At 42.6% G+C, this 134312-nt stretch overlaps 9 protein-coding genes across 10 annotated transcripts; 4 read left to right on the top strand and 5 right to left on the bottom strand.

Moving 5' to 3' along the window:
* Window positions 1-10525: 10525 nt before the first annotated feature.
* Window positions 10526-21200, bottom strand: bcat1 (branched chain amino-acid transaminase 1, cytosolic). Its single transcript, XM_041964315.1, has 11 exons — window positions 21173-21200; window positions 20376-20428; window positions 17732-17926; window positions 17420-17530; window positions 17134-17253; window positions 16872-17032; window positions 16416-16558; window positions 15965-16050; window positions 15725-15865; window positions 14843-14917; window positions 10526-11908 (listed from the first exon to the last, which is right to left on the bottom strand). Exons 2-11 carry the CDS (start codon window positions 20403-20405, stop codon window positions 11870-11872), a joined length of 1101 nt encoding a protein of 366 aa, XP_041820249.1. The 5' UTR covers window positions 20406-20428; window positions 21173-21200; the 3' UTR covers window positions 10526-11869.
* Window positions 20231-55300, top strand: LOC121625979 (lymphoid-restricted membrane protein). Its single transcript, XM_041964313.1, has 39 exons — window positions 20231-20276; window positions 22466-23205; window positions 24368-24478; window positions 25549-25729; window positions 27306-27364; window positions 27479-27554; window positions 28411-28569; window positions 28658-28775; window positions 29501-29551; window positions 29722-29799; window positions 30068-30124; window positions 30392-30451; window positions 31081-31145; window positions 31354-31447; window positions 31931-32077; window positions 32418-32519; window positions 33286-33437; window positions 35465-35576; window positions 36530-36809; window positions 38999-39051; window positions 40934-41033; window positions 42144-42330; window positions 43871-43958; window positions 46120-46166; window positions 46379-46467; window positions 46598-46791; window positions 47629-47713; window positions 47914-47965; window positions 48060-48087; window positions 48511-48651; window positions 49140-49274; window positions 49429-49576; window positions 49928-49971; window positions 50109-50177; window positions 50640-50698; window positions 50986-51084; window positions 51987-52115; window positions 53703-53857; window positions 54221-55300. The coding sequence occupies exons 2-39, from the start codon at window positions 22521-22523 to the stop codon at window positions 54361-54363; spliced, it is 4632 nt and encodes a 1543-aa protein (XP_041820247.1). The 5' UTR covers window positions 20231-20276; window positions 22466-22520; the 3' UTR covers window positions 54364-55300.
* An 87-nt stretch (window positions 55301-55387) lies between these two features.
* dnai7 (dynein axonemal intermediate chain 7) lies at window positions 55388-61724 on the bottom strand. Its single transcript, XM_041964431.1, has 17 exons — window positions 61692-61724; window positions 61328-61345; window positions 60986-61070; window positions 60761-60849; window positions 60419-60523; window positions 60024-60161; window positions 59358-59492; window positions 59086-59189; window positions 58658-58816; window positions 58378-58528; window positions 58205-58295; window positions 57828-57991; window positions 57573-57732; window positions 57235-57449; window positions 56984-57142; window positions 55991-56104; window positions 55388-55663 (listed from the first exon to the last, which is right to left on the bottom strand). The coding sequence occupies exons 1-17, from the start codon at window positions 61722-61724 to the stop codon at window positions 55388-55390; spliced, it is 2196 nt and encodes a 731-aa protein (XP_041820365.1).
* A 31-nt stretch (window positions 61725-61755) lies between these two features.
* On the top strand, window positions 61756-63176 carry lyrm5a (LYR motif containing 5a). Of its 2 annotated transcripts, none has more exons than XM_041964318.1 (3): window positions 61756-61881; window positions 62103-62175; window positions 62268-63176. In XM_041964318.1, exons 2-3 carry the CDS (start codon window positions 62131-62133, stop codon window positions 62478-62480), a joined length of 258 nt encoding a protein of 85 aa, XP_041820252.1. In that variant the 5' UTR covers window positions 61756-61881; window positions 62103-62130; the 3' UTR covers window positions 62481-63176. The 2 variants fall into 2 exon arrangements, with proteins under 2 accessions (XP_041820252.1, XP_041820250.1); XM_041964316.1 differs by having other exon boundaries at window positions 61758-61881; window positions 62106-62175; window positions 62268-63174.
* Window positions 63177-64400: 1224 nt separating this feature from the next.
* Window positions 64401-70379, bottom strand: slc5a8 (solute carrier family 5 member 8). The gene is made up of 17 exons (XM_041964314.1): window positions 70146-70379; window positions 69709-69828; window positions 68888-68953; window positions 68720-68771; window positions 68537-68604; window positions 68336-68374; window positions 67873-67988; window positions 67316-67456; window positions 67006-67135; window positions 66647-66735; window positions 66264-66373; window positions 66102-66169; window positions 65882-65968; window positions 65329-65546; window positions 64811-64914; window positions 64607-64695; window positions 64401-64520 (listed from the first exon to the last, which is right to left on the bottom strand). Exons 1-17 carry the CDS (start codon window positions 70377-70379, stop codon window positions 64401-64403), a joined length of 1851 nt encoding a protein of 616 aa, XP_041820248.1.
* A 3316-nt stretch (window positions 70380-73695) lies between these two features.
* On the top strand, window positions 73696-95755 carry utp20 (UTP20 small subunit processome component). The gene is made up of 61 exons (XM_041963492.1): window positions 73696-73837; window positions 74096-74176; window positions 74282-74348; window positions 74459-74591; window positions 74729-74917; window positions 75008-75089; window positions 75191-75328; window positions 75768-75923; window positions 76041-76193; window positions 76279-76413; window positions 76822-76899; window positions 76998-77176; window positions 77352-77513; window positions 77774-77862; window positions 78324-78429; window positions 78545-78695; window positions 78837-78899; window positions 78998-79165; window positions 79717-79793; window positions 79955-80034; window positions 80196-80451; window positions 80550-80738; window positions 80968-81058; window positions 81228-81313; window positions 81917-82042; window positions 82994-83160; window positions 83824-84032; window positions 84812-84955; window positions 85071-85150; window positions 85293-85528; window positions 85621-85765; window positions 85926-86013; window positions 86403-86546; window positions 86685-86738; window positions 86920-87072; window positions 87190-87345; window positions 87466-87606; window positions 87745-87882; window positions 87999-88138; window positions 88321-88403; window positions 88516-88838; window positions 88922-89061; window positions 89229-89385; window positions 89634-89732; window positions 89829-89996; window positions 90347-90513; window positions 90611-90758; window positions 90906-91022; window positions 91149-91319; window positions 91527-91658; window positions 91743-91853; window positions 91956-92105; window positions 92264-92446; window positions 92583-92714; window positions 92798-92930; window positions 93218-93402; window positions 93512-93583; window positions 93673-93945; window positions 94468-94594; window positions 94731-94876; window positions 95005-95755. Exons 1-61 carry the CDS (start codon window positions 73787-73789, stop codon window positions 95158-95160), a joined length of 8454 nt encoding a protein of 2817 aa, XP_041819426.1. The 5' UTR covers window positions 73696-73786; the 3' UTR covers window positions 95161-95755.
* arl1 (ADP-ribosylation factor-like 1) lies at window positions 95677-100912 on the bottom strand. Its single transcript, XM_041963493.1, has 6 exons — window positions 100817-100912; window positions 99914-100051; window positions 98546-98627; window positions 97678-97789; window positions 97129-97307; window positions 95677-96890 (listed from the first exon to the last, which is right to left on the bottom strand). Exons 1-6 carry the CDS (start codon window positions 100818-100820, stop codon window positions 96860-96862), a joined length of 546 nt encoding a protein of 181 aa, XP_041819427.1. The 5' UTR covers window positions 100821-100912; the 3' UTR covers window positions 95677-96859.
* A 407-nt stretch (window positions 100913-101319) lies between these two features.
* On the top strand, window positions 101320-110036 carry LOC121625956 (DENN domain-containing protein 11-like). Its single transcript, XM_041964288.1, has 9 exons — window positions 101320-101923; window positions 104084-104183; window positions 104452-104610; window positions 106652-106808; window positions 106931-107069; window positions 107493-107624; window positions 107742-107892; window positions 109207-109275; window positions 109737-110036. Exons 1-9 carry the CDS (start codon window positions 101527-101529, stop codon window positions 109930-109932), a joined length of 1500 nt encoding a protein of 499 aa, XP_041820222.1. The 5' UTR covers window positions 101320-101526; the 3' UTR covers window positions 109933-110036.
* A 2124-nt stretch (window positions 110037-112160) lies between these two features.
* Window positions 112161-124586, bottom strand: LOC121626073 (FYVE, RhoGEF and PH domain-containing protein 4-like). Its single transcript, XM_041964432.1, has 16 exons — window positions 124460-124586; window positions 121028-121168; window positions 120249-120828; window positions 119629-120109; window positions 119204-119349; window positions 118567-118723; window positions 117688-117826; window positions 117424-117482; window positions 115609-115752; window positions 115203-115375; window positions 114846-114876; window positions 114651-114734; window positions 114420-114545; window positions 114177-114320; window positions 113791-113931; window positions 112161-112938 (listed from the first exon to the last, which is right to left on the bottom strand). Exons 1-16 carry the CDS (start codon window positions 124584-124586, stop codon window positions 112663-112665), a joined length of 2949 nt encoding a protein of 982 aa, XP_041820366.1. The 3' UTR covers window positions 112161-112662.
* Between the last annotated feature and the right edge of the window lie 9726 nt (window positions 124587-134312).

Here is a 134312-nt window from a genome sequence, read left to right on the forward strand (position 1 = left end):
TGGGACCAACAGGAAGTGTCTGCATTGGACTTCCTGCTGCAGATAGTGTACCTCTGGAGGGCAGAGAGGTGTGTGTTTGTACGTGGGTTCATGCATGTGTAACTCTGATGGTTATGCCTTTGTTTCTCTAGTTGATGTCATTTCTTTTGATTTGTCGCTGACATATCTCCCTTTCTGCCAAATGGTGCTCCTTTAGTTTTTTTCTCTTTGTTACATCAAAATAAATGGTAGCTGCGATCACAGCGCAGTGCGGTTGTGAATTTTCCTTTCCTTTGTGATCAATCTCCTTGCTTCGCACACAATAACTTACATGTTAGCGATTAGCATTTAGAAATAGGTTAAAAGGCACCATGTCTGAACAGCACCTAACTGTATTTCAATGTAAAGGAGGTCAATATGCATGTATGTAAACTTGTCTTCTTCTGGTTAAATGATTAGTCAAAATTAAACAGCCAAGCGCAACATACAGGACATACATGAAGGAAGGTTTATGTGATTGTGATCAGGTCCATGAGACCCCTTCGCCACCTTAAGTCACTAAAAAAAAGCACAGAATGGCATCACACTGTGGTTAAAAAAATAAAAATCTGCTTGCAGCCAAACAAAATTGCCACTTAACTGCTACAATATAGCAGTGTTTGATATCTGTCGGCCCAACAATAGGGCCTTCCGTACCTCTTTATTTCTCAGTGTCTCCCCCCTGTAAAATTATAGGCACGATCAATTTTGATAATGCAAGGGAGCAGCGGTATCCGGCAGAAAAATAACCATCTTGATTATTCCTTCTCACAGAGAATTTTTTTTTCCTATTCTGTACTTTCTTTGCCTTTCCTCTGTAATGGTGACAATTTTCTCTTTTCAGTCTCACTCGAGGCCTCTTTCTCTCACTCACTGGTGAAATGTGGAGCCGTTGTGTTTTTTTTTTTCCTGTCTTTTGCTGCAATGCTGAAAGCCTTTTGACCTACAAAGTAGGGTTTTGTTGATAGATTGATGCTTTCACACAGTGACATTAGCTGAATCGCCGGTGTTCAGAGGCCCGCGGTGCCACTCTGGAACAAATGCCCTGGAATTTTCCCAAATAATCCCCCTGTGTGCCTGTCTGTGTGTGGTACAGCGTTGATCTCCGGGGTAAATGGAAAGCATCTATCTGTCTGTTTGTCAGTCTGTCTGGCTACCTTTTACTAATCATTGTCTTTATCGAAGGGGATGGAGGGATGGAGGTGCAGTAACCTTTAATGTGAGCAGCTGAAGGGAGATATAGATGAATACAGGGGTGGAGAGGGGCAGGAGACGTGGGATTTTGTGATGACAGCTAAGGTATTAACGCTTGGTGACACTGGTACAACATGGCATTATAGTCTGACAGCAAGGTGAGAGAGAGAGAGAAATGAAAGAAGAATGGAGAAGAGATTCCTGTATGAACAAATGAGACAGATTTACGTTGTCAGACCAAACACAAAAAAAAGTCTCCTTGTGAGGAAGAGACCTCCTCACCCTCAGGAGAGGACATTTGGGTTCAAAGGAGTGCTTATGGTGTGACTTCAACCTGCATGCACAGATGTTTTGGACACTTGGTGCAACCAGTAAACGCGACATAACTCGCTATCGTCTTTTAAGTTGTTATGGCTAGCGTCTTAGCAGACAAGGAGAAGCATTAGCATTTATTTGGAGTCATATTTCTGACCCAGTGAGTGTGAGTCCAATATTTTGACTCTGCAGCAGCTAGTCGCTCCATTATGTTTGCTAGTTGCTTATTTTGCAAACAAGGGCATGCTGCATCCGTCACACATCTGCAGTGAAAATGAACTCAAACTTTAAAGTTGCCAGCCATAAATCAAAACAATGAGCTTAAAGATGCTAAAATGCCCCGCAGAGCTGAAGGACAGCTGCAGAGTTGAGTCATTTCTGCAGATTTCTCACTGCTATCAAGTCCTTTTACATCACAAATAGTCACTTGATCTGTTGTTGATATAAAAATATTGACTAGTGCAGCTTTGAGTGTCCTGAAATTGGAGCTTTGAGTGTGCACCTCTCAGCCAAGGTATGACATGCTCAGAGCAGGTAACACTATCAAGAAAAATCAACTCTACAACACTTTCAGCATGTAATTTACATGTTCTCTGCATTTATTTGACCATTTGCTTGCATTTTTACTGTCCTTATGGATGACATACAGCCACATATGGTAAAAAGTGATGGGATGTCACTGATGATTTGCCTTACCGTCACTCTATTTATCATTATAGTGATTAGCTTCTCAAATCTAGCACCTTCTGGATATTTTTGGATCTCTTTTGGGATTGTTGATGGGGATTCTGGGAAATGTAGTTGCTCAGTAAGCGAAAGGGGAGGAAGACGCAGAGCGAGCGCGGCAGAAAGTTCAACTCGAACACTCCATCACAAACCAACTGCTGGAATACACCGAAAACAGTTGGGCGAATCAAAACAACACATCAAGACGCACTGAACTTACAAATAGTCTCATCAGCATGTCATTAAAATGCGTCTCAGTGTGAACATAGACTTCTGAGTTCTGTCTTGAGCTTTCAACTCTGGCCTGCACAGCACGCGTAATGCTGTCTGGGCATACGCATTCAAGGTATTGTCAGGCCTCGCAAGCAGTGGGTCACAGCTGAGGGGAGTTCAGAGGGTCCAAGACCAGCACCGCCAACCCCCCTCTGCCCAAACACACACACACACACACACACACACATCCACACTGCCTTGTCAAAGGACCCTTTGTGCGCTGTTGTTTTTTCAGGGGAAAGACTCTCTTTATTTCTCTGTTGGGAATATAAAAGAGCGATCACCTAATCACACACACTGAGAAACCCAGTCAAGACCACCATACACACACAAACACACACACACACACACAAACACACACAGACACACACATTCCTTGCAAAAATACGCACGTTCAAACACATGCAAAAAAAAAACATACTCTGCACACGCACGTTTGTGACGCATGTAAATGAACACACTTTTGCGTACACGTTTAGAGACATGGGCAAGAGGCAAACGCGCATACACACACACACACACACACACACACACACACTCACAATGGGTCATTTATGTCCCTCTCTGCACCCCACATTCATACTTGGCAGGCCGGTGACTGCTCTGTTGTTTCAGTGACCTGAAGGAGAAGTTATGTGCTTTTAATTTATACATCAGGAAACACACCTCTCCCCCCCTCACACACACACACACATACACACACACACACACACACACACACACACACAGAAGTTAAAACTGTGCTTCATAAGCAACAGATGTCAAAAACGAAAAAGAAAATCAGATTTTTGAAAAACCAAATAAGAAAAAACCTCTGTCCTTATTTCAAGCAGAGAAAGAAACAGAGCAAGGAGTAAAATGACCCAGAAACCTTCAGCTGCCCCAGGGCAGAGTGTAATATTGATGATGGCTGCAAGAGCTCACCTATGGACATACAGCAGTAGACACACAGAGGTCCATAGATGGTGTGACAGCAGTTTAAGCCCAAACCTTCCAAAACCAAGACAGAGGAGAGGCTGTTCGAAATGAACTACTCTAAAATAAGATGTGTGTATGAATGTCTGTGTGACTGTGTGTGTGTGTGTGTGTGTGTGTGTGTGTGTGTGTGTGTGTGTGTGTCGTACCCATTGAGTGCTGAGCTCTCCCATGGGAACACAAGCACAGCTGAGAGTAAATGGCAATTACTGTGTTTAACTGTTTTATCCGCGCTCAGAGGCAACCATACATCGCTGATCCCACAGAACATCATTAAAACACACTTAAACGCACGCACGCACGCACACGCAGAGCCACACACACACACACACACACACACACACACACACACACACACACACTGTCACATCACGTCTGGTGGGTTATCCATGCCTGTCACATCGTCATTTACTCAACCCTGATGGAGTGCTACAAATACCGTCAGACATATTTCAATATTCTGCTGGAGCAAATTATGATATCTGATTAGCAAATGATGGAAAAGGGCGACACGCACGCACGCACACACATGCAGCAGTCTCTCCGACACACACACATTTGCACAGTTCATTATAAATCCAGGACTTACACTTGATGGATAGACCCATCAGTGAAGTGCTATGATCTGGCCATTTACTATGATGGCTAGTGATGCCTGTACAGTTAAAGAGGAAGTCAGAATGGCACAATACACAGTGCTACAGTACCTGCTTTTGATCATCTTTGTTATTTTTCTGAAGGGAATCTGATTTGCACCAGGGCATAAAACACATTAGATCACATTACAGGACGACGGAAATGAACAACCCATAGTACTCCCATAATAACCCAACATTTCATGAAATATGAAAAACATGTAAAATCAAGAAAATGCAAAAACAGAGAGAAAATGATGTAGTCACAAACGTAAAGAGAAAGACGGGAGAAGTGGAGGCAGTGGCTTCTTTTGCACTCCAGTGAAATGCATTTATGGATTTCACAGTATCGTCTCAAAATTCCTATAAATAACCTATATTCAGTATACTGTCAAAGCACACGGAATAGTGAAATACCCCTTTAAAATGAGAAGAGTGAGAAGAAGAATAAGTTATTACTTCAAGAAGCCGGATTCCTCAGTCAGTTAAAACTCCCACAAGTAGACGGACACCGTTTGTGGCTGCAGATGACATAATGGGACGTGTATATAAATGTGTTTTTACTGTTGTGCATATCTTGGCGGTTGCAATAGCGCCTTGATTTAATGCTGTTTACGTTTATAATTCGTACAGTAAAGCAGCTTGAATTTGAATTTTGAGAGAAACATGGAGACAGGCACGGAGACCGGATAAACAGGGAGAGAAAGGTACATTCTCTCCACCTTAATGTGAGTTGGCATTTGACAGGGATGTGTCAGACTTGTGTGAATAATGAGAGAGAATGACTGCGTGTGTGTGTGTGTGTGTGAGAGAGAGAGAGAGAGAGAGCACAAACAGATTCAGAGAGAGAACCTCACTCGTGCTGCTGTGGTGGTATGTGCTGCTGCTCTACAGACTGACAGACAGACAGACAGTTGTTCATTGGCCAGTTGGCTGCCATGGTCGCTGGGCTGGCACACTGAGGTGGTCAGCATGAAATGGGTGGCACTGCATGTGTGTGTGTGTGTGTGCGTGCGTGCAAGTGTGTGTGACTCAATCCCACCTGCAGGGAGACAGAGCAGTGCCAGCCGCCAGGCCTGGAGAACATTACTCACCGTCAGGACCGACGTCTCCTTTTGATGCGCGCACACACACACGCACACACACACACACAGACACACACACATTCAGCACACCACTGAATAATAAGTAGGTGTCCTGCATTCCAAGACAAAATGTGCCCACCTGCGACTAAAGTACATGCTTCACCCACAGGGACTGAAAGCAAAAGCAGAGAGAGATTTTAATATTAACCATGCTTTGTAGTGGCAATTTAAAAATAAATCATCACCATTTCAGATTTTGAGACGTTGCTACAATGATCACGAGCAAACTACACCGCTGGCAAGAAGACGGCAGCTTCTACGCAGCAGTTTACGTTGTGAGTCATCTTGTCTAAATTTACAAAAAATCTGCTCGGCTGCTTTATGGCACAAAATAAGAGGGCGACACTGATCTCGTGCAGTAAGGGGTTGCGTGGAAGTTATTTGGGCAGGGAGGGGGCCTACGTGTTATGTTTCACTTTTTAAAGGCCTTTGTCAGGGTAATTAATATTTTCTTTGGATCCTTGATTGAGAGGAAAATTACAACACCGTCCTCAGGAAAATGCACAAAGAATTGGAGATGATGTGTTTAAATCTTTATGTGAATGGGCTGATCATTTTCATGTATAGCCACCAAACTGCACGCAATTGCCAAAATTATGCAAAACGACAAAATGATGCACCTTGTTTGCTGAATATTCTAGCTATGGTAGTCTTTATTTTTGAATTAAGATCTGTCACTATCATTTTGCATGACACATTTATTGCACATGACACCACAGTCTCTAGAGAGATACCACTCATTCACTAAAGATCCAGCAAAATGAGAAAAATCATGACTCTCCCTCTTTTCTAAACCTCCTAATAATTTTCATACCATCCCTAAAGTGAGCCAACTTGAGTTTGAAAGGATGAAAGGTTAAAATAAAAACACACTTCTTGAATATTATCTTTTAATTACAGGTAAAGGTAAAACCATTATCCAATGAAGCCAAAAAAAAGGTGGTATTGATATTAATATTTCATAGTGAAAAAATGATTTTGAAATCAGCGTGTCACCTCTTATTTTACTGCATTCAGTCTCCCGAACCTGGCCATCAGGAAGATGCTGTGTAAGAAAATCAGATGCCGTTGCCGCAGGAATGAGGTAAAAACGGCTGATTTTTCTCTCCTTCAGTCCAAAATGAGACTTCAAGTGCTGTGTGACAGAGGAGCATCTCCATTACAACACTGATGAGAAATAAAACAGCTTTTACCACAAAGCAAATCAGGCTTTGGTGCTGAAGCTGTGTGAGTGACACTGATCTCTCTGTGCCTGTGAGTGTGTGTGTGCGCCTGATCTTCATCCATCCATCTATCCATCCATCCATTTACTCTAAGCTCTTAAGCAACGCCGCTGTTACAAAGTCCCCTAAAACTCTAAGCCAAGAGCAATAACATGAGCGGCAGGAGGATAACGTTGATGTAATGTCAGACACACACAACTGACACCCAGTGTTACTCTCGTGTTAACAAAACCCATCACGGTCTGTCTGTCCGTCTGAAGGCGCGCGCTAATCTGCTCTTAATCACAAGCTCTTATTTACAAAAAAATACATTTTTTATTAATGCAGCAGAGGGGGAGGGGGGTGAGGGAGAGGAGGATGATGGTGATAGCGGTGATGATGATTTTGTGATTAAATGATGCCATCGTTGTGTTGGTGGATTAGGACGGGCATGGAAATAGATTAGTTCTGCAGTGGTTTTTCATCATGATTGGCAGGCCTCCAAAACCTCACTCCACAAGCTCCCTCTCCCTCTGTGGCTCCCTCTCTGAAGCAGAGCCCTGCTGAGGTCTATGGTTTGTAGGCTGCTAGCACCACCCGCTGGTGAAAGAAGACACGACATTAATAGTCCTCTCATAACTTCACCCTCATTTAAAACAAACAGGATGGTGCAGTGTTCAACCAAAAAGGTTCCTGTTGCAAATTAAAGGAAAAACCTGAATAAATGTGAGGGGGGGGCATAACAACTGCAGATGCTTCCATTCAGGGTGCATGAGAGTCAATGAGTGGTGTGATGGAGCTGTTACATTAAGAAGCTAATTTGCTGATATTATATGGCAAAAGTGGATATTATATGTTAAACAAATGTAAAACCTGGTCAGTTAATGCATCACAGATATTTCAGTGAGAATTCGTACATATATGTGTAATTTCCAGAAGATAAGGATGGTTTTGGAGGCTTGTGGTGGCCTTCTTTTGATTTGTCACACATCTGAATATACATGAAAGGGCGTCACTGTGAGCCATCCTGTGGGTCTTCACCTAACACATGGGGATGCACTGTATTTCACACACTACGCACTACTACAGTAGACCTACATCTGCAAAGATCCATACTGTGGCTGCATCGGCGGACATCTGTAGAAAGAAGTCGGTGCTCTTTGCTCCATCAGAGCCTGGTGCTGATGTTCTTGAGGTTATAATAGCTGGACGTGTGTTGATTGGTTGTGTACAAGTACAAGGTGCAGAGTGTTAAAGAGCATTGTGGGGGAGTTTTCCTCTGAGTGTACAGTAAATGTGTGAAGTTCTGGAAAGAGACCACTCCTCCGCCCTTCAGCATCAGCGGCCGGTAGCAATAGCTCCTCTTTCTGCGTCCTCATTAGGATTCAAGTAGACACACACACGCGTACAAATGTACTAAACTCACAGAACACACACACACACACAGAGTTTGTTTCTAATTGGGTGACCCAAAGCCACTGATATCATCTGCTATGGTGTGAGACCACAGTCTCACCCAGAGCAACCAGTGGCCCTCACGGGCACACCGCCTCCAAAGAAGACTGGAGGAGTGAGGGAAGGAGGAAGGGCAAAGAAAAGACGAATAGAAGGCATACTGGCCTAAGAAGGCAGGAGAGGAGGAGGAAGAACGCAACGACAACAACGACAAAAACACAAAGTGGCGCCGAGTTCATTAATTAGAATTTCAAATTGGACAAACTCAAGATGACAGCGTTGCGCTTGTCAAATCAGATCATGCCCCGGCGGGGTGAGACAGAGGGAAGAGAGAGAAGGAGGCACACTGCTCAGAGCCAAATACCACTCTTAGGAGCTGAATGGGTGCCATCTCTCTCTCGCTCTCTCTCTCTCCTTCCCTCTCTCTCCCAACCCCCGCCGCCCCACATCTCTCTCCATTTCCTCTGATTACGCCGACCGCCTCCCCTCTGTCCCTGCGTGAATGTCAAGGCCGCCTTAACAAGAAGTGACAATTAAAACATCATCGCCGTCTCCAGGCTGAATGGGAGCTGGGGTCCCTGGTTTCTGGAAGGGGGGTAGAGAGAGAGAGAGAGAGAGAGAATAAAAGAGATGCAGGGGCTGAAGGGAAAAAAGCTATGAGCTGAGAGAAATGGAGAGAGAGATATTTGGTGACATATAATGAACTGTTATGCCAATAAAGATAAATGCATGTATGTTTGGATGTATATGTATAAGGGATGGAAGAAAACAACCATGAAACATATGGGACACATCACTAATACTATAAGTCACCATGTAAAGGCAAATGCAGCAATACTGTGCACTGAAAAAAATGGATGAACATGAACTGTCCGTCTAACAACATAGGACCATCAGGACTAAGAGAAAAATATAATATTTGTAGCAATTTAATGTCTCTTCATACATTGTATGTGAGTTCACTGTCATGTAATAATCTGAGGCAGTTTTTCTGTATTCTTTTACAAAAGTAGGTCAGTAGTTCTTCATAGCCCTTCTCAAATTAGTTGCCAGTTTACTGGGTACACCAGTACAGTTAGTTAGAATAATAACAATAGTGTAATAATTTTTGTTGACTTGTGTCAGTGGTTTCCAGAGTATAGCTAATATTCTGGCCAGCTTATGTATATGAATGGAAACAAACACTAATAGAATTCAGTCCAATTTAACATCACTAATATTGCATCAAAAAGTTGTGCTTAGTCTAACTTCAGTCTGTGTCAAAACAGCACTGTGCATCCGCTTCACACCATCAGAGCTACTTCAACACTTTCACATAGTTATGAATTATTGCCCCAGAGGCTCATCAGCAACTGTCCAATCAACGCTTGTCGACTCAAAGCAAATATCAATGAAGTAACAACAACACAAATTTGCTGTTTAGTGTTCCTGGAACGGTTTCAGAGAAGCTAATATCCGACATGCCCCGAAACAATCACGCAACGTGTCCTCACCTGTCTAGATGTCATTTAGATTAGATTAGATGTAGCTGTAATGATCCCTGTGGGCGAGTAATGGAGTGAAGTGCTTCAGAGACTAAGTTACAGCTAATGATTATTGAACAATCTGCTGTGTGCGTTTACAGTAATAGCAAGCAAGAGCAAACAAGAGAAAGGAGTGGAATCTAGAGAATAAGACACTGAGTTATGCGCTGTGGTAATTTCACCAGTGGCCTAGATCAAGCAGGCTAGATGGTGTTTGGGTGTTTGGCATTTTGAAGGCTGTGTTTTGTGTGTGTGTGTGTGCGTGCGTGCGTGCGTGTGTGTGCGCTCACTGGGCTCTACACCAGCTGTGCCACTACACACAAGGAGGGAGCTGCCGCCAAAATGAGCTGTCTTCACAAAGAGCCAAAAATCATCCAGCACGCCACTGGGCACCCCCTTGCACACGCACGCACGCACACACACACATACATACACACGTGTGCATCCATTGCATGCACAGGTACAGCTAGACATATAGACAAGATCTCAGTTAATGAGGCATGGATTTACAAGTAGGCAAAACTTAAACTCCTGAGTTCTCATTTTTAAGCTGGTGCAGTGTATCCTGGTTTATGTTGCGTGTGTGTGTGTGTGTGTGTGTATGGGTGCGTGTACGTGTGTGCAGAGCCAAACAGCCAAGGGCTCTCCGGTTTGATGGCTTTCTGTTATGACTCCATTATGCTGATGGCTTTGGTTCTGTTCCAGGTTCTCGATGAGTGTGTGTGTGTGTGTGTGTGTGTGTGTAGGGTGGCAGGAAAACACTCCTCAGCATCATCAAGGATTGTGGAAGAGTCTCTGCAGAGCCTGGCTCGCCCCTCAAGTTCCTGAACCATTGGAAGGACTTCACTTGGAGTGGGGACTTTTTTTGCAACTGGAACTATATTTAGTCTGACGGTTTTAAGTCCTGAGTTCCTCAAAAGGTTCTTGGTCCCCTGGGAAAGTGTTTAAGTAAAGACAATAATTTTATTAACAATCTTTAACATAGGATTTTAACTTCAGGACAAAATACATTGTATAGACACAATAAAACATTACAGTACTCGAGTTAAATGAGTGATGGCCAGCTGAACATTTATTGTGCTACATTAACAGGTGTTAACATGTGTTTATAAAGAGGTACAGGCTTTTCTGCGGCTGGCTGCTGCAGACAGGTCAAGAAGCGAAAGTGAGGATGATTCCACTTTTTAATCCAAGAAGTTTAAAAAAACAAATTCTGAGCTCTCCTCCAGCTGGTAAATGGCTCTGGATCAGAGAAGAATTCGGAGCGAATCCGGGTGTTTGCTTGAGCTGCGAGGAAAAATCTGCTTGGATGAAGTTTGGGTGCCCAACAAGGAGCTTTCACGAGACCACATTCTGACAGAGACACTGTTCTGCAGGCAGGTTTTGTGATGAGCGAGCTAAAAGTTAACAAGCTAAGAAGGAGAATTTGTGAAGGAGGGCATTGTTGCTGCTGTGGAGCTGCTGGACAAAGTAAAATTGATGAAAAGTGTCAGTTTGTCTGGAATAATTCATAGAGATGAAAGAAAACCTGACATGGAAACTCAGTCTGTGTGCTTTGGCTCTATCCTTTCGAATAAGAAATCATTTGAGGTGAAGTTAAAGCTGTGCCAAGTGCAGCTGGAAAGTGGAAACATTGAAAATGTTCCTATTCTGGATACACTGCTGAGTGTGAAAACTCCTTCAGGCGTTTGGTGAGTGGTTTCCGGACATGAAATGTGAACGAAAGCAACTGAGCATATTTGCAGTTTAATGTGGAACCAGCTGCTGTGCCTGACAACCAACAACATGGGACTCTGAGCTCAGCGGCATTCTACTACTGAGAGCAGCGCTCTTCAGAGTTGATTCTTGCAAAAACTCAGTTCTGCTCAAGACTGACTGACCCAAACCTGGAAAACCAGCTATGAGTAGCAACACCATCATCTCTACCGTCAGATGCCTTACCAAAGAGAAGCAGCTCCACTCATTACAGGGTCATTACAGGACTATGACATAATAGTCTGCACTGTATTTCACTATAAACTATAAAACTCAATCCCCTTGCAGTTGCTTTTGTCCTGGATGCTGGTCGGAAAAGGAGATGAGAAGCAGCAGTATAAGCCATGGTGGCTGGGTTAGTGTAAGTTATTGTGCAGTATTGCATGAGACATTAGCCTACTTTTGTTAATTATTTTGGACAGTTGTGTGTTTGTCATTAAATTAAGTTTAAAAGGAGGTAAAGTGGAATGACACTCTTGCCACAGAGTTGTTCTCCAGCATATTGCAGTTAGACTACAAATATTGCAGATACTTGTTTCCTATTTAATGCACATTTACAGTATGACTTTGGTTGTTGCGTAATAGTTTGATTATGTTCTACACACGCTGGTCATTGTGTGTGTATGTCTGTGTTTCAGGCCTCTTCATCACTGCTACACCAGGAAGGTCCAGTCGCTGGGTGTGCGTCCATACTGTAAGAGAACAAAGGTCATGAAAAGGTTATTAGAAAGTCTCTGGTCCTCCTGAGGCCTGAGCAGTGAAAAAAAAAATCTGACATCACTAAAGCACCAGACTTCTCTCGCCTGCCGCCGCTTAATTGCGAGCAAAACACAAATCAAAAAATGCAATCGAATATCCGTAAGCAAATCTGCAAACTCAGCCACCAACATAACACAACAGAGGACGGGAACTATAATAAAAATCAAAACAAAATGTTCCCCAATCCGTGACAGCCGCGGAGACAAATCCAATTATTTGCGTCTCATGTTGCAAATTTGTTCTAATGGTCGAAGTGAGAAAGTAAATAAACGCCTGCGAAGGGGAAACAAAAGAATGTGATTTCTAATTAACTTGAAAGAGGAACAGCAGGGCGACTTAGTGAAGCCATCTTTCATCTGCTGCCTCAGACCACTCGTTTGTTTGTTGCACAATGTTGTCTTCAAGAGAGGAGTGTGTGTGGGGGGATAACACTGCGCTGCTTCCCTCCAAATGAAATGTCAACAGATTTAACAGCGCCGCGGAAGGAGCGCAGCGTTTTCCAGCGTTTTGTTGATTTTATTGTTCATTAAGCTTCACCCCCGCCCCTTCCCCCCCTCCACCAAATCTTCTTCCTCCTCCTCCTCCTCCTCTCCCACTTGTTCGAGGCTTCATTTGCAGCATCTTGGCTTTGAAGATCACAAAAGGCTGAGGCAATAATTGGGTTTGTGCAATTGCAGGGAGCTTAATGAGAGAATTCAGGAGTTTGTCTTGCCCCTATCTCCAACCCTCCACACTCCACCATTAGGCCCAGCAGCTGTCTCTTTCTGAAGCACTGTTGACGAAGGCAGATGTTATCGAATAGAAAGATGTGGTCAACGCGTTCTGAACACATGTCACGCATGCATACGAGACCCGGATGATGGAGAGGGCAGATATGCTAATCGACTGCCCCAGACTGACCAGAAAGACAAAAAAACACAGACGCAGCGCAGACAGTACAAACAGCAAGAGGGAGACAAAGCCAAAGAAAAGATGACAAAAGCCACTAGTTGCAGAGATAAGGCACATCAACTAATCAAAGTGCTTCAAGGATGTTTAGAAGATCAGGAAAGGGCCACTAGCTGCTCATGTAATTTAGATGTGGGTGCTTACAGAGCATCCCGTGCAAAACCAGTCACAGTTTAGGATTCACAGTCTTTATAAGCCTGTCATGAAAACAACCAAACAAGGACACGCTGCCCCAGTCAGGAATATCTGTGATGCCACTGCTAAACAAGAAATGCCAAAGCTCTTTGTGGATTCAAGTCATTTTGTGTGGCTCAGTTCAAAGATTTAAAATCACTAACTCTCGACTAGTAGTAGTAGCAAGACTGTTCTCCATTACAAGAGAAAGGCCTGCATTAAAATCCCACTAAAGGAAAAATACAGAAGTATTATCAGCAAAATGTAAAGCATCAAAGCACTTGTTCTGGAGATAAATGTCCTGTCTGTATGTGCCACTATACTGTGGAGCACATATGAAATACTTTACATGCAGTAGAAGAAAAAACAATGTTCTGCTGCACTAATTTTCTTGGACATTTCTCTAGCCTCTGCTTTTTCCAGTAAAATGCTGGATGGTTTCACCTCTTTAAATGAAATCATCTGAGAATCTTAGAAGGAAATGTCTCTGTGACGGAACTGCTAACAACTCACAGACAACTTAAAAGGTTTTCACCTCTGTGTCTAAAAAAGCTACAGATTTGGCTGGAGTTTGGTGGACAGAGAACACTTGCCCAAAGGATTTTTGTGCTTTAGTTTTGCATTGCGTGTGTGTCCAGATAGGAATATGATTCATTTTGTCATTTTGTTGTGAGCCTTGACTGGAAAGGAGTACCCTTGTTTGTCGACTATGACATTTGAAATCAAATCACTTGATGTGTTTACAGCACTCCAGTTTCCCACATTTCTGTATGACATACAAGACACAAATCACGCACAAGTGATTTTTCTCGGAAACCTGATCTTTGAAGACAAGCAAACCTTTACAAATTCTGCAGTTTATCAGATTTGCCACACAATGTACCAAAACCTTTTTAGTCTGATTGTGATCTCAACATAAGAGGGGCTCTCCCAGTACAAGTGAGAAAATAAGGATCACACTGAAGCTTATGCCCCTGATGATAATAGGCTCATTACACAGAACAATAACAGAAAGTCAGCGATACATAACACGCTCATTAACACAAATCAAGCCTTCAGCAAAGAACATTATGAATCTGTTTAAACCTGCGGAGCTGTGTAGACCGTAGAGGTGCCCTGTTTGTAGGCCATGTACAATATTACCAAGCCATTACTCATGACTTAATTAGATATTTCACTTTTTATGTACTTACAGGCTGTAATGCATACAGTGGGTGTACAATGAATAAGGACCAATGGGGGTTTGTTCATAAAATAACAACTTAAAGCTTTTATCTCATTGAGTTACATAATAATTACACAGATAAAAGCCCTGTAATGCAATTATGGAGATGTGTGATAAGTTAATATTTAGAGGGAATATTTTAGTTTTATTTATTTATTATTTAATTTAGTCAATATTTCTATGTATTTGTCTTTTTTCAGTGAAGCCTCTTTACTGTTGGTTAGTAAACGTGTGAGCACTTATGAGGCTGACATGTGATAAAGTACAAATGTTCCAGGCATTGTCTTTTCGCCCCACCTTTTATTCCATAGGATGCTGCTGTTCTAACTTTTCTCCCACCATACAATCACATCACTGAATACTTTGTTCAGAGTTACCTATCACTGCTTGGAAATAGAGTCCTGAGGGCGACAGGAGTGTAAAGAACACAGATGCTTAACCAGCTGTTACCGAGCTTGGGGAAACATCTGTGGGATGTGCGTGCATACATGTGAGCGTGTGTGTCTGTGCGTCCACCAACCTGTATATCTGTGAGTTCTTTTGCTATCCGTGAAGTCAGCTGTGAGTTTTTATCCTGAGCGGGGATGAGAAAGCTCTAAAAACACACAATTTTAATAATTTAACCGTCTCTGTGAGCTTATGTGTTACAATATAAAGTGCAAGAACGTAGATGATATAAAGTAAACATATTATTATATTAAAACATGAAGCCAGAGGGTTGTGACGACCTTCTAAAGATAAAAAGATAGCTACTTTTTCTTAAAATGTACTTCTTTCATGTGAAAATTTTAATCAAATAAAGACAGCATAACATTTTGTTGCTGAAATAAATGGTAAATGGTAAAATATGCCTTTAAAATATCATGAAGCAGAAGATGAGAGGGCAAAATGATTTAAAGACTGAGGCTACAGCCGGCAGAAGCAGAAGTAGAATTGGATTTATTGGCCATGTATTTGTGCACATAAAAGGAATTTGACTCTGGTTTAAACGTACTTGAAACTTTGTTGCGTAGCTTTGCATAAATACATCTTGCATTACACCTCATTTGTTAAATCCAACAAAAATCAAAGTGTAAAGATGTCAAGTTGTGGTTTCACAAGAGGTTTTGTCCTGGACTATTTCATGGCCAGGATATCAGTGAAAAGGGAATAACATCTTTGCCAAAAGTCATCCTTGAAACCCAGAATGGTAACATAAATAAAACATATGAATTCTGCTGCCCTCCACTCTGACATTTAATCTTTGTTTAAGCATTGAGATATAGGTTATACACTAGAAACCATGAGTTATTTTCAAATGAACATACATTTCCATATGTAATTTTATATCATTTAATCTAATTGTCTTTGGTTTATATTGGTGAACAGATCCATACAGAATGGGTCTGCTGCTCTCTCTTACCTCTCCCTGGTAAACGATGCGCCCTATGGGACAGATTATCCAGGAAGTACCGGAGCCAAACAACTCTTTGACCCGCTGCTGCTTCAGAGCAGAGCACAGCTGGCTCATGGTCAGGTAGCGCTCTGTCACCTTAAACTCACCCTGGACACGGGCGAGAGCAGAAAGGAGCAGAGGAAATGTGATGCCTAATTTGGAATATTTATCCATTCGTGTTGATCTTTACGGTGTTGTCTTACTCACCCATTTCTTGGTTAGCTCCAGGACGCTCTGTCGGGTTACACCTGGGAGTATGATACCGTCCAGAGGTGGAGTTGCAAGTTCCTCCTCTGAAAAAAATATAAATAAAAAATAAATAGAGCAAAACAAAATTGTTAAGGCAAACAAAACAAACAAAAACTGATGACTGCAGATGCTGTATATCATCATGTTGTAGTGACATTGTTCTGCCAGTGGAGGTCGCATTTGTAAAACATTTTGTACCCGAAGCATATTACATAACTTTATCATGAATGTGAACATTGTTTGCATCTGTGGTGCAATTGGAAGATGAACCAACAACCCATTTGACCTCTTGTCCAAAGGCTAAAGCTATTCTCTGTGCTACAACTCTACATCTACATCTTCCGCTTCATCTACGGCAAAGCAAAACAGCCTTTGATTGGCCAAGTGATTTTCTGGTCGTGTGACTAACCTCCATCCTCATTGATCCAGTGCAGGAAGATGTTCATGGTTCCTGCCTCAGTGATCTGGTGATCATCTCCATACAGCCACAGCACCTGTTGACACCCATAATCCCCTGCTTCGTACTGGGCAAAGAAGGAACAGCCGTAGTTCCTGCAGACATCCAAAGCAACAGTTGCATTTGTTTTTATCGGTGCAGATCTCTCAAATGCATGATTGTTCTTCACCTTACACTTACCTGCTGCGTGTGTTTGAATGATAGTACACAAAACTAAACAACATCACTAATTTCATTTAAGAAACAACGTGGATATTTTCAATAGCGAATCAAACCAAAATTGCAGGAGTGTAGTGCTGACGATTATTCTGCACTTTTCTTTAAGGATTCAGCACCCATATCTTGGAGTTGAGCGCGTCGATTATCAGTGAATAAACTAAAACATTTATACAGTGTGTGTCCACCCACCCTCCCATCTTGCAGTCTCCAGTTCCTCCTTTCCAGGCCCGCGTGTACTTTGGGTCGGCCCACAAGGACAGGGCCTCTGCCTCAGTGTTGAAGTAAGGGCCCACTGGACACATGATCACATACAGCAAGGCACGGGTTGGCTTCTTCATGCCCAGAGTAGACTACCACAGACACATAAACACAAAGCAACGTCTTTTAAATTCCATTTAATTAAAAAAACGAAACCTTCATAGTGGTTGCAGGACTTCTTGATCCCCCTTACCTCAGTGCTAATAAATGTTGGTCTGATGTACAGACCTGCTGAGTCTGAGTGAGGAGTCCAGGCATGGTCAATCTCTACCAGTCGCCTGATACACTCCAGCAGCTCCAACTCATCAAAAGCCTGCAGGAGGGAGAGAGGTGGACAAAGAAAATACAAGGAAAAATGGAGGGTGGCTATGGCACTTAGAAACGTCAGAAGTGAAGTTGAAGTTGTAATTATAGTTACAGTCATTTTTTCATTACTGTCATCCACTCATCCATCCATTCATTCCTCTTATCCATCTTACAGGTAGACAAGCTCTCTTAGCCGATTTGGACATGCGGATCATGTTGAGCATCGGTCTGAAGAGACGCAGTCGGTTGTCATCCCCACGGTACGCCTTCAGCCCTTCAAAGAGCTGTTGAGAAGAGAAAGAGAGAGAAGCAACTAAAGTCAGGTTAAACTGTCAAGGTGAAAAATACTGAAAATGACCGAACTAAAAACTAAATTAAATCAGTGCTTGAGCAAGACTGGTCTTGAGATCATCTTAGACCCCTGCAGCTATAAGGTATAAAGGTATAAACAACAGGCTAAAGTTTGAATCCTTTCTGGTCAGTACCTGTATGCCGTAGTGTAGTGATGAACAGGCCGGGTGGAATGACAGGTTCCCAAAGGGCTTGATGAGCGGCGCCTGCCAGCCTTCAGCCGCACTCCACTCTATGGTCAGCATGTGGTCAGTGAAGACAGTCCCGAACGTGGGCAAGTCCACGATGGGCTTTGGAGCGGAGGTCAGCTGGATAACCAGGTCAGCTGCCTGGTTCAAAAACACAGAACAGAACAGCAAAGGAAATAGAGGCCATGATTTATCACCATTTCAATTCATAGAGCATAATGTTCACATTTCACCAACTGATCACCTGTACAGGAAATGTGCTCCTATGTGTGTGTGTGTGTGTGTGTACACGTGTGTGTCATCATAGCAAAATGAGGCCATGGAGACACCTATTGTAGCAGGAGCCTCCAGCTTTTTGAGCAATGTGTTTCAGCTCTTAGCTTCTCTAGTTAAGGCCCTTAAGCTTCCAACCTTATCGTGCTTTGCCAACTCATTGTCATTATCATTATTATTATTTCGGGTCAAATTGCTGTGATCTGAAATGAGTTATAAATAATAATAACACAGAGGCAAATAACTGGAAATGATGTGCAAGTGTTTCCCAAGAAATGTGAGCCCTGGCAGCCAGATGTCTGCGCTATGATTAAGGCCCAACATTTCAATTTTGGAGAGGTCACGCCCCCTTACCACGAGGGCATGATTCATTTGAAACCGGACGCACAAGTTCAGCGCAGTGTGCTCTACAAAAAAGCCTCTTGGACCGTAAAAGTCACTCGTGATGGATCTGCCATTTTGAAAAACAGCAATATAAATAGAACTTGTTGGATTTTGGCAACACCAAAATGGGCATACAGCATCACAGGACTGAGATCAGCCAAATAACTTGAGCTTTGCAGGAAAATGGTCAAAACTCGTAACAATTTGTCCAATCATCACAAATCTTGATTCATATCTTGAGACCGTGTTTGGGAATAGGCCTACCCAAGCAATTTGAGTCCAATCCATCATCACAACCCAGAGAACAGAATTTCACCATTTTAGGTGTGCATGCTCTGGGGGCAAGTGTTAAGCAAACGCTGAAGTTCCATACTGATTGTTGCTAGCGGGTCTGTCACATATTTACTCATAACTTTGAGCAACTCCCTGGAGACATCTTGGGGGGGGCAACTTTGAGTGCACAAATATTGAAATGCTGCAGGCTTTGTTGTATGATTGGTTTCACCCCTTGTTTAAACAAAGACATAATGCTGCATGCAAAAGGGGCTTGGAACCGCAAACCACTGCTTGTGGCTACATTTCCAATTGTTTTTCAGCGGCCAGCAGGGAGTGCCATAACATTGGCAGAGTTGCAGGCTAATTCAAAGACTGCCACAGGCAACGTGAGTGACAGTTTACCTGTGGGTGACCATACAGCTGCAAAACCAGACACCAGACCAGTGACACCACAACATCAAAGAGACATTCAGAAAGGAACAAACAGGTTGATACTTTTTGTAAACCTGCATTGAAGCCGTCTTTCTCAGCCACCCCATTTAGAGGTCAAAGGTCATGGTTAGATATAGAACAGAATGGCATCATATTAGTATTGAGAGGTCTTGAATCTGAGTCATCCAGTCTCGGAGCCCATTCTGTCCTCATGCTGCATTTATGGCATGACAATAACAGCAGGTTGAGAAATATGAGTCATGTTTATCAAGAGCAAGTGCTGTCCTGTCCTGCTGTTCTGCAAGACTGAGTTATGCCATCCTTTTAAAGGGACGCCTCTTCCTGGTCTGCCATTCAGTTCGTTACCTGTTCAAGTTATCTGGGATTAGACTGGCTCTTCAACCCCTCCCTCCTAATGCAGAAGGTTACTTGCACCTTAATCCCAGATTACAGTACAGGAAAGGTGGCGAGCTACCACAGTTCAACACAGCGTGAAAGTGGTCAGAGTAATGCATTTTTTCTACCGCATTTGTATATTTGCCTCTGATTATCATGGTTTAAATTTCCCTTTTCTAAATTTCTCTGGCATTGTTTAACTACAGTCTCCAAACCAAAGCCAGCACTCATCACTGTGAGTGTGCGACTGTGTGTGTGTCTGCAAATGTCAACCCTAATCTCCACCTGAGCCTGCTGTCTACTGCTCAGGTGTTCAGGGTCAGAAAACAAGCAAAGCTCCAGCTACTTAGCGTGAGCTGGGAAAGTGGATTCTGCTGAGCAGGCTGCACTAGGAGGAAAGAGGACCAGTACAGGAGTGAACGCTGGCTGCAAAAACATGGACGAGTCAAGAGCTAAATCAAACGCCATGGAAAAGCAGTGCACAGGTTCATAGGAGAAGGACTCCTTCAAGTGCTGGAATGTCCATTGGATTAGTTTTTCATGCATTTTGTCGTCACAGTAAGAACACTGTTGAACAGCTGTGTCTCTCAAGGCCTTTCAGCACTGCTCCTGCAACATGAGGACAGGAAGCAGTGCTGGAATATCTTCTATTTGGAGCAACAGGGGGGAATTTCAAGTGTAAGGAAGCCGAGGAATCATCAAGATGCTGCAGCTGGAGCAGCTACTGGGGGTAGGTGTCCTTATGTCGTTCAGACAGTGGCCTTTACTAACACCAGTTGAAGTTAAGCAAACTAAACAGCCACGACACTTAAATTAGTGATTTCAATACCTTGAAGCTTGGAGTGCAGTTATCAGCCATCGGGGTGGTGGAATGTTTCCTTCCTGAAAACAGTTATTAACAAATATTTAAACAATCCAGTGATGGCACTAAAAATAGACAGTAATTAAATCATACATAAATCTGCACCCTCTTCTTCGAAAGCAAACTTACAAATGTGCGTTAATAACTGCAGTATGTGTTAGCAGTGCTCGAGGAAAATGTGTCAGGACAGGGGAGCGACCTGCTGAGCAGGATGAAATATCTTGTGGAGCCAGCTTCTGTTGCGGCGAGCAGTAAAATTCCTCTCCCGTCTTCTCATGATCATTTCACAGAATTCACAGAATATTTCCCTCAGCAACATGCAGCAAACTTCATTCAATGTCTAACATTTATTGATAATATCCATACAGCTCTTTCTAGGATTTTTGGCCACACTGTTGTGTTTACCATCACATTGTATAGTGAAAGCTGCATTGTATTCTTGATGAAATATCTTTTTAAATGCAGCTATGAACAGAAATAAGAATTCTAATAGAATATAATAGAAATCATTGACCTTCATTAATGACATATGGCTTTATATGAGTTTGAAGTAGGTCCGTATGTCTGAAAACAAGAGTAATTTTCCTGTTTTAATCCAGACTGTTAATATTGCTTACTTACACTTTACTAAAATTTAGTTATAAGATATATATATAAGCAATTATGTACTTACAACCTGCAAAAGCCCCACCTGGGTCACCAGTATTTATCCTGAATATGAACACAGCAGTGCAGTAGTCAGTCAGTTTTGCAGGATAAGTTACCTTCAGAGCAGGAGAGACGTCTGATGAGGTCTGGTCCAAGTGTGCTGGAATTTACAGAGCACACCTTCAAGTACTCCTGCTAAACCACTTACTGCGCGCTCAGGTTGAAACCAGCCCCTTTACTGTGTTGTCATGACACCAAACATCCAAATTAGCCAAATTAATATTTCGTCACTCTCGACGTGGTGACATGTGAGACGCCAAAAAAAAAGGCGGGTTAAGTTTGGGGAAACAAACTTTAAACATGTTGGACTGGACTTTCCAAACTCACAGCACCGTGAGTATGAAGTTGCGGCCTCTTATGTTGGCTGCCGTGTCCCTTTCAGGCCACAGGGAGGGGGTGCTGGCTCGTTTTTAGAGCACCCACCGAGGGATTTTTTTTTAACTCTTTCTGTCTCGCGCCGACGAGCCTCACGCCACCTGCGCGCGTGCTCTCCGCGTGCGGCTGGACAGTTGGCCAAACATTTTACCTTGGACGTGCGCTCACACGGGCTTTACGAGGTAACAAAAACCCACGTCCTGCCAGCAAAGGAGTGCTGTTTGAAGAGGCGAACAGAAGGTGAGCTTTTCTTGGTCAGACAGGTTGGTCAGGTGTTTATATTTGTGTGGACAGAAAAGAAATGTAAATGTTGCTGTTAATGTGGCTGTCGCCGCCGGACATCTTTGCTCAGTCGTTTGATGCACTTGTTTTTGCTCGTTTCTGTTTAAGAGCAGCTTATTTTACAAGTACACTGCAATTGAATTGATTGTGATGTCCAGTTTAATTTTTTATTTCAGCTGCAGGGAGTTCTCGACGAAATGTTGCGGGAATAAAAGCTGCTGTGTTTAGAATTCGTTATCAAACTCTTGAATGAATTTGCTCGTTTGCACACCTGGAGCCTGACGGCGACGCTTTGATTTCCCCACACTGAGATGCCAGGATTTCAACTCTGAGACCTTGTGGACTGGGATGCATGAGCAGTGACTTGTATGGACTGCCGTCTCTTATGAAGCCATTTGTTTTCTTAGTGTTACAATTTGAAACCCCATCTATTTCTCTTGTCCTTCTTCCCCATCTTCTTCCTTTCTTTGATCCTTCCTTCCTGCTTGTTTCAAGTTTGAACAGCTGGGGAAAAGGGTCCTCTACAGATTGACTGTGCCAGCACATCATGGTGCTCTGCTGCACAGTGTTAGTCATCTACCAGCAGAATAACTATGGCTTTTCAGTGTTTTTTTTTTTTTTTTTATCGATGTCTCCATTTTATCAACTTTGCATGCAAATAAAGAAAATATTTTCTGCTTCTCTGCCCTCAGACTTCAGCCTCTCCTCTAGCCAGGAAGCCAGCACTGCAGCCCTGCCGTCAGCAGCATGGACTATTACACGCCGCAGCCCAGTCGTCGCCACAACCCCGTGGACAGCATCTGCCGCAAGCTGCAGACCATTCAGTGGCGCGGTGATCGAGAGCCCAATTCGCCGTTCCAGATTCCCAAACTGTCCTCCAGCAGCTACGACAGCCCACAGTGTGGCCTCAGGCACAACCTGGAAGCCATCCTGAAGAAGGGGGCCCTCCGCAGGGACGAGGGGGAGAGGGGGAAGGAGAGAGTGAAGGGGAAAGGGATGGGTATGCCGAGCTCTGCAGCTTCCCAGAGGAGCAGCCTGGGTCCGTCTGTCCCTCTGTCCACCCCTTCTGCCCCGGTGTGCAATCCCTCCTCGCCGGCTAACGTCACATACACCATCACCAGCACTCTGGGCGAGAGGAGAGGTGCTGATGGGAGTGATCTGAGACAAGTTAAGACATGGCAGAGGAATTGCTCGACGCCCACAGGCCAGTCCAGGGACTCCCCTTACTTTACATTTACACAAGGACCCCAGTCGGTGCAGCCGGAGAGCGAGAGGGCGAGCAGGAGCCCCCCTCTGTGTCGGACCTTCACCCCAAACCACAGCACCCTCTCCTACAACCTCAACTTCTGCTCGGCGGACTCTGGGACCTCAACTGAGTGTGAGCTGCCCTACCCAGCTCTGGTTGTAAAAAGACTGTCCATGGGAGATGGAGGTACGGAGGAGCGGCTGCTGGCCAGCTGGGATGTGCAGGTTTCTGTAGCAGCGAAAATAAAGCGTAAAGCTGTGACAGTTCACTTGACAGGAGTTTGACAAAACTACGACAGCTTTCAGCCACATCTCATGGTCTTTATCAGTCAGTTTTTCTGTTTGATATCCACTAATAAGGAGTATGAGGTGTGAGTGAAAGCTCTGGAAAAAAAACTTGTGAGTGGACCTTGGGTTAAGACTCTTTATTGATCAAAATGGATGATTTGATCTAAACTGCAGTTTAGTGTTTGATTTTTGCACCAGAAAGAAATGCTTGAAATGCTGATTTCTGTGAAGAAGTTTTAGCCTATTTTTTGTATTAGGGGGGTGTTTTAGTTCTTCAGAGTAGTTTTTGTTACCCCAAGTTGGATTTTTCAGAACAGGGACTCTGATAGGAACTGCTAAGTAGCAATAACGAGAATAAGAAGAGGTTGAATGCAGCTATTTTGTAAAATGAATGAAAAACACAGATTTAATACAAACCTAAAAGGGACAAAGGCTTAAAAATCATGAAAGACCCAAATTCCAGTCTGTTTACCTTCAGAGGAACAAAATTGGTGCTGACAAGGTTATTGGTACAAAGAGAAAAATCATGGGCTCGGCTGTATAACGAACAAGGCAAAGCAAACAATTTCCCAAGGATTTCAGAACAGCGGGCATCTTGGGTATTCTTCTTCTTTTTTTTTAAATTCAGATTTGACAAAGGTGCATTCTGTCCTGTCTTGAAGCCTGTTTTGATCTTACAGCTTCCATATTTCTGAACCAAAACATGTTTAATCCAATTACTATCAAGCAAAACTGGGATGAGGTTGTGCTCCAGCATTGGAAAAAAATTGAAGTCATTACAAAGTGCATGAAGAACAAGGGTTAGTGGGGGGCCAGCTGCTAGTTAGTTTGTAGTTATACCCCAAACTAATTGTCTTTTGTTACTTTGGACTGGATAGTGTGTCTGGCCATCACACCGCATACAGCTGTTGCTGTGCTAGAAGGAAAATGTAGTGTGTGTGTGTGTGTGTGTGTGTGTGTGTGTGTGTGTGTGTGTGTGTGTGTGTGTGTGTGTGTGTGTGTGTGTGTGTGTGTGTGTGTGTGTGTGTGTGTGTGTGTGTGTGTGTGATATCCATGCTCAGGATCATCGCTGGCCTCTGAAAACAGGAAGGAGAATATGGCAGAAATCAGTCTCATCTGTGAGGAGAATCTGCTCGATACCATCTTCCATGCCTGTGACGTCCAGCGCCGAGGTACACACACACACACACAGAGCAACAGTCATTATTGATTGAGTCACACATTTCAGTCTTCCAGCAAGCTGAATATGGCAGCCTAGTGGCAAATTGTAAGTTCTCATTGAGTGCAGTGTAACGTGTAAGTGTGTTTTTCTGCGTAGAAGGCAGAAGTAATTCCTTCAACTTCCAACAGTCCCACAGTATCACCATTGTGTCTTGTGCCTTTGAGCACACTCATCTGATCAGAGACTTCTGTGTTTTCTCTACATTTGAATGCTTTTCTGGAGCAAACCATCTTGTGCAGCATGGATATGGACTCTTTAAAAGCTGTATGGAGGATGTGGTATTTTTTTTTTTATTCTAATTTGTTTGCCTGAAATCTATTTTGAAGAGGATCATTTTTTTTCAGAATGTTTTTGCTTGTGCCCCCTGGCTTCTGGAACTGATTGCATCCTAGATTGCAGCCTCCTCTGTTGTTTGTGCTGTTCATGTGATATGTCTTTTTTTTTCTACACCAGTCCTCTTTGGGTCTGTGTTAACTTAATGGTGTTACAATTGAATAATATAATAAAAGAATAAGTGTGTGGGTCCTCTGCTATGATGGGATTCAGCCATGATTGGTCTGATTTAATTTTGAATATGTTTAATCACATTATTGCTTTGAAAATGCAGTAGATTTCTGTCTAATTCAACTTGTGTTATGGTGTATTTGAAATGGAGCAGTTTTAGTGAACAGTATTGTATGTAAACATGCGCAAACGATAGAGTACATGGAGCAGTTTAGTAGGAAAAAGATGCAGTCATTGAATGCATTTTTGTAAGAGGAGTCAGCATTGAGAATTGTTTGAAAGCAACTTACCAAAAGTCAGTCATGATTATTACTTTCACCATGGTTGCTGCTTTCCCTGCACCTATAATCCAACAAAGACAAAAAGACTGAGCAGAAGTGTGTGTGCGCGACAAAAGTAGATTACACATGATTGCAAAATAAATCCTGTAGTTCAAACATCACAGTTCTAACGGGCTTGAAGAGTCCAGACATGAGAAGATTTTGTAAGTGTCTCTGTGTCGCTGTCATCTTGCAGGTAAAGTTTATGTGTCTCACATTGTGGACTACCTGCGGCACACCACCAGTCGCAGCTCAGAAGACAGTGGACTGGAGGAGCTTTGCAACATGCTTGACCCAGAGCACAAAGACGTCTCCATTGACCTGGACACGTATCACGCCGTCATGAGGGAGTGGATTGATGACTGCCGCAACAACAGGTATTGAAAAGCAGACTTTATTCCAAAGTAACAATACCAGAAGTCCATGATCCCTTCCTTTTGTTTCCTTTCCATGTCTCATAACGTCTCACCAAATGCCTGAAGGACTTCTATCACACTCGGCAGCATATTCAGATGTCAGAGCAGCTTGTGCTCTTGCAGAGTAGGAAGATGCACTAAAACAAGACTCTGAGCTGAAGCGTGGGCAGCTCAGTGAAAATATCCTGGAACATCTGAGGTCAAGCTTTTGACCTTAAGCGAGATGCTGAATCCAGGTCCAGCTGTGCTGTTCTGTAGCTACAGTTCATGCTCTGACCTTCCTGTGTGTGGATGAAAGAGAAAATTAAAATCTCTTTCAGGCTGTCGGCAGAGGCTCATAAATCAGTAGTGGATTGTTGTTGGATAACATGAAGGTTTTTCTGCTGGCATCTATATCTTCTGGTTCTGGTCTTGTCTTGCTAGAGTGCCCATTTTAAATTGAAGGTTTGACTATTGAAGACGAAGTTTAGAAAAATAAAAATTACTAAGTGAAAGTATTCAGAGGTGGAGACTTCCTTGGTGGAAAATAAATGCAGTCATTTGGGGACAAAGAGTGAAAAGCCTCCTTTTTTGCACTTTTGTGTTTTGACAACTGTTAGTATCATGTTTGTGTTCGACTAAATTATTTGCCAGTTTTGCTCCTTTCTACACATTTGTACTTCGAACCTCTTTAACATGGCGTGAAACGGACAGCTTGCACCATCTTAACAGTCCTATGGCTGGCTCATTTACCAACTCATGTATTTTGCTGGAGTTATGCAATAGATGTTGTGTAGGTGGGTCACACATCAGATGAGAGATAACTGGTGAGAATTTTTCCACCATATTTTCAGCTGTGTACATCTCCATTGAACGGCAGAATAGCTTTTGTCTTGGAGGCATCTCTGCGTCATTGTGTGCACTCTGTCAGGTCTCCATCAAATCAGCATTTGACTCCTCTGGTCTACTTTGATGTAACTCAGGCAGAAGATTAAAATTTTAAGTCAAAATATTTGATAATTATATTTATTTATCTCTTATGCAATTTTTGACAAATCTGTGAGAGATGATGCATCTGGGCCATTATGTTCTGGTGTTTAAAAACTGGTCTGATGTGTGGGTTGTAAATAAAGCTTAAGACTTCATACGATGAAGGACTCTGCTACAGTAGAGGTCCAATTTTAATGATGATGCATCTTGCTCTCTGCATCAACGTGTGTGATGACATGCTTATGTATATGAAGTGGATAATCACACGCTAGTATAAGTGTCAAATGAGTAAGGATTGCGCACCAGTCACGGAGCTCTCTTTGCAGTGTGTCCAGGATCTGTTTGTGCATCACGTAGAGGAGGAGTTTCAGACTGAGCAGAGAGCTGACGGCTTTTAGTGCTCAGTGTGCCAGGCACCAAAAATTAAACAGTTCAACATATCATCTCAAACATGCTCTCAGGAGTCCAAAAGCAACAGCATAGTGCATGACTGCCAAATAGTAGAAAAAAAAAAATCATGAGTATGACTGCGCATTTTGATGTTTGATGATTTCTCTGTTCACCTCAGGGAAGAGCCAACAGATGACCTCACACAGGACTCAGTCAAACTCAGAGATGGCCTGTCTGGTGAGTGTGCTCTCATAATATTTGCTTTTCACCTCCGTGTACTATACACACACACCTAATTGTGTTGATACCTGGGGCTTTAATACGAGTCTTTTGGATCTATGTGTGTTTTAGCCAAGAGGTCCATGCTACTCAATATGACCTCAGGAAGTTTGGAGGCCTTTGGAGGGGAGGCATCCAGAGCAGAATTGTAAGTGACATGTCTTAATTAGTGAGAGTATCCATGCTATTGTAAGTAGGTAATACTATGCCTTTCATTTGTGTGTATGGCCACCCACGTCTTCCCATGTTTTTCATGAAACACTGAAATTCCTGTTCAAGAATGAAAATAGGCATATCTTTGCACTGCAGCAACTACAGTAACTTATAGGCTTGGCACAATAAAGGCCTACTAACTTTTGCCTTGTTTTTGATTTACTTAGGTGCTTAGATATCTCCCATGCTTGCAGTAATGCCACTGCCACAAATATTCTTACATTTAAGCAGCAAACCTGAAAAATACTTGTAATAATTCGCTTGGCTCACCAGGACAAAGTATTGGGATCCTCCAGGGGAAGCGATAATTGGACTTTTGCTGAAAATAAAAGTGTGCCGTCAGCTGTGATGGTGATGGACTCATCCTGAACACAACTGCTTTGTTCCCAATGTTTTCACTGTATAGCTGGATAAGATGGACTCTGCGTGCTACAACTTATTGATTCGCTGTGCGGACAAGCTTTGAGTTTAATAAGACTAACGTAAGATCACAATGTCACACCAGAAGAATTCCGTAATTAATGACGCTACCATTGCTGCACCACATGTGTTAAGTGCACACAACCCTCTCTCACAGATTGATAATTCTACTGTGTGATGGTCATAGCTATTTGATAAAGTCAAAAGCTTTTCATTTGTTCGATCAGCCTGAGAATGAGCCTGAAGGTGGATGTTTCACACCAGTGTGAGAGTTGACAATGCTGCGACACTGAAGGAGATGGAGCTGAGCTCTGACTCTGTGTTTTGCGTTCCAGTTTAAGTCCTGTGTGTTTGTGTGTTTCTTCCCTCAGTGAGACATCAGAGCTGGTGTATTGTGTTGCCGACCTTCAGATGAGCAACCAAAAGCTTGAGGAGGAAGTTCGGAAGCTGAAGCAGGTGGTGGAGGGCATGGAGGACAGCAACCAGAAGCTAGCAGAGGAGAACGAGGAGCTACGCAATCAGGCCAGAGTGTACGATCCATGTGCATGCAAAGATACACGGCACACATCAGCTGTAGCAGCGTTTGGTTGACTTCTACCTCTGTGTCCTCTCCCACAGTAACCAACAGCTGGCCCAAAAGGAGAAGATGCTGAAGGAGGAGGTGGAAGAGATGAAGGCCACTCTGAGCTGTACAGAGGAGGGCAGAGCTCGCGCCTCTGCGCACAGCAAACATGTGGTCAGTGAAAGTCAGCCAGCACAAAGAGGATCTATAAAAATGCATTCTGCCTGCATGCTGAAGTGCAAACAAATGGCACGCGTCTGTTGTTTCTTAGCCTCCACTATGTCTACACTATGTTTAGACAAATGTATGGTACTATATTGCAGACCAGTAGACAAAGCATCAACTGTTGTTGGATTCAAATGAAAAAGCTCGGCATTTAATGCAGACTTTTAAAGCTGGGGCATTTTGCCTTGTGTTGCTTCTTGTGTCTGCTCATTAAAGCCATGTCTTTTTGTTTCCTTCATATCGCATTGCTGGAATTTGATTACACAATCGCACTCCTCTTCCAAAACAAAATGTTTGGAAAATCGTGTAATTTATGGACAGACTTTTGCTGAGGTACATGCAAACTGCAAGTCAGCATATTTTTGTACAAAGGAAGCTGCAACATGCAGACATAGTGGGTGCAGGTAAATGTGTTTCATACCATTCAACTCAGAAAATGCAAAAGTGATGAAAGCTGTTAGCAGTTGGCACAGTCCACATCCGAGATTACATTTAATATTTAAATGAAATAGCAAAATGATTCAAATTATTCATTTTTTTTTTACAATATATAAATGAATTTTGTAAGACTATTTTTTGTGTAAAAGTCACAATGTCGGAGTGGAATAGAGCAGAAACTTAAGGACTGAGCAGTCATTTCCATTGCTGCTATTGATTGCTTTTCTGCCTTTCAGGAGAGAGAAAACCAGAGTCTCATTGCCAAGATAGCTTCTCTTCAGGAAGAGGTACTTCACTGCCCAAAGAGGACTTGACAGTAAAATCAATGACCTGACTTCACAGCGAATCTGTAGTACTCACCCATTCATAGATGGCTTCCAAAGAGTATATTGTGGCAAGTTTGTCTTCATGAAAGGATCTAACCACCTGCCCTAACGCCCCTCTGATGGCTCCACAGAACTTCAAGGCCACCATGGAGACGGACGAGCTTCAGAGAAGAATAGCAAAGCTGTGTGACATTAACACTGACCTTCAGGTACCTCTTCTGTCTGTTCATTATCACTTTTACATTTTGCTCTCTATTATGACATCCCTTCTCTTTACAGCTCTTACACAGTGTCCTTCCCTTATTCATTCTTCCTGGCCCTCAGGGATTTTTGAGTGTGTTTCTGCCTTCCTTCCTCAGAAAATGACCTTCGTCTCATGAATCTGTCTCAGGCACAATTACAAGTACTGGTGACCGTGCTGCCATTGTACTGTACATTCTTTACGTTGTAATGTAACTGCCTTTTTCCTGTCCTTAGGTGCAGATTCACTCTTTTGATGCTGTCGTTAGTGACAAGGAGGCTGTGATACTAGAGGTCAGCGCTTTATCTTTTTTTATTATCCATTTTATGTTTGCTGTAAAACTATTTGTTACAGTTGTGATCATTCAATACATAGAATTGCTTGAATTCATTCAGGAAACACTGGTTCAGGGCATAAACCTCTAAAATGTTATGTGCATCAGTTACCAATTTTGTTGCTGATATATTAATAATAATCTACGTTCTGGATGAAGGCAACTTCTTAATGCCCTCTTTTACATTTTTGGTCTTCTTTTGGTGTCATTTACCCTCCTTTTACAGAAGAGCAGACAGATAAATGAGCTTAAGTCAGCAGTGGAGGAATACTCCTCCATCACAGAGGTCAGTGTGTTGAACATCATATCATTATTGTTTTGTAAATGTCCATCTAATGTTCCTGATCTCTTTACTTGTTTGTTCCTCAAGCCAGTGCAGCCATTTTACATGCACCCTCCAAACTATCTGGTTTACTTCCACCACTTTTGTTTTAGCTGAAATGAGTTTGCAGAAAATCAGGCAGTGATTCTCGTTGATTTCTTGTGTGCAGCACTGAAAAATCCTCATGTTAAATGAGATTTGACAAGAGTCACAGAAGTATTGGTTAATTGAAAAGTATATCAAATGGTGTAATTCTTGATTACACAATGGTTACACTTAAGTAACATTAGAAATACTGACTGTAAATGTAAGATAGTGATTTTATTTTCCAAAATGTTTATGAATATTGGGGAAAATAACATTTTTAAAGCTTAACGTGATATTCTTTCACACCAGTGTCAGCATTTTTAGTGCTACTATTATCAGCATTTGCCTCACTGGCTGATTGTCTGTGGGAATTACATCACCTGCTTCCACACACAGGCCTTGTAGTCAACAGTTTTGTTCCAGTGGGGCAATGGCAGGCAATGCAGTTGAACTCTAAATAACTATTTGGACTGACTGAGTCATGTTGGTGTCTCTGTTAATTACAGCTGCTGAGGGCGGACAAGTGCAAGCTAGAGAACCAGATGCAGATGATACACCCAGACCTGGCTGGGTAAGTGAACCAGGGTTTGAGATATTAAGGGTTACTATGAAGGAAATTGACAAACTACTTTTTCAGTTTTTTAACACTGTATGGAAGAGAAACCCCCTAAGCCAAAAACTATCTTTATTGAAAAAAAGAGTTTGACGTGTTCTGGTCTTTAACCAAAGATTTGTTAATTACCACCTTGTTTGCATCCCTGTCCTCCTGTCTCTCACAGCGCTGGTCTGTCCCTGTCTGTGGCCTACAGGTTGAACCAGAGCACGTCAGGATCCCTACAGACAGAACTGGCTCTGGCACAGTCGCCACTGGAGGTCAGCACTCCCTTACGTCTTTTTCAATCGCTCCCCTTGTATGCTTTCTATTTCTTTCCTCCCTTCTTCTTGCTCTCAATCTCATACCTCCTATTCACCTGATCCATCTTCTCATTTTGTCTTACATTTATTCTCATTTCTTTGTACACACGGTTTCAGTCTCTGGTCTTTTATTCCGACAATTCATGGTCTTTTACTCTGATACAGCTTTCATACTGACAGACACAGCTGGTTTTGGCAGCTTTATAAAATGTTGGTTTATAGTGCCACTGATCTTAGCTTTATGCCTGCAGGCAGGTGACTCATTCTGCAGGATTTTTCCTCCTCAGGCTGTAGGACCTCACACACAATACAAAGCATTGTCTGAACATTAGATGCAGCTCTTCCCATGCTATGACACAGTTCAGGCTCTGTGAACGTCATATTAATGGGGACAGTTTTAAGTTTCTCTCGTCTGTGTAAATATATTGTTTTCTTCTGCAGGCCCCTCATGGAGTTGACCATCTGTCCACCACTATGAGCTTTGCCTCCCCACTGGATGAGACGCTGGACAGGGAGGTGCTGCTGATGCTGCAGGGACCCAGCCCAGAACACATGGCTCAGGAGTTCAAGAGCCTCCTAAAGAAACTGGTAACTAAGTGTGATTAAGTGTGTGTGAAGGTCTCACTTGCACTTAAATTCTAAAATTGATTCTGGACTCTGGAGATTGGATGACTAGTGAAACATTTGCATCTCTCTAGCAATCCGACTGTAAATGACTCGACTAAAATAAGCTTGGAATTACACTAAACTCAAGAGTGTTGCAGTAACTGCTGAGGTACACCAAAGGGCAACAGTCATCTTGAATTTTTAGTGAAATTCAATCACTGCCAGGATAAGATTAGACAATTAGAATATATATATTATACATATTCTTGACTTAATCTTACACTATGTTCCTCTCACCATGTGCTTCCTCTTTGTTTCTCAGAAAAGGGATTTCACAGAGGAAGGCGACTCTGTCTTGTCCACAGTTAAAGGCTTGTTGGATGACCACGCACAGCCAGGGGGCAGCACAGACACCAGTCTCCAGGTCAGATCCAGTCACACACTTTCACAGACACATTTCACATGTTTTGTTCAGTGTCAGCCTGCCTACAACATTTGATGTTATCTTAAGAAAGGTCGCAGGTTCACAGTGTACTGCTGTGTTGGTGTCTGTATATGTACATATGCGTCTGGGTTGATTTCAGACTGAAAAGGTTTTAGTTTTGTTATTTTTTCCATATGAATCATGAAAAGATGGAGTGTGATTTCTAGCTTCCTCTCCCTCCACCTGTTGCTCTCTTTTTTCCATCTATCACTGCCTTTCTGCTCTTTCTCTCCTTCCCACCCACTATCTCTCCTCTCTAGAGATCTCTCGCTTATATAACTCTCCAGCAGGCCCCATCCAGGCAGTGCTATTTAGTCAGTGTGTTGTACCATGAACACAACCCACTCCCCTCCTCCCTCACTCCAACTTTCTGTATCTTTCTGTCTCTCTCTCTCTCTCTCTCCCTGAATCTCTCTCTCTCTCTCCCCCTCCTCCTGCATTGTTGCCACTCTGCATTCATTAGCCACGTACTGCCATACAGCAGTAAACATACCAAATGAGACAGAAATCATTCGTGGAGCAGAGCTGTACCAGTGCAAGTCAGACTTCTGTTGCTTCAGAGTGCTGGCTGACACAGAGAGATTGCGCGTCAGTTAGGTGTCAGAACTTTTTGGAGGTGTAAAAGACGTGCAGCTATTCAGGCTGTGCGGCTGCTTGTGGCCTTTCACCTAGCGAGAGGCTGACCCTCAGCCTTGTCTTCCCACAGACGGTGCAGGCCGAGCTGGATGCAAGACGGGCAGACTGGGCCCTCAGCCTGGACCAGCTGGCCCAGTACACAGACTCGCTGGAGAAGGAGCTGATCAAAATGGCCAGTAACATGAGGAGGTCCCGTACCGAGATCCTGCACCTTTCAGTCAGGTGAGTAAATGTTTTGTGTTTATGTGTGGCAGTTTATGTGAAAATCAGTGGGCTGTCAGAAATGTGTGAGCCACTGAGCGCTGACGTGAGTGATGTTGAGAGTGTGACAGCAGACGAAGGTGAAAGAGAGAATACCAGAGGAAGACAGAAGAGAATAGATTTGTGGATCTCGTGCTGGCTAATTAATTAATTAAAGACTTGACTGTAGGTAGGAAAACACATCTTTAAGGTGGGGTTGCTCTTGTGCAGCTGTGATCTCATTGGTTGAATTCAAACCCTACCAGGCAGAACTAAAGAACTAATTTTCTGTCAGCGTAAGGTAAAACTGATGTCTCTGAACAACACAACAGTAAGAGAGCTTGGGCCTTATTTTACACTCGGTGCTAAACGGCAGATAGCTCAGCGCTAGTATCATTGCTAGTTTTCAACCAATGCAGTTGTCATTTCATGCCTAGTGCCCACTTTGTGAAAGTAGCAAATGTACTTGTGCCGTCTGTGGGTGTGTTCATCTTAAAATGAGGTGTGCTATCTTGTGGCAGCAGAAAGTGATTGCAAATAGCAGGCGAATGCTATGCCTAGACCAGTTTTTTGTTGGTCACTGGTGCGGGGCTTTCCTGGTATTACTAAGTATGTTTCACCTCAGGGGACTTCAGTGGATTCCTACTCACTTCTTCAACTTGCTAAATCCACCATTTAAATAGCAATGCACTCAGTACATATGCACCTGCCTTTTAAAGGGAATGTGAGATAACATTTATTTCATGTTACACCGAAGACACCAATGATTAACAAACTACACAACCCCTTTGCGCCTTACTTTATGCCAGGATTTTGTGCCATTTTAACTAGCAAACGTGGAGTTTCACCTAAGTCCACTTGAGGGTGATAAGGCAATGTGCTGTAATGACTGAAAAAGAAAAACTGAAAGAAATGCATTCTAGGCATAATGAGCTATCCAAGTTAGCTGCTTAGCCTAGCTGACCGTACAAGGCCATGCAAGCCTAGCTGTCTCTATAATCTTATTTTGGGGCTTGCAGAGCTTCCAGGATCTTAAATGCCATTAGGTCCTGAACGAATTCAAATCTGGGCACAGCACAGATGAGAGTATTTTATACAACCAATCAAGTTATTTCTGCTGTTAGAGGAGGTCTGCCTGTCAGAGAAACATTTTTAAACTTACTGAAACTCTGTATAAATAACACCACATATTACTTCATGTCACCCCTGCAATGTGAGTATCTCTGCTCTCCAGTGCTCTGTCTCAGTTGGCCAGTCAGTTGTGCTGAGTGGGGGAGAGACCTGTCAATCATCCTGACCCTAATGACCTCAAAGGGCCCGCCTCATTAGGTCTGGGTCTGGGCCAATTCCGGACTTCACTCTGACTCTTTGTGGGTTTGCCTTGTCCGTGTGTGTCTGTTTATATGAGTGTTCATGGAGACGGCCATCCCCTTCAGATATATAACAGCACTAGCGTGGCACAGTGTCAGACCAGAGAGGGGGAATTGGTCAGGCTGTCTAGCTGGGATTTACTGGTGTTCAGTTGCCAGGGTAAACTCAGGAGTTTTAATATTGTATGGGAGAAAAGAAAACTGAAGAGGAATCATTGTAAGTGTAGTTCTTCCTCCTGCCCTGCAGTGTTTGGGCAGACTGTTCAGAGTAAGACTGGACTATAAGACAGTGCCAGGATCAGGGTTTTGTTGTAGGACACATTTGAGGTTCTGTGTGTAGTCTGAGATTAGAAGGTCAGACTGGGACTGGATCTACAAAACCGTGAAGTGAAGGAATCGTTACTGGGCCAGTCGGAGAACTGGCGCTGGTCACCCTGGGCAACAGAATGGGACACTGCATGGGCCTGCGGATTGGGTACAGTATGTCCACTGCACTGTCTTCTAGGATAGGATTTTCTATCTTTCTGGAAGAGTTAAGAGTGCTTTAATAATTTGCATGTCTCTTTCACATTTCTCTCGGAAAAATGAATAACCACTCTGCTGTTTTTAATGACCAGGATTTTGAATTTTTGCTCACAGGGTGCAGGAGCAGGAGAACCAGAAGCGGCAGCTGTGTGAGGAGCTGGAGCAGCTAAAGACACCTCAGGACAGCAGAGAGGCCTCATGCCAGACACCTGCACCAGAAGAAGAGGTTAGACAGGAAGGGTGGGCTGGATAAAGGGGTTTCAAGCAAAAATCTGAGAATACGCAATAAGATGTACACTCTTTTACCAACGCTATTCAGATGTTCACTGGCATCAAAGTCACATTCAATTTTGGCAAGCATTCAACATAATTAGCATGCATGTGTTTTTGTATGTATTAACATTCAGTTACCACAATAGAAGGATATTGGAGGGCCTGGTTGGAAAGGAGTGACAGCGTTCTTGCTGTATTCAGACAGATGGAGTATCTGGTAGAGGAGAGCTGAGTGCGAGTTGGCGGCTAAAGTGGACATGCACGCACACACACACACACACACACACACACACCTACGCACTGCTCCTCGCACAAAAGGCACTGAGGCACGCTTGAACATTTCCATTACATCACCATTGTTTTTACTGCAAAACATAATGAAGTTGGTGCTGAGGTAGATAGATTTGCAGTAAACAAGTTGCTTTGATGAAAAATGCACTTCTCACTTTGAAATCACTTATTCAGTGTAGCTTTGGATCAGGGACCAGCGACTTAAATTGTATTTCCCTCGGACTTGTTAATTAACGAAAAGAAGAGTATTGACAAGAAAGGTTAATCTATATGAGCTCTGTTTTGAGGTTTTGCTGACAGCTTTGTTGATAAGTGTTTTTTGCTGGTGGCACACTGTTTTCCAGAAATCACTTGTCAATTACGTGTCCAGTATTATTTCATCTTTTTCTCAGGGGTGTCTGTTGGAAAGGTTTTGCAGTGATGCTCTTTTCAACCGTGATAGCTGTCACTGCTCAACTTCAGCCTCGTCCCCTCCTGTCCTCCAGTTGCAAGTTGCAACAGGAGAACAGGAGGACAGAATTTCTTACAGTCAGGCTCTGACGTTTTTTGTACATCTCACCTTTTAATTCCTTTTATCAAGACCTTGTCTTTCTCTTTATTTCTTTTTCTTTTCAGCCTGGAGATGACTTGGACTGGGATGAGGAGTTTGCCCTTCAAGACTTCCTGAAGAGCGAGCTAGCAGAGAGGAATTGCAGAGAACGGGACGGACGAACAGACACCAGGCCCGAAGACACGGCAGATAAATTAACAGACAGAGGTGAAGAGGAGGACGGGGAGGAGAAGTGGATGGTGGTGGACACAGCGGGAGAGGGAGAAGTGAGGGACACGTCCACTCCTCTGTCTGCCCTCTCTGGATTGGCTGAACCAGGGAACAGTGCAGGAGGAGGGGATCAAGGTGAGTGGGGACACCAAGGTGGGCAGAACGACCACCACAACACTTCAATTGCTAAGTGACTGTGACTGTCAGAATTGGCCAAAAATGATGTTTTGTTATTCCTTCTAAAAAAACAAATGGGTTCGAACCATTCAAATATCCATTTTTGTGCATCATGTCAATGAGAGGTCAAACCAATACGAGAGACAACAGACTACTTGTGTAGGTATATTTATTTCACCGACATGCTGTTTATCTCTTTGGCCATTTGCACTCTGTCAATGTACATCCACTAAAATAAAATAATCTACTGAATCTACTGAATCGGGAGAGGAGCAAGAGAGAGGGTGGACATCAGAGAAGCAGCAGGGGAAAACAGCGTTTAGAGACGGAATATTTTCACATTTAACTCCGGAATTATTTTCACTGGACATTGTGACAAAAGAGATTTAAATATGTTGGATTTATGTTTTTTGGTAAAAAGAACGGTAATTTCCAGATAACTTTGGTTAGGTGACATTTGTCCATCATGTAGTGCAGCAGCCCAATATCGTTGCTTGTTTTCCACAAGGAAATGTCTGTTTTTTAGTTCAAATATATAATCAAATTGAATTTGATTATATGATTGCATTTTGAATAATCTACAAACAACTATTATAACTGAATATATAATTGATGTAGTATCTTAATGTATAATATGATGATAGATTTGAATTTATTCATAGAAAACCAGTAAGTGTAACACTACTGGTACATTTCCTTATAGCTTTTCATTTTGAATTGGCTTTCAACCCTTAACCTTCTGAATTTATCTCACTAAAAGTCTAGAACTTTGAGTAGTCTTGGTAGATCCTTTAAACCCACTTTACACCAGAATTAGCCTGGGGCTAACTGGAACCTCATAAAGCCAAGCCAAATAGGGCTAAACATAGTTTAATATTTTTATAGCTGCATTCTGACCCCTGTTCACTCTGTTCCTATCTCTGAATCCAACACAGTAGGATTAACAGTAGAAATAAACCTTGCACTCGCCTCATAAAACAAGAATGCAAGATAGCAAATGCTACGTCTTCTCAGCATGAGACTATTGACACTATAGTTTGAATATGAAAACTGGAGATAAAAATTTCCCAAATGTAATGGTTATTGATAGTACACTTTTGTATATTCACACTGCTACAACTTTACTGTGCTCAAGGACTCTACAATAATATTTGCAAACTAACTTTTAATGCAATATCATAATTCCCTTCTGTCATTTCTTTTATTTTAGCTATATTTACTGGAGTGCATGTGTAGAATTGAACATGCCTGTCTCTTGCTAACTCAAAACTAATGATAAATAAGACTGCCATCAATGGAGAGAAGAGAATATGCACGTTAAGTACCTATTGTGAAGAAAGTCTCAGTCCAGCTAGTTAAGCATTTTCATGACTAAGTTCACTCACGCATCCATCTGGTGCACCAATTTACAGGTTTCACTGTGTCTCAGAAAGCCCTTCACAGGATAAACTCTGAAGGTGAAGAACGGCTTACAGACTCAGTTATTGTCTTTGAGTGTTGATTTGTGTGTGTGTGTGAGAGAGTGAGTGTGTGAGTGAGTGGATTATCCCTCTGTAATCCATGGGGTCACAGGGCACTCAGCCACCCTTGAAGCACCAGTACAGTACACAAACTCGCTCACTGTAAGGATACACACACAGTCTGAGGCCCTTGGAAGTGGACCCCTGCCTTCTATGGCTGTTGTGGCCCCGGTCTTCTAAAGGTTGTGTGTGAGAATGACTGTGTGTGCGTGTCTCCACAGTATGTGAAATCCTCTCTTCCTCAAGATCCTTGTATGGCCAGGTGCACGACTGGTCTGAGGCCACGCAGTGAGCTCAGTAATCCGCCATTCCACTGCCTGCATGAGCAGCTGGCAGGCACAGAAACAGAAAACGAGAGTGCGAATGTGGTCATTAATGCCACCTTAGCCATGCATGGTATTTTAACCTCTCTGCCCCTCCCTCAGCTCAATGCCTTGCATAATAGACAGTCTGACTATTTATGGTTAAAGGTGGGGTTGCATTTTGGGATTGCTATTATCCCCTGTACATGAATTGGACATGGGTCTAGGTTTTTAATGAACAGCTTCTTTGTTTTGTCCCCTTGTCAGTCTTCTCTTTCCTCCTGATTTATACTTTTCTCTTCCCCTTCCTCTGTATCTGTTACAGACTCTGCAGCCTGCACTGAGTCAGAGCCAGAGGTCAACTGTCAATCTTTGCAGGTAAATTTAATTGTGAGATTTTCCTGTCATGAGATTAGGTATTTGTTGTACGAGATGCTCATCGTGTTTGGTATTGTACCTGGATGTGACTTCTGTGTATTAGCCTTTAACTCTGCACTTCCCTTAATATTATACAAAATATTTTCTTGAAATGGCACATATTTTATTATAAGGATCTTTAAAAAGGTAGTTAAAGGATTAATTACTGAAATCTTTAACTTGGATGCCATTAAATGGGACATTCTGCATCCCTAAAACTAAGAAACACATGTCAGTTGTTAGATGTAGTATTTCCAAACAAATTAAAAGTTTATCTCAAATGTAATGCTCAACCCAGTAGTATAACTTTGTGACTTGATGCCAGGATAAAAACATGAGTACTCATTTCCTTGAAACAAATCTGTGAAATATAGCCAAACTGAATGCAACTTACACACTTCAAAAGCATCTTTCAATCTCTGGAAACCACATGTTTGCATCTGTGATGGCTCACATGTGATTGTTGTTGTTGTTGGGGTTAACACCAGTTTTGACCTGTAATCCCATATGTTTTTAGTTTAGTGCAGTGATTTCAGGATTATGTACAAAAATCCTGATTTAGGGTCCCTGTCATTTCAACCAACAGTGTGGTGACTCCTTGATCTTAAAAAAATAACGACAGTATTAAAGGAAATTGCTGTTGTTAACTGAGCGCCCCATTACATATCAGAGGTATTTTTGTCCCTTGTCTTAAATCGCCTTTGGGGAAAATGTTTGGTTGCTGGTAAAAGCAATTTTTAGAACCAAGGATTTCAGTGTGAGTGTGGCACTTACCACAAGCTTTTGCAAGCTCTTCCTCTTAGTACATTCAAGGATGCTCTGACATATTAAATTTCATCAGTCTCAGATGTCAGATATGGGACTGCCCATGAACACACCATCAGCAAGGAGGGCTTTTAAAAACAGTCACTGTGATGGACATAAAGTTATATCGTTGCTACACTGATTTGTCGACTACTCTGAAATAAATGGGAAGCAATGGCTGCCTCGCAGGTAGGAAGTGATCTAAAATACTGGCTGTGTCTGATTTGTAGTAAATGGCTAAACATTCATAACTGCTCATATGTTCTTTGCTTATTGATATAACGATGTAATTGATTACATACATCTCTCCTCTCTCTTATTCTCCTCTCTAAGCTTCTGCACTCTCTCTATCTCTTTCTTTTTCTCTTCCTGCCATTTGCCTACCAAATAGCTCTTCACATATTATTACAGCCTCTGCTCACAGGCAGAAGCCTGCATGCTTGTGTTAAGGTTGTCCATTTCCTTATATAGAATGACAGTAATTAAAACTTTAAGGTCACACCAAGGTAAAAGGGAAAATGACCTGCTCTTGTATGTTATTGGCAAAAGAAAGGATTATGCACCTGCATTTGAAGAAAAAAATACCGGAAACATATCTGGCCCAAATAACGATGGGTGCTATACACTGAACTACACATTATGTTATAATCTCACTTGTCACAAACTCTGATCTTGGATATTATGTATTCCACTCACTTGCAGTCCTCAATGTTTAATTAATTTCATGCCTGTGAGTTTTTTTAAACTAATTGCAACACTCCATCATGCTGCAGTCAGTTTGCTTTTGAATTCCTATGAAGATGACAGTAATTGGGGGTCTTCCCAGCAATCCATCATTGATGGAACAGATGCTTTGTGCTGTCTGTCCGCTGTTAGATTCTTATGCAATGTCTCCTCATCTGACAAAGATTTGTTTCTGTTGACTGATTGTGGTCCTGCTGTTTGGTACATGGTTAATGTGTGTTGCTTATTTGATCTTTTCACCCCTTTCATTTTTGAATATTTATCATTCTGTGTGTGTGTATGTGTGTGTATACAGGAAGAGGCAGCAGTGCCATTGAGCGCCCACTCACAAGCTGTCAGCATTAGACACCCAGAGGCGGATGCTCTCCCTGATCTGTCCCACTCAGAGAACAACAGTAAGATCTCCGCCTCCCCCTCTCTCTGTCTCTCTCTCTCTGTCTCTCTCTCTGTCTTTCTCTCTCTCTCTCTCTCTCTGTCTCTCTGTCTCTCAGTCTCTCTGTCTCTCTTTCTCTCTTTCTCTCTCTGTCTCTCTGTCTCTCTCTGTCTCTCTCTCTCTCTGTCTCTGTCTCTCTCTCTCTCTCTCTCTCTCTCTCTCTCTCTCTCTCTCTCTCTCTCTCTCTCTCTCTGTAATTCACTCTCTATGTGGATCAATCTTTCTGTTTCACTTTCTTCTCCCCCTACTGTCGGCTACTCTCTGCTATGTGCATTTACAACATAACCAAAGAGTGACTCATTTCCTGACTCACTTGGTATTTTTGCAGTTTGTTTAGACAAGACAAGAAAACTTTACCGAATCTTGCAAGATAAAGGTCAAACACCACAGTATGAACATTTTATTGTTGCTTTTTGGATAATCCAGAACTCCATGACTGCTTTGTAAAATCATGCACAACCCCGACTCCAAGAAAGTTGGGATGCTGTGTAAGATATGTAATAAATGGTAAATAAAACAGGATGCAATCAAACGACTGAGCCTTTCCAGGATGCCGCTTTCATACCCAATCATGATACTATCACCTGTTACCAGTCAACCTGTTTACCTGAGGAATGTTCCAAACAGGTGTTTATGGAGCGTTCCACAACTTTCCCAGTTTTTTTTCTGCTCCTGTCCCAACTTGTTTGAAACGTGTTGCTGCATCAAATTCAGAATAAGCAGATATTTACAAAAATCAGTGAAGATGATGAGGTAAAAACATCTATATTGTCTTTGTGCTGTTTTCAGTGTATGTCAAAAAGGATTTGTAAATAATCACATTTTGTTTTTTTTAACTTCTAGTGTCTCAGTGTCTCATTAACCATTAGTATTAACCAGTATTTACTGATTACATCTTATTTTGCTTTCAATATGAACTACATGGAGAAAGAAATGCTTTAAAAAAAAAAGGTGCTGTAATCCATTTACGTGCAGGACACAGTTAACGTTTTCTGGTGTTGTCAGAATGCACTCACCATCATCACAGCTTTATTTATAGATGCAGTAAGATGAACACACTTTTCTCCTGCAGGTACAAAAGCTCCTGAGACTGCAGAGTCTAATGCCTGTGGTCCAGCCCAAAATCTGAGCAGCTCACCTGAACAGGACCAGACAGTCACACTTAGTAGCACCCCTCCTACAGCAGCCGAGATGGTTCCTCCCGAACACATACCGAGCACAACACCTGGACCAGATGAGAACGTTACCCAGAATGAGAGGTGAATGAAGGAATAAATTTTGTATTTGGTAGACAGGGCAGATCATTGGAGTATTGGAGTGCCTTTCTCCTTATGGAAATTCGAGATTATATGAAGTATTGCTTAAATTTATATTGTGGGTATTTAAAAAACCTCTTGCATTTGTGTTTGACAGTGTCTTTTTTGGCACTACCTCTAAGGGGCGCCAAAGTCAAGTATTTTAATTTTTTTTTTGCATAGTGGCTTTAATCATACAGTTCTTTTCATGTGTTAATTGCTGTACATATATTTATTTATGGTTTTTGCATATTTCAAAAGTAGTCTTTTGCAGTCAGTTCGAAATAGTAAGATATAGGTGACAGGACCGAAGCTTTTTCAAATGTGACACAGGAGGTAATAGAGCAGGTCTTTCTCAGTATGCTCTCTGAATCATTCTTACGTCCCATGCCCTATCTGACATAATAATGACAAAACAGAACTTTCCAAATATAAAGCATGCAGAAACAGAGGACAACAAAAGGAACAAGAAGTTTGCTCACCACAGACAATGCATCAGCTGGTGTCTTGCCTGTTAAATGCTGCTCTCAAAAGGAACTTGTGAGCTTGTGGTTACAACATTGGAAGTTGTGTACACAGTGTACACAGGGCTTGGTGTTCAAGTGGTTAAGTCGTGAGAAACTGGTGCCAAGCAATGCCAACATAGACACCAAGACACTCCTCATTGTTCTCTTTTCGTTCTTTGCTTCTTTCCAAGAAATTGAATTTATTCCTCAGACATTATAAAATCATGAAGGAAAACTCTGTAAAAATTACAATATATTAACTTACCATCCACCGAAAAAACGAACTTTGTAAGGTGAGGTCATGAATACCACAAGTGGGGGATGTTCATATGGACTCTGCTAGTGAGCACAGTAAACACGACCCCATTTAAGGGCAGCATAATAACGAGTATTACACACTGAGATTGTCCGTGTAGACAAGAAAAAGAGCATACTCATGGACTAAGCTGCAAAGCAACCTTCTCCATTTTTGTGTTCTTTAAGTTTATTCTCTCCATCACACCTAAACAGGAACTTTATCCACAGACACACCTGCTTAGTGCTGTGTGGATTGGAACATCCCATCGAATGGGCACAAAACTCCATAGTCAGGAAACGGACATTACCACACAGCCTCAGCCAGCATCCTGACTCATTTTCATAGCAGTATAAATTATCCCTGCTACATTTGAAGTACATGGGTGTTATCAATATCCTTAGTAGTCAGTGTTGAAGTCACCATTTTACTGAGTTTTGTTATTTCCCTATGACATGATCCACATTTGCTAGTCAAATGAGCGTTTTCCTCGCTGTAGGAGGGGTTTGCCAGCTAATTAGTTTCTGTGCAGCCATGCTTTGCATGAGCACAGTCCACCTACAAAGAGACAAAGGCTGTTCCTCATCTCTCTTAGTTTTATACTCCGTGCCTCATTAGATAGAAAGTGTCTAGAAATCTAATTTATAAATCAAAACTGAGAGAATGAATAGTGCTTGACAATTGACCTTTGACCTGTGGCTAGCACCCAGCCGACCAGTGAGGACCACAGGGGAGAAGGAGAGAAAGAAGACGAGGTGGACACAAGCTCAGGAGCCATGAGCCGCACTAAGGTTAGTAGAAGAGGGGAAGTGGAAGGGAATACAACTTCCTCTATTCTGTTCTCCCCACTGCTTCCCCTTCCTCTTTTTGACCCTCTCTTTCTCTCTGCCACTTCATGTGTTTCTTAGCTGAGTGAAAGTAGGTGTGTTTTGTAGTGAAGGGGAGGGGGGGTTCAGTGGGAAGGGTGGGGGCTGGCTTTCCTTCAGAGAGGCTGAGAGTCCTCGCCTTGGGCAAGGAGGAGAGAGGAGGGAAAGAGAGAAAATTAAGGGAAAGATCAGGGAATCAGGTGGCCATCATTCAAGTAACAGGATGGGCTGTCAGCTTCCCTGAACTCTTTTGCCAAAGCAGGCAAGTACAAAATACTCTATTGCTCACTAAGGTGTCAAGTTTAGTAAGTTTATTATCATTTCAAGTTGAAATGCTCAGCAATGCAAAAACAGTTCGACATAGTGCTCCACAAAAAGACAGTACAAAAGGGAGATAACGATTCAGAGCAGATCATTAATTTAGAGAATTTTGAATGGAGTAGTAACGTTGTTGTAATTAGTGAATATTTTGGTAATTATTTTTTAATTATTATTATTTTTGTTGATTAAATGCCAGAAAAATGATCTTCACATTTGATAAGGTGAAACATCAAATAAATGACTCAATAAATGACTTCCACACTTTATCAAAATTGACAGTAACATCGTCAGTTAATTTTCTGTGCAACGGCTAAATGTCGATTGCAAATGTGATCGCAACCAGCTCTATGAAAGCAGAAGAGATTATGACTGATGTTCTGTCTGTTAGCAAAGGCCTGGACACAAGGCACCTTCACTGCATCAATTTACAATGTGCTGCTTTGATCTCCATACAATAAGATGCTCAGCCTCAGCCTCACACGAGCGGCGCTTTCATGTGCTGTGATGATGTTTCACCGCAGTCTGCTTTGCATTCTGCTGAGAGATTGATCAGCTTGGTTTATTTAGTCTCCTGCCTACTGGTGGCATGCTGGACTGCCCCCCTGCTGAGAGAGCGTCCGAGGGGAGCCAAGAAAGATGGGATTTGAAGCTGTGGGTTTGTCAGTAAAATGCTCTTTTACACTCACAGACTCACAGAACCCTGGCCATGAAGGTTTTTGGTGATTAAGAATCAGATCCTGCTTTTAATCTGCCAGCAAAGAGACTGAATTGAGTTTCTTGTGAACAAAATCATTTGGATATATTCAAATAGTAAATGGAAGATATTTTCATAGGATGTTTGCCCATATTTATGTTGAGGATAGGCCATATTAACACTGTTGATTAATATTTATCACAGAGACACAGTGACAAATTTACTTACAATACGTTTTGTCATGTTCTTTTTATTATTATGAAGAGATGGTAAACATGACTGATGGCACCTGACATTCAGTGTTTATTGAGTTTCAGTCAAAACATTTGGTGTCTGATGACCTTGGACATGATTGTGCAGGTGTAAAATGCAAAGTTATGGATTATCATCGTATTATGTATTCAGCTTGACTTGCAAATTCACAACATTTCAGAGGATTGGATGATTTCTACTTCTGGACCATAGCTCCCCAGGAAGCACGCTCAGTCAAATGAATAAACAGTGTGTTGGACTTGATTGTGATACCAGTTAATAATGATGCTAAGAACTAACTGAGCAGTTTAATTTTGCTTTGGTTGTAAAACGACATTGAAGTCTCCCGAGGCAGCGCTGTCCTGTTTTGAGCAGTGTCAAAACGGATATTATGCAGACTCATTACACAATATCCAATTGCATTGCTCGGAGTGCTCACCTTGCTCCATTGTTTGTGTGTGTGTGTGTGCTCTGTGTATGCACGCTGTCCGCCTCCACTACTTAGCGCTGTGCCAGTGTTAACGTGTTCTCTGAGCACCCCTCTTAGCAACACACACACACACTGACAGAGCTGCAGGGCTCTCTATGAAGCCATTATATAAGGAATCAGCCCAATCTTTCTCTTCCACACTCTGTACAGCATAGATAGCATTTGACTGCCATGGGACAGGTACGCTACATGTATGTGAATGCATGCGTGTCTCTTGCTTTTCACTGATCATTTCTTGTAATGCGGGTTAGAAAAACTGTGCTGCAAGACCACCTGTCTTTTCCTCACCCCCTCCCTCCTTCTCTTCCTTTCCTTTTTGTCCATCTCAGAGCCTGAGCCAGGACCAGTCGGCAAACAGATCAGCAGCAGAGGACAGGTGAGTGATTCACTGTTGGCTCGGGAAACCTTTTGAACTCTCAGGGTTTTCACACTGCTTCGCTTTCCAACAGCAGCAAAAACTCTTGTGATTTCTGCAAAGAGAGAGCTGTTTTCTCTGCAAGCCAACTGTGTTTTCATTTGTAGTGATATTAAGATTAGTTTTTTGCAAATGCTGTAGTTTTGTATAAAGGTGCGATGTATGTGTCACAGCACGTGTCTGCTACCTGTGTTGGTGGAAGAGGAGGAGAGCGTGCAGGAGAGTACAGCTGAGGCTCCAACAGTAGCTGCCAGCATGGATGGTAGGAAGAAAAACGCTCAAATCTGTGTGCATGAAAGAGAGAGGGAGAGAACTCTAGGCTGACTGTTTGTTTACGCCTTCTTACATCTGCGTGTAACTTTGACCACCCACACACCAACTCTTCCTTCCAGGGACAGACCAGCTCACCAGCAGCGGAGCGACTGCCTTCTCTGATAGGAGCTCTCCTCAGTCACGGTCGTCCGTCACACATGCCAGCCAATCAGGGAGCGGCATGGGCAGCGTGACCTCTGATCCCAGCCGTTCGGAGGATAGTGCAGCCAAAAAGGACTCCCTCCCCCTCAGTGGCAAAAATAAGAGGGAACTGGTAAGACCTGCTCTACTCCCACTTTCATCTCCACTGACTGTCCGATTAGTCTTTCCACATAGCCGTTTGACTACTGTTGAAGTTTATCACTGCTTTTGTGTAGATCAGGGTCATTGTACTGTACTTTTTACTACTTTATCATTTCCTTATTTTTATATATGGTCGCTGTTAACTTTATATCAAAATTCTGTTTTCATTAAGGGTCTGGTCGTAGGTAGTACAATGATTATTTCAGTTCAGAACGCAGTTTGCAGCAGTTTATCCCCCAAATTTTTTAAATTAGCCCATAAATACACAAAGGTAAATGTACAAGTTAGTTTTAGTGCGGTTTCCTAATGCATCATTTTTATTTGATTTGTTGTTCTATTCTATTCAGTGATTGTGCCATCGGTATTTTCATTCATCCTGAAATGCTGTCTTTCCAGCTATGCGAGTGTGTGTGTGTGTGTGTGTGTGTGTGTGTGTGTGTGTGTGTGTGTGTGTGTGTGTGTGTGTGTGTGTGTGTGTGTGTGTGTGTGTGTGTGTGTGTGTGTGTGTGTGTGTGTGTGTGTGTGTGTGTGTGTGTGTGTGTGTGTGTGAGAGGACGGAAGAGAATATAGTTTCATTTTAGCTCCACTCAGGATCAAATCATTCAGAATCAAGAACCAGCTCCACTGCCAGCTGCTTTGAATGTTCACATTTGTTATGTAAAGACTATTGAAGGCGAGGGAGGGACTGAGTGAAGGGAGCAGTATGGATGTTGAGGGCAATGTGAGAATGGAGGGATCAGATTTGAAAGACGAGGAGAGGGAGGAGAAGGAGCAGAGGGCGGCAGTAATGTTTGTGCGGATCCTACAGGAGCTGTCACGCAGCATGGAGGCCATCGAGGAGCACAGGGATCAGGAGGACCAAAGTGAGACCGTCATGGCCACTGAGAAGGAATGTATGTGTAATAATATTCATTCTACACTGTTACATACCTGTTAGTATATATAGTATTTACCACCTGTCCTCTGATCCCAAATTGAATTCCATTTTAAATGAGTGCCTATACATTTAGTCTTTGAAAATCTAATGTGATTGTGCAATTTGATCAGGTATTTGTCATGTCATGATACACCTGTTTTTCATTTCCCTTTCCAGCCGAGACGTCAGCGATCTCTGACACCAGTGATACCTTCAAAGACAAGAACAGGTAAGACACTAAGTCATCAGTTACGCAACCTGACATGTAATCATCCATGTGTTCATGTCCCACAGAGTCCTAATTGTTGTCTCTTTACCTGCAGCCTGTCTCCTAGTGACAAGGAGATTGAGGTATGTATACCATTAACATTCTATGATTAGTAATACAAGCAATAGGTGTGTTAAGGACAGTTTTTGTGTTATAAATGTGACACTTAATTTGGGATTATGTGTGTTTAAAAAATAGATTTTAAAAGCCACATATGATCATCTGGTTCTCTGTTAAATTCTCCTCAGTAGTCAGTCATCACTTTGTTAATGTAAACTGATGAGATTATCTTGAAATCTGAGGGTTTTTTACATGTAAGTGCAGAACTTTTGTAATTTATCTGGTGTAACTTATCTGCCAGCACAAATAATACTGTCTTTGAGGTAAAAACTCTTATCGTAATCAAACAAGGGAATGTTAGAAATGGTCATCTCGTCTTGTTTCCAGCAAAGGATGCCAAATTTAATTTTTTTTAAGTCAGTAAAGTGTCTCTTTCCTGTTTCCAGACGGAGTTCCAGCGTTTGGCGCTGGGCTTCAAGTGTGACATGTTCACCCTGGAGAAGAGACTCCGGCTGGAGGAGAGGTCACGTGATCTGGCTGAGGAGAACGTCCGCAGGGAGGTGTCCAGCTGCCAGGGCTTACTGCAGGTCAGTCTGCATTGTGTGTGCGTGTGTGCGCGCGTGCGACTTTGATTTTCATTTGTGATGAGTACACCCTGAATATTTGTAGTGCAGCTCTTTCTTAGAATATTAGAATTTGTTCTGCACAACTTTCCATTTTTTTTATTTTATTTTATTTTTTTTGGTCACAGTGCCAGAAATCTCTGCGTGTTTCGGTTTTATTTTATTTGGTAAATGGTGTGCCTTCATGTGGGTGAGACTCACATGTTTGAACAAGTTTCAGCAAGCCAAACAAACCAGACCATTGCCTGACATCAAGATCATCACAAGAATCAGCTGTAAATGCAAGTGAATAGGTGTCGGTTAGTGAGTATGAGCGAAAAATCATCTGTAAAATACTTTCTCCTGTCAGATGCAGTCATTGTTTTTTTTCTTATTGTCCTTCTGTATTTTCATGTCTTTCATCAATTCTCTCCTTGTCCTTTTTTCCTCTCTCTTCTATTCTCTCCTCCCAGGCTCTGACTCCTCTGTGTGAGGACGATAACCAGTCCATGGAGATCATCCAGAGGCTCCAGAAGAACCTGGATATCCTCATCCAGTCCATGACCAGGGTGTCTAGCCGCTCTGAGATGTTAGGAGCAATTCACCAGGTGGGATAATGTGTGTTTATATTGTTTCCACTGTTGTGAACATACAAACTGAACACAGCTTTATTCCTGTGCCTACAAAACCATTGTATTGTACTATCTTTTGACTCTGATCCTGATGACATAATGGCGCCTTGTGTGTGTGTGTGAATGTCAGGAGAGTCGTATTGGTAAGGCTGTGGAGGTGATGATCCAGCATGTGGAGAACCTCAAGAGGATGTACACCAAGGAGCACGCCGAGCTGCTCGAGCTGAGAGAGACGCTCATGCAGAACGAGAGGTCGTTTGGATCACAAACCGAAAGAGGCATGTAGAGACATGCGTTACATGCTATCATTTGTAGTCTAACATGACCAGTTAGACATTGTTTAGTTCTGACGTTTAACACCTGAAGTCTGACAGTGGCTGTGCTAATAGTTGACAGTGATTCAGTTTTTTCTCCCACTATTTTCTTCCAGAACCAGACTAATGAAATGTTGGGTTGTGGCGGTGGCAGGAAAACTCTTGAGATACATTCAGCATTAAAATGAAAACCTGATACATATTTAGTGTTAAAGCTCCATTGAGGTTCAATTCATCTAACTGGACTGTGTGTACAATGTGTGATCGCACACAAACCACATATATACAAGGTAACTAAACTGTTCCTCTTTCCAGATGACTTCCGTGGCAAGAAGCAGCCAACATCACAGTACTATAAGGTCAGCTGCAGCTAGATTACATATGATCTCAATTGCCAGCTTCACTTAGGACAGATGTTGGCTTGATGTGTGCGTAATTTTCATGTGTGTCTATGACGTAATTTATTTGATTTCTTTTTTTTTTTTAAACCTGACAGTCATCAACCCGGCGGGTCAGCATAGCAGCGATCCCCCGCTCTGGTGGAGGCAACATGCACTTTGACATGGTGAGGACATCATGTAGCATGGTCTTTGGTCTTTATACAGTCAATAAGTGGACGTTTTTTAAAACAATATAGTTTTTATCCACTGTAGATCTTCACTTTTAAACCGTGTAAATAAAAGTTAGGTTTTTGTCAAAGGGTTTTGATGCTACATTTTCTATTTTCTTTGAATTGCATTCACTGCCAGCTGCATGCATTGCAGGTCAAAGCATGTAAATTGTCAGATGATGGTTAAACTACAGATTTAAAGTCTCATACTGCAGTGAGTCTGAATGAATGTACAATGTAGGTTTTAGTGCTGTTAGGACTGCACTGGAGAGTTATGCATCCAGAGAAGCAGAGGTTTTGTTCAGAGCTGAGTATGATGGGGAATGGATCCACGTATAAAATGTTTGTTGTTATGCTTCAGCTTGTTCGTGACTTGTGTGAGATCGTGACTCAAATAGTTTGATCTTCCCACCACAGTCCAAAACACAAGATGGATCAGAGGCTGAAACGGAGAGACTGACCAGGCGATCCCCATGGTAGGTATTTGTATTTGTTAATGTGTGTGTGAATCTGCCTGGACTGTAACATGGCGAGTGAAGTTACACAAGCTTTAGTCTGCAGGTGAAGAGGGAGAGTGTGCTTAAATTGATCCAGGACTGATTACGTTACTCCACCTTTTTAAGACACAATAGCACTGTCTCTGATGTGTGGGAAGCTATTGGTTGTGGCTGACACTCTCAAGCCACAGAAGCTTGTTGTACCATGACATGAGGGTTGTTGTTGTTGTTATGTTATGCCCCTATGTGATAATGGTGGTTTCCAGGAATGTGGCAGGGAAGAGCACGGCGCGCCCCCCACTAAAACGCTTTGTTAGCTCTGCGGCCTGGGTTGACACTGAAGAGCCCTCTCTCATGATGAAGGGGTAAGACACGGCAATGAGAAGGGTACCATGCTGGCAGCGTCGCACAAGTCCTTTCACGTTGGACCCAGATGCATGAAGGTGGCTGCTGTCTGGTGTGGTCCAGCGTACTTGGACTGGCAAGACTACCATCTTTTTTTCAGGCGTTTGATTGGTCTAACATTGCTTTTGGTTAGGGTTCTATTACTGCATGTTCTTGAAAGCGCTTCAGTTGTGTTTTTACATGTTCATTTAGACAGTTTTTTAAAAACAGAGCTTGTGAGGACAGGATTTTTGCTTTGAGAATAAGGACTATGCCTTAAACTGGTGAACCAAACTCAAAACAGACAAACTGACATCAAACTACACAGCAGCCATCTTTGATGCATCTGAGCCCTCCTCGCATGGGGAAGTGTTTATGAGAAGTCAACATCCTTTTGCGAAATTTTGCAAACCTAGCACATTTTTCTATTGTGTTTTTGTAAAATGCTAAGAGTGGGGATTTTTTTGCATCATATAGCTTTCAAATGTTTGGACGACGAGAGGAGAATTTGTTCTATTTGACCAGTTAAATCAACATTGAAGCTAAGATGATACGAGTAAAGCACTTTAAATGCTCTCCAAATATCTGAAAGATTGTGAAATTGCTTTGTGGGTTCATTGTAAGATTTTAGAGCATGTAATTGCTGAGCACTGTTACATTGCAGGAAATGATTTCAAACATGTTTTTGTCATGCATCACTATAAAGTATTTATCTTTGTGTGCAGCGGGTGACTGTTAATCAGTATTTGCTGGCTGCATATGCATGAAATGTGCATGTGTGCATGTGCACCTACAGAATCTGTGTGGTATTGCAGCCATGCTTGTATTTGAATGTGCAACTGAACAGTGTGTTTGTGAATGCCTGACCCACGCGTGCCTACAGGGCGGCCTACGACAACACCGACTGCCAGTCGGAGGACGAGCAGAAGGAGGAGCCGGTGGCAGAGAGGAGGAGGTCCAGTCTCAGTGAGCTGGGCAACAAACTCACCTCCCTCATTCTGCCCCTCAAGACGTTAGTCCAACCAAATACCCACCACTAGCCTACTGCAGCACCACTTTCTGCCAGCGAAGCTAAGAGGCTAGCTGAGTAGTGGAAGAGTTCATCATTTAGCTCTACTTAGGTTCCAGTTGGTGCAAATGTCAAAAGTCACATTGGACATTTCTATTTTATCTCTATCCAATGTTTAACAGTGGTTTCTGTGGTGTTTTTGCACTGCACTTCAGAGACCACTCAGCCATCAATGGGTCCAGTATTATGACAACTAGACATCAGTGAAAGATTTGAATTCTCTGTAAAAGTTGGTCTCTGTAGGTGGTGCCATGTGACCATTCAGCCATTGTGGTCATTAATGCTCACGCCGACCATTCAGTCCCTGTAATGTTTATTTAGAACAGCATTACACAACATTATTTACCTGCATTTTCAGACACCGACTATTGTCAAAGAGTGTGTCAGGAGCTACATGAGCAGAACTTAAGTGCTATTATTTGTGTTCTGTTGTTCAAAAGGTTGGATTGTATGGAACCTCCTAAGTGATGAAACTCTTTCATTGTATGGGTCTGTGCTGGACTAGCTTCTTCTTTGCTCCAAGGGCTCAGCGGCTTTTAATCATGTTAATCATTTTTTACTGTAAAGGCCAGAACTGAACCACTCCCTTCAACTGTCAACTTGAGATCGGTGTAGATGGTGTGACTTTTGAAGCTTCATGATTTGTGTTTCGTGCATGGATCTCAAGTTCTGATTTGCAGTGTGCAGCTAACCAAGCATCCACCTGATAACCAACTCTACTACTGGGCTCAGTCTTCTGTCTTTTACTAACATGTTCAGCCACCTTAATAACTGTATGTGCAAACTACTAAACTTGGACTATTTTCTTTATTTTTGTGGGGCGACTGAGTATTTTGTGCAAGTGGATCATTGTGTTGTTCTGAACTGTCCTTTCCTCTTTTCCTCCCTCTACATTGCTCAGGAGTCAGGATGAGCTGTTTGTAATGCTGTAAGTGTGTAGGGAGAAGGGTCCAAAGTGGGGAGTGCGTCTGGATTCTGCCTCTGAAAAAACAATTGCATGCAAAACGCCTGTATTTCTTATGTGGAAGTGCCTATCAAAGGCCACTTAAAACCTTGGACTGACTCTCATAATGACTGTAAAGCGATTTGAAGCAGCACTCCTACTGCTGACAGATTCCAGGCTTAAATTGTCTGCTGCCTTTGCTTAACCAGTCAATGCTCAGATCCACCTCCATGCCAACTGCTATTAACTCTGCTGCTGACAGCTTTTTCATTATGCTGATGAAGATGATGTGAATGGTTTTGCATCCTTGAGACTGAGACAGGTGGCAGAATGCGCTTCATTGAAGCCAACTTAAGATTGCACCGAGCTGCAGCTAATTCACCGCCTGCCATCCATTGCATTAGTTACCACAAATGACCCACAGTTTTTACTAAAAAGCGTTTGCTGGTGACTTATTTCCTTCCTTATGTGTCATTTTTGGTAACTCGTTCAATCTCTTGCTTCATCTTGAACCATTTTTATTTCTATGCTTCATTTTCTATCTGTTCTGTGGTAACATTTTATTCCCTTTCATTGCCCACCTCCAGTCCAAGCCCTTCCTCCAGCCCTACGTCTACAGACCCAGGAATGGCCCAGTCTCTGTCCCACAGCCTGACCTCTTCCCGGGCGGCCGCAGCAGCAGCAGTAGCCAGAGGTGGCAGGGGGCTCTGGCTTTGGTTGGCGATGGTGGTGGTGCTTGCAGGTAAACAGTCTGTAGTACTGATTTTAAAATAATTTGCATCAATCTTATAGATGATAAAGAGAGTTTTCTACTTGGAACATTAGAAATAAGTAACCCACTCTGTACTGATTAAAGCTTATACAAAATATAATTTTCAGAGTTGAGTAAGAATTTCCATGTGCATTACTTACAATACAGGAGTTCACTGTTTTAGAGGTTTGAATTTGCTCTTTGTTTTAGTAAACAAATTCTAAATCATTGATTGATTGATTTTAAAACCATTTGTAAATCTCAGTCTGTGTTCTACATGGTCCGACCACATGACAGGTGCCCGGTCTATAGACATTTTCCCAATGCTGGTAGATATTCATGCTTCCCCTGCAGGTCTCTTGGCACTGCTGGCCAGCCTGGTGATGCAGCCAGTGGTAGATGCAGCCCCTGTGGCTACCGGGGACTCCTGGATGACCATCCAGCAGCTGCTGTGGCCCTACGCAGGGCTCAGGCACAACGGACAGCCACCTGTCTAGCCCCCGAGATCCAGGGTGGATGATGTCACTGCCCATCAGCTCTCTGCAGAAATGATCTGTGCAATGTGGTGGCGATGAAGGAAAGTACAGTGTACCACTCCTGAACAGAGGCTGTTGGGATGTTTACTGGTACCTGAAGATTCCTAAAAACAAGACTCGCACTATCAACACAGGCCAGGCCTCAGGGGATAGCTAACCCTATGGAGGATTTTATGCATCACATCACGTTTGCTAAATTAGTTAGTCTGTGTGTGTGTGTGTGTGTGTGTGTGTGTGTGTGTGTGTGTGAGTCTGTCTGTGTTTTAAGCGAAGAAGCGGCTACAAGTGGGCTGCTCAACATCCTTAACACCTTATGATGCAGTTTTCCAATAAGTGCTGCTGGCAAGTGTCTACTTGGACTCAATCCATCTGTCAAATCAGGCTTGATCAGTCACCAGAGCTGGCACAACGATGACAAATCATGTCACAGATTCATCAGAATGAAAGCGCTGATCCACCAAGTCATGCAATGGTCAGCTGTGCAGTTTTCCATAGACAGACATCATGGACGATGGCTGCAATTGTGCCACATGGCATTTTTAAACACGTTTCATGCACTTGAGGAGTGGGGCAGTGTCAGCCTTTTTCCTCATGGGTTGTAGAGGACATTTTATAATTAAGTCTATAAACACTGGTAATAAATCTTTCATTTAAGTGTTTTAAATTTTTTTTGAAATTGATATTTATGAGTTTGTTAGTTTTGAGTGAGGAGATGTGGATATCTTTATTTTTGTTAAGTTATAATTCTGCATTGTTACAGTCTTTACACCAAAGGGTTTTTTATTTTTCTCTTAAAGTTCTTGCCGTGGTTGTCACCGTTTTCAACTTCATACACTTTTGTATGTTCCAAAGAAGATGCGTGAAACTTTGCACAAATAAAGTAGCCAATTCTACAAAAGAAGAAACATGCATCCAAATGCTCATTTCAAATTCAGGTGTTTAAAATGTCTTTAATTTTATTCATTTAAAAAAATGCAACCCCAAGTTATGAATACATCAGGGGTCTGGTGGCACAGAGAAGGTTCTGTACTGTATTGACGAACAGATAATTGGATTCTCTGGTCCTGACTATGCCATCAGTGCTCATGTTGTCCTGGAGCATGTGGATGAAGGTGGAGTGAAACTCACTGTCGGGATAATGGTCTGGTGAGAAAGCCTCGCTCTTCTCTGTGACCTCCAGTTTCTGACTCCTCTGAGCACCCAGCAAGTAGAGACTCCACAAGTCCTCAGGCACAGGGGCGGGGCCGTGATGCTCACACACCTGGCAGAGGAGAGGGAAGAAGTCCAAACAGGAAAAAGAACAGAGAAATTCCAAGTTAATGTGTTGGTTTGAATTGGGTGTTGGGTCTGGTCTGTCCACTGTACCATGGCCTCCCTGTCTTCTAGAAAGTGCCATTTGTGAAGTGCTTTGGATGAACCTCTGCATGTGGTTGGTGACTCCATGTGTACTGGAAGAGACAAATGACCGTGGACACCCTCCTCATCCCAACACGGGAGGGGTATGGGGACTAGGCCACTCCACTTTTGGAGAAACAAGGGGTAGAATGCTGGATTAAATGAGCAGCATCAATGTTGTGAGTTAGAATACCTGCATGACCAGATGCTCAGCGCCACATTTGGCATTCCACTTGCTCCAAGAGAAAGCGCAAGCAGAGGCGAAGAGGGCCATCTGCTCGTAGGCAGCATGTTCTGTGAGTGGGTCCTGAAGAGGCGACAAAGCATGCAGCACATTTAGAACACTGTGGGAAATGCCGGACTGTAATCTAGATACACAAAGTGTTGGCAGTAAAGGTAAATCTAAGTGAGTTACACATTCTGTACAGTGGTTCCTTTCAGCTTTACATCAGTAGTTTCTTTACAAATAAGTAATGTGGGCTGGTCCAGATATTTCATACATATAAACAATACTGTTTTAGCAGTTAATACACAAAAATATCAACATGCTTTATCATTTTATATGAACAGGAAATGATACAATATGTGACATCAGTTGTCGATCAAATTGCGACTTTGAAAAACTATTGCTTCACAAAGAGACATCAGAATGTTTTTCCTAAGATTTAATACTCTGTTTTCCAAGACCTATTTATAGTTGTTTCACAACCACCCTCAATTTCTTTTCCAACCATAAAGCACTGTGTGCATCAACAGCACACTCAAAAATCGCAGACTGTGTTTAGAATGCATGCTGCCTGCTTTGAGTATACTTTAGTCACTTCTCTAGTGTTAATGCACTAAATACTAAAAAACCTGCTTAGTGTCCATATGTAGTATGGAACTGGGCCATTGGTCATTAGATTTGTCTGTGAACTGCAATTGCAACAGCTGCTCTAAATGTTATATGAGTTAGAAGCACTGGGATGTCTGTTTGTTGCCAGCCAGAACAATGCACTCTTTAAACTAACAATGCTTGGAAGGAAGTGGATAATGTATCATCTCCAACTTCCTGTCACTCTTACACTGATACATATGTGGATTCATGCCAGACACCCTCAACACAGCATGGAAATAAAGCCAAACCTGGATCATATCTAGTATTGTGTTCTTCTATTCTGAAAGCCAACAAGTAATAAATCCAGACCTTGCCGCAGGTGCTGACGTATTTGTTCGTGTACTCATTCACAAAGATGTTGATCCCAGCATTTAGCATGGCTCTCTGCAGGACGGGGCCACTCATCCACTTCCCTATCAGGTGTGAGAGACCTCTCTCTTGCTCTGACTGCAACATACACTGATTACCCTGTTAGTCACATAGGCACAAACACAAATTATAACAGGGTACATCTGATTAATTCTTCTGTTGTGCATGTACAATGCTCTCCAGTCTCTTACCTGGATCGTGACACTGAGGCTGATGAGTGCCCCATTGACAGTGAAAAGAGCCGAGTCTTGGCCCAGTGGCCTGAGCTCCCAGCTCTGGAGGGGAAGGTTGGCGTAAGTTTCCTGCATCAGCACAAAGGCCTGGAAGGAGTCTGTCTTAAAGGAGATCTTGGCCTCCACCTCCTCATAAGAGATGTCAGTGATACCGTCCATTCTCCACTGCTTCCCTGGATGAACACACATGTTCAGTGTCCATGATTTTTTTGGTGCCCTTTCCAAATTACTCTACATTTTTGGTCATTTCCATGCTGGAGAGGGTATTATAGAGTATGTGTCGCTGTTTGCCCTACCTGCAGCATCCCAGCGAGCCACTTGGGGAGTTTCCAAGAAGACAACCAAGTCGGGCAGTGTCACAGTCACACCAACAGGAGGGCAGGTGAGCCCTTCGTTGTCATCTAGGTTAGACTTCTCCATAGGGTAGGGGAAAACCTGCAGCCCTTCGTCCAGCAGCTGGAAAAACATGGACGTGAACGATCGGCCTTAGATGCTAGTCCTGGTGTAAACAGAGAACACTGAAGCCCTTCTCTTACTCTACTTATACTTACCTGTCTGATTTCCCAGCCATTGACCTGATGGGCTTGTGGTGGGAGGTGAAACACGTCATAGTAGAGGACCCCACCCAGAGGTGTGTACCGCATTAAATCCACCACCTGGACACCGTAGTCCACCACTGTCAGCTCCACTGAGGGGGAAGTCAGGTCCCCCTCAGCTTCAGAGAAAAAACAAAGATAGAGCTGTTTTTCTTCTCCTGTGTAAAGTCTAAACTTAATTTAATCTATTACTGATGCAGACAGTGACTTGTTGTATGGTCTTTGTCTCAAAAGACCTGTCAACATTTTGTGACATCAGGTGTAAATGTGCTGTGTAGCTGTCTTTTTGTTTTCATTTCGAGTGTCAGGAAGTGTCAGGCTAGGCATCTTACCACCGAGTGCCTCCATCTGTGTCTGTACGTGGCTGCCTCGTCCCTCTGTAGGCTGGACACTGTTTCTCCTTGACTGTAGACTGGCTGAGCTCTGTGAGATACATACACAATAAGAGCGAGAACATCACATTGAATTTAGTAACCCAGATCAGGAAGTCTTTCTTTCATCTTACCTTCTGCCCTTCAAACCCTTGGATGGACTGCACCTCCTCATCCACTCTCTGCTGCTGCGTCTCATCTTTGTTTGCCTCCCCCTCTTCTTCTGTCTCCACCTGCTCAGTTACATCTATGTCAACTGGAACCTCCTCACCGCCTGCAAGAGATCTGGCACCAAACAGACGAGGAAAGACGAGAACACAGAGCAAAGAGGACATGATTAGTATTACCAGCAGTATTACTACTGTAATAGTATTCGTAGTATTAGCTGTGTTAAGAGTACTATAGATACGTTACCTATGGCTGGGAGTGTGCATTCTCAGATGAGCCATCCTGGCCAGCAAGGACAGGTGGTCATAACGTGTGTGGAGGATCCGTACAGCGATGTTGCTCACAGCCAGATGTTTGGGAAGCTCAAAGCCCAGGCCCGCCTCTTCAAAGTATAAACCTTTAAACCTGAATGGTCAAGTTACAAACAATGAGAACTGCTAGATACTTGCAGTTCCTGCAAAACATGAATGTTCCAATTATGAGTGTTGTGACCTGTGATGGCCATCTGGTGCAAGAGCTTAAAGTAAGGAAACAAAAATTACAGATACACTCTACTTTTCAAATATAAGGTATAATGAAATGTATTAGATTCCCTACCGATTATAAACTACAGCTGCTGACCTCGCACTTTCTTTTACTGATACAATCCATTTGTGCCAGTCTCTTCCACAAACCTTGGATTCTTCTTGAGGTTGGCCCAGAGACACAGTGTGATGTTGTCATCTTTGACCACAGTCTGCATGTTGCCTGTCTCAGTGTCGATGTTGTCACTGGCCCTCTATGAACAAGGAGAAATGGTTCCAAAAAGCCATCGCACACAGTGTCTTGGACTTTTTTAAATAGTAAAAAGCAACCCATGCACACAATAATACATAATTTTTATCATATAGCACCTTTCGTAGAGTTACAAAGTGCTCCATCGTGTGTGCCAGTGTGATTTTTGTACCTTGAGGATCTCCTCTGTGGTGAGGTGGTGTTTAGAGTGAATTAGCTCCTGCAAATGTATGAGAGCTTCCTGGTACTTCTGGCCCTCCTGTGGATGTGTAACGTCTCTGAGCATACCTTCCAGCTCCTCAATCAGCTATAAGAGACAACATTTCCTTTGTCACAGACTTTTTTACACTGGAATACAAGAAATAATATTTTTCTTGGCCTCACTTCTGCTTTTAAAGGGATAATTTATAATGGAACAGCTATACTGGAGTTTTCTTAAATGGGCTTGTTTTGGGCATAAGGCTGATAATGATAATAATATTAAAGGTGGGGTGAGTCATTCCAGACATCTACTGCCTATCTACTGATTCACGCACATGTCACAGAGCATAAAAAATAAAGTATGCGTTCTATTTCTATGTTGTATTATGCTAGTGGGACTATCATAAGATTATCTTCATTATCAAGTCAAAACTAATATCCTTAAGTAACTTCCTTAGTTGAATAAACAACCCCTACAATTCATATTTTTACAGTATGGAATTAAAAATTATTCCCTTGGGAAGCTATAACCAGGAGATATTTGGTGTCTATATCTGATAACTTTGCTAAATGATCATCAAAGTGGGACTCTTCAAGAGCGCACACACACGTAAACATCAATACATTAAATACAAACCTTTAGAGCGAGGTTACACTGCTTGAGCACGAGTGTGATGTTGACCTCCAGGTCATCTCTCCATAAGCTGATATGCGTGTTAATGTCCTGCTGCACTGCTGGGTCTGGGGTACCATCACAACGCAGGTATCTCTCCCACTGGACACAAACACACATAAATAGGAAGGAAATGAGAGGAAAGATTAGAATGCCTGTTCAGCTTACTTTATTGTGGTAAGTCTAACTTTTTGCCATTGATTATTCAATTTCTGTATGACTATCATCGACCTTTTTCCATGCTGGAGTCTGCTTGATTATCTATCAAAAAAGTATTGCATTATACTCGTGTTTTGAAAAACTTATCATTGGTAATAATACATGTGTCAGACATCCTTTAAACAGACACGAACACACACCTTTTCTGTCTCCACAGCATCACGTTTCCATTTGGTTACTGCAGTGTGATTCTCCTCCAGTAGGTGGCGCAGTTCATTAAGCTCATCTTCGCTGCGCTCTCTGTCCTGTCAGCAGAAGACAACCATGAATACTTCAGAGTAGTATGAGCATCCTCAAAGCATCCTACTGTGTATCATTTACATAGAGGGTTGTCTGTTTTACTATTTGTGTCTCTGGCCTTCAATCAGAGTTTGTTAGATTGAATTTATCTTCTTCTGGAAAAAGAATCAGCTCATGCAAACTCCATAGCTTCATTTAAATCACAGTCTGTGAACATGACTACCATGGTAGGGACATCTTACCTTTAACTCAAGCCTTTCTAGCTCCTTCTCCTTTCTCTCTCTTTCCAGTCTTTCCTGCTCTTCTTTCTCTGCTTGCAGTCGTGCTTCCTCTGTAAAGCAAAAGCACACATAATGATTACAGAGTGCCTCAGCACACATCCTAAACCTGCAGCACACATCCTAAATCTCTTTAATTTGTCAGCAATGAATAGTGTATAGGTGGTGTATATGGTGTATATAGGTTACCTTCCTCTTGCAGCCTCCTCTCCTCCTTCTCTTGCAGCAGCTTCGCCTTCTGGGCCTTGCTCACCTTACGTGCCTTTTTAGATGACTTGAAACCAGTAAAACATTACAAATCAGTGTTCCACAGGGGTAGCTCCACATGTGGAACACTGATTGGAAAAGTGTACATAACTGAGGAGAAGGGTGCGTACACCCGTTGCCCGTACAAGTGTGTTAGTGACAATGCCTGCAGGGGTAGGATGGTATACTCGCCTGGCTGCTCATATCTTCAGCTACATACCTATGATAACCAGATTAATGTAGATTCAACGCAATAAATGTGCTGACTGACTGACTTGCTCATACCTTTCCTTTCTTGGGCGGCTATCATTCACATGAGAAAACAGGGAGAGAATTAAAGAAAAGGGTTTAAAACACGAATTCATGGCACAAGATAAGAAGCTGATCAGCAGTTTTAGACAAGAAGCGCATTAAAAGTAAGGATTCTTCCTGCTAATGTGATAGCTTTGCAGTTTAGCTAATTGCATTTAATATCTAATAATGTAATTGGGTGTCTTTTGCCTCACTTTCTGTTTTCTAACAATTAACTATAGGTAGTGTTAAACCCTGCGGTTTTAACCATTTCAATATGACAAGGTTTAAGGTCAAGCAGGGGCTGTTTATTCGAAAACTATCGTGAAAACTCACCATGCTCACCAACTAGCTCTACAGCGTCCAGGTAACCATAGAAACGTCGACGCATGCGTGTTTATGTGTTTTTCTTTACGACATGACGGAACGACATACGGCTGTGTGTACAACTGCGCTGTGCAGTGTTTAGTCAAAGCAAGGGCAAGGAGAAGGAGACGTTTCTTCGTGATTGTACCGTTTGAGTAGATCCACTCCTCAAAACAACGCATGTAAATATGAATCCACGGTTTAATATGCATGTTAGTAGAGTCTGTGATAAATGCTAACGAACACGCTAGCCATTCAGCTGTAGCCAGCTAGCTATTTCCATAGCGGACTGATTAGACGTCACAGTTCGTATGTCTTTAGGGCTAGTTCAGTTGTTTGAAGTTGTTTCTGTTTCTGTTGTTATTGTCATTTTGGTTAACGTTTTATATTCTTCTCGTGTGAGCAGTGTGAAAGGCCAGCTCGTTTCTGCCATGGCCAACCCTTTAAGGGGTGAGGTTATCAGGCTCTACAAAACTGTAAGTGAGTCCAGTCAGTGAGAGACAGACACTCATAGACACAATGTGTCCTGTGCTGCAAATGGGTTTATATGTTTTTCATCCTCCAAAAGCTGCTGTATCTTGGCCGTGAGTACCCCCAGGGAGCAGCTTACTTCAGAGAGCGCCTCAAGTCAGCTTTCATGAAGAACAGAGACGTGACTGACCCCGAACAGATCAAAAAGATGGTGGCCCGCGGCGAGTTCGTCATCAAGGAACTGGAGGCTCTCTATTTCCTCAGGAAATATCGAGCCATGAAGAAGAGGTATTATGAACCAGAAAAGTAATTACGGACAACACCAAATTATCCTTCTGAAGTGTGAGGAAGGTACAGCCAGTGTGTAAATATTAAATTTTCATCTAATTTGGATGCAGTCCACATGAAAAACAACAGTTGCCCTTATATAAAATATAAACTTGCCTCTCAAGGGAAGTGGAAGCTCCATCTTTACCAAGTGCCAGGAAGTGATGACAACGAAGCTGTTTCCGAATGTGCTCATTTTTTATACACAAGTTGTACCTTAAAAGCCAGTGTTTAAAGTCACGAATACTGTATATATGTTAATATCATAGGCTCTCCTCCAGAAGTAGCCATTAACATGTCCTCAGTCAAGATTAATTTGCATCATCATGGTTGTCATAAGGGAAACATAATGCAGATAATTGTGAAAAACTGCAGAAGCCTCAGCATCAGACAGACTGAATCATATTGTAAAATATATGTCAATGTATATATTTGTAAATGCATGGTCACATTTCTTGATGAGTGAATGTACATGACTGTGTATCAATGCACTATTCAATAGCTATTTAAAACAGTGATGTCCCATGTCATAATATGAAATCACAGCAGTGTTCTTCAACAATTAAATTGGTTTACTGTCAATGTTTGTTTGAGATTACACCATAAAAACACAGAAAAATGTTGATTTTGTACCGATGACTGACATACATGAGAGGTTGAACGTAAATGGTACACAACAAATGATTGCACCTCATGTGTGGATGCTGTCTTTTAGTAATTCCGCCTGAGAATTACAGTAGACAGGACTGGAGGACTGAACATGATTTTTTTTTCTTCTAAATGGCTCAAACAACAGCATTCCTTCATAAATCTGTCTTTATAGTACTAGTGGTACTGCATCAACTACATCGTTTACATTGTCACAAGGAGGATTTGTGCTGCCATCTTTCTTCTCTCAGCTCGTCAGGTCAAGCTTTTCTGCTCTTCTGTTGACCTGAAGACAGACAGATACCAAGCAGAAGTCAGCAGTCAGCTTGATTCCATCCTGGTCCTCCAGGCTCCTGAAATGTACAAAACAGGGTCATTACAAAACAAAAAGTCTCAGATTTCAGTGTTTTCAATATCCAGTGTAATTAGGCAGAGCCTATTAGCTGTTACGGTTCCAGTGAGACTGAAGTAAAGATAGGAAGGGGAGTGCCAGTTATCTTCCGGCAGATGTCTGGTGGTGGGAGAAAATAGTGCATGTTCAACACTTGTGAAACATACATTTACATTTTTATATATGTTCTCTTCAATTTGATTTGATTTATTTGCTTCAATCATTCATCACAGCCAGTGCCACACTTACTTATAATCACTGTCCTGTTCTGGGGCTGTGGTGATGAAGCTTGGTTCTGTTGAGGCTGTCTGTGGTGGTGAAGTTACAGCCCTCAGTGGTCAGTGACAGAGGTCCAAACAACTTCAGGTCTGTATGTGTTTGTGTTTATGTCTCAGCATTCCAAATAAGTACATCAAGCTAACATGCCGAGAGTAGGCATTGCTTTCTGACCTCACACACACACAGACCCACGCACACTGGGTACTAATTATCTAGAACTTAACGTTATGTTCAGTCATTTCAAAAATCTAGGAATGGAGGCATCTTCTGTACCTAGCATCATGATTTGTTGTGTCAAACAGGCTGTTTGAGCAGCTGGCACGATTTGAGTTTTAAAATGCCTGAATCAATATTTCACAAGGAGAACTGATGAATTAAAGGGTGGCTCAAATAAGGGTTCACAGAGGTCCATTTCACCTGTAACTGACTATTAGATTGTACAGTGAAATATACTGTATTTCAGAATGCCTTTGTAAACACAGGTTCAAACTTTAATATGAAAAGCAGTGATGTCATTTTTTCTGTAATTTAGCTCCATTCATTTTCTTGTATTAGACAAAGGTATGTTACAAATATTAGCTGCATTCATGTTGGAATGCTGCTTTTTGTTAAGTCCAGCTCAACGTCACAGAAAGCAGGATTAGCGGTGCCAAACTTCTTCTCTCTGTCCCTTGTCAGGTCAAGCTTTCCTGTCCGTCCCATGACCTCAAAAGGGAAGAGTACAAAGCAGAAAGTCAGCAACTTGTATTAGTCTATAGCATCTAGTGCTCTTTTACTGCTGCAGCACTTACTCTGTCTCTCAAAAACTTGGCTAGGTGATAGAGGGTTGTGTCTTCTTTGATTAATGTCAGCCTTGATTCCAGCTGCAGCTTCCAGCCTCCTGACGTGGACGTTAAGAGCACAAAAGAGCACATCAACAATCTTAAAGCTCAGGACAAAAGCTAGGACTGCGAGAGCAGATTTGTCAATCATGCAACAGAATATACGTTCTTTACCTGTTAACAGGCTGACTAATAGTCCCACACTAATAGCTACTATGGTCCCAATGGGACTGAAGTAAAGGTAGGACAGAGAGTACCAGTTATCTGCCAGCAGAGACCTGGAGGTGGGAGAAAATGGTACATGTTCAGAAAGTAGTGCACGAGGCATACACACACAGACAATATGTGACAACATATTTACATTCCGTCTTATGAATGTTCTGTATAACTGGACCCTCCATCAGTAATTTAGATAAACAAGACAGGTTTATTGAGGGTTGGAGAGTAATAATATATTTGTTATAGTAACACATATAGTAAATATGAACTATATAACACTTGTTTCTCTGCTACAAGGACACTTTTTTTTGTATTTTCATTAAACTCAACATCGTACTAACTCAATATCGCAATGGTCTTATGCCACTATTTTGCATCCTTATAGGAAGGCATTACCCTTAGCTCAACTTAGGATCCTAAATCTGGCTAATCATGTCAAACCAATAATCAATCCTGGCCAGTTACACACTTACGTGCCGTCAATGCTGTGTAGTGGGGCTGTGGTGATCGAGCTTGGCTCTGTTGGCAGAGCAGTGGAGGTCCAGTTGAGGGTGTCTGTAGTGGTGAGGTTACAGCCTTCGGTACTCAGTGACAGCGGTCGTGTCATTGCAGGAGGGGGAGGGTATACCTGGGCTCCGAGGCCGACCCACAGAGACACAACCAACCCTGACACGAGGCCTGTCAAAGCTCCCTAGAGGAAATTTTAATAATTGAAAATGCTAAAATGTCCCTGTCAGATCAGCATTTTGTACGTGGCATACAGGCGTTTTTAAAGGGGTTGTCAGTGAGAAAGGGCTATGATGTATAATTTGGGAAGCTGTGCTGGTAATTAGAAAAATGAAGACATTTCAGAACAGAGTGGGTAAAGTCAGTGTTATAAAAAACCATATATATTTTAGAGAGTAAAATTATTATTAGGAGTAAAATCCATTTTCATGATGGATTAATGTCCTTTTTAATATTACCATGGGTAACTGGAATCACAATAACATCAAATGAACTACAGTTAAATGAGGACAGTCTTACTTTGGAGTTGGCAAATGGACAGAGGATACCCAATGAAAACAGGCCAAGTAGAGGACCTCCAATGATCCCAAATATACTGATGGCTGCCTGTATAAAGGAAATATATCACTTAAAGTGCAGGGTTCATTCCTATAATAAGATATGAATCCCAGAAGGGATCTGCTGCTAAACCCTACGAAACTAAGCATAATTAACAATTATATATGCGTCTCCACTCTACCTGCAAAATCCCTGCCATGACTGAAGCCAGTCCTGCCATTCCAATACATAAAACCCCATATAAGAGACCTGCAAACAGCAGCGGGAAAATTGAGATTCTAACAGTGTTAATGTTCAACAATACATTCACTCAGCTGACATACTGTGAGGACGGTCCACTCACTCAGGCCTTTGGAGGTCCAGGACAGGTGTTTCTCTGACATGTTAGTGTACGGTTTGATCAGGTCCTCCACTGTCACTGCAGCCAGTGCATTGATGCTGGAAGACACTGTGCTGGGGTTGAAATGACAACACAATCACACACAATTTAGCCAAAGAAGGATCATCACACAAATACCATAAATCCTGTCAGTCCCTCTTTAGTACTGAACATGTGCTGATATGCTGATCAGAGAAAATATAAAACAGACCTAATATAACCTATAAATATATCTTATCATACATAAAATCTACTAAAAATGGCAACAGACAATACAAAGTAAACCTAAATCCTCAATGTGTGCGTTGGAGCTGTTGAGTGAAATAAGTTTAATGTTCAGTATTAACCTTAGAGATCCACTGTATGCAGCTGCAACAAACAGTCCAGGAAGGCCAGGATAGTCTCCCAAGATGTCCATCACCAAATATGGCATCAGCTACAGAGGAGGGGTGACACTGGATTCATGTGATCAGGTGGAATACATACATTCATTATTATGTTTATAAACCACCTATAAATACATACATAAATTTGGCTTTGGTTTGAAAGAAGAGGCAGTGGGTGGCTGCTCTCAAACAAACAAACAATGTTAACATGTTTTAACCCCAGCACAATCACATTTCGTCATGTGGACAGTTATGTGTGTGTTTTGTCAAGACATTGATCGCCATGACTCTCAGCCATGCCATTCCTCTCTCCACTCTACCTGATCGGGAGCAGAAACCAGTCCAGCGGTCCAGGGGTCACAGTTCTTATAGACTGAGAAAAGGCACATTCCTGCAAACACTGAGCACAGCAAGATGGAACACAGGCCTAACAGGTTGATGTACAGAGATCTGGAAAAAGGAAGAAACACACACACATGGAGTAGTGAAGCAGACGGACAAAAGCATGGAAAAACAATGGAAAATTTCAACTAGAGACATAGCCTCCTCTACAGTCCACTAATCTCTTTATAGTTAATTAGTTTTATTTATTGTCCTTTTGGAAATTCTCTTTGAGAACTCAGGACTCACAGTCTGGCATGAGTGATGGTCTTGCAGGAGATGTATCTCTGAACCTGGGCCTGGTTGATCCCATAGATACTGACCCAGACAAACGTCCCTCCAATGGTTATGGTCCAAAAAGTGTGTCTCCTCAGAGGGTTTGCATCAAAGCTAGTGAAACACGGCACACAGACGGCAGTTTTGAATTTCAGAGAAATTATTCATCAGTCGGGGCTTGTTCCTCTGGCAAAAAGCAAGACTGAGAAATCACAGAGACCAAAACTAACAGTGCATTTGGGATGCCCTCATCAGCTTGTACAACAAGGGGTTTGAGTTTTTAAGCATCATTAGCACAGCAGACTGTTTCTCATAGCTGGAAGAATTGTACTGTACTGTTAAAAACACTGTGTACCATCATGGTGTATCAACATGCTCACATCTAGCCTCATGAAGGCCCAGAATATACCTGTTGTGGCAACTCTGTGAAAATTGTATTCACAAGAATGTGCTGCTCCTGGACCCCTTCTGTAGAGAGTTAATCTAGTCAAACCGTGAAATAGAACCATTCAATTCCAGCACGTACTCACTCCCAAAAGTTGAGTCTCCCTCCTTGTTGCGAATCTGCAATGATGGGGAGGACTCCACCTTGCAAGACCACAGCCCTGATGATGACAGACAGGAAGCCTGCAAGCATGACACCCAGCTGGAGCGAAAAATTGAGATCATTTTAGTTCCCTGTTTTTTTTTGTTTTTTTTTATCCCAGTAGTGTTTCTAATTTCCCCAGTTTGTTGCAATTAAACTATTATACATGGATATCATGAGCCAAAATGTTGGTATTTTTAGTGAAATGAATTTATGATGTAATGACTTCCATTTTTTGTGGAGAGCAGTTTCTTGCTGTGATGGCCTACAGCTGTTGTGTATGAAACACTGATGGACAGTATTGTCACATTAGGGTATGACCCATACATGGTGATCCCTGACTTGACCACTCAGTTTAACTTTGAATCCCCTCACAAATCTGACAAATTAGTAAGAGGAGTACCTGCCTGAAATACATCTGTCCAAACCACCGCCTTCAGACCACCCTGCAGCAACATGGAACACACACAGGTGTTGTGTCGACTGCACATTAAAATACAGGAATTTTAAAAAATGCGCATTTTTGGGAAAACAGTCAGTGATGTCAGTACTAAAAGATTTTAAATTTGTGCACAGCAGAAGCCAGCTGAGCAGCTGTTGTCGCATACCATTGTGCAGTAAAAGGTACAGACCACACCTGTGGAAATAACTGCACCCCACAGATCCATACCAGTTACTGCAGAGAGAGGGGGGGTTTCAGACATACTCGAGTGAGCAAAACCAAGCAACTTTAAGTACACTTGTGCTGGATTGTTTCATGAATCTAATGCTGGGGACTGAAAGCAACACACCTTGGTTTAAAGCTAGAGCTGGGGCATAAATGACGATTCCAGTGTAGAGGATCTGTGACAGACAGAGAGAATTGATACAGACATAAATGACGCTCAGGTGTCACATTTGCTGTTTTGCCCTCAGCGGTCGAAGATCTGTCATTATGTGTTGACACGCTTCTTACTCACTGTCTGAGCAATGAAGAGCACAGTTCCCAGCAGACGGGTTGCTCTGTTGAAACGCAGCTCCAGATACTTAACAAAGAACAGATAGTACAAAAGGTGAGCATCAGAAAGGTTACATTTACACAAAAGCAATCACTCATCCAAGGGTATCCAAGGGTTCCTTAACCTTAACTTGCTGCCGATATCCGCCCCAATAATGTGTAACAGAAATCAAATCAGAGCTTTGTCATGTGCAACAAAAACAGTCTACAATCCAACTGGCTTAGTGGAAAAATGCAACAACAGAGCTTCGGAAAAGAAATCAAGTGATATAACAAATAGAGGAAGCAAACACCTGAAGCCTCCACAATATTAGAGTGCATGCCATTATTGCAGTATCATACACCCACTGCTGTGCACTGACGTCCTGAACAGTTTTTTAATAGTGCATAAGGTCTGTTATGCTATCTTAGCCCACATGCTTGGAGTTTAAACTATACAGCTGCCTACAGCCCAGCACACCCTTCATCACCCACTTCTGCTGATGTAGAACCACCAACAAACAAATAAAATTCACATTTTTAACAGCCCTGACTCTACCCAACTCTATTTCAACATACCTGTATAAACCTCAGACAAGGACGTGCTCTTTAGTATTTCAGGATCATTTCTCACCACTCTTACATAAACCATTTTGTTTGCACAGTAAGACAACGGCAGTCAAATATCTGGGTCAGTTTCTCAAGTCTCTCACGGGCAAACAAAACATTTTACACATTTCATGGCTTTGTGAATAGAACTGAATAATCATGCAAGCGCTAATCTAAAAACCAAACCACACTCACCTCATACGTGCTGGTGATGGCCAGCCTATAAAAGACTGGGAGATAAACCTCGGACGTGACCACCATCGTCATCACATAGGAAAGACCATAAAATCCAATATTGGCCCCGTAGCGGTATACCTACAGAGGGATGAAAGAAATTAGTAATCTTTTCTACAATTTTAGAAAAAATTCTGTATATTAATTTGATTACTTCGAAATCAATGCATTGCCTTCATATTTGCATTGGTCTGATAGCCAATCCTGCAAGTTTTTTGTCCTATGCATATCTCATCATTATGTCTCAGATTCCCTTGAAAAATCAGGGAACGTGCACTGGCAAAGTGATGCATCTCACCCCACTCACAAAGTTTTCTTAGGTTAAAGAAAGTCTGTCTGAAAGAGACACAAAAAGACTTTTCAGGAGAGATGGGTTTTGAATTTGAGCCTTGGCTTACCTCGGCTGGGTTGGACAGCACCGTGATGGCTGACATGAAGCTGGCGGTCAGGGACAGGGCGACGGGCAGGGCCGTCAGTCTTCGCCCTCCCATTAGGAAGTCCCCCGAGCTTCGCCGGGCCCTGTCCACCCAGGCGTAGTAGACCCCGACAGCAGCGGACATCACGAGCATGAGAGCAAACACCACATAGTCTGCCACCGCAAAGGAGCCAGAAACCAGAGGGTCCCCTGACATTTTGGTGGAAGTCAGATGAAAACTAGAAATCAGACTTTTCAGAAAGTTATTCAGACTGTCCCATGTGTTTTGCACTCAAAGAGGAAAAACAGATAGCCCTCTATGAATGAACAAAAGTCCTGTTACATCACCTTCTCACTCAAAGCTGAGCTGAGAGCAGGACCACAGACCGAAACCTTTTATGTGTGTGTGTTTGTGTGTGTGTGGGTGTGTGTGTGTGTGTGTGTGTGTGTGTGTGTGTGTGTGTGTGTGTGTGTGTGTAATGGGAAAGAGAGAGAGAGAGAGAGAGAGCACACCAGGCAGGTACATGTGAGGCCAGCAGGCGAGGAGAGTGTTTTGTTCACCTGACCACAAGATAAATACTCCATAGTCCAGACGCCAGACCTTCACACACACACACACACTCACACACTCACACAAACACAAAATAGTATACTCCGAAAATACAGTACGGACTATATTACTGACTATATTTTTGTAAAAAGAATAATTAATTTCTACAAGGACTATTGGGGACACTTCAGTGTTTGCATATTATTATTATGCGTCTAGATGAATTACGGTATATGATAAAATATGTTACAGGTATAATTTATTGTTTAATTAAAATGTTGCAAGTTGTTCACCCATGGCCTACAAGCACTCACATGTCAATTTTCTCCATATTTGTGATATCAGCTCCCCTCTGTTACCACAGGTTCAATATTTCATGAAGCCCTTTAAACAATTTGTGCAGTATCTTTGCAGTATTCACACTCTTTATATGTACTTCCATACTAGCGAAAAATGTATTTAAATGGAGTGATTCTGGATGATATGAATAAAGATAAAAGAACATGCAAGATTCTCACATCCCTGCACACATTTATACAAACTGACCAGTTTTTTGTGTTCATTTGCTGTTATTCTTTCTGCGCAAGACAAATCTGTGTTTAACCGGTCAAACACAATACCCCCTGACCTCTAGAATTTAGCAAAGCAGGCAGAGTGGAGGCAGTAACAGAGCATAGCTCGGCAAATGAGTTAGAAAACAATACTGTAGTAAAAATTGGATGCAGCTGATGCAGTTAAAGTGAGTAAGCTAGGAAAACGAGATGGGTTTTGATAGCATTTTTGAATTCTGTAATGGAGTCAGCATGTGGATGTGAGGGGAGTTCCAAAGTTCGGGTGCAGCAAGAGAGGGCCCTAGCACCCATTGTGCCGAGGTTGATGGCTGGTGGTGCCAGACGACCTGCTGATGAAGACCGCAGGGAGCGAGAGGGAGTGTAAGTCTGAGGGAGGTCTGTGAGATAAGCAGGGGATAGATTATGGAGAGCTTTGAGGGTTGAGAATAACATTTTAAAGTTAATCCTCTGTATTATTTAATTGTGGGTTTATCGATCAGTTGGTGAATGGGAGGAAATGTCTGAGAGGTGGTGAGGATGGATTTTCTGAACTTAAAAACTATTTTGTGGCGAATAGCCGCACAATCCTCAGACCTGAGGTATTTTAAACCATGTGTGGCGTTCACGTTTGAACCAATTAATTGTTTTGACTTGGTCAAACTGACCTGGGACACACAGTACTCTGCTCTTCTGGACACAGAAACTAACAGGTAAATACTTCACATACTTCTTCCTTCACATTAGTAAACACAATAGATAACGTGATTATTTATATTCACACTTTCTGACAGAGAGTTGTTTCGTTACCTCTGCATGAGGTGCTACTCTTCTGGAGAGCCATCTCTCCAATGTGCCAGCCTGGGTTTGATGCCATCTAGTTCATCACAGAAATGTATGCCAAAACATCCAGCGTGTTGTACGAGACCACAAGTGGCCAGTGTTTTGATGCTTTTCCAGCTCTGTGTAGTTTGACATTTTTGTTCCTAACATGGTCAGCTTCTGTTCCAGTAGTTCTTGTCCCACGCTATGATATGAGGTGTAAAAATTATCTCATATGATCATTTAGCTGCAGAGGCCCTGTGCCATGTCCAAAATGCATTTCTGTATCATTAAATCCCCGCTGAAAAATGATTAGATAGATAGATAGATAGATAGATAGATATACTTTATTTATCCCAAGCTGGGAAATTGCAGTGCAGCAGCAGCATTACACACAGTGAAATGAGTGAAAATAAGACTATAAAGAACAAACTATACATAATAAAAATATAAAAATAGCGAGCAGTAAAAAGATTATATACATAACAAAATAATAAAATAGCCAAATAGTAAACAGTAGTAAAAAGTATTGCACAAAAGGAATATCAAATGCAAATGGCAGTGAAAATTAAGTGTACCGTGACTGTAAGAACAAACTATATATAATAAAATATCGAAATAGCAAGCAGTAAAAAATTATATGCATAATAATAAAATATCAAAATAGCAAGCAGTAAAAAATTATATACATAATAATAAAATATCGAAAGCAAACAGTAGTGGTAAGAAGTATTGTATTATTATTATTATTTTCAGCTGTTATTGTACAGTGTAATGGCATGTGGCAGGAAAGATTTCACGTATCTGTCCCTTCGACAGCGGAGCTGTAGCAGCCTGTGGGAGAAGGTGCTCCGCTGTCTGTCCACTGTGTGATGGAGAGGGTGCTGATCATTGTCCATGATGGATTACCATTAATGGCTGGTATTAAACCCATCTTCATCATATTTTGTATTAAAAGACAGTAAACTCACATTGAGCAGTGGAATATCTGAGTAACTGAAATTTGTCCTGATGCGTTAGTGGTATTGACTTTTTGTGTGCTAGATGTGTGATAGACCTTCCTCACCTAAACAAACACAAACAGGAAAGATTCCACATTTATGAGGATATTGACTTTGCATATTTTCAACTTATTACTCATAATTCTTTGTGTAAAGAATAGTCAATTTTCAGGTTCTTAAATGTACAAGTTGTTCAAAATGAATCAGCCATTCAAAAAGTTCTGAAGCTACCTAGTTTTCTTAACTAGCTAATCTTGTCATTATGACAGTCTTAGCTATATGTAGCTAGTGACCTAATTAGTGGTAAAAAAGCATTTTTTGGTTCTTTATTTTATTTTTTAACCTTATTTAAAACATGGTGCCGTGCGGTTTTCTTGCTCAGCCCCACGCTCTTACATGGTCAGCGGTTAAAAAATGTTTGCCAAACAAATATGAAGGCAGTTGGAGGCATGGAGGCGCGAAGCCTTTCACGAAGGCGGAAGTATATGCACGATTTTTCTCTCGCCTCGTCGCTTCTCTTCGGCCACCACGCGGAGTTAAAATTTCCCATAGTGCTTTGCACAACATGGCTGCGCCCCGGTGTCGGCGTGTGTGTAAACAGTTGTAGCCACGGGAAGAAACAAATTCTAGTTTTCATGAATAATTTAAATCGCACCACGGCCATTGGAATACAGTTCATCTCTTTTCAAGCAACAAGGCAAACATGAAGATTAAATCCAAGTCTTCGTATCACAAATCTGAGAACACCTACAGGGTGAGAGTCCAGAAAGTTACTGCAGCGTGATGCTAATAGAGACACAGCTGTATAAGCGTAGTAGCAGTTTGTTAACTTATGTTTTATATGCAAGTTATTGTAATATTAATTTCACTCATAGCACATTCTAATAAGTTATTCCAAAAAATGGCTTTCGACCTGCTATCCCTAATGTAGTCCCAGTATTACAATAACATTGTTAGAGCCGTTGTCTCCCTGTACTAGCAGGTTTAAACCCTTCTGCTGTGTCTCTTTCAGTTTCTCACATTTGCTGAAAGACTTGCCAATGTCAACATTGATGTCATTCATCGTATTGACAGGACTGGATCTTATGCAGAGGTTTGTACACTCGATACCTTGGCAACATGATTGTTCCTCTCATTTATACAACGAGCTTCTCACTGTGTTTATATCAGACAATGACTTGTTTGGCTCCTTATACAGGAAGTAGAAACATACTTCTCCGAAGGACTGACAAAATGGAGAGACCTCAACTTGACAGAGCATTTCAGTACGTATGAACTACCATAAATACCACGTTATTTGCTATTATCACTTTGTAGTAATTGTTAGGACATGTGTGGTTGTAGTCAATGAAGAATGACTGTCTCTCCTCCACAGCCACGTTTCTGAAAGGAGTTTCCAACAAGAGCCAGTCATTCAACATGCTGGTTTTCCATCAGGAGTCGATAGTGGAGAGTTTGAAAACGCACCTGAGTGTCAAGAGCAGTCTGGCCTACCAGCCTCTGCTGGAGTAAGTCTTCTGCATTGTTTTGCATGTGGCTTGTGTTTACCAGATGAGCAGAATTGTTGTTGATTTACTAGCTGTAGGTTAAAGTGTGACTCCAGTCAGTAACTCCAGTGGCATGTCTCCTCTCTTTCTCCCTCCAGCCTGGTGGTGCAGCTGGCCAGAGACCTGCAGACTGACTTCTACCCCCACTTCCCTGATTTCTTCATTCTGATCACCTCCCTGCTGGAGACGAAGGACACTGAGATCTTGGAGTGGGCTTTCACCTGTCTCTCCTATCTCTATAAGTACCTGTGGAGGCTCATGGTGAAGGACATGAGCAACATCTACAGGTGAGAAACAAGATCAGACTCTGTGGAGGCTTTCCAGGTGACTCCATATTCCAGCGTGGTGGAAAATAAATACCTCTTTTCTCCCCACAGCTTATACAGCACACTGTTGGCACACAAGAAAGAACACATCCGCAAGTTCGCGGCAGAGAGCTTCTCTTTTTTGATGAGAAAGGTGGGTTACTGGCATGTGAGCAGATGTCAGACATGAACCCCTGTCTTCCTTTCTTGTGCCCTAAAGTTAGTGATAAAATGATGTCTCAATGTCTCACACAGGTTCCAGATCTTGATGGCCTGCTGGATCATGTGTTCTCAGATCTGCAGCAGCACCCTGGCAAGGCGGAGGGAGCAGGTCAGCTGCTGTTCGAAATGTGCAAAGGAGTCCGAAACATGTTACACTCCTGCGCCGCAAATGTGAGTTTCTTTTCCAAGGAGTGTACATGCTAAACAATAATGCTCAGCAGAGTCCCTTGCTTAGCACAAAGACTGTATGAACACTGCACAGAGTTTCCAGGTATCAGGGTATCCTTTAGGGTGTGGCTAAATTGTGATTAACAAGTTGCCACCAAGGTGTGTCCCCAGGATCTCTGTCAGATCTAATGAGAGCCATAATGCCATACTCAAGGCTTCATGACAAACCAGTGGGTGACATCACGGAGGGGTTACACTTGGTTTAGCACAAAGTGTGAGTTAAGTTGAGTTAAAATCATGAAATGAATCAGACTTCTTCCCTGTATGATTTGATGGATGAGGTCAGTCACTCAGCAATGTAAAACCTTATAATGTGTACATTTCCTTGAACTGAAGGTTGAACAAAGCTGTCCAATAACTGTCTCTTCACCTTCCTCTCCAGGCTCTCCCTGCAGCTTGGCGTAAGCTCGGGCCCTCAACCTGCCCAGGAGTCTCTTTGCCGTGGGACACTGTTAGGGATGCTCTGGATCACATGGCCGAGGCTGCAGCCAATCATGTCGACAGAGAGCACTTCCTGGTTTTGTGGGAGTCCTTACAGGTGGGCTAGATGCACACACCAAGATGTTTTACTTTCAGTCAGAACGTGCAAAAACGCTTCCCTGGCGGCTGGACTTTCCCCGCTTTGTGTCTGACGGAGGCGTGTCCACATGTACAGGTCAGTGTGGTGGAGGTCCTGGGCATCATGGAGGCTAAAGGAGCAGAGGCGGGCCAGGCAACAGAGCAGCTGGAGAGGCTGCTGTTCATTCTCCACACCCTGGTGTCCCACAGGAATGGAGCCAAGATCACCAAGCCGGAGGATGTCTGCCAGGTAGCAGGGGAACACTAGTCTCTCCTTAAAGTCACAATGACGTGTCTTTTTACTCTTTTCATCATTTATTTTGCTGTGTCTACAGACGGTGTTGCGGCTGACCCAGAGCACGTCTCTGTCAGCTTCTTGTTCCCGTCTGCTCCTCCAGATCACCTCCTCTCTGCTCCTCGGGGAGAACGTCACCCTTCCCAAGGCACTCATCCAGGAGACGGTCCAGAAGGTGTGTGTCAAAAGAACAAGATCACATGTGTGTTTTGAGAGTTTTGCACCAAGGCTCAACGATATACAAAAAAAAGATCATATCGCAATTATTTTGACAGATATGAGTCACGATTTCTTTTCATTTTCACTGAAAAACTATAAACATGATCATAATGTAATTCTTGCTGGGGTCTGTACCAAACAAGCATGTTCCTTTATGTCTGGAGAATATGATGCTATATATGATGCCTCATTTATGATAGTACATTGTGACAAATTTTACCTTTATAAAAACACCAACTTTACACCATATTGCCATGTCGATAATATTTTTATTAATTGTTTGGCCCTATATTGCACATATGCAGGGTGTCTGTAAGGATGTTAGTTTGTCTGTGTAAATTTGACTCGCTGTCTTCTTCACAAGGTGTTTGGCAGCACAGTGGGTCAAGATCTGATACTGGAGTTCACCAAGGAGATGTTCACCATGAAACAGTTCGAACAGGTGAGTTGCCGATAGAGAGTGCTTTCCTCTGCTTTTGGTTCTGTTTTCTCTTTTTTCACTTCCTGACACTAAATTTTCTGTCCCTCCCTCTCCTCCAGCTCTTCCTCCCCAGCCTGTTGAGCTTCACTGCAGGTTTGTTCGGCCGCGGCGACCCCCTGTCTCGCCACTGCGGCCTGGATGCATTGGTGAGTCTGATCCTCGCCAAAGCCCCACCCCCCACAGATGGCTCCATGGCCTTTGAAACCTATCCACTGCTCTTCACTGGACAAACCACAGGGTGAGATATCACAGCATACATCACATATGATATTTTCATCCGTTAGATTCTGGCTACCTTTAAAAACAGCCTCCGTCTTTGGTCGTCTGATTCATGCAGTTATGAATCCTCTCATGTGTTTAGATTTGAATGTATTATTTTGCAGGAGGTTAACATGTTTACTCTCCCCCAGCAGAGTGTTGAACAGTAAGGAGGCAGTTCAGGCCAGCAGTACGACATCAGAGCAGCCTGCAGTGCCAGAGCTGGTGCTGTCGCTCGTCAAATTTCCTGAGGAGAGCCAGTCCATCACTGACCTGTCACTGCCCTGGGCCGCCCTGGTGCTTCTGCCACACCTCAGGTAACACACACACACACACACAAACACACACAACCACACGAGAAGACACACATATACGTATGCACTATTACAGTCCTCAAATCTTAAGTTAATAGAATAAGATTTTCACATGGAGCGTCAGAGAAAACTAGTCAAATATTACAGCAAGAGTCTTTATTAATGTGAAAAGATGTCACTTCCCTCCTCACATGCTCATTTGCGTGCATGCATTTCTGAAAGGTCGGACTGATCTGTTGTATTTATGTTGTTTTATTCTTCAGGCCTATCGCTCCTCTTTCTGTTGTTCCCGCTGTGACTACTTTCTTGAACCACCTCCTGTGTGAGATCGAGTCAGACAAACTGGGAAAAGGTTTGTGATGTGTTGTTTTCTTTTAAATGTTCACACTGTGTGAAAAGGGAAAGAAACTGAAACGGTAGTTGTTTGTATTTTTAGTCTTATTACTAAGTTATTAAGTAAAAAAAATTTCACATATTTGCTGGTAACAACTTTTCTTGCTTTTCTTCACTCTGTATTGCAAATATTTAAGTTTCCAGATAGTTGGTCAGACAAAATAAACTATTTGAAGGATGGGCTGCAGGAACTTGTTGGACACTGAAACTATTCATTTTAAAAAAAGGGGCACAATATTTTATGATCCATAATGAGCATCATCAGTTGCAGGTTTTAATTCCTCCTTGAAGCTCTTTCTCTTTGGTGTTTAACCAAAAAGTGTGAAAATAGAAGCAAGATTTTGAATTGTGCGTTGAGTTGTGCTGTTCTCGAGACTGACTGAAGCCCCTCTGCCCCGTGATCACTTCTCCACCCTCCAGCTGGTCTGTTTGTCGCCAGACAGGCCCTGAGCTGCCTCCTCACTCTAGACGGCTCTGCTGAGCTCCTCTCACTGCTCTCTGTGGACAAGATCAACTCAATCCTACGGTACTCACTGCCCCTTTTTGTTGCTAAATGCAATGAGGAATCTCCATTTATCGCAGCAGATAGTAAACACCTCTCTCACTTCAACTTCTCACCATCGTGTTCACTCTGGTTACAGGAAGTTTCCTACAGACCTGTCTGCCCTGCTGTTAGCAGACCTCTACTACACCCGCCTGTCACTCAGTGGTGTTTCAGAGCACCTCTCCCACGGTGCACTGCTGGAGCTTCACCAGATCCTGCACGCTAACCTCTCCTCCAACATCTCTAAGGTACAGCCACAGAAGCAGGGACATAAAGAGATTCCTCATTATTAACACAAAGACATTTAAACAGGAGTTTCACAGAATATCTAAACAATAATATGAACATTTTTACCACCAAACTCACCAGTGTGCTGCTATCTCTCTCAGATCCGCCTGCTGACTTTGAGGATTCTGTCTCAGTTTGAGGCTGAGCTCGCTCCGCAGGCCGAGGTACGACTGTCAGCTCATATTCTCGTGAAACCCAATCACATGTAGGAAAACTATAAGCTCTTGTGCTTATTTGTGTTTGTGTGTGCCCCTCTGTCCAGGGTGAGGAGAATGTGGAGGTGCAGCCCGTGTTCGCGGTTTGCCTGCAGGCTGAGCTGGTGCCGGCCTCGGTGCAGGACTACAGGGAGAAGCTGCTGCACCTCCGGAAGCTGAGACACGACCTGGTGCAGCCCAGTCTGCCACAGGGGCTGCCCGGCACCTTCCAGCAGGTACAGAGGAAGCACTCCTGGCTGTTATTTCTTCCTCTTTTCAGCATTTGGAAAACAGCAACACCAGGATATTGATCATTTATTCTTGCGGTGTGTTGTTTTAAAGTTGGTCAATATCTGCAGCAGGATTTGGAAGGTGTTGAATCTCCCGACTCTTAACACATGTGCAGATTCTGAGCTTTGAAGGACAGTGTGACCAATGAAAAACCAGACTGTTGCAGTGCATGCGAGTATACAGTCGCTAAAAATGTTTAATTGCAGCACTGTTGCTCTTATTGCAGTATTTCACATCATGATATGATCATTCCAAGTGTAATATTTGTCACTTCCTCACATACCTAAAGAAGAAAAATGTCATAGATTTAATTATCCCTCTTTTATTATATACTTGCTATGATGCTAGGACACCGAATCTTCTAAGGAGTGTATTGCAGATTACAGTAACTCTATTAAGTACAAATACAGATACAACAGGAGAGATATTTCATTACTATATAAATGGTAGAGATGTTTAACATAAACACGTCTCTCTTCTCCTCATTTTTCTCCAGGTGCCTCTGCGTTACCTCATCGCCATGCTGTTCATCAACTTCAGGCCTCTGTGGGATGCAGTCATTGAACTTCTTGTGTGAGTATAAAATTAAGTCAGCTCAAACTAACACTCTTATGAAACCCTGTATCGGCCCTCTGGCAGATAATGTTAAACCTGAATAAATATCACAAATATTCAACATGTTGAGGTGTCCGCTGAATCCGTTGATCATAAATGGATCTCTTTCCTCCTCACAGGAGTCACGCCAGAGGGATGGACAACAAGGACTTCTGGAGGGTCTACCATGAACATCTGGAGATGGTAGTGGGGCTTGCTGGTAAGGGCTGCCTGCTGTGCTGCAGGATTCTGGTGCATCACATTGTCATGAGTTACATGTAAACTTTTTGTCTTACATGCTGGGACCCTCCACTGTTAAAACAACAACACGTGGTGGTTGTAGAATACAGTGTTACTAAAGCAGATTTGTGCATGCCACAGAAAAAGAGTTGCAGGAGGATGGTGAGGGTGATGATGAAGAGGAGTCGGGTCTAGGTTGTGAACCGGGCTGTGACGTCATTGAGAGCGGGGACGTGGGTGTGCTGTTCCTAGAGCAGTTCAAGCTGACCTCTGACCCTAACGAGAGAACGGACTTCCCCAACTTCCGCAGCCTGCTGTGGCGCTCCATGGCCCAGTTTCCCGACAGAGTGGAACCACGCAGCCGGGAACTGAGCCCTCTGCTGCTCAGATTCGTCAGGTCAGTGTTTCCAGTGTTTACACCCCCCCCCGTAGCAGGTTGATCTGTGCCATCGGAGTGTACGTATCTAGTCCTGATGTCTTTTTTGTTGTTGTCAGGAATGAGTTTTACCCCGCTGACCTGCTGGTGGCACCTACTCAGAACTTGAGGAAGAGGAAGGATGCTGCCCTGGAAGAGTCTGGGATGGCTGTGGAGGAAGAGGAGGAGAGAGAGGAAGAGGAGCAGGAGGCGGAGGAGGAGGGGCGCAAAGAAGAGAGGAAGGCACTTCCGAGGAGAGCTGCTGCAAAGTAAGATATCAGAATCGCCCGGACTGTTTGGCTTTGTGACAGTAGACAGACAGAAGTATTCAGATCCTTTACTAACTAAAAGTACTAATACCACATTGTGAAAGTGCTCCACTACAATTAAAGGTCCTGCATTAAAAACATTACTTAAGTGAAAGTATATAAGTATTATCAGCAAACGTATTTAATGCTTGTGAATGAAAATAGTGTGGGAAATATCTTTTTCTTACAGACAGCTGATTGCCCATCTGAAGGTATTCGCCAAATTCACCAACCCTTGCTCTCTCTACCTGGAGAGCAGCCTCAGTGAGCTCTATAACCAGGTAACCTTCACACACACTTTTTGCTGTGAATACCAAGATGTTTGCACATATCTGGACACTCTTAACAATGCAAGAAGGGACTGGCCCTTTGACATGACTGAAAACTTTCTGTTTTAATATATCAAGGTGGTATATCAAACCAGTATGATATATTCTTCTCTGTTTTCAGTTGCTCTGCCATCAGGACCAGCAGATCCAGCGAATTGCTCTGGAATGTGTTCTCACATACAAAGACCCCAACATAGTACCATACAAGTAAGAAAACTACCTTAACCACCTTAAGAGATGGGCAGGAAAATAGATATACAGTAACATTTCTCTTAAAGCAACAAGCTCCCATTCTTTCTTTTCCTCAATGGATTCATTGTGAGCGTCTTGGATAGGAATCAGAGCTCTCGTCCTCAACCCTCTATGGTTACAGGCGGAGGAATGTTAACTTCCACCTTGGTGCTGACTGCCTGACATCATGCCCTCTATTGTCTGTTATTAAGCTATCCGTTTACTGTGCCTCCAAGCGGACCTGCAGACTGATGTGTATTTCCTGGGAAGTTTTGCATTACAGATGCTTGTGTGTGTGACTTATATTTTGTGTGACTTTGTTCAGGATCACGCTGTCACACTGACCTGGTTTGTTTGAATGAATCCATATCTTAGGATGTACATGGCGATACTAGTTATTAACTTGATTATCATATGCACATATAACATCATTATGAGGCAGCATTTTGGACAATTAGGAGTTTTTTTTAACCAAGTTTGAGTCTCTTCGCACAAGACACTGAAGCACTCCAAGATGCAGGGGTGATGTCGCAGGGTTGACCTTGTTTTTGTGTGTGTGTTTGTGTTTTGTGTGTTCAGGGAGAATCTTGAGAAGCTCCTGGATGACAAACACTTCAAAGAGGAGATTGTCCATTTCAACATCTCTGAGGAGACAGGAGTGGTTGATGCTTCCAACAGAGCCAGACTCATTCCTCTTCTCATGAGGTAGTGTGTGTGCGTGTGTCCGTTTGTGTGTGTATGTTTTAATTTTGTTTTCATTATCTATCAAATAGGAGTATACATTTTGGAAAGTGCATTTATTTGCTTTCTTGATGATGAGAAGATTGATACCACTCTGATGTCTGTCCAGTTAGCTTAGCTTAACATAAAGACTTGAAACAGGAGGAAAAAGCTTGCCTCGCTCTGTCAAAAGGTGACAAAATTCATTATCCAGCACTTCTAACTTTCAATAATTAACACGTTAAAACTTGTTTGTAAAATCCGCACAAAAAAAACAATATGTGAAAATGATGAGTTGTGCTAACACTGGTTAGCTTAGCGTAGCATAAAGACTGAAAGCAGGGGCAAACAGCAGGTTGTAGCTTCATATCTAATTGACAGACATGAGAGCGGTATCAGTCTTCTTGTTTAGTTTGCTGCAGGACAGTGATTAAGTCTTAAGTCAAACTTTTGCTTGAACTTGCTAACAACTTTACTCATTTTGTATGTATTTTTTTACTGAACCATAAAACAGCACCCACAGGTTATATATTCGATAATGAGACAGCTCGTAAGCTGCCTTTCACCTGCAGGAAACCAGCAGAGCATATTCTTCTTTTTTTAAAAGAAGAATATGTTTCTAGAGGCTCGGGCCTCAACCAATCTGTCTCCCACACTTTCATTGTTGACTTATTAATAATATTGGTTCTGTGCTTCATTGCAACCAGTGGTTGCAGGAAATCAGCCATCAGAGATGCACTGTGGGAAGCAGTAGACATGTTCATACATAAGTCATTGAAAGAAGTAAAGGGTGATGGGATTCATTTTTTTAATACCTGGTTTTTGATTACTTTGCCCTTTTCCTATTCAGTAATGCACCACAGTTTGACCAGAAGTAACTAACTCTTTGATTTGATCTCTCAGTCACCAGCCCTGTGTTTGCTGTTCCTGACACAGGATCCTGTTTGGCCGGATGCGCAGTAAAGCAGGCAGCAAGTTCCAGGGGAAGGCGAGCGCCGCCTCCCGGTCCTCTATTATTCTGCGTTTCCTGGCAGGTTGCCAGACTGAGGAGCTGGGAATGTTCATCAACCTGCTGCTGGAGCCCGTCTGCCATCACAGCCAAGGTAGGACACGTCTGTGGCGGTAAATGATTTTCATAGATGCAAACACTACAGGGAACAAGCAACAAAAATTGCAGTCTGTACCACAATTTTAGTTTTCTAGTTAACTAGTAGAGCCACTTTGGGCCATGATATGTTGCGTGAACATAAGAGTGTTTTTTCTGGACTGACATACTGTATATAGTTGATTGTCAGAAAAAGATAATGTAACACATTTTTTTTTGGTCATAATTAATAATTAAGGTAATCTGCAAAAACACCTCATATTTGGCAGTTAAAGCTTTAAAGATGTGATGTTTTTCTTGATTGTACATCAAGATAGATTTAATATTTTGGGGTTTTTTTTGCAGTGAAACAAAGCAGAATAAGCATTTAGAAATCATCAATTTGTGCTCTGCTAACCTGTGATGAGCATTTTTGTCTGCAATTTTATAAATAGACTTTATTTGTTCCTTCCATCCACTGGCTGCAGCCTGCAGATAGACTGCATCCAGTGGGGTTATTTGGCATGATTTTAATAGTTTATCATATGCAGCACAATACACAGGAGTTGCACAAGAAAAGAAGTCTCTGTTGGACTAATGCTCCCCTGAGACTCAGATCTAAAATCATCATTTTAGCAGTAAAAGCTCCCGGGTCAATCTTCCCCCATGTCCGCGTCCTCAGGTTCCTGCCTGGCAGCAGTGGAGAAAGCAGTAGCTGAGACAGACGTGGGCGCCGTCCTGCCGCTGGGCCGCCAGCACAGCCTGCTGAACATCATCAATGTGGTGATCCAGAAACTGGGCCACCTCATCCACATCTACCTGCCCAAGGTGCTGCAGATCCTGCTGTGTGTCACCGCCTCGGTGTCCACCGTCCTGGATAACAGGGACCAGGTAATCAGGATAGAGATCCATAGGAATACTTGTTTGTTTCTGTATTGCTAGTGGTCAGATTCCTAAATTCTGCCTTATAGAGTATAAACTACCAAGACAACCTGAGAGCATCCCAGAAGTAAAACTGAAGCGGTTGAAGCTGTTCAGATACAGCTGCTGTAATACTGTGTTTTTTGCCTTCAAGTATTCTTACCTCTAAAATGTAAGTGTGTGATTGACCTACAAGTTGAAGTGTGCCATTGTGAGCCAAAGGGCGAGCGTGAGCAGTTTATTGTAACTGAAATGCATAAGAGGAAACTAAGATTGTTTTAGAAATCAAATCACAGTGCTACCACAGTTTTTTCCAGTGTTTACCGAGTCAGGTTTGTCCTGTGCTTTTTGTGTCATTTAAAAAAGAACAAGAAAAAAGCGAGAATTATAAATGCAACCATGTAAGTTCTGAAATGAATGCAACCAGGTCTTAGATCCTCCCTTGGACCACTGAGCCTTGACCCCCCACAAATGGATAAAATCTGACTGGGTGGCAAAGACCAAAGCATGTACAATGATCACAGATAACTGGAGATTAATTATTTACTGTGGTGCCACCTGATCTTACAAATGTGAGCAAAGACATGAAAAAGACTAGAAACATCATCAAAAGCCAGTAAATATATTTGTTCTTGAATGTTTTGTTACAACACTATATAACAACCCCCTGCATTTAGAGATGCAAACCTAAAAAAAATAACTCTGCATCCTGATTTCTGAGTGTTGAATTCTTCACCTGTTGTCTGCAGCTACGTGGAGGTTGCATCAGTCCTCTGAAGAACCTGAGGCGACTCGGCATCCTGAGGATCCAGGACTTTTTTGACAGCTTCGACTCCTACAGCTTCAGTGGAGATGAGCTGGACGCTGTCTTTGAGGCTGTGGTCTGGCCTCAGGTACGTTCTGCAAACACCTTTTGTGTTTTTATTCTGGGTTTTTTTATTGCTGTGTTTGTTTTCTTTGTCCATGCATTTCTGGCTCGCCGAGGAGTTTACATGTCTTTTTGTGCAGGTGTGCCGTCTCCCCACGGAGAGCCCTTACTCCCCCACGCCTCTGCTGAAACTCATCCATGTCTGGAGCAAAAACGCCAGGTCAGAGTCCAACTCTCTTCTCCATCTGTCTTAATCCCATCACATTCTATCTACCTGAACTTCTCTACCATTTAATAGTAGTTTCCATCCAGAGTGAGTTAAAGAAGGAGGTACAAAGATTTTTTTTGAATGGTACTTTCAGGTGCTTCCCGCTCTTGGCCAAGCAGAGGACAAACCAGCCGGAGTGTGATGTCCTCCTTAACGTCTTCGCCCTCCTCTCAGCCAAGAATGCTTCTCCGGCGACCATCGCCGTGGTAATGGACATAGCAGAGTCTCTCGCAACCACTGAAGACTTTGTTGCCTCAGAGACTGAAAAAGAGCTGAGTGTGAACGGCTGTGTGTTCCCGCAGCCAGAAGAGGGCGCTCTTGTCACTGCAGGTTAGCAGTTTTTTTGTTTTGTTTTTTTTTTTTTATCCTTAGTGTATTTCCTAACTCCAGTGTCAGGCTAATTGTTGTCGTATATCCTCCAGACTCATTAACTCAGGGCTCCAGACTGCTGCTGCCTCACATATCCACCCTGCTGCAGTACCTCAGCGGGGTTGTGCGCAACACCGACAGACTCAAGAAGAAGAAGTTCAGGGCACAGGTGGCCAAAGAGCTCAACATCCTCTCCAAGTTAGTTTTGTATTTGGATGAGCGCATTTTCACATTTCTCACACACACAGCCAACTAATCATTGCAGCTGTGTTTCAGTGCATGTAAGACGTGTTTGTTCTCTGCACTTCTCTTTGTCTCCTTGAACACATTTCTGAATGTGTGACTTTCTCTCTGTCAGGGTCAGTCGATTTGTGAGCGACAAGGAGCAGAGCTCAGTGCTCATCAGCCTGTTGCTGCCTTACCTCCAGAAAGCCAACAATCCTCCGGTATGACTAATAACTTGTTATTTATCTGTTGTATGAAAAATGTCATGCCCAGAAAAGCTGGTTGATTTCATAACGATCCGATATTTGATGGTAGATCAAGAGTTTTCTGCCTTGAATGGAGCCTCCAAGGCCGTGTTTACCACCTCCAACTATCTCTACCAATTAAATGATAAAAGTTATGAAAACGGTGGGGTCAGAGGCACGGTCAGGGATTTTAGTCTGGTGAAGGAGGTACAGTTTGCAAGTGTCCAGAAAAGCATGTGCGCCTGGGGGGTGGAACTCAGGGCAAAAAATACTTTGTTTGGGCTTTGTTTAGAGTTGTTTGGAATGGATTGTGTGGATGTGTCCTCATGCTGCCCATGAACGATCTTCCTGCGTGTTTATTTCAGGAGACAGAAATCGACATCCTGGCCACAGTGCAGAACCTGCTGCGGCAGTGTGTGCAGCCCTCCGCCTTCCTGCGGCCACTCAGCAAGCTCTTTTCCATCATCCACAACAAGCTGCCCAGGCAGGCCCTCACCAATGTCTTTCAGGTATAGCAAAGAACTGAAGAAAATATTGGGTTTAGATGTGATGATACATTTTTGGTCTAGGTACCGTGACTGCTTAGAATGTTTGTTTTTTAATGAATCTTCCTCCCTCTTAAAATGTCTGTGCCGCTCTGCTTTCAGACTCTGTCAGATCTGGAGCCTTCCCTCATGTACATCACTGATTTAGCCACGAAGGTATGATCACTGATTATATTCTCTTTAAATATCACAGTATTATTTACACATTTACCTGAAAATTCCCGTAGTGGTCCCCGCAAAAATCTGTCACCTATCAAACCCCATCAACACTTACACCGGATTCGTAATGTTGCAACCAGTAAGACAATGCTCATCATTTCCTGCTCGCCCTCTCCAGCTCAACGCATTTGACAGTCGACACTTGGACGAGATCTACTTTGACGTACGCCTGACGGCTTTCCAAGACGCCACCAGGCGAGTCAAAGACATGACCACTCTGGACCTGGACTACATCAACACCATCATACACAACTGCTTCCACACCTATGAGGTAAGCAGATACATGATACAGATGCGCTGCCTAAACTAATAGCTACAGCCCAACAGGGATGTCAGTATCTGTTTGATTTTTCCATTCCTCCCTCCTCTCTCCCTCCTTTTGATGTAGATCGGGGACATGTCGCTGGCAGACAACGCCACCTTGTGTCTGTCTGCGGTGATCACCCAGCTGGCAGTAGTTGGGCCTGGAGAGCAGATCTACAGGGACATCGTACAACACACCATCCTGGACGCTGTGCACAAGGGGCTTCGCAGCAAGACAGAGGTTAGGAACACGCACCTCTCCTCCCATTTCTAAACACCCTAGCTGTATCGAGAGGAATGCTGTGAACTCGCTCAGTATGAAGGAAGTCTCATCCTCTACTCTCTGCCTTCACTCTTCCAGAGTGTGCAGCATGACTACACCACGGTACTGGCCTGCCTGGTGAAGACCTTTCCCTCCAAGAAAGAGTTCAGAGACCTGGTACAGCTCACCGACTACAATGATCTGGAGTCTGACTTCTTTGAGCACATGAAGCACATCCAGGTAAAAACTGTGAAAAGTCACTCCTCCATCTCCTTTTCTCTAGTTTTATTTTACTGTCTCACACACAAACACACACACAGAACCCCGCACACTGACATGTGACATGACGTGTGTGTTTTTCTTCTTCTTTCTGTTTAGATCCACCGTCGGGGTCGTGCCCTGAGGAAGTTGGCCAAGCAGCTGAACGAGGGCCAGTTGGTGTTGACACCTCGTTCTCTCCAAAACTACATCATGCCGTACGCCATGACGGCCCTGCTCGATGAGAAGATGCTAAAGGTGACCTGTGCACACAAAGACTAGCAGGAAGCTGTTTTATTTCAAAATGTATTAAAATATGCATATTTTGTGTGTTAGTTTGCATGTCTAACCAGTCCTTTCCTCACATAATGCAGCATGAGAACATGATATCAGCGTCGGTGGAGGTGGTGGGCGCAGTGTGCCGCAGGCTGACCTGGTCCAGGTACCTCTACTACCTGAAACACTTCATCCACATCCTGCAGACAGCGCAGGCTGAGCAGAAACTGGCTGTCAGGTGAGATTGTCTGCTTATAAATCAGATTTTATTCACCACTGCATTGCTTTTTAATGAGCATCTTTATTTTCAGTGATTATACGTACCTTTAATTAATTTGTTAAAGCATTTTATAAACGCTGCACGACGTGACTCACTCTCCTCCTTCTTCTCTTTTCTGTGTTGTGCCTCCTGAAATCCAGCTTGCTGGTTACAGTCCTGGAAGCTTTCCATTTCGACCATCAGACCCTCAGCAGAGAAATGGAGGCTGCCAAGGCCAGAGAGGGTGAGCGACCAACTGCATGCTAATTTCTGGTCACTTAACATACTTTCAAACAAGCATGTTTAATTTTATTTTTACATAATGAAACATCCTAAATCAAACACATTTTATCAAGCTGGGAGCGTTGCAATCGACGCAGATGATGAGGAGCAACCTGCAGCCGATGAATCGGACGCAAGTGACGATGAGGAGGCAATGGAGGTAGACGGTAACACTGCTGCATCTGATGATCCCATGGAAACGGACACCACCAAAGCAGAAAAGGATACTGTCTCTAAGGAAGCCTCTGGAGCCAAGGGGCCAGCAGCTCCTACACCCACCGCAGTGGCCAGCGGGCTGCCGCAGAGCAAAGAGGAGCTGGAGTCTCTGATCAGCGCCATCCACCAGACTGTTAATAACAGCGTGCTGCCTCGTCTGCACAAGTGCCTCACTGCAAAGGTACTACATGCACACACATACAGTCTTAATCTGCTCGGAAAACTTTAAACAGCTGTATAATAGTACAAGTGTGTGACGTCTAGGTAAAGCGTGATGAGGAGCACAAGGCTGTGAAGTCGAAGGACGTGAAGGATGAGGAGGTGGTGAGGATTCCGATAGCCTTCGCCATGGTCAAACTGATGCAGACTCTGCCTCCACACATCATGGAGGCCAACCTTCCTGGGTATGTACCTGTGTGTATGTGAATCCACACACACTGGATAGTGGATGCGTTTCCAAAATTGATGCTAAATTCTATGTTGAGATCATACCGTATACAAACAGGTCCACTAAAGATGTTGGTGTAGCATTTGTTTAAAATTACACTGTGTCATTGTGTGTGTCATCCAGGATCCTGATTAAGGTGTGTGTTGTGCTGAGGAACCGTTTCCAGGAAGTCCGTGACGTGGCGAGGGGAACTCTGGTGAAGATCATAGAGACTCTAGGCTGCAGGTACCTGCAGTACCTGCTCAAAGAAATGCAGTCGGTCTTGGTCAAAGGCTACCAGGTATGAGCACAAAGTCACGTGTTTGTGTGTTGGTGTGTGTGTGTAATGCATTATAAAATGTTGTTGACTTGTTACAATACATTATGTGTCGTGTTAATCGTTTAATTGTATAAACCAAATAATTCTTCACACAGTCAACAAATTCAGAAAGAAGAAGAAGTTAAAATAACAAGTAGCAAATAGTTGAACTTGTCAGTGGAAGTCCTAATGTGTCCTCCTGTTTCTCTCTTTGTGCACGTTCTGTCCAGGTTCACGTGCTAACATTCACAGTATATCAGTTGCTGTCAGTCCTCAGTCCGACCCTGAAGAGCGGTGACCTGGACCCGTGCATGAACATGCTCATCGATGTAAGAACACTTCACCACATAGGCTCCCCTGTGACAAATAATGAGGATGGCCTACTTATTGTGTTTTCATTTTTGATTTTCTTCCCTGTTGGTCAGATCTTCAACAACGAGCTGTTCGGGGCTGTGGCTGAGGAGAAGGAAGTGAAGGGGATCGTCTCCAAGCTGATGGAGGCTCGACACAGCAAGAGCATGGACTCCTATGAGCTGCTGGCCCAGTTTTGCAGCAAGGAGAGCGTCACCAAGTTCATACTGCCACTGAAGGAGGTGAGCAGGGACTAATTTTAGGTTTACAAGACTCTGTATGTATTTAAACTCAGATGACAGTGTGTGAGAGTCTTCTTGAAAGCCACGAAGCACTGAATTTGACTTAACACAGGCCACTTCACAGACAACATGCTTCTATCATCATGTTCAAGTGCACGTCTTGTGTTCAGGCATATTTTGAAATACAAAGTCATGGAAGTATTTCAAATCCATTTTAACTTTGACAATTTTTAAACATAATTAATAGTCGACAATAACTAACATATTGTAAACGCAGTAAAATTATTTGTATAACACAGCTCTCCTCATTTCGCCTTCTTATTTCTGTTTTTTATTTCCCCTCCTCTCAGATCCTGGAGACTTCATCCAGTCTGAAGGTGTGTAACCGGGTGGGTGCTGTGTTAAGGCGACTGGTCCTGGGTCTGCTTGTCAACGGGGGCATGACTTCCCAGGATATCTTACTGCTGTGCCACGGCCTGGTCAGCCAGAGTCTGCCGCTGCTCACCAAGAGAGACCGGTACACACACACAAGCTCACATCAATACACAGAAAATCACTTTGATGCTTATTTCCATCTTCCATGCATGACACTGTTTGTGTATGTGTATTTGCAGAGAGAAAGCCGCAGCTAAGCCTCCACCAGACCCCAGACTGCCCCCTCCCAGCTGCCTGCTCCTGCCTCCAACTCCAAAGAGAGGGGGTCAGAAAGCTCTGGTCAGCAGCCGAACCAACATGCACATCCTGGTGGATGCTGGCCTCAAGGTGCATATTAAAACACTCCACCAAGCTATTATTTAACAATCTCAAATAACATTTTATCAGCATTGGTTGGAAGGCCATGCTGTAACAGACGTGTGTGTCTGAAAAAGTGTTGTGAAGTGCGTGTCATCATGTGCATTGATTTCTCAGCTGCTCCATCTGAGTCTGAAGAAATCCAAAGTGACGTCGTCTGAGGCCTCGGCCCTGGAGATGCTGGATCCTTTCGTGCTGCTGCTGCTCGACTGCCTCAACTCCATGCACGTCAAGGTGCTCGCATTTAATGTGTGCACGGGCACCTTTTATCGCCCCGCCATCGGTTGATCAAACCCACTCCCGTCTCTCAAATAAATGAGATGGAGATTATAACTTGCACTCCCTCCTCTTGACGCTCAGGTGATCACAGAGGCTCTGGTGGCGTTCACTTGGCTGTTGAAGTTCCCTCTGCCAGCTGTGGAGCAGAACGCCGACCAGCTGACCAAGCAGCTCTTTGTCCTGCTGAAGGATTACTCCAAGGCCGGAGCTGCCCGCGGGGAGAACTACCACCTTGTCCAGAACTGCTTCAAGGTACCGCAAATAATACATACACATATATGCACACACCTGAAGATAAACAGTGATGCAGTCTGTCAGTGTATTGTTTGAGAAAATTTCTCTTAGGTTTTACAGTATGAAATATCATGGCCTCCCTGGATTGGACAAAACTAATAAAACTAATGAAGATAGAGCTGGTGTATTGATTTATGATGTCCATTCTGTCTGTTTGTCTCACAGACCATCACCATACTGGTGAAGAATGTCAAAAGTAACAAGATTTCAGAAACACAACTGCAGGTGCTGCTGGGATACGCAGAGGAGGACATCTACGACCAGTCTCGTCAGGCCACGGCGTTTGGCCTGCTGAAGGTGACCAGTGACCAGATCTCGAAATCGAAGATCAAGCCCCCTGAGCTACGTGTTTACATGTGTATTTGTCTCCGTCTCCTCCAGGCGATTCTGTCCAGGAAGCTCATTGTTCCAGAGATGGAGGAGGTGTTGAAAAAAGTGTCCAAGCTGTCCGTCACCGGCAGCAACGCTATGATCAGAATCCACTGCCGACAGGTACTCGCACATGAAAGAAGGTCACATGTTGCCTCACTACTGTACAGTGAATGACAGAAATGTTTAAAAGTCACGTGCTCAGCTACTGTTCATGCTTTGTAGATCTATCTAAAATACCTGCTGGACTATCCACTGGGGAGGAAGCTGAAGAGACACCTGGACTTTGTGGTGTCCCAGCTGCAGTATGAGCACGACACAGGCAGGGAGTCTGTGCTGGAGATGCTGGCCTACATCTTCCAGACTTTCCCTAAGGTGAGTAAATTTCCTCTCAAGTCTGCACATGCACTGTGGTTAATACTGCGTGCATATGGCAGCATCCTGACATTACACATTTAACCAGTGGAGCATAGCCCAAACAAAGGCAACCGAAAAACAGTCACGACAAATCATGTTTTTATTTTCCCGCTCAGAACCTGCTGTTTCGGCACAGTGGTCTTTTCTTTGCCCCGCTGGCGCTGGTCGTGGTCAATGATGACTCTGCGCGCTGTAAGAAAATGGCTGCCATGGCCATCAAGGCCCTGCTTACCCACCTGGACTTCAACCACCAGAACACCCTGTACTCCCTTGTCAGCACCTGGCTGAATGCAGAGAAGGTATTGAGGTTTTCAGTTTGTTTAATTTTTGCTGTGTGCTTTTCAGTACTTTTGGTGATTTTTTTCCCATGTTTCAAAGTCTTCAATATTTTTTAATAAGAACTTATTTAATCCGCTGACCTTCTCGCCCTCCCAGGCCAGCCTGCGGCGTCTCGGGGCTCAGATTTGTGGTCTGTTCGTGGAGGTGGAGGAGGAGAAGTTCGCCCGTCACCTGGACGACCTGCTGCCTCTGCTGGAGAGAGCGATAAACCCCGACAACTACGAAGACGTGAGGCGACACATTTGCACCCCCCATTGGCCACGAGTTTGAAACCCGAGGAAAAGAAAGCGTAACTCTGTGTTGTCTTTCAGATCGAGGAGGAGCAGGATGAGAAAGGGGCAGATAGGCTGTTGTTCAGCTTTCTGACTCTCATCACCAAACTGAGCAAACACTGCGGCCTGCTGGAGCTCAGCAAGCCTCATGATACACTCCGTCAAATCTGGGGTAAAGCACTGACACACACCACCTCTCCATCGCTTACATCACATATGTCAAACTGATTTCATAAAGGGGCGTGTGGCTGCAGGTTTTGGTTCCAACCAAAGAGGCGCACCAGGCCAACCAATCAACATCAAGGGATCATTAGTTATCAGCTGAAGACTGAAATCAGCTGATTAATTGATTCCAACCTGCAGCCACACGGCCCTTTATGGAATCAGTTTGACATGCCTGGCTTACATGCACACACACTCCACATGCACTCACTTTTTTGTCACATGTGCTTCCTGCAGATCACATTGAAGGCCACCTGCGGTACCCTCACTGCTGGGTGTGGCTGACGGCCTCGCAGCTTTTTGGTCAGCTGTTTGCAGCCCATCAGGCAGAGCAGCTGGTCGCTGTTTGGAGAGGAGAGGGAGCAGATGCTTCCCCTCAGGTGGCGGCCACAGCCTTCATCACCAGCAACCTGGACAAGAAGGTGAGGCCAAGGAGCACGTGCTTTTCCTGCAGTGGTCTGATTTCTGCGTCTTATTGTCATTACTTAAACAAAGGTTCTCTTGTTTTCCTGCCTTCTTGATGACATTTAGATGAGAGAGCTGGCGTTATCTTTCTGCCATCAGCTACAGTCCAAGTTCCTAGACACGGCGTCAGGAGAGCAGGTGCCCAAACTCCACCAAAACACATTTCAGTCGAAATTCAAACTCACACACGAGATTTGATTGACGTGCGTGTTGTGCTCCGCCCGCAGGTGATCAAGAACCTGCTGTTCGTCGGCAAGGTGATCTACCTCGTTTCCCCCGAGTCTGACGTCACCTCCCCTCAGGAGGAAGTGAAAGAGGAGGAGGAGCAGAGGGAGAGCGGAGATGAAGAGGACGGAGAAGAAGAGGGGAACGAAGAGAAAGACAAGGAAGAGGAGGAAGATGACAAGGATGATCGGCCTCCTTCCCTGCTGTGGTTGATTAATAAGCTGTCACTGATGGCCAAGAGAGAGGCAGCACACACCCCCAAAGTTCCCCTGAAGGTACACATATAAATTAGGGGTTACATGTCCATTTCTCTGGTTGAGCAGTGACTAAATGCAAAAGATCGTTGAATTACATCTTTAAGTTTACTCTAGTCTTATGTTCTGAAATATGCAGAGTGTTTCTATGTTAAAGTTGTGCTATTTAATATTTTTCTAAGAGCAATGGATCACATTACTATATTTATGTGAAGGAGGCTGCTGAGTTGTGAATGCACAAAGAAATATCACCTGACCAGCTCTACAGAAAACTTAAGCATCTTCTTTAGCATCTAGCTAGTGGTCATAGTGGAGCATTTAAGGAAAGAACCAGATGGTGGCGACCGAAACAGAGCTAAATGGAGAGCGAATAATCGACTTCCATTCATGTTCTGTTGAAGCACTTAGCACAGCCAGAACATGTTTGTAAAGACAGCCACTCTGTCAAAACTTGCATGTCATTGTATTTGAATTTTAACATTTCAGCCTTTCCATTAAGTTGTTAAGTTATTTAATTTTCTTTCCCTGCGCTCGCTCCTGCAGAGAACGTGTGTGTTTAAGTTCCTGGGAGCGATAGCCATGAACCTGGGGAAGGAGCGACTCGGCCCCTACCTGACCACCATCATCACTCCTCTGTACAGGGAGCTGGACAGCACCTATGCAGACCAAGGTAACTGCTCTTAGACTGTATTGGAAAGCCTAGAAAACTATTTGTCACAGGGTCTAACATGTGGGAAGTGAACTGTGAAATAAACCTCAGACTTCTGACAAATATCAAAAGTGATTCCACTGAACTCTTTGTCCAGATCCCACGCTGAAGAACCTGGCGCAGGAGCTGATAGAGCTGCTGAAGAAACGAGTGGGGCTGGAGAGATTCTCCCTGGCCTTCTCTGCTGTTCAGAAGGAGTTTTCAAAGAGGCGAGCGGCACGCAAACGACACAGAGCCATGCAGGTATGATGGACACCAAAGCGTACACACACACACACACACACACACACACACACACACACACACACACACACAAGAGCAACAACTTTAGTCCTAGAGAAAAAAATGACGCTTGTCTTCTGATTTCCCAGGCTGTGGCTAACCCAGACATCGCAGCTAAGAAGAAACTCAAGAAACACAAGAACAAGATCGAAGCCAAGAAAAGAAAGATCGAGTTCCTTCGGCCCGGATACAAAGCCAAGAAGCACCGGAGCCACGCGCTCAAAGACCTGGCCATGGTGCAGTGAGCCATACAGGTGGCTGCATCCGTTTTAACAAGGTGGGAATGAAAGCTGGCCAGTTGACCCAGGAAAGTGACTCTTGATTTGCCTTGTGGGCTACCTGGCCAGATATATACAAGTCTCACCTCATGACTTTTACCATTCTAATTATTTTGTCAGTTCACGAAGCAAACATCACACTGAGGCAGGAAAGACAAAACTGATGGTTCTCGCTGGTGGTTGGCTGGGATTTTTACAACATCCTTGTTCTTCTCACATGCAAATTAATGACCTAACCCATCTCTTGTTATGTATCCAACATCCTCGTGTGTGTGTAAAAGGAATTAAATCATCCAACACCTGTTACACAGCAGGATGTCTCTGCATCGGTAATGACATGAATCCATATGAATTGCCAGATCAAAGCTGAACTCTGTTTTTACTTTCCTGCTCTGAACAAAGTGTAGAATTGTTGTCAGATTTATACCCTGTGTAGTTAAATGTCCAACTTTTGTAATTAAAAAAAGATCAGACACAAAATGGTACAATCACTGATAGCAATCTTTACTGAGAATCATTTTCACTGTACAAGCAGATATAAATATGCAACCATAAAACTTTGAGCATACAGTTAGTGTTTAGTTACTATACTATTAATATGCCAAAGCTGTACTCAGGGATTTCAACGGAAAAGGGTTTTAATGTCAAAATTATAAAACAAAAAAAACATGGGAACAACACACATGAAGAGGAAAAAACAATAGAAATCCATGACATTGCATCTGCCTGACAATATTGTACAAAAACAGCCCAGGCTGCAGTAATACTTGGCCAGAGGACATATAGCAGTTTGTTTTTTTTCGTCGTCACTGTTTAAGGCCAAATTTGCGATTTCACACAAGCCAGCAGATTGTTTACAGGGAGGTATCCAAAGCTGCATTCCATATTCGCTGCACTAAACATGGAAATTCTATGGCCAGTCCAGCATACTGCTAAAAATTGTCAAATGAGTTGGCAGTCCCGCAGTTGCTTCTCCGTGATGATGTGTCCTCATCTGTGCTCAGGTCTGGAGCAGAAGCGATGTTTGTGATGAAAATGCTGCCTCCTGGTGGAACTTCATGGCATCTTTTCACTGACATACTACTGATTTTCTAGTTTTACTACGTGTGAAGGACTTCACCCCTCTGGAAGAAGAGGGAGCTATTATTGTTCAGCGAAGACACCTGATTTCAGAAAGACTGCAGATGATCAGAGAGGACGGGTTTATCACAGAGTCTTATTTATTCCTATTAATCCATTATAACTTGAGTGTTGACAGTATTACAAATGGATTCATAAAATTAGCAACATTTAACATGTCCATTCACAGGTGTTTTTTCCATTTGCAAAACACATAACAAATGTAGATACTAACTCGTTGCCCATCCATCACTGAAGTCATACAGCTCACTAAAACCTTCACTTGTGCCTCAAAGATTGGGAGGGATGGGGGCTTAAGTGTGTTCATGCCCAGTCCAGACATTACTGCAGCCTTCGCTTCTAAGTCCCAGGCTTGAAAGGCGTTAGGCATTGGGAGGGCTTGGCCAAGGCTTCAGGTGGGTTGGAGAGGGGGAGGAGTGCAATCACTGGTCCAGTGGCAAGTGGGGGGTGGGGGTGGGGGGTCAGTCACAAGGCTTCATACAGGAGGGTCCAAGGTCAGGTGTCTGTACAAAACGGGTGAGAGCCTTTACTGCCGACTCTTCAGGGAATCCACCAGCCTACGAGGACACAACAAATACAATTCAGTTTTAGTAAACACAAATTGGTTAACATATTGGCCAATATCTACTGAATGTGAACTAATGCGTAATCTAGTCAACTTTTTTATAAGCCCTCCACAGTCATTTACCTCCGAATTTCTCTGATTACAGCAGATATCTAATATGGTGTTGAGTTTTATGTTGAGTAAAGTTACTTTTTTTCTATTATTTCTCAACATAGTATGGTAAAGCCTACCATTCCATTGCCTCATCCAGCCCTGTGCCCTTTGTGGCCGAGGTCTTGAATATCTGCCATTTTCTGTCTTTGAGGGCAGGAAGGCCCAGAGCGTTGGCCACCTCCGTGGGCGTCATTGCCTGGTCCATGTCCTGCTTGTTTGCAAATACAACCAGGATGGCTTTCTTCAGCTCTTCCTCCTGGTTCAAGCACAAGGTTGCAGAATTGCATCATGAAAACAAGACACTTTGAGCTCTTACTTACAAAAAGTACAACCAAACATTTGCCAAGTGGCGGCGAAAATTATCTGTGTAATTAAGGCAAACATTTCACAGTATCTTGTCAAGAACCAGTGTTAAACAGATAATGTGACCTCATGGTGGCAGAGTATTTTCAATATGATTAGAGTTGATTCGCTGTAGACAAATCTTCCCAAAGGTTCTTCAGTAGTTTGAGGCTACACATCCCTACAGCTCTGCTGCCAGAATGATGGTTCGAGCATGCAGTGAAATCCCTCACATCTGACTTGTTCAACGTGTTTAGGTGGTAGTTGAGAGTAAGCCCGTTTACCTCCAACATGGCCACCAGCTCAGACTTTGAGATGCCCATCCTGTCGCGGTCACTGCTGTCAACAACGTAGATAACTGCATCTGTGTTTGAGTAATAACACCGCCAGTAGGGCCTGTCGAGCAGAGAGAGGAGCAGAAGGTGGTCAGACTGGAGAGGAGGATGAAGGGGTCGGAGAAAAGCTCCGTCGAAGATGCAAGAATGAGAAGGGACAAAAAAAAAAGTTCAAACATTTAAAAAGTGAGGTTAAAATAATGTAAAAACAGGAAAAGTGGATGGTGGAGAGATGAGAAGTTTTTACCACAGCCAATTGTACTGTACAAAACTGTATAGGCTCTAAATGTAATATCTTAAATTTGACATTGGAGTTGCAACAGTATGAGATCTGCATGGTACGGTGGTGTCTCAGAAAATATCATTTCACAACACACTAGTCTTACACTATTATTATTGTTGTTATTATTATTATTATTATTATCAGCAGTAGCAGCAGCTACAATAGCCATTGAAGGAATGAAGACAGAAGGGCTTTTTGGGGTTGAATAAACACTATTATATATTTTTTTATTATGTCCTGACAGACAGGAAACTTTATATATATATATATTTTTTTTAAAGTAACACTAATCCAGTAGTATTCAATACCATAGATGAGCAAATGTCTACGGTATGATAAGTCAATTTTGATACCATGGTATACTGTGAAAAAGGTGTATCACTGCAATCTCATTTGACATATACCAAAGCTTGATTTCAAGAATCAACTAAGGCACAAGCTATTCAGAGCTACATCCACTTTCCACATACATGCATTTCCACACATTCACTCCTGGGACCTCGGCAGCAGTCAACATCTGCCACTAACACCTACCTGATACTTGTCTGTCCTCCCAGATCCCACACCTGGAACTTCAGATTCTTGTATGTGACTGTCTCCACATTGAAGCCGATTGCTGTGCAGAGAGAAATCCAAATGGGTACAGTCAGGGCAGAGAACACAAGCCTTATTATGACTATCGTCTCATTTGCATGTACAGGCTGATATTTCTGCTGAAGACAAGTTCAATATCTATTCTTAATCACTTTGTAATGTTAGGAAGATATTAGGAGAAAATAGGTTTGTAGAGACTTAATGTAATAAAAGAAATGTCAAATGCTGATTACCAATTAGAAAACTTAAAATCTAAAGTATTCTGCCTTTAAATGTTTGGTGCTCCACAAAGATGCCCAAATCAACAAACCACAGTGACACAGCATATGGGTAATGGAAGTCTGTGTTTTTGTGAGGGGCAAACATGCAAATATTCAGCATGTGTATTATCACAGGGGAAAATAACAAGGAAAATGCTTAAATTGTGAACAACTGCCGGGGGCGGTCGGTATTCTGATATCAATATAGTGTCCTGCATCAGTAGATTCAGTCGATGCCCAGCAAGCCTGTTTGGGCGGAAGTTTGGCTTTCAGCCAGAAAGCCACTGTTTGTATCCCTTGTCCCAAACCATGATCTTTTCCTCAACCTTACCAAGTAGTTTTGGTGCCTAAACGTAGCCAAACTGCAACTGAATACTGAATACAACAATAATCACTTCAATCATTTCAATAAATGAAAATGACAAGTCAACTAAGTCAAAAAAAAAAAAAAAGAGTAATTGTTGACTTTTGCATTGTACTCGAACCCCTGTCTCCTGTATGAAAGCCCTGTGTTTGACCTGTTCATCCACCACATCCTGTTCCCTACATGGACTTTGTCTCTCTTTATGTAACCTGACCACCTAAAGGTGTTCTGGCAGAAAGCCCTGAAGGCAAACCGCCCGAACAGGCTTGCATAGCAGACTAACAATTGCCATGTACACAGGTGTGACAACAACGTGCACTCAGACTGTCACGCAGCTCACTGAAGTCTGCACTGCTCTGCCCTGTGAAACGACGCCCATCTGGTATTTCTGTGTGAAACACCAAGTTTTTAGGGAGACCCGTCAGACGAGAGGATGGATTCCAAGACCACTTCTCTTGAAAGTCGTCAAAGAAGAATGCTAACAAGACTGGCTGCCTGTGTCTGGCTCTCCTTGTAGCAGCATTTGCCTGCAGTATTACTGGGTGATGCCATTCATAATCTAATTGTTGTACATAAAGAGCTTGATCTCATACCACTATGTCTGACAAGATGAGAGTTTAACTGATGTGAATCTAAGGTTATTGTGTGAGGAGGAATTAACACTAAGACCAAACCAGTACATACTGGGGATTGTGGTGACCACCTCTCCAACCTGTAGCCGGTAAAGAATGGTTGTTTTTCCAGCACCATCCAAACCCAGGATCAAAATCCTCATCTCCCTGGTGCCAAACAGGCCCGAGAAGATGCTAGAGAAGAAACCACCTGAAGAATAGACACATGGGGAGAAATCAGTGAGAAAATTAGCTTTACATTAGTGGCTGGGAGGAAAATGATCAACCAAAATAGCAAACGTGTTTGTTCCATCTTCATTATGAATTTAATACTTTGGGTGTATTGGATGTAATATATCACTTTGGTGTCTGGTGACCCAATTGTGGACATTTTACATTGTTCTGACTTCGCATTACCTTAATGATATCTCAAATAATGAAAGTCTAACAGTTAATCAATGATTAAACAACTGCAAATAAATTGTAGTCGATGGGAGTCATTGTTGAATTACAGAAACAGAGAAAAGTGAATGAGTGAAAAGAGTGAGAGCAGCTCTTTTCCTGATTGCCATGACAGTGGCCTCGCTGTCAGCATCACTCAGGTGGTTGAGCAAGTTAGCTGAGGTTAGCTTAGCTACAGTCACAGATGTTACTGCACGATGGAATTAACTGGAGACTGCAGGTTGTCGTGGTTCATCTGTGATATCCTTGATGTCAATATGTACATAACTATGAAACAGATCACACGAAAAGCTTGGGAAGAAAACGTTCAGGAGATGTTCCCGACAAAAACATTACGGATGAAAAGCATACGGCATTCACTGTCAACAGCTAACGTTAGCTACGATAGCTAACTGGCAACAGTCGCACCGCGCGTTTAAGATACAAAGCATAGAACAATACCGTTAACTAATTATTCATATAGGTATTCAATGACAAATACATAATTTTATCGAGCAACAATTTAAATACTCACCCATTTTGGTTATAATGCGGTTCTTGTGTCAGCAATACGGTAGCAGGTTGGACAGAGACCTTCTTCCGTATGGTTGACGTGTCGCTGAATGATATCACCGACTCTCGCTTGGATATGTGTTCGCAAGATTCGACACACGCAAAATGTTAACTTTTAATGTAAAATTGATTTAAAAAAAACTAACAGCACAAATTATATATTTCCAACAATTAAATTGACATATTCGTTGTGTCTTAGATTTTACAAACATGAATTGTGGCTGCAATGCTTTGCAAAAACGTAAATCTTTTAATCGAAAGTGCTATTTGTGAACAGAAGATTCATCCGGACACTTTGGTATAGGGTACATTCAAGACGTCAAGACGGGATCGTGTTCCCAAATGTTCGACAGCAATTCTTAGTAAAGGGAATGTCACAGTGACTGGTGAATTGTTTTGAATGCAGCTCACATTAGACGAAGGAGTTGCCCTCTCTGAACAGCATCAAATTTATGATCACCTCAGACAAGAAAGATTCTAAAGATAGATGTGAAAGCTGCTACGCGTAACGTTAATTTGATGCAAGATGCAACCGTTCTGAACAGTTTAGAACAACTTTACAATGCGGGAATTGCTCTGAGCTGTAATTATCTACGGATGGACCTGGTGCCTGTCGGCTGAGACATCATTTACAATCCGCGGCGAGACTGACGAGGCGGGACCGCCGACAGGATGGTGGAGCGGTCGGACCGAGCCCCTCTGTTGGACTGGGAGGAGGTTCCGTCCGCGGAGAAGCCCGGCGGTGCGGCGCAGTCGGCAGCAAAGGAACGACTGTCGAGCCCCTCCAACAGTCGTGCCTCATTAGGATGCTCCGCGCCGGGGTTTGGGTGGAGCGGCGGTCTGGGGGGTCCCACTCCCAGCAGGTCTGTCTCCAACGCAGACGGCTGCAGCGCCCCACCCGCGACCTCCAGCACCCCGGCGGGCAAGGATGAGGTGCTGCGAACCGACAGCGAGGAGCATCCCTCGGATACAGGGTCGAGGGAGGTGTCGCTGGAAGACAGAACGGTGAAATGGGAGGAAAAGGACCAGATTGTGTCCGTCTTTGTGGTTACATTCAATACTAGATCAGGTGGGACATTAAATATACAACATGGAAATACCATTGCTATATTAAATACAATACGAAATGTTAACAGATAAGGGAAATTATCATGTTTATAGACAGGAAAGGAAAACAAATAGATGAAGCCTGCCTCGTCTAATGCAAGCAACTCTTCTGTCTGACGCCCAAAACGAAGAGCGCATGTTTGTACCAAGTCTGCAGAACCTTCTCCTACAGGTGTGGTCTTTTTCTGACCTGGCCACAAGTAGACATGATTAAAAGCCATGACACCCTCTGTAGTCTAACTAAAGAGCAGAAAACGTCCAAATGTCAGGATGAGTGCTGTGATGGAAATCAGTCAGCTGGCTGTTTCTGCAGAGCAGGCTTATACATGTTTAATGAGGGGCATGTTGAAGGCAGGATGAACCTCTGTGAAATGGTAGCCAATCAAGTTACTTACCTACAGAGCTGATCAATTTAAGAATAACGAGATTTAACGTTTAAAAATGACCTGACAAAAAACCCTGACTTGATTGCGACACAGGAGATTCCCTCCTGGATGGAGCTGGGCACGTATTTTGCAGGGTGTCAGATAGACACCAGGACAATTATTCAGCGATGAAGAGGTTATACTAGTGGAAGGGTCACTGATGTCAGTACACACAGTCTGATAGGGGCTTTGCAGGAAAGGCCTCAGTTTGATTCCATCAAACAGAACTCTAGGTAGATTAGCTGGATCAATTCCTGGTCTGTGCAGCATGTATTGTTGCCCTGGACTTTCAGTCCTCTAATGAGCTGATGCCACATCCTTAATACCAGAGCCAGGACTCATAGGATAACTCATGATAAGATAAAACATGATAAACTATTGTTTGCAGTACACTGATATCAGGATATTAACAGACTGTACAGTAGGTAGATCAATGATATGAAATATTACAAGACGACTGGCTCTGGTATATCATTGTATTTGTACCTAAAGAGGAAAACATACCCGTTTATTCAGCATCAGTAGTTTTCATTTTTGCAGAATTTTATAAACAGCCAAGATGAAACAGTGTGTAACAAACTGCACAGAGCTTTACCATCAAAATAGCTCCAGTTTGTGCACTCAAATATCATTGATATGTTCGAATGTAAAGGGAAATATGTCTGCCTCAGCACCACAACGTACTGTAGACCATTATGACAGTTGTGTCAGTGTTTTGGCAACATATTACCAAAGATATTAGATATCACCCTGTCAAAAATATGTCCCATCCGTGCTTACACATAGCAAGCTCCACGTCTACTTACCTAAAGGAGCAATCTACCCTAAAACATTTATGTGTTTTTTATTCCCTGACACGTTGTTTTTGAGGGTGTTATTCTGGCAGAAAATGTTTGGATTTTTCCTTTTTTTTTTTTTTTTAAGTTTTGTTTTTTTTATAAAGTATTTTTATTAGAGAGCAGCAGAGAACTGACACTAAATGAGGTAAGAGACGGAGGGGTAAAAGACATGCAAGAAAGCCGCTAAGACACCCAGATGAAATTGAGAAATTAGAAAATTAGGAGGATGAATGAGAATAGGATTATGCTTCATTCATTATATATAACAAAGCTGTATAAGGCTGATGGAATTCTTATAAAAAAATCTTGATTTGAGGAAAATTTCTTACAGAATTGAGACAAGCATAGTGCGCCACATGATACATCGGAAATCAAAGCAAAGCATGCAGTGGTCTGTCGGTACAGGAAATAGTTTTAATGGGCTTTTTATACTGCATAATACTTAAAGCTAAACACTTCATGCCAGTAACAGCTGTCAAAGAGCGCCTTTGGTGTTTGGCCGCAGGTGGTTTTTCGTCTTAGCGGATGATACGGACCTGAAGGCTCAATCCGATGGCTCTTGTCTGTAGAAACTACTCTAACTGACACATGTAGCCAGTGAGTAGATTGAAAAGCACACTGTCTGAGTCACCTTCTCTGCCTCCCTGCTCCTATCAGGCCGTATTTGCTCAGCTGCCGCTCAAGCGTCAGCGCCCAACCGACACATATTCCAAGGAATCCAGCTGGGCTGTCTCACTGCTGTTTCATGAGCATGAAATGAAATGGTGATAATATATTTAGCGTCTGGTCTTGTATCGGCATTTGTCTGCTTGCCTGCCTGTTTTAATACTATATCTCTCGGTGGTGCGGGTGTGATAGGAAACATGTTGGAGTGGTGTCTGCCCAAAGACATGGACCTGGAGGGGGTGGAGTTCAAAGCCATCGCCAGCGGCTCCCACAGAGTCACCACAGACTTCATGTAAGTGTGTGCGTGCATGATCAGTGTGCACAATACAGGAAGCTGTTCACCTTCTTTGTAACATGAAGGACACAACCAAGTGGAGGAAGCTAGTTTAGCGTATTAGGATGCAGCCCCATGTCCTTCTCCTGGCAGGACAGAAAGTGTTGCCCGGCAAAACAAAAAAACAAAAAAAAAAAACAAGCCCAGCCATCTGGCAGTGCCTTTGCTTCTCTGACTCATGGCTTCGTCTGTCTCCCTCTTCTCTCTCCCTGTCTCCCCACCACAGCTACTTCCGGAAAGGCTGCTACTTCGGCCTCGCCTGCTTTGCCAACATGCCGGTGGAGAGCACGGTGGAGAGGGGGGCGAGGATGAAGTCGGTAGGGATCCTGTCTCCTTCCTACACCCTGCTCTACCGCTACATGAGCTTCCTGGAGCACCAGGTTAGGTAAGAGCAGCTAGTTTGCACATCAGAGCGGTCTGCTCATGCACATGACAGGAGCTGTTGCTGTCGCTGAACAACAGACTTAGAGTTAGGTCTGCGGCCAATGATCGCTTTCATTAGTGATTCATCTCTCAAGAGTGTTATGACTAATTAATTGATGATGAAAAATGCTCATCGCAGTTTGTTCAACCGACATTCCAAAACCCGAAGACGACAAACAAGAAAACTTCCTCAGGAGATGAAGTTCGCCCTGTTGTTGTGGAATTGTGTATGTTCAAATCTAAGGCCTCACATGTCGGCTTAAAAGTTGAGAACATTACATTTTACACAACCCTGATTCCAAAAAAAAGTTGTGAAAAGTCTGAAATATCACAGGGAGTAACGGAACAAGAAGGAGCAGCCACAGCCAGCAACTACAGGCTGCACACCTCCAACTTCTCAGCGATGTAACCAACCTGTCATGGTCACTCACAGAATGATGGAAAAAGGCTGATTTTGCCTGACTTATTCATTAATACAACAATAGTTTTTTTTTGCTGCTCCCAGAATTATGTAACCTGTAGTATTAACCAACTTCTGCTGTGACCGCCAGCAATTTCAGGTGTCACTTTGAAGAATTATTGACCAGACTAAAGGCCTACAGTGTACAGCCATGCTGGCAGCTCTGTGAGCCGATACTGCTAACGTACTCACAGTGACAATACTAAGCAGATATAATGTTTACCACGTTCCCCGTCTATGCCTCGTATCAGGATGCACTTGTCCGTTGGGTCCCACTACTAAAAGGCTCCAGGTATGGCAATGTAAGTCCACATGTAAGTTCAGATATGGTCTCTAGGGGCCGCTACTGGGGCTTTTTGACTCCTTTTGGCCTACTTCCTCTTCTCCTTTCTTTCCTCTCATCTCAAATAGAACACTCTCACACTTTCCGTGGCTCCTGTTTTCTCTTTCTCAAACCTGAGATGTCCTTCTACAACACTACACTTCCATTATTCTGTGCACACCATTGATCATTTCGCTGGAGTGGTCAGGCCTGTGTTCATCCCAAGATCTGTTACGTCCCAAGATCTGTCACCACCCTGTCACACTTGAACACAGCTCTCCCTATATTCAGTAGCTCTTTCTCCCTCCCTCTCCACAGTTCCCACACTCTGGCCTCTCCTGGCCTCCAGTCACACAGTGGTCATGCTCCTTACTCATCATTCCACATGGAGCTCGCTCCAGATACCTCATCTGCTGACTGCTGTAGCAGTTATATAAAGGGCTCACTGTTGGTCACAAGGTGGTTAAGATATTTAGGAATTTATGGATACTTTCCCTCTTTTCCCCTCCCTCTCTCCCTCCATCTATTTCTGATTTAGTGGGATGCCCTGAAAAGGGGTTGTAGCTATAGAGTAATTAACAAAAATATAAAAAAAACATCACATTCTGTAACCGCTCAGAGTCTCACTTTGTTGGGCAGCTGTTTTCCCTCCGCACTTTGGTAGCATATTTCTTTCCAGACTGACATCCAGTTCATTTTTTTCCTCCCAGTTTGTTATTATTGAATGAGGGATTCCAGGCCAAATGAATTTGTATAACAAAAGAGCTGCAGCTTCTTTCACTACACTGTTTCTCCCCTAATTAATGACCGTTGATGACATGTGATCCACATTTTAGGTTTAAAAATCATTATTGCTCTCTGTGCTGAACAATTTTCCAAGTCATTTTGAAAATATGCTGTTTGGAGAAAGAATCGAGGTCTGTGTATATGCCAAAAATCACTTTGGTGGTGTTTGTACTGTGTGCACTTTTTGCCCATAGGTTACATTACCATGCACTATATTGGGAATGATTGGAATAGTTTTGGTTGGGATCATTGTACAAGGATTTGAACCAAAGTTGAATCATGATTGCAGGTTTTTTGCACCTTGTTAGAAGCTTCTGACAAGGAAAAAGTAAAGTCAAGTTAAGAAAAAAACTCTGCTTGCATATTTGTGTAGATCTTTTAGTTTTAACTAGAATTTTCTAGTTTTAAGGTCTATGTTTTCGTCCCTTGCTCCAGGCTCCAGCTTCAGTCCCCAGGCCACTACTCTCCCCTGGAGGCCTTCTATGAGGACAAGAGAGCACTTCTGCCCCCCAGTGGTGATGGTGTTGTTACTGCTTGTCCAGCCAATGCCTGGGGAGCTGCAATCAACCACAGCATGCACCCTGAGATGAAGGTAGGCGGGACGTTTCCGCTTCTTCAGCCACGTCAGCTGGTGTCGTAAGATTTGAGTGTTCTTTTTACGCTCTACTACTCACTGACCTCGTGCGCCTCTGTGTTGGAATCCCTCTGGACCAGATCACCCACCCTGCGGGCTGTATGTCCCAGTTCATCCGTTTCTTTGGCGAGCAGATCATGGTGCTGTGGAAACTGGCTCTCCTCCGCAGGCGCATCCTCATCTTCTCCCCTCCACCTGTGGGCGTGGTCTGCTACAGAGGTGAGGAACATCTGGATTTATTCACAAGGGTTTGAACAGCCGTTTAAAGGAGTAGGTAGGCATTTTGGGAATTATGCGTATTCGCTTTCTTGCCTAGAGACAAATTAGAAGATTGATACCACTCTGATAATTGGTAAGAAAATCCGCTCTAAAGCTCACTAATGAACATGTTTTATCTGGTTTGTTAAATCTGCACAAAAACTGTCATCAAAAGAAATGAATGATTATTTTCATGTTTTAACTAAAAGTTTACCCAATCGTTTAGAGTCTAGGGATTTCACATCAGCGTACATGCAGTTCCTCTCCAGCTGTATTAGCTTTGGACAGCCTACATGTCATGCACACATTCACATCCAATGTCGCTCTCTCTTCTCTCCCACATCATTTTTCTAATTTCACCCTCCACCCCCTCTTCACTCGCAGTGTACTGCTGCTGTTGCCTGGCAAACATCTCCATCCCCGGGATCGGCGTGGCTGTGCCTGAGTTCCGCCCCTTCTTCTATGTCAACGTGGCCGATATCAGCGCCCTGGAGAACGAGCTCTCCTACGTTGCATGTAAGCGGACGCTCGGGACATGGCAGCATTTGTGGAAAAGCCCCACTGGCTGCCTGGTCTAATATATACATCTTTTGCATCTCATGTGTCTCAAATCCTGCGTGTTTGTATTCTTAGGTACTACTGAGAAGATCTTTGAGGAGAAGAAGGATCTCTATGATGTGTATGTAGACAATCAGAATGTAAAGACCTGCAGAGACGGTCTGAAGCCTCTGCTCCGCCTCAGCACTGCAGACAGGGAGAAATATCGCAAACTCACTGAACAGAGGTAGATAACACTGCTAACCACGGGACTGCTGCTGACACTTCACAATAATTACTGGGGTGATTGTGAACTAATCCCACAAAAAAGACCAAAACTATCAATTATTTTATTCTGCTGAAATGTGTTTCTTATGTTGTCAAAGTTTGATATACCATGGGTGCTGTAGTTTATTTTGAGTCAATCACACATTCACCGTCCTGCTGCAGTAAATACTTCAAAACGTGTATTAATCCGCAGGTGAAAATAGTGCCCGACAAATTCAGTATTTCCTCCACCATTTGACAAAAGCTACAGTTTCCTGCTATATAAGGAAATTATGTAAGACTTTTCAAAAATGGAACTATGTGTTTGTGAGCTTTTTTAAAGATTTCTGTTTTCATTAACCATACAATTGCCTTGGGGCTGAGAGCCACAGACATGGTTGGAAAGGCAGAAAGTGTAGACAGACTAACATATTGTTGGTTCTGGTGTTTTAGTTGGACTTTTTATAATATTAAAAATATATAATAACCTGGCCTTATACTTTAACAACAAAATGATTGCAAATTGTTACAAATACGGTCAACTACATTGCAAATTAAGCATTTTTTTTCCGTGCCGTATAAGTTGACTCTAAAATCATCGTCAAAACCAGCAAGAACTCACACACTGATTCAAAAATAAATTCAGGAACTTAACCTTGAACTTGTGATCAAAAGGTTTTCAGTCGTCATCAGTTGGTCTTGTTGGATTTAAAAGTGAAAACAGTGCAAATCATTTTACAACACAGCAGAATCATTCAGTCATTTTAGCAGTGTGATGCTGTGTGAATGATGGTGATCCCCCAGCTTTTCATCTGGTGCCACTGCCTGGTCAGAATGTTGTCCAATGCTGTGCTTTATGACCAAATAACCTGCAGAACTATCTATGATGGTGACTGCGGTAACCATTATACATGAAAGCTTTAGCATGTTAAAGTGTATTATCATTTGACCATGCTAACATTAGCATTTAGCTCAAAGCACCACTGTGCTTAAGGATGGCCTCACAAAGCTGCAAGCACAAATTTAACTGTTTCCTGACTAAAACACATGCACAGACACAAAAGTTGAAGTCACATCACATAACAGTGCAGTCTCTCCTTGTCTTTGTCTTCCTAGAAACAGGACCACAATGGAAATATGTTATCCTTTGTGCTATCCTCAACATTGTCAGTGTTTTGTCTGTCGTAGTGTACGACCTGTTATACTGATAATGATATGTCAAATAAATCCAAATACTGTAGGTTGTCAAAGGAACAGCTGGGAATAAAGCTTATCTGTGTGTGTGTGTATCTAGGCAGATGTTGCTGTACTCCCAGGAGGAGAACGGAGACTGTGTGTCCAGTGAAGAGGATCTCTTTATTCTGTAAGTACATGATTCATTTAAGCAGCCAGTGGAGTGGCAACTACTGATTAACCACTGCACGCAGACCAGATACAACTTGATCCTTTTATGAGGATCCTGGGAAGAACAGTCAGCACAGGGGCGGCTCAGAAACTTCAAATTGAATCAAAGAGGTAATGAGCCAGACAGAATCTCCTGACCTTTCTCCTCCTCTCACAGCTAGTGTAGCTATTAAGTCTCACAAAGTGCAGATTTGTGCTGATTTTATTTTTGTGTGGCTTTATCCGTTATCACTGCTACTGTTCAGAACTGACATGAAATGAAAACCGCAGGAATGTGGGAGGAAAGCAAACAGGACAAAGGGGGCAAAACAAAAGGAAAACATCAACTTTATATTCTAAATTGTTAATAAATAAATCAAAGAGTGTATTTCAGTTGTGGTGTAATCTCAAACTGGCACCTTCCTTCTAAATCTTATCCAGGTTTTTCCTGGAGCAGAACAACAGGATTTTCCAGACCCTCAGTGAAGTGGCAGGGAGCCCCGATCCCACTCTGACCCAAGAGAGTGTGAGGGCCATGGGTCTGGATCCCCATGGAGACAGGCTCTTCCTGCTCCATCTGCTGGAGATCTACGGCTACGACACCCTGCTGGTGTCAGAGCAGCTGTGCTGCAGTTGAGAGAACAGTCGTCTGGCTTTCTGCCTTTCATCGCTGCTGGTTTTAAAAGAGGGTTGAGCTTTGAGTGCTGCACTACTGGGCTACTGGAGTCTTCAGGACAGTTTGAGCCTCCCGAAATTTCTCTGGTATCATTTTTTTTTTTTTTGTTGTGTATTTCCCTGTGCTTCTTTTGTTCACTGTGGTTCTGCTCCCTCGTTGCAAGAGCAACAATTACACTCAACTCTGGTGTGTTATAACCTACAGCAATGTGGTAAATTCTACTTGATACAGCCTCCTGGTGGCACACTCACTATTAAGATGGATTGCTCACCCTTGGCTGACTTGAAATGATTCTCTGGATCGGATACAGCTGCAGTGTTTCCAACACTGAGCCATGTTTGAATGCCGTGAATGGTCCAAACCCAAGATGATGATAACATGAAGTTCATACTGCAGTGGCATGAACTGTACTCGGACGTCGAGTTGAATGAAAGCAAGAGACTTCTTCCAAGATGAAGCTGGTGACTTGGGAGGTTTTCAGTGAACAAAACGTGAACTTAGGATTAATGTATAAAAGTGTAAAAGAGAGGCAGCCTTCCTGTAAATATTCCTGCTTTTTCCTTTCTGTACAGTGTGTCCATGTATGTGTGATAGGTCCGCCTCTCTGCCAGTGTTGCTTTCCTTGTATCAAGTGCTGGATTTAAACATCTCCTTTTTAAGCCTCTATGTCCAAATCAGGGCCTCCTTTCTTGAACTCTAACTTATGTCACTACAAGCAGGTCACACTACCTTTGTCTTAAAGAGCCATGTCCGTGAGCACCGCTGTTTAAATGGCGACAAAAGACCAGTTCACCATTTAATGTTAAAACGAATTATTTTTGTTTGTAGCGAAGAACAAATCAGATTCTCAGTCTCATGATGTTCAATAGGCAAGGGTGATGTCCATGAGGACATAGAGGCTATCTGAAATGGTTTCTTTGCACCCTGGCTGTCAGCTGGGCCTGCAGTTTAGAAGAATAAGATGTTACACAATGAGCACTGTTTAGTCTTTATTGCTTTTCTTAAACGTCCAGTTGTGCTTGCAGCTCTAGTGTCAAGAAAAAGACAGGCCTTCAGAGGGTGAGCTCACAATCTGAGATATTCTCTCAATTCAGAGACACTGAGTTGATCATTTTAACAGCTGCCATCTGCAGAATAGATTATAGATGATTGATTTCAGACACAATTCTCTAACTTTTAAGCTCTGTACATTTTGAAGCACACCGTAGCGGCATATACTTTCTGCTCCATCAACAGCAAAACAGGAGTTGCACTTGTTGGTATGTATGTTGCATAATGCTGTTGATACATGAGGTAGAGCATAAGGGACATAAAAGATATGAGACTATGAGTTTCAATGTTATTGGGAATTTAAGCGGGAACCTTAAAGCTGCATTGATCAAATTTTGGCCACTAGAGGGCAGAAGAACTGACAAATTACAGTTACTACCAGATCACTGGCTTGATTAGTTCTTAATGGTTAATGTGTTGCCAACAGTGGCCTAATACGTATCCACCAAACACAAATAAACATTAGCATTCATGTAGAGTTGAGTTTTATGTCTGTCAGTTTCTTTACTTTGAGCTTTGCCAACTCCAGAGAAAAATAGTCGTGTCTAAAAGCTGCCAGCTGTTCTAGCTTTCATCACTCGCTAGCTGCTTGTATGTATCCTGTTTAGTGCTGGATAGGGAGCATACAGTTTATTATAACCTTTTGCTGAAAACAACAGCCTGTTGATGCAGGAAATGTGGTTGATGAGAGTAGTGAGACTTAACCATACAGTAAATAATGTTCCATAAAACTAGAACTAGCTGAAAGGATAGCAAACACCAATTCTCTTAAAGGTCGGCTGTATCAGTGGCCTTCTTCAGATTAATTGTAGTTATTTGACTCTCTAAATATAAAAATAGTAATTAATGCAGCTTTAAGCAACTTTTCCCTTTGATGGGACACTTCTGATTTCAGCCTGCATACCTCCACAGATCTGGTCTAGTTTAGTGATTTGTGCGGAACAGGAAGATGCACTGAAGAAGAAACATTCCTTTGAAATGGCACCCCTTCAATTCAATCATGTTTTTAATTTGCCATTTCTTCTTTGGGATTGAAACATGCCGCACACTAAGATAACCTGGTGCTCTGGTTACTCTATAGGCTTTATGCTGGACACAAACGAAACAACACACTAAAGTTCTGAATTTTTTATCCATTTAATTTTTAAAAATGTTTTCAGTTTATTTGTTGTCAGAATTTGTTTAGATGTAAACTGTTTTGAGTGTAAATATTCAATTGCTCTTACATTATCTGTGAAGAAATGGGATCAGCTGAATGTGTTTTGTAAGGCAATTATGATCCCACAGAGCCTCTGTGTATCACTGAACCCTCATGCAATTATGTGTTTAATTGTCCACTGTTAGAAAATAACACAGCATATTTTCACACCACATCGCATGGCACCTAAGACAACCTGTACAGTCCAACTCATGTTAAAACACCTTCACTTTATTTATTTTACTCTAAACCATTTCAGAAATAAAGTGCATTGCCACTTCTAAGGAAAACACAGTTCCTGAATTTCTCTTACAGATGTTCACTTTATCAAATGTGCAGTTCAAAGCTACCATCTTTAACATCAATGGACTTGTTTCATCTGTTGCTGTATGTTTGTGTACGTACTTGTATGAGTACTTTCCATAGTGCCAAATCTCAAACATTCAGGAGTGGTTTTCCACGTTGCCATTGATGATAAATTGCTCACCACTGGATACTCTTCCATCATTCACATTACCATTAATGTTTGCCGGCATCCTGCCTGTCACTGCTACTTTCAGAACACTCAGCCAGCTCTGTTTGAGGTCCAAACCGTCGCAGGAGAAAGTGTGGGTTGTTTTGGACTGGCTTAAACAGAAACAAGGTTGACTCTGGAGCTCCTGAGGGGAATCGTCCACACCGCAGCCCAGTAGAGGTATGCAGGATAGGGGCTTCACATCCTGGAGATATGTGGGGGTGAATGAAAGCAATAGACAATAATCTGCAACAGAATAGTGTGCTCTCCTTTGTAATAGAGGCTATGCAGTGATGTCACTTTTTCTACATGATGCCATGTCACATGAAGCGGGTAGCAAACAAGCCAATCAGTGGTATGTTGATGTAAAAAGTGTAAAAAAAAAAGTTTTTGGACTCGCTTTGGGAAAACCCGAATAAACGAGTAGCGTCAGACTGAAATGCAGGGCAGGAGGTAAGATGATGATCATGAACATGATCTGAATTATATGTCGAGATTGTCACAGTCAGCAGATTTCTACCTAACTGAACACCTATGGAAGACTTTATATTGATCTTCAATTTGTCATCTACAGTATCGGTATATTTAGCCTGACACTAAGCAAAATAATATTACACTGAACAAAGCCTAAAGGCTGTCTAGATTTAATGCAGATTTTTGTAAAACTTTATAGTTTTATTAGATTTTCATAAAAAGAAGCATGAGAGGCAATACTTCAGTTGTTAGAAAAACCTGTCAGAATATGTGCAGCTGTTTGGTTGCAGAGCAACTCTTCACAATTTAAGCAGCGTTTCCCCCCCAATGTGAGTGTTATGACTGTTACGTTGTATGTTTGCCACTGTGGAGTGACTGTGGTGACATATGACAACATCCCGCGCATATCCTCTGGTGACAATTCCACCCAAATAACAGTGAAATACAAACAGAGCCGAGCACATGGCATCACTACTCAAAGTTTGAAAATAAAATGCAATAGACTCCAACATATTAAACTCAAGAATAATGCAGTGTACCACGTAGTTACATCAATATTATGTTCCATCACAGAGATGCCTACTTGTGGAGCGGTGTAAAGATAGAGGGCCAGGGGTTCAGTCATGGTGATAACAGACCACACTTGTTGCCAGGACTTGGGGTTGTCACCATACAGCAGGAAGCTACTCATTACGCTTTCACTGGACACTGCAGACATGTCTGACTGGGAGAACACACAAACAGGAAAACACAATGCTGTTAAAGACTTGCATCCATGTATTTTATGGTCCTAAGAAGACAGATGTTAATTTTCTAAATGAATGACTGCTCAAATCATTAGCAGTACAAAAGAAAACAAAATACACATTTATATTGAGTTCCTGTAACAGTAATGACTAAAGGGCATAATTATCATTGTTTTGAAAGCTAAATCCTTGTCACAACCTTCAGAAAACACACAAAACTCACCTCCAGCATCCGTCTCTTCTTTCCTTCCACCCTTTCCCCTCTCTGACCAGTCAGGACGGAGTAGCAGGCTTTGCACACTTTGTTAAGCCTGTTACCATCATACTCTAAAGCCACTTTATTGTCTGAACACTTCCAGCAGACCACCTGGGGAGCAGAGGCACCATCACTGCCATATTGTCCTATAATTAGTTTCTTGTCTGTATTGTTTTGTTCATCACACAGCTATGACCTCTCGTCACTCACACAACCACAGGCTCTGCAGTGATGTCTTCTCCTGGTGATTGCGTTAAAAGGTTCTTGGCATTTCATGCACATGGTCACCTCATTGTCCCTGATCCAGCGGGGGGCACGTTGGCCAAGTTCCTCAGTCTGGAAAACAAACGCACATCAACTGGGATGTTTTATAGTCTTACGGTATTTTCTGAATAGATTATAAATACATACAACCCTCTTCTGAAATATCATTGAACTTACTGGTTCTTCCACATTTAGCTCCTTGAAAGCCAATTTGAAGGTTTCATTTTTCTTCTGAAACACATCAACGGCTTCCTGTATTACCTGGAGATAAATTAAAAAAAAAAAAAAAAAGCTTTAGAAAACTCAGCTGACATGAATTCATGTAATATTGAATGTGTTACAACAAACAGTAAATAAAAATTATACCTTTACCTTTATCCACTCATCTCTGTCTTGGTCAGAGCTTGAAAAAAACAATTGCAATTGAATTAATCCGTATGCTGTAAGTGTAAAGTTTAATATCTGAAGACAAGGCAAAAAATGTTCACATATTACAATATGTTGAATCATTTAAAATGTAATCAAATGTATATCTCCATTCTAAATTGAACACCTTCTCCCAAAGGCTGCACAATTCTCTCCATTTGTTATTTAATAGAACAAATTTATAGGCAAATTTACAAGCTGACAACATGACATGTCAAATAACAAACAGAATAAAAACTAAATCTTTGTTGAGGTAAAACAATAAATAAATAACATAATGCATGACTTTTACGACGCACACACCTGGCCTGCAGCTCAAGGGTCCTCTCCTTTCCAGAGACCTGGAAGGTGTATGGGTGGTCTTCGTTGGTGGTCTGCTGCACCTGCATGCATTCCACTCCAATCCTGCAGCGCACAGTAAAACGCTGCCCAACTAGGCTGAATTTAGGAGTGCAGCACAGCAGAAAGTTGTTGAACTGTAGAGAAAGGTTATACACCATAATTTATACAGTTCCCTTTAAGCACATAAGCCTCATTAGATTCTTTGTTAGAGCAACTTAAAAAGTGTAGGGACAATCATGTGATTTACTTTGACAGAAAAAAAAAAGAAAAGGAAATTGGAGGGGCAGATATACACAATCAAAAGGTGTTTGGCAGATTATGGCTTGCTGTCTCAACAAAAATGGCCAAAGATGTAGCGTGTTCTGACCAGGAATAGGTGCCTCTCCATGGCAGATGTGTTCCTGGCAGCAAGCTTGAGCAGACGACCTTCCCTGAGGAACTCGTTGGTCGGGTTGACCACTTCCTCCTCTCCAACCATCTCATAGATCTCCAGCAGCCGCTTCAGGCTCTCCTACAGAGAAAGGGAAACACTGAAACAGATCTGTATGGACACATCACACAAATCAGAAAATACTAGCATATTGACGATAATTTCATTCAATCAAGTAGAATACGGACCAGAAAAAAACTAAAAGAAACCAGTTTTGTAATAGCCTCACATGTTATTGTTCATATCCTTAACAAAAATGAATCAAGTAACAAGCAATATTAACGACAGCAACTCATAAGACCACAAATAGGACAAATAGGAAAAACAAAACAAACAATACAAAAAAGAAAAAAGAAGACAAAACGAAAAAAAGAGAAAAAAAATGTGGTTAAGCTCTGTACAATGAACAGTAAGACCAGAAGTTCCTAATGACATAATCACAAGCTATAATATGGAAAAACACAGACTGTCTTGGGGGACAATATGGATTTATCAACTACACACAGAGATCGGTCAGATATCAAACACAGCTGGTTGAGAGGCCCTAAACAAACAACTCAATAAGCTCTACAGTCAGTGTTTCTGTAATTGTGACAGGATCAAGCCCCACACTCTGTTAACGATATCTTCTCTCCCACCTAGTCTGTGTCACCCGTTCATATGAAGCCATTTTACACTTTAATTCAATCCACTCTTTAAAACATGGACATGGAAGATTTCCTGTGGCATAAAATTATTCTTCAACTAGTAACCATGGCAAACCAAAACCACATCCTCCTGTATTTTGACAATGTAACACAACTTGGTAATAATCCAAAAAGTTGGTGGATTTCCTTAAATTCATTCCTAACATGTTACTCAAGAACAATCCAGTCTTTTTCCACATTATTTCTGCTTTTTCACAAAAATATAAACAGATGCACAAGAGTCATCTCGCCTTACTACATTGTGTGTCATTGTCCCTTAGTTTTATCCAGTAACTTCTACTGATTTTATAAACTATTGGCTGAAACTGCACATTGTGTCAATAAGTATGCTGAGGAGCTAGGTTCTTCAAAGAGTCGTCTGAGATTCCTTAACCAGTCTCTTTTTCCCCGACACAGTTTTAATTTTGCAAACCGTTATGACCGAGTGCTTCTCGTCTCCAGAAGTCTGAGGTAGGCAGATTATATTTATTTTTAATGTCCTTAGCCAACTCCTGCATCCTCCACAAGGTAACCGGGAATCTATGTAACCCATCTTTCCCAAAAGAGAGATTTCCCATTGATTAATTGCATCTTGCTGTATCACATGGAGGCTCTCGGTATGGCATATGGACTGGACCTTGCTATCTGATGCACGCCCCTTTCATGTTTCTCGTGGGTTTCTCAGGGTTTTGAAATGGAATTATCATGAGGAAGATTCCTGTCGGCAAGTTGGGACAATGAAAAAGCCCAGTGATACCAGTCAATGTGGGATAGAGAGAGCCCTCCGTTCTCTTTGCTGCATACAATTTTGCCCACTTAAATAAAGGTCTTTTTCCTACCCACTATCATTACACCAAATCTTTTCAGTAGTTACTTTTCCTTTACTTTCAGTCAAAATATCATTACACACAGTAGATGCATTAATATGACTACAAATATTAGATGGATGAAAACCACAATATCAGTATCAGTTTTAACAAAATATACTGCAATTAATGTGTTTGCAACAGTACTGAAAGCTTACTTAGAACAAAGGTAAATGATGGGGTGTGTAATGGTAACGTACAGCTTTGTGGATGGCGCTGTTTGAGTGGGTAGCTGCCATGGAAATGGTCTGCAAGGACTCTGCAGGAAGGGACAAAGGAAGTCTGCTCATTAAAGATTTAACGACCCATCAAAGACAGACAGGTACTTTATGAGAGAAAGGGGTTCCATAAAACTCTGACACAAGCACACTTGGAGCATTGGTAGATTGACCAATAAAGCCAGTAGCAGCACATGATGAAGAAATCAATACACTGAGATAAAGACACTGTGGCAGCATACTTACTGTAGGCAAGCTCATAATCTGGGTTATCCTTGGGCAGTTTCTTCAGGTAATCCCTGAGCAGCATTTCATAACGTGGAACCCGCTGGACTGGTTCCAACATGTGGTGCTGCAGGGTCAGGCTGCCACACACTTCCTGACTCTAAAAACAGGACAATACATACAGAACACCCAGCTCAGACCCAGGCTTGTACTGGCCATCGGACAAACCAGGAAAAATCGGGGTGGGCTGCTGTTCAGTGCAGCCCCATACATTTTAGGGTGTGAGAGAAGCAGACCTTGCAAGCATCATCTTTTTCCCCCCCGACAGTTCTTTGGCAAGTCCCGCCCTCATGTGCTGTGATTGTGATTTATGCATGCCTAGTGAGATGAACTTTTGCGTGGCTTGTAACTGTAACAACAGTCGCACCGCTAGCAACACTGACACAATGTGGGCTGAAAAGACAAGCTAAGCAAAAATGGGAGGCAATCATCTATGAAACATCAAGAAAAAATAAAATACTATCATTTTGTATTTATTTACTGCATTGGGGTAGCAGTTTAGAAGAATTTGACAACTGAGATGAAAGAATGTAAGGCAGATAAGGTCTGATCTTAATGCCTCTTTAACAAACACACAGCGACTGCAACTTGTCTATATCCACATCTCATAAGTCAAATAGGCAGGGGAATCTGTTAAGATCGTCTGCATGTTTTAATAAAATTATCAATATTTAGTGCCAGTGTATCAATAACGTATAGCAAGACAAAGTAAGTTTGTCCTACCCCTAGAGGAAGGGGAACATTACTGTTCTGCTAATATTGTGTATTAAAAATAAATAAATAAATAAAAAAACCCCACATAGGACTAACAACTCATATACCCTGCTGATTATGTCTCACCTGTATGTCCTGGATGATGTTTTTGAAAGCAGCAGAGCGCTCAGTCCAGGTCCTGACCAGCTCCATGGCCTGGTCAAAGTTCCTGATGTAGTCTGCATACATCCTCAGGAAAGGTGCATGTTGCAGCAGAACATTACCCAGGCCTGGGCTCTCACACCTACATTTGGTGGAAGTGGGAAGGTCAAGGGTGTAAGGGTCTACAGTTACAATTTAAGGCCATTTATAACTATTTGGACAGTGATATCTCTTAGGTCACATTAGGTTGCAGACCATTTTATACTGTATATAGTCTTCAAATGTCAGAAGAGAAAATAATTACAGAAAATGAACATGAACCTAAAGCCACAATATTTAATGTTTTGGTAGCAAGTCCTAACGTCTCCCACACAAAAACAACAGTTCAGCGTCTTCCCCAGTAATGCTCTGCCAGAGCTGCACTGCAGACATGTTTATTTCATGAAATTTTTCATCTCAGAAAGCAAACAGATGCTCAGTTGAGGTCAGATTTACATAGTCAAGAACATTTAAACTGTCACGTTAAAAAAAAAAAAAAAAACCTAAATTCATGGCAACTTAATGGGCAGTGTTATTGCCTAGACGGGCCTGAATGTTCTGTGTTTCTGACACGAACACCCACCAGTGGCTGATGCACTCTTCCAGGTCAGGTAGCAGGAACTGGCTGTGGAAGGAGTAGATAGAGGAAATGTTGGAGAAGATATTTCTTATCACCTCAGGAGGAAATGAGCCTCGACCTGCTTCTTCCGTCAGGCGTAAGCAGAACACCTGTGGTGGCAGCACACAAAAATTAATTTGACAGTTATTGATCTTCACAAAAAATGTTCTATCCATCAAGACCAACAAGTATCTGGTACAGCAGGAACTAATTCACCTGCATAAAGGAAAAACGTTACATGAGAATGTGGCAATAAAGGACATCCCTTCCACATTCCTCATACCAATGGCAAAAATGCTAACCTAAAGAGACGTGTTGTTACTGTATATTCTGGCGTCATGTGCCTTGTGTTTTCATGGAGGGAGCCAGAAACAGATGACCGCACTTACCTGGTCTAGCAGGTGCAGACGAGCCACGTAGGCCCTCTCTGTCTGCAGGAGTTCGCTGGCTATCTTGTACAATTTCTGCTCTATGTTCTCTTCAACTTTTTGATCATCTCCTGTCTCCTCCCTCCTCTCAATATTTAGTTCACTTTCAGACTCTTTGTGAACCCTGCCATCTTCTGTGGTTGTCTCATTCCACTGGCAGGAAAACTTGGAGCCATATCCTTTGGGCTTCTTGCCTTCTTCTTTTCTGTCATTTATTCCTCTCACCTTTACTACTGAGCAATCTTTCCCCAGTGCTATGCCATTCATTTGTTGTGGGGAGTGCTCTTTGTTTTTTTCTGTGCTAGTGCTTGATAAATGGGCTTCATTTGTGGAATGATTCAGTCTGTGGTTAATTGGGGCTTTGATGGTGATGGCTGGCCTGTTGCAGTTGGGTGACTGCAGCAGTTTCAGTGGAGAGCGTTCAACTTCTTCAGTTGTAATCCTGCAGAAATAAAGTGCAACTATCATTGAAAATGTAAGCAGTTTTCAGAAGTGACTGGATTCTAAATTGTGCTATACATGCTCTGGAAAGGTACTCAGGTAATTAAGGTGCAGAAATAGAGAAAAATTAAAAATCCAACCTGTTCTCATCCAAGTAAACAATTAAGTTAGGCACGCTCAGAGATTTCCCTGCTGTCTTCTCTTGTCCTTCCATCTTGCTGCTTGGGATTCTGTGCAGTCCCAGCCAGGATTTAGAGTTCTTGGCTGGGCTATAGCTCCCCATCCTCCCCTGAATGGGGCTGGGGGTCCGCAGTTTTCCTGCGAGAGGGCTCTGGTTCCTTGGGGACAACTTAGCAGGACTGTGGCATCCTTCCCTCAGTTTGCTACAGCTATGAATGCCTCTTTTGCCTGGACTTGGAGATCTAAAAACTGGACTGCTTGTCAGATTTGGAATCCCCTCCGTATGTCTGGCAGGGCTGATGTGTGCTGCAGACACTCCATTTAAAAACCTACTCCCTCCTCCTCTGACAGGACTGGGGGAGCCTAAATAATTCTGTACTGGGCTGACACAGGAAATAGAAAGTTCACAATCTCTTTGAGGACTCTGGTCTTGCTCTGTGCCATCAACCCATTGAGGCACTAATTTTCCTGTAGTGGTATTGTGACCTTGAGCGTGTTCTGCCCTCAGAGGACTCTGGAGGTGAGCTGGTTCAGGAGCCACTGCAAAGAGATAAACAACATGCTTAGCTAATTTATGATCATAGTGCAATGTCTTGAAGGTACAGTATAGGCCACACAAAGTTAAGACAAGCGGTGGTCTCAAGAAATAAGGAGAGATTTAAAGAATCACACTACTTACAGTAATAGACTTATAGATAGCATTAATTGTATTTATTTTTTGTGCATAGGCTCAGCCTACCTTGTGGTTGTAAAAGTGATTCTTTAGCTGGGCTTTTTTTGATGTCTCCCTCTTCTCCAAATTCAGAGTTTGGTTCTGATCCACAGACACTGCCACAAGCACGGCCACAGCTGTACGAGCCACACACCCCACTGCTCACTACTAAAAAGAAATACAGGGGTTACTCTTACTACCACAGTTACAATGTGAACCATATGTACTTGATTTCCTGCATGCTGTGTGGCAGTGTTTTCCGTTTACAGCACTTTTTTGTGCTTTACTTTTTCACTGTTAGCCTGGGTGAAACATTTAAACACAAAATGTCAAATTATTTTGTTGCACCATTACAAGAAGTGGAAAAATCCAATATATGCCTTGCAAATCATTGTACACATTTCCTGAATATTTTCCAACTTCAACTATAAAATGAACCTTTTTGAGGGCATGATTCAGAGGTTCCTCTTGAGCCTTCAACTATTAACAGAGAGATTACATTCACATGGAAAAACTGACTTTATTGTAGTTAAGTTAAACTGAAGAGTTTCTTCGCTTGCACTGACATTATAGTCTTATATCTTGTACAGGTTGTTGCTTGACAGCATTATGCCCTGTCAATTGCTGTGCTTTTTTTCTGCCTGTATGCTCTGATAACATGTGGGGGCTAAGTCCGTCAGTTGTGTTTGTCTAAAGAAGACAAAAAAAAAAAACAAAACAAAACAATACAAAATACTATTTCCATTTGGACATTTAATAGTTAATCCCCTGGTATCAGCCCTCTGAACAAATTATTTTACCAATTCTTTGCCCCGTAAGAAAAATTTTTATAAAAACAAACACACACAAAAAAAATACACTCTCTGCTCAACTTTCACGCATGTACACAAAAATTGTAGCCTGCTATTGCAAAGATTGTTGGAAAAGGCTACATTAGATGTACAGCAATGTACAGAATGTTCTGGTAAGGATTACTTTCTGTCCAGACACACAGATGAATTGTTTTACACAGTATGCATGTTAAACACATTACTCATTACTCTTTGAAATCTGTCCACCGACGACCTCACTTCACAACAACTAACTACTTTCAAATTGTGTAACTCTTTTCTTACCTGTCGTCTGTTTCAAAGCTTATCCAAGATTATCCACTACTTGCATAACACATTGTAGCTTTCCTGTTCACTTCTGGCTACATTGAAGTGTGAACAGATTTGCAAGTCATGTGGAGATGGCTAAAGCCTACTTTCTCAACAATGTAGCACTTCTGCTTTTTCACTTCTCTCTTTTCTCCAGTGTCTAACTTTTGCCAGTTGTGTCAGCGTCTGGGAGGCAACATTCAACACTTGACAACTCAAACAGTTTGATCACTCTCACAGAATCTTGTCGATTTTTTGATATCACTGACATCTACATGGGCCGAAATGCTTGAGAGAAAATTACAAAGAGAAAGATGCATGATGCAGGCTACAGCTATATGTCAAATAACTGAGCCAGTTTGAAGATGTATTGAAAATAAAAATATTCTGAAGTTGTGTACAATGATGTTAAACTTAAGTCTTTAAGGTTATATGAAAAAAGCCAGGTAGCCAAGTAGCCAGATGATTGAAATATCAGACTTCTTATAGGCATAGTTCAGCAACACGCTTTCTTTTTTACTTCTTTCTCTGCTGGTTCGACATAACTGCTTCTGGCCAAGAAGTAGTCCAACACATAACCCCACCATAAAACACATCCGTTTCACTAGGAATGTCCTGATCTAGTTTTTTTGGGTCTGATCTGCCAATAAGGTCTATTATACTAATTAGGTTTTCTTAAATGTTGATTATCTCACACATTAAAGTAACAGCTACAAAATCTGACCCACCTTACTCGGTACGAGCTACTCAAAATAACTGGAAATCCTGGTTCAGAAAATTTATTTTTATAAGATGAAATTATTGATACAATATGAATGAAAGATTAACTGGGAGAACGCAATTCCGGAAACTGATTTGGCACAATCAGCAACAGAGAGGATGCATCACTGTTGGATTTGTTGGAACTACAGAAACCCTCAGACCACTCTGACAACACTAGTTTTTAAACTTTGCACAAAATAAATAAATGAGCTACGACAACATATTGATGAACTTTAGAGGTGCTGGTCTGCACATTTTGTAACCCTCAGACAGAGCCAGGCTTGCTGTTTACCCCTGTTTCTGGTCTTTAGCTACGCTAAATTAGCTGGCTGCAGCTTCATATTCAAAAGGACAGATATTTAAATTGTTAATAATCTTCTCATCCTGGTCTTTGCAAAAAAAGCAAATAAGTATTTTCCCAAAAGGTCAAACTATTCCTTTTGACTCAGTTTTACAAAAAAGAAAAGAAAAGAAAAAGTTAATGCTATTTTCATCTTCAAAATTAATGACATATTTTACTTTTCTGTGCTTGTTTCCCCAGGCCTCAAATCATGCCCAAGAAAAATTTGTATTATATAGGTCAGAGAGATGAATTGCACTGTTGAATCCTGCATCTGACAGTATCATTGGAGCAAACGTACTTCTCTCATATAAACAGATAGCTCTGCTTCAGTGGGGGAACACAGTGGCTTTGTACGTGTGCTGTGTGTGATGGATTGACAAATGCCAGTCTCAAGACACACAGGCAAAGTCCAGGCTGAATCAGGGGAAAGAGATTTCACTGCAGTAATCCAACAGGTTAAGAGGCACCAACTGTACCAAACAAATTTTGAATACACGCGGACACACACACACACACACAAACACACAGAGGTCGGCCTCTTACACCCGAGCCGGAGAGCCAGACCTTCCACAGTTGGTTCTTTTTCCCAGCTGACATTTTTCTGTGGTCTTAATGTTTAAGACTGAAGGGTTGTTGTTTTCATTCACAAAAGGAGGTTATAAGTGCATATCTGACATATTATATTGAATAGTGTTTCCATAATAACTTTCTTTTAACCACAAAGTCCAGTAAAAGCCACAAGCCTATCTATGGTGACTGCAGCACCAGCAATACGGTCTAGTACCTCAGAATGTAGTTACTACTTGTCAGTTTTTATGCTTTTCATTTTAGAAAGTGTCACAGTGTTGCATTTGCTGTTACCTAAGTTGAATGCAGAAAATATTAGAGCCAATATAGGAATGCTAGTCGCTTATTATTATTTGTACAATTATTTTGATTAGAATGAATGCCATAGTGTCTATATTGGTTCATATATGAATATACACCAACCAAAAAGCAGATACAAGCTAGCTACAGAGATATACAATAGGCTACAGAAATATACAATAGGCTACAGAGATATACAATAGGCTATATAAAAGCAGGATTTAACATATCACAAAGGTGTTGGTAATGCTTTGCGCTTTCAGTTGATACTTACTTCTTTAAAAGCCTGAACATTTCGTACACATAATGTGGACTAAAACATTGCTCTTTAAACGAAAGCTGCCTCACCTGTACGTGAAGCGCGACAGTCCACCGCAGCACCTTTGGCCTTCCGTCTGACCGCCACTCGTCGGAACTCCTCCGTCTCGCGAGTGCACGTCACAGTCAAACTATTCCTCTTCTTCAAGTCAAACATCGTGACAAAGTCGCCTCAGCTTCGACGTGAGCCGGCTGTTTCTTCGAAGGACAGTAAACTGCGGCGGAGAGAGAGACGGAGAGCGACGTTCACTAGTTCAGGTGCTCAATCAGCACCGCCAATATCGACCCGGTTGATTGACAAGCCCCGCCTCTCATTTAAACCCGCACGCGCCCCGAACCATCCCAGTGTGGACATTGACCAATCAGCAGGCACACAGCCACTTCTCACAAATGAGACCTTGACAAGATCTGAATTTTAAACCTGAACAAATATTCTAATCTTCCCATCACCACGTATAACACTGTTTACATGTTTTATATCAAAATTCTTCATGTCATTTTGACTTTGGTGAAGCGTCTAAAAATGTCTGTCATAACGTAACAGTGGATATTCTTTTTTTTCATTTCAAGTTTTTATTTCTTTCATCTTTGGCGTTTGACAAAACTGTATTTAACATGAGGCAGTTTATGCACGTATCGTGTGACAACATTGACATCGAAGGACAGGAATAATACAAAGTGTGAGTGCGGCATTATTCTGTTGGTAAAGAGGACAAATCAAATAATAAGTTACATAGCTGGAGCTGTAACAGATGGATACATGTATCTTGTTGTTTACAGTCAGGAGTGAAAATTCAGACTGTGGTCTCATCGGGTGTTGTGATGAAAGGCCAGAACAAGTCCCAGACTAACAGTGGATATTCTAAGCCTAGCCAAAAAAACAAAAAACAAAACTGACCACTACGTTCAGTAGTGCAAAAATATTTGGCTGTTGATTTTATTACATCCTGTTTTATGTTGAAAGTGTTCCTCTTGACTCATCTTTTGCATTGCTTGATTGGATTCACCTGTTCCTGATCAGTCTTCCCTCACTGCTGTGTTTAAGCCTGTGTTTTCCCCACAATCTTCCCTAGTTCGTCTGTAACACCTCGTGTGTCTAGCATTTCAGTTTTTTGTGCCATTTGTCCTTTGAGGTTTTGTGATATCTGTTTTGTTTCTTTGCATCGTTCCTGGTTTTGTCTGACGTTTGATTATTTTTTTTTATGTGAAGGATTTATCTGGCTTTTTTGGACTACCTGAATTTTGGATTTGACCTTTGCCTGCCTCCCCTTCACATAAGCTTTTGTTACAGCCTTTACAATGAAATATACAATGTGGTAAGATTTATGTTCTCCACACAGGATTGTTAGCTAAAAAGCTGTCCTCAGGTTTTTGGTGTAGCACCTCTTTGCTACTTTAATCTCCTTTTCTGAGTTTGTCTCTGTCCTGGTTATACTGGACTCTGTCCCTGCTTCTATAGGCCTCCTCCTTAGTGAGTTTACCTAGGAACCATTTGTTTTAAAAAGGGATGCAATATAGGACACATTGTCTAATTTCTTTTAACTATGTATATTTTTTCATTTTTAAGACTTAGTATACTTTTTGTGTTAAAAAAAGCCCATTTATTTTCCACTACACAATAAAATTGCACAATGAAATGCAATTGTAGCCCACTCCATGCCATACATACAGAAAAAGAACAAACAGGATCAAATACTTGAATTATAACAGAATGTAGGCAATAAAAAAAATCTATAAGTAACACAGAAGAAATAAAAAGGAAAATATATCCATTTATGTTTGTGTGTATGTATACATGCATACATAAAAATGTAATAGTGTAATGAGTGTTTTTAATTAACTATAACCATCATAAAGGAAAAGACAACATTATGTTTAGATTACACTTAACACAATAACGTCATCAAACTTTATCAAATTTGACTGGATTACCTGTTTGTGAGATTACCGGAGCCATATCCTCTGTGCTTTTGACATTGTACTGAAAATGGATTCCAGCAGGAAAGTATGTCAATCAAAACATGATGCTATACCATATGATGCAAAACAATGAAAAATCCCATATTACAAATCAAGCAGAGGTTATCACATTATGCAAACTTGACATGTTTGGTTGTTTCACACCTCCCCCTTGTGTTCCTCTTCCTTTGTACTACTTTCTTCTCTCTCAGGTGCTCCTGATTGGGATGATAAGTGGTTGGCCCTGCTTCCGTCTTCCAGACAAATCAGCTTCTGACCACCTCGAGAATTTTTATTTTCTTTGATTGCTCAAGTATTTTTTTTTTTCTTTCTGCTGAGAATGGAGGTCTGGCAGTCAAGTTTTTGCGGCTTTGTTTGTTAGCTTAATTCATGCACTTTTTGTGGCAGTTCAGGGGGGGAAGTTCTGGGTCCTACGGTCCATTGCGTGGCTGGCCCAGACTCCCTCCATTCTTTTGTTCTTTTTGGCCAGGCCTCCATACTCCCAGTTAATACAAGGTTCAATGCCTTACAAACTAAACCTTGGCATCTTAACATGGTCTGATCATAAGGTTGAGACATTTTTTTTTTTTAATGGCCTTGATTTTGGAGACAGGTGTCCCCAAAATCTTTTACATGGTCCATGGGTATTTCTCACCCCAAGTACGCTGTGTTCAAGTCAGCTCTGGCTGAGGCAGTACTAGCCTACTACTGCACAGGCCTGCTCATAAAGGGTGTCTGCTACTACATTTCCAGAAAGCAGTTCAAACATCTTTTAAACAATAATCAGCAAATTAGGGCAATATTAATGGGCTTTTTTTTTTTGTCTATTTTTTTCTTTTTAAGTCTGGCCCCCACAGAAAAATTGGGCCCTTGGAGTAATGTAGTTGAGGTCCCCTGCCATACCTCACGTTGTGAATAGGCTACAATACATTATGAAGTGTAACATTTTCTTTTTTAATAAATGTACTATTAATAAATTGTTAGTAAGTATACAGTGTAGATAACAGCGATCCTGTCCCCAGATGAATGTGGTTTTAATGTGGCTTATTTCCCTATCGTTGACATTGTTGTCATAGTGACATTAACTGCTGGAGAGAGTGCTGTGTTGTTGCTGTTCACACATTAACGTTACAAAAGAGAATTTGCCATCAGCTCCTACATCAGATACAAAATGTGTCTCCTTTCCTCTTACACAACTAGTGTGTGTGTTGTCCTTTTGAGTAATAAATCTGAGAACTCTATCTAGGACCTACCTAGAACTGCAACTATATGAGCTACTGCAAAACCTAAAACCCTTGTCAGAGTTTATCAACTTTCTTTCTTAACCAAGATTTTCATCATCCGGCTCTTTCTGCATTCCCATAAAAAGGAGTGTTTGGTATTTTTTGACTGCATAAAATGGACAGATCACATCCCTCCTACTTCAGTCAAGAAGAGGATGTTACAAAGAATTGTGCAGAATATAAAGATGTATTGCTGAAGAAAGTTAAGTTAAGACTACACTGTTACTGTACATAAGAGAAGAATGCTGGCACTCAGTTTATTTTATAATCACAGGTTGTTGTTAAATGTTAAATGAGAACTCCTACACAGTGCACTTTACAGAGAAAAGGTGAGATATAAGTACACAAGTTTTTACAGTGACAATAATAAAAGGAACAAGAAGCAAAAACAAATATACTGTGTAGGATTTAAAGTAAAGATAAGGTCAAAGATAAAAAGATTAAAATTATAAAAATAAATATAATTTAACTAAATACTTTTAAAGAGAAAACTGATGCTAAATCCAATAATTACAGTTCAAAATTATACCTACTGAAAGTGAGGCTATGTTTTTAAAAAAAATATTATATACTTCTATTCTAGAAAAGTGAGTAAACACAGCCCTCTCCTAAACAGCAGCACAGTCATCCCAATTACTACACTCATAGTGAGCCTCATTTGGCTGATCACACACCAAAATCCAAGGCCACACCCATTGCCCTGTGCCACACCACATCATCACAGGCTCCATACAATGATTTGGCTGAGAAATTAAGGCATGACTGTCAGACCTTATCTGACATCAGTTTAAACAAAGGAACTACCTGCCCTAGCCATGTCTTCAGTTTACCCTGTACCACCTGAACAAATGAACAGTCCCACATGATGTGTCTAGTTGTCTCCTCTGCTGAACAGGCTGCCCAAGGGCAAACTGGGGACCTTGCCAACCCTTGCTGGGACGTTGTTACATCTCTGCCCCCTTCTTCAACACCTGACACCATACGTGCCCTGGCTACATACTCACATCTACCGCCCCATATGAAGATGAAAATAAGGTGCACAAGAGGCCTCCTCATACTAACTGGCAGTGGGGATGTATACGCCAAGTATACAGAGTCTGCAAAGTGTCTACTTTTCCAAAGTGAGAGCTTCTTCTGGATTGCCGCTAAGCCCTTGGGCTAATTGGCCATGGCACTGTGGGCTGTCTCAAAGCAGACCCCCAGTACCTTCAGGGGTCATGTGCAGAGTCACAGAACACCCTGGCACATCTGCCCTTCATTTCCACCACCCAAAGAACTTAACTGAAGATTTGGCATAGTTAGGTTTAGCATCTGCTACTCAACCAAAATTCTGGATAACCTCCAGGGATCATACAAGGCATGTGTCACTGTCCAGCAGCATTGTTGTCTCATCTGCATACTGAGACAAACCACAAACTAACCTTGAGGCCACTGCTGCCAGGCACTGAGAAACCCTTGGCACAATGGTCAGCCCTAACTGCTGCTGCCAGGTGCTCCATATAAAAAATACAAAGCAGGGGTAAGAGCAGGCACCCCTCTCTTATGCCAGAGTGCAACCTAAACCAATAACTGAAACCATACACCCCACTCCTGTGTACAATGTATGCAACCACCCTACAAAAACCTGGCCAAAACCAAACCTCTCGAATACCCTAAACATAAAGCACCAACTAACCCTGTCAAACGCCTTTTCCTGATCAAGCCCGACCAGCATAAGTGGCAGGTTTCTGTCCTCAGTCCAAGCGACAGCGTCCCTTATGAGCTGCAGATTCCACCTCACTGAGCGGCCGGCCACCCCACATGTCTGGTCCACATGGACCACATGCGGAAGCGCCTTGCCAAGACGGTCTGCTAAGACCTTTGCCAGGAGTTTATAATCAACACACAGCATGGTCAATGGCCGCCAGTTACTCAAGTCAGTGTGATCCCCCTTCTTAAACAGGAGTTGATCACACCCGTGGCCAAAGACCTACCCATGGTTCTGGTTGCAAGTACCGTTGACAGTACCTCCAACACCACCGGCCCAAGAATGTCTCGAAACGGCAAATAAAATTCGACCGGAAGCCCATCAATACCTGGCACTTTTCGCCTGTTCATTCTGATGAGGGCCCCCTCAAGCTCCTTGAGAGTAAGTGGGGCTTCCAAGGCTTGCACTGTGTCCTCCGGCACCCGCTCTGTCAGGGTATCCAGGAAGACCTCCCCTCCCTCTATATCCACTTCTCTTACCTTGAAGCTTGCGCTATAGTGTTCAGTTGCGACACGCACCATCTCTCCTGCCTCTCTCATAACCACTCCCTGTCTATCCCTCAACCCAGTCACTACCTATTTCATTTGGATACCTCGAACTGAACTAAAAAAAACAGCAGAACATGTCTCTGTGCTCTCCAGGTATTCCCGGCGCGTGCCCAATAGGAATGCCCTGGCTCTACTCTCGTAGAGATCTCTAAGCTGTGCTTTTAATGAGTCACAAGCCTGCTCAGATATGGAGCTGCCACAGTTTCCCTTTGTATACTCGAGCTCGAGGAGGTGCTGTAGGTGATGTGCTGCCTTCTTTGCATGCCTCATCCTCCTTTTACAATATGTTAAACAAAAATCCTTAATTCTCTCTTTGGCAACTTCCCACCATTCTATCACCCCAGTACACATTGGTCTAAGCCCTAGCAAGCCATTGAAAAAGGAAAACGAAAGGAAATTCTTTTTGAAAATATCATCGTCCAGGACACTAATGATGAGACGCCAGAAAGCAGGCCCAAAAAATTGTATACCTGAGCGTACCTCAAACAGTATACCATCGTGATCGGAAAAGAAAACTGGGAGCAGTCTACCTGCTGACACAACCAAAGATCTTGTAAAAAATATGTAGTCCAAACGTCTGGCTATTCCCCGTGTATTATGCCATGTGGGACCGTCCATAAGCGGAGTGACCTTCCTTCCCCCATCTACCAGGTCATGACTGGCCATGACATGTGTGATAAAGGAGTCACTGGCATCGCCCCCTTTGCCCAATTCAACATTGAAGTCACCCCCTATAATTACCTGCCTATTGGTGGACAGGTGTGGTTCTACTAGCTCAAAGAGCTTTCTTCTTTCTGCTGGGGTTTGTGAGCCATACACCACAATAGCTCTCATCCTACATGTACCCCATGATATATCTACACCCATGACCCTCCCCTGAACAATAACAAAGGAATCTTTCACCCTAATCTCCTTAGAACCAAACAAAATCCCAACCCCTGAAGAATGGCCCCCCCTACACTCCAAACTGACTGCCCTTTTGTCCACTCCCTTGTAAAAACCCTGACATCGCTGTCATCACGCAAATGTACTTCCTGCAACAAACAAATGGAGATATGTTGAGAGCCCACAAAATCAAAAACAACCCTTCTTTTAACAAAGTTTCTCATTCCCCTCACATTTAACGAACAAACTTTGAAGTCACCAATTTTATAGTTAGTGACGGCCTTTTCCAACTGCCAAAAAAAAAACAAACCCAAAAAACAAAAAACCAACAACAAGTCCACCCTCCACTTCTTACTGAGAGTAGAGGTCGTCGCTGTCCATGTGGTCCGCCCAGGAAAAGGGCACAGTGTTCGGTGAAATCGCTGGCCTGTTGGGACCCTCATATGCATCCTCACTCAAAGGGGATGGGAACATGTACAAGCCTGGGGAGAGTTCAAAGTCCAACGTAGGTTCTGCAGATAGCAAATCTCCTGCGCTACCCTGAGATTGTTCCATTGAACTTTCAGCTCCTCATCCAGTACTATCACCACCCTGCTCTTTGGCCCCTCCATCCTTTAAATCGTCAACGTTCTGGCCATCATCCCTATTGTCTGTGGGCTTCTTTTTCTCCCCTTTAGCTTCTCCTTTGGGTCTTTTATTATGACCCTTCTCCTCACCGTTGTCTTTCTCAGCTGAGAGCCCTTCTCCTAAAGCCTGTGACACTCTCCTTGCCCCATGCTTCTTCTTATTAGGGCATGGGACAGGAGTCAATGTCGTGGAAGCCACCTCCATATCTACTGAGGATGCCTTGGCCACATCCTCCGTATTTGGTTTGTTGACTGGCCCTTGCCCCCGCTGTGCATCGTCCACTCTATCCCCATAAGGGCCAGCATCTTTCTCAGCTTGCACGAGACTCCTTGGTGCAGTTTCTGCTGGTGCAGGACATTCCCTTGGGTCCTTGTTTCCCTCCACTGCAGTGCTAGCTTTAGCAACTTCAGCAAAGGTCTTCTTGCGGCCCGGACAGCTACGGTAGAGATGATCCAGTCCACCACAACTGTGGCAGGCCTTGGGTGCTGTTCAGTCGTTGGTGTCACGACAGAAGGCTGGTTGCCGAGAGTAAAACAAGTACCCACGGTCCCCACCAAGGCTGAAGAAAGCAGGTGGATGCCTGAGGCAATCAGGCCCATCAGAGTCTGAATTGAGTAACACCTGGAACTGCCTTCACCCAGTCCCAAACCCCATGGGATCCTTGACATACCTTGCAGCTGTCACCACTTCTCCAAACTGCCCAAGAAATTGGGACAACGCCAGGTCTGTCACGAAAGGGTTGAACATATGTACTGTGATCACTCTAAAATTTGGTTTGTCCATGTTGAAAATTTTGTAGCAGGCTAAAGGCTTCACCCTGGCATCCTTCTGGCAAACCTCTGCTACTCGTCCATAGACTTCTCCATTCCTCAGGGTGACATCAAAGGATTTCTCTTGTTGGTTCCACTGAATGCAGTAAACATCTTCCACCTTTAAACGAAGGTGACCCAAAATAATCTTCTTGCAAAACCAGACTCTTGAAAGCTCTTCCTCCTCTGCAGTAACTGCTTGAAAATGCACCGTGTATCTCAGCCCGACCATTGGGATCGACTGGTCGTTGGAAGCCATCACTTCTGTGAACACGTGAATGAATCGTTGACAGGTTTTCACTTGATCTTCGAAAGGCCGAGAAGCGATGAGCCCTGAGTGTTTGCTGGCCCGGGCCACCTCCTGGTACAGCACTCACTTGCCGTGGTGCAAGCCTTGGAAATGCGCATAAGAAGGGCCGACCGCCGCTTAGCACCTCCGCCCAAGCACTCCCTGGCTCGGCCCTGAGCATCATGGAGGACAGCGCTGCTGATATTCACAAATGCACGAGGCTCAGCAGAGTGGCAAAGCTCACCTTTTTTTCAGGCCTCATCAGGCTGTGGTAAATCGCACGAGGCAGATGTCTTACGTCAGCATGGTCAGCATTCGCGATCTCGAAATGTGACCTTTTGGGTCAATTAAGCTCCTGTTACTGTCATGTTGTGGCCTGAGTCTGAGGATATAAAATAAATGTTACCTGTTGAAACAATGTGTCAGAATTTGACATATCCTGCAGTTACAGTTTGACTGAAACATAGAGCGTAGAAATTAGTCACTCTGAAGGCTAAGTCAACATACAGAAACACATTTAGCTTTTTTTTTTAAACTACTTTATTTTCAGTTTTTTTATATGCAACATATAGAAACATACACAAACATGCCGATATACCAACAGTATACAGACATAACAAACAAGAGGGTAAAAGTACTCGTCACCCCGCAAAGTAAAGTAATTTCAGGACCCAAATTAGCTCTCAGAAAGGATCTTAGTTGGAGATAACAGAAAAAGGTTTGATTGGACAAGTTATATTTCCTCTTTAAATGTTCAAATGACATGAAAAGTCCTTTATCGAAGCAGTCCTTCAAGTGTTGGATTCCTTTATGCCATGTATCCAGGATCTTATTGTCCAGAGTCATGGGAACAAGATCATTCTGTTTTAAAGGTGTCCCACCTTCAATCCGAGAGCTTTGTGAACCTCATACCAAATTTTAATCAGATGCCTCAGTATAGGGTTGTCCGTCTTGTTGTTTACAGTTCCAGAATTATGCTTATAAATGAAGTCACTCTGGGTCTTTTCTTTCAGGGGGTACAGTCCGATTTGTGTCCAGGAGGGGGCGTCACTGCTCTCAAACAAAGATGAGATGAACCTCATTTGAGCTGAGCTTTGCGATTCGTCATTTTTAGTCCTCAGGGTTTCTACTATTTACATATCCTGCCCAGACCATATTTTTATTTCTAATCATTTAATTAATTTAACTTCATCAGTATACATACATCACTTTGCTTTTATTTTCCATTGTACAATAGGATTGCACTATATAAGGCAGTTGCAGCCCCCTTCATGCTACACACAAAATGTGTAGACATACTTATATATTTAAATTACAAAAGTAAAGTAAATAGTAAATAGAAAGGAAACTTGAATTATATGTTCATGGGACATGTATTTTAATATACATACAAAAACCTATGTAATATCTGGAATATGAGTCTTAAATTGGTATAGTGGGAGAGATTACATGCTAATGTTTATATTACAATGAACATAATAACGTCATCAAAATGAATCATATTTAACTGGATTACCTGTGTATGTGAGATTCCTCAAAATGTGGGGGGTAAAGTCAGTCTACCATGAACTGAGCAGCTCTCACAGTCAATTGAATTTCTTGTGTGCAATAGTCTTTTCTGCCTTTTAGTGGATTTTCTTAGTACATGATCATGTTAGCTGGCAAACCCAGCCAGACTAACAAAAAAACCCCACATAATTTTACATGTTTGTTATATGGTTTTACATATGTGTGGC

Source organism: Chelmon rostratus, chromosome 22, assembly GCF_017976325.1.
Source record: "Chelmon rostratus isolate fCheRos1 chromosome 22, fCheRos1.pri, whole genome shotgun sequence".
Lineage (NCBI taxonomy): Eukaryota > Metazoa > Chordata > Actinopteri > Chaetodontiformes > Chaetodontidae > Chelmon > Chelmon rostratus.

Excerpts from the sequence above, each read along its gene's own strand:
- dnai7 (XM_041964431.1), bottom strand. The coding sequence starts at position 61,724 with ATGCGTCGACGTTTCTATGGTTACCTGGACGCT. Across the intron at positions 60,162-60,418 it reads ATGCTGTGGAGACAGAAAAG|TGGGAGAGATACCTGCGTTG; the intron begins GTGTGTGTTCGT and ends GTTTGTGTCCAG. Across the intron at positions 58,817-59,085 it reads AACCTCAAGAAGAATCCAAG|GTTTAAAGGTTTATACTTTG; the intron begins GTTTGTGGAAGA and ends TTGACCATTCAG.
- arl1 (XM_041963493.1), bottom strand. Across the intron at positions 97,308-97,677 it reads AGCTGGTGGCCATGTTGGAG|GAGGAAGAGCTGAAGAAAGC; the intron begins GTAAACGGGCTT and ends TGCTTGAACCAG. Across the intron at positions 96,891-97,128 it reads CTGGATGAGGCAATGGAATG|GCTGGTGGATTCCCTGAAGA; the intron begins GTAGGCTTTACC and ends GTGTCCTCGTAG.
- utp20 (XM_041963492.1), top strand. The coding sequence starts at position 73,787 with ATGAAGATTAAATCCAAGTCTTCGTATCACAAATCTGAGAACACCTAC. Across the intron at positions 75,329-75,767 it reads TACACTCCTGCGCCGCAAAT|GCTCTCCCTGCAGCTTGGCG; the intron begins GTGAGTTTCTTT and ends CTTCCTCTCCAG. Across the intron at positions 91,023-91,148 it reads TCAACTCCATGCACGTCAAG|GTGATCACAGAGGCTCTGGT; the intron begins GTGCTCGCATTT and ends CTTGACGCTCAG.
- LOC121625956 (XM_041964288.1), top strand. The coding sequence starts at position 101,527 with ATGGTGGAGCGGTCGGACCGAGCCCCTCTGTTGGACTGGGAGGAGGTT. Across the intron at positions 106,809-106,930 it reads GCATGCACCCTGAGATGAAG|ATCACCCACCCTGCGGGCTG; the intron begins GTAGGCGGGACG and ends CCTCTGGACCAG. Across the intron at positions 107,625-107,741 it reads CGAGCTCTCCTACGTTGCAT|GTACTACTGAGAAGATCTTT; the intron begins GTAAGCGGACGC and ends TTGTATTCTTAG.
- slc5a8 (XM_041964314.1), bottom strand. The coding sequence starts at position 70,379 with ATGTCAGGGGACCCTCTGGTTTCTGGCTCCTTTGCGGTGGCAGACTAT. Across the intron at positions 66,170-66,263 it reads CTGGACCTCCAAAGGCCTGA|GTCTCTTATATGGGGTTTTA; the intron begins GTGAGTGGACCG and ends TGCTGTTTGCAG. Across the intron at positions 64,521-64,606 it reads CCAAGTTTTTGAGAGACAGA|GTCATGGGACGGACAGGAAA; the intron begins GTAAGTGCTGCA and ends TTCCCTTTTGAG.
- LOC121626073 (XM_041964432.1), bottom strand. The coding sequence starts at position 124,586 with ATGTTTGACTTGAAGAAGAGGAATAGTTTGACTGTGACGTGCACTCGC. Across the intron at positions 120,110-120,248 it reads GTTTACTTGGATGAGAACAG|GATTACAACTGAAGAAGTTG; the intron begins GTTGGATTTTTA and ends TTATTTCTGCAG. Across the intron at positions 118,724-119,203 it reads GAAGAGTGCATCAGCCACTG|GTGTGAGAGCCCAGGCCTGG; the intron begins GTGGGTGTTCGT and ends CACCAAATGTAG.
- LOC121625979 (XM_041964313.1), top strand. The coding sequence starts at position 22,521 with ATGGACTATTACACGCCGCAGCCCAGTCGTCGCCACAACCCCGTGGAC. Across the intron at positions 41,034-42,143 it reads GTCCCACTCAGAGAACAACA|GTACAAAAGCTCCTGAGACT; the intron begins GTAAGATCTCCG and ends TTTCTCCTGCAG. Across the intron at positions 50,178-50,639 it reads GCAACATGCACTTTGACATG|TCCAAAACACAAGATGGATC; the intron begins GTGAGGACATCA and ends TTCCCACCACAG.
- lyrm5a (XM_041964318.1), top strand. The coding sequence starts at position 62,131 with ATGGCCAACCCTTTAAGGGGTGAGGTTATCAGGCTCTACAAAACT. Across the intron at positions 62,176-62,267 it reads TTATCAGGCTCTACAAAACT|CTGCTGTATCTTGGCCGTGA; the intron begins GTAAGTGAGTCC and ends ATCCTCCAAAAG.
- bcat1 (XM_041964315.1), bottom strand. The coding sequence starts at position 20,405 with ATGGCTGATAACTGCACTCCAAGCTTCAAG. Across the intron at positions 17,531-17,731 it reads CACTACACTACGGCATACAG|CTCTTTGAAGGGCTGAAGGC; the intron begins GTACTGACCAGA and ends TCTTCTCAACAG. Across the intron at positions 17,033-17,133 it reads CAACATTTATTAGCACTGAG|TCTACTCTGGGCATGAAGAA; the intron begins GTAAGGGGGATC and ends TGTCTGTGGTAG.